At 41.4% G+C, this 123,766-nt stretch overlaps 8 protein-coding genes across 10 annotated transcripts; 3 read left to right on the forward strand and 5 right to left on the reverse strand.

The window, feature by feature from the left end:
* The first annotated feature begins 2,374 nt into the window (after positions 1 to 2,374).
* Positions 2,375 to 3,903, forward strand: LOC308315972 (uncharacterized protein). The gene is made up of 5 exons (XM_080764251.1): positions 2,375 to 2,460; positions 2,646 to 2,793; positions 2,906 to 3,018; positions 3,146 to 3,192; positions 3,342 to 3,903. The coding sequence occupies exons 2-5, from the start codon at positions 2,756 to 2,758 to the stop codon at positions 3,507 to 3,509; spliced, it is 366 nt and encodes a 121-aa protein (XP_080620377.1). The 5' UTR covers positions 2,375 to 2,460; positions 2,646 to 2,755; the 3' UTR covers positions 3,510 to 3,903.
* Positions 3,904 to 4,621: 718 nt separating this feature from the next.
* Positions 4,622 to 18,579, reverse strand: LOC308314938 (uncharacterized protein; the record flags this gene model as incomplete). Its single annotated transcript, XM_080762756.1, has 18 exons — positions 4,622 to 4,756; positions 4,941 to 5,039; positions 5,198 to 5,342; positions 5,472 to 5,588; positions 5,864 to 6,060; positions 6,179 to 6,297; positions 6,656 to 6,776; positions 7,111 to 7,252; positions 7,983 to 8,060; positions 13,889 to 14,025; positions 14,237 to 14,335; positions 14,531 to 14,675; positions 14,805 to 14,921; positions 15,130 to 15,326; positions 16,374 to 16,492; positions 17,250 to 17,367; positions 17,571 to 17,712; positions 18,524 to 18,579. The coding sequence occupies 18 exons, from the start codon at positions 18,577 to 18,579 to the stop codon at positions 4,622 to 4,624; spliced, it is 2,283 nt and encodes a 760-aa protein (XP_080618882.1).
* Positions 18,580 to 20,041: 1,462 nt separating this feature from the next.
* Positions 20,042 to 30,345, reverse strand: LOC308314939 (uncharacterized protein; the record flags this gene model as incomplete). The annotated part of the gene is made up of 19 exons (XM_080762757.1): positions 20,042 to 20,179; positions 20,452 to 20,550; positions 20,999 to 21,143; positions 21,262 to 21,378; positions 21,462 to 21,658; positions 21,765 to 21,883; positions 22,838 to 22,955; positions 23,175 to 23,316; positions 23,833 to 23,893; positions 25,996 to 26,009; positions 27,246 to 27,373; positions 27,468 to 27,566; positions 27,836 to 27,980; positions 28,094 to 28,210; positions 28,389 to 28,585; positions 28,705 to 28,823; positions 29,117 to 29,234; positions 29,669 to 29,810; positions 30,290 to 30,345. The coding sequence occupies 19 exons, from the start codon at positions 30,343 to 30,345 to the stop codon at positions 20,042 to 20,044; spliced, it is 2,271 nt and encodes a 756-aa protein (XP_080618883.1).
* A 5,366-nt stretch (positions 30,346 to 35,711) lies between these two features.
* LOC308314940 (embryonic pepsinogen-like) lies at positions 35,712 to 38,527 on the reverse strand (the record flags this gene model as incomplete). The annotated part of the gene is made up of 9 exons (XM_080762758.1): positions 35,712 to 35,846; positions 35,941 to 36,039; positions 36,319 to 36,463; positions 36,577 to 36,693; positions 36,869 to 37,065; positions 37,185 to 37,303; positions 37,699 to 37,816; positions 38,104 to 38,245; positions 38,472 to 38,527. 9 exons carry the CDS (start codon positions 38,525 to 38,527, stop codon positions 35,712 to 35,714), a joined length of 1,128 nt encoding a protein of 375 aa, XP_080618884.1.
* Positions 38,528 to 48,996: 10,469 nt separating this feature from the next.
* On the forward strand, positions 48,997 to 53,503 carry lamtor5 (late endosomal/lysosomal adaptor, MAPK and MTOR activator 5). Its single transcript, XM_080763382.1, has 4 exons — positions 48,997 to 49,122; positions 49,220 to 49,281; positions 50,086 to 50,206; positions 53,110 to 53,503. The coding sequence occupies exons 1-4, from the start codon at positions 49,088 to 49,090 to the stop codon at positions 53,165 to 53,167; spliced, it is 276 nt and encodes a 91-aa protein (XP_080619508.1). The 5' UTR covers positions 48,997 to 49,087; the 3' UTR covers positions 53,168 to 53,503.
* A 952-nt stretch (positions 53,504 to 54,455) lies between these two features.
* Positions 54,456 to 86,549, forward strand: slc16a4 (solute carrier family 16 member 4). Of its 3 annotated transcripts, XM_080763241.1 has the most exons (12): positions 54,456 to 54,821; positions 55,133 to 55,188; positions 57,884 to 58,017; positions 66,108 to 66,240; positions 66,463 to 66,595; positions 67,741 to 67,884; positions 68,360 to 68,521; positions 70,256 to 70,933; positions 78,189 to 78,400; positions 80,074 to 80,167; positions 80,373 to 80,384; positions 84,224 to 86,549. In XM_080763241.1, exons 3-12 carry the CDS (start codon positions 57,995 to 57,997, stop codon positions 84,406 to 84,408), a joined length of 1,776 nt encoding a protein of 591 aa, XP_080619367.1. In that variant the 5' UTR covers positions 54,456 to 54,821; positions 55,133 to 55,188; positions 57,884 to 57,994; the 3' UTR covers positions 84,409 to 86,549. The 3 variants fall into 3 exon arrangements, with proteins under 3 accessions (XP_080619367.1, XP_080619368.1, XP_080619369.1); XM_080763242.1 differs by lacking the exon at positions 80,373 to 80,384; XM_080763243.1 differs by lacking the exon at positions 57,884 to 58,017.
* Positions 86,550 to 91,098: 4,549 nt separating this feature from the next.
* Positions 91,099 to 95,640, reverse strand: rbm15 (RNA binding motif protein 15). Its single transcript, XM_080764499.1, has one exon. It carries the CDS (start codon positions 95,500 to 95,502, stop codon positions 92,920 to 92,922), a length of 2,583 nt encoding a protein of 860 aa, XP_080620625.1. The 5' UTR covers positions 95,503 to 95,640; the 3' UTR covers positions 91,099 to 92,919.
* A 4,272-nt stretch (positions 95,641 to 99,912) lies between these two features.
* On the reverse strand, positions 99,913 to 107,170 carry alx3 (ALX homeobox 3; the record flags this gene model as incomplete). The annotated part of the gene is made up of 4 exons (XM_080763588.1): positions 99,913 to 100,275; positions 101,015 to 101,140; positions 102,496 to 102,770; positions 106,825 to 107,170. The coding sequence occupies 4 exons, from the start codon at positions 107,168 to 107,170 to the stop codon at positions 99,913 to 99,915; spliced, it is 1,110 nt and encodes a 369-aa protein (XP_080619714.1).
* Positions 107,171 to 123,766: the final 16,596 nt, after the last annotated feature.

A 123,766-nucleotide genomic window follows, 5' to 3' on the forward strand; every position in this document is an offset into this window, starting at 1 on the left:
AATACCTTAACAATTTTCCAACTGCTGACTTTTGAGAATCTTTCAGCATAAGGTCACTTTATATACACATTAGAATACATGGACTTTGGTAGGTATTGCTAAAATTGTAAAAAGGCATGTTCTGATTATTTCAATTTCCAACTGTACTCTAGTACAGTGAGTTATTCTCCAGATTATCATGTATCAGGACTCAGGAGGGAGAAGTGATAAATATCTGCTAAATGAGGGGAAAAAAATGATGTGGGAGCCTACACATATTGGATACTGATCGCAAAGATGCAGGAGAAAGCATTGGCGAGCTAGTCAGATGACTGGAGGTTTCATCTGAGATCAGCCTAATGAAATGGAATGTATAGCTGGCATCATCACGTACTTTACACTTATTGCTTATGGTATTCACATGGTACTAATAGAACAAATGTCTCTATTATGTATAATTGTTGTCCCAATTTATATGGCTCGCCGTTAGTCAACTTCATCAGAATATTCGGCTTGTAGTTGCTTTGTTTTCTCATTACACATTGATTGACTTTGGCAAAATATTGTGCAAGCCAGATGGCTGATCCACATGCCCCAGTTTTGCATGGAGTTTCTACTGCACAAGCACACACACACACACACACACACACACACACACACACACACTGCTTCAAGATTAAGTCAGTTTGTCGATCTGGTCGATGGGATTGTAACTGTCTGGAGGAACTTTGTTTGTTATTCCTCTCCCACCCATTTTCAGTGAGATCAGATATTTTTTTTTACAAGTGAAGTTTATAACAGATGGTCTTTGTGGGGTTCTCTGATGGATGTAATTTGCACCCTGCACCTGAAAATCAATTTTCTGATAACTAAATAGCTGGAGAGACAGCAAGACCAGAATATAGAGCTTTAATATTTGAACTAACCTCTTAAACACAAAATCCCTTACAGCAGTTTCCAATAGTTTCCATTTGACCAAGTTGACATAATGACAATTAGACATAATTATACTCACACATGCAACATTGCTCAACGTACCTCCTCCAGTTAGATGAGATTTCGGCCCTATAGCTTACTCTGTCTACAAACTTTGGCCTTTGATCCTCAACACTGAGGCATAGATGGCACCTGAGGAACATAGAACCATTACAAATACACACTGGTCTAAGCAACATTGGTTTTACATCAAAACAATCCAGTGCCTATATATCTTTCTCAAATAAATCAGTGCATATCGGCCGGGAGCCAGCAAGAATGAATGAATGAGCACCAGGCTTTATAGGGGAGGGGGTAATCAGTGACCACTTACACCTGAGTAATTGGGGAACGGACACAGAACTCTGTATATGTTGACAGGTCTCCCTGTTAGTCTGGCAGCCAACACCAACAGGCTACTTTTATTTAAAGTGGGAAATTTGGTAGGCTTACTAGGATATATAGTTTTTTTATTGACCTAAAATAAAAATACCATTAACACACATGCCCAAATGTGCCCAAAATGTGCTGACCTCAGGGTATGGCCGTTTTTAGCCAAAGCAAAACTAATGCTTGGAATGGATTCAGAATTATGAAAACCCCCTAGTTTGACACATGCTACTTTAAAGCATAATGACATTTTGACTTATAGGCTATAGGTTCTTAATGGTATGGTCACAAATCACATCCCCTATAAAAGAATGTGCTCAATACCAACAGCCGGTCAGCCATGTATATAGACAATATTTTAGGCCTATAAAAAGCTACATACCATACATAATGTACATATACACATCATACAGATGAATCAGAATTACTTTTAAAGACAACATTACTTTAAACATTTTAACTAAGCCTTACACAAAGTAATTTCGGACGTGTACCACAAGAGAGTCTGCAGTTTGCTTTAAGTACTAAGTAGCATGCTATACTTAAAGGAAACTGCAGACTCTGTACACTAGCAGCAGTAACACATGGTCTCATTGTTGTTACTTCTGCCTTAGCTGGGAGGGGCTATTAAAGCTATAGAAGTGCAACTGTAATGGGAAAAGGTGCATGAGCCTTGTTGAATAACTGAAGATGAAATTTGCTGTTGTCTTCTTTCTTCTGTTAGGTATGGTATGACATTTTATAATAAAATAATATTTTTCCCCCTTGGGCCTGACATGATAATTGGAAATGTTTGCCTTCCAGACATCCCTCATTCAAAAGGACAGCAGAAACCGGAGGAGTTTGGACACATTGCGCTGAGGCTCTACTACCCATCGTTCTACAATGGTTATGAAAAGTACTGCTGCAAACTGTATCCAAGAGGATGCTACAAGTTGGTTGACAACAGGGGATTTGTCTGTGATGTTCTCAAGGGTAGAGTGACCAATGCTCAAAGCGATGGCTGGATTGAATTCAAAATATGGAATGCACAGTTAGTGGACACAGGGTACTACAGGTGCATTGTGGTTGGGACCCAAAATCACCTCTACAAGGACTATTATATCGAAATATCTGGTAAGAAATCTCTGCTATCAGGCAAAATATTAGCACACAGTACAAACGTGTGCTTTGCAATTCAAATGACTTTACCGGTACATACTTTCGCTTCAGTCAATTTGCATTTATTTGGACTGTAAAAGTAGGCATTATAATGTAATTCTACATGAAATTGCTTTTTGATTGCTTTTTGACACTTATAGAACCTTCAAGACGTCGCAGCCTTCCTCCAACTCCCTTGACAACAACTCCAACTCCTTTGACGACGACCATCAAACCATACAAGACTTCGAAAACTCTACCAGATGCCACCATGGCTAGTTTAGCCAAGGATATCAGTGAAAATTCCAAGTATGTACTCTTCTAATTCCCTCTTTTCCAGTTATCCACAGGCCAAATAGTGTTTTATTACAGAGGGGAATGCAACCGTCAATTAATACAGACTCTTCTGCCCCTCTACCAGGGTTCCATGGAGCTTTGGCCTGCCACTGACTGTAGTTGTGTCCATAGCAGTTCTAATGATCTTCAGTTCAGTGACTGCTGCGGTGTGTTACAGTTACAGAGTCAGGGCAAAAAGTAAGCTGTCTAACATTATGTATATGTATGTATGTACTTTATTGGAATGAGAAAACATACGTTTACATTGAGTGCAGTATACTATCCTTTTGAATGAATAAAAACAAACAATGCATTTTTTCCCTAGACGAATGTGAAGAAACTCTATGTGAGTCATCGCAACACAGAGCCTCCGTGAGTGCTAAATTCAGACATGCACCCTCTGTGACTCAGAGTCACTTGTTTTTCCTAAAGTGGACAGAAAGGGAGACTCGTGTTTTTGTTTCAAACGTCCTTGATACGTATGTGACCTGACCTGATACTCTGTTCTATGACTTCCACAGGAGGTGAGCAGTATAGTGTACACAACTGTGGACTTCACACCCCACCAGGTACCCACAGAGTTGTACGCAAACCTGTCGGTGCCCAGCCCCAGAGCAAGAGCCCCTGACCGGAATAAAGAAGACCATGCTGGGATGGTTGAATACACCACACTGGCAATCAGGCAGTGATTGTGCTTGAAAATAATTAAAGGAGGTTTGCAAGGGAACGAACGATGCAAGTTGGAAACGCATACCCCACCCAATAATGCTATACCCGTTGTACCCGTGTCAGTGTCCCCGTTGTTTATGTCTGTCTGTCTGTCTGTCTGTCTGTGTTTACGCCAATATATGGAGTAACGCGTCAATGTCAGGCATTCCCACATTATGGAGTCGATGGCAGGCCAGTCTATGACATAATTATGATGACATAATATTGATATTGCATCATATCAGGCAACAGGCATCAATATACATACAATTAAGTAGATGTATTATATATCAAGAACGAGCACACCATTCAAAGTATATGGCAACAGAAAGTAATATGGCAACTTCAATGTCCATTGAAGTTCTATGAAGTGCAGGCGTCATGTTCTATTTGGTTCCTCAAGCTTGATGGGGAAATTGTCTAGACTAAAACATAATACATGTTTCTAATTATATCGGTTTCTGTGTGGGTTGATATAAAAAGAAAAGAGAAACATTGTCATTGTAACTGTATATCATCCTGTGAAGTATAAATAAAGTCTTGACTTCTCTAAGGTTTCCTTTCCTAAGGTTTTCACTTCTATTCGGAGAGCTAGAGCAGAATGGTCTGGTCATCAGGTTATCATGTTTTATCCATGGTGCCTTACAACCTTCGAATATATCTGACACACTTGAGCTGAGCGCTATTCTGAGCGCTCAGCTCAATATTCTATTCTTGGTCTGGTCTTCCTTTACAGAGAAAGGGTAGTGGCCATCCTTTGGGTATTCTCATATCGGATTGTGTTTCACTGATGGGAGTGCAAGAATGGGCATTATGAGGGGTTCATTCTCATTCCTAGCTAAAGGACAAAACTAATCATGTTCCTGTGGTCTTTCTTTACCCCATGAATACAACATGCCCGTGGCGTGTACTGTTTTCAAAGCCAGACATACAAATAAATTCCTTTTTTGCTACAATATATTTTATTCAAAAGCAGTTACAATTAAAACAGTTTCCCATTTGTGCTTTATAAATACTTTACAACAATGCATGAATCATACAGCCCCCACAGGAAATCATAGTTATTGATTGTCCATTGGGATGCTTAGTTTGATTACTGAGAGTTGGCCAGACCAACGTACTTAGAGCCGACATCAAAGACGGTATAGTACTCCCTGATGAAGACATCTCCCAGGATCCAGAGGCTAGATCCACCGTCGCCAAAGCCAGTGCTGCAACTATTGTAGTCCTGGAGAGACAAACAGGGGACAAAGTGTATTTCACTCACAAATATGTTTCGCTTAGCCAGTGTTGCAAGTGGTGTGTGTGTGTGTGTGTGTGTGTGTGTGTGTGTGTGTGTGTGTGTGTGTGTGTGCGCGCGCGTGTGTGCGTGTGCGTGCTCGTGCGCGTGTGTGCATGTAGTTTACACTGACCTGAGAAACATAGGCAGAGGCAGGGACAGGGAATTGGTTTCCATTGATATTGAAGACCACATCAGGCATGTTCTGGATGTTCTGGCAGTTCACTGTCTCCTGTATAAAGAATAACATGTGTATTATGGTACTTGTTTTTGTTTAAAGTTGCTCAATAAAAATGAGCACCTTCACATAAAATCCAACATTCCTACCCAAGACATTAGGTGTCATAAGGTTTGAACACTGCTGTGTATTCTAAAAAATATATATCTCACCATTCCATACTGGTTAGAGGTGGCTCCAACCCAGGAATTCATGTTGTTGATGTCATTGGATGGGCCAACAATGAGGGAAGTGCCGGTGTCAATGATAGCCTGGCAGCCACCAGAACAGGCCACAGTCTGTCCATTGATGGTAACACTGTTATGGAGCAATTAGCGGAAGCAGAATTAATAGAAGTACACTTTGTATCTAGGAAAGGTTTATCTTCTGCCAAGTCAACTTTTAAAAGGTCAATTAATTGTGTCAATATAGTGATGTGTTTGGCACCTGTCCATACTGATCTGGTAGTAGGTGGAAGAGCTCAGAGGGATCCAGATGAGTTGTCCGGTGAAGTGGTTCTGATCATAACCTCCGAAGATGATCTCACTGCCCTGCTCTGAGTTGCTAACGGGAGCATAGACAAAGGTTTTATTGCTGCTACAATGTATGAGGAACCAGAACAAAATTCATATATACTCTTATGTGCTGGTACTAAGCTGAAACAAAGAAATACACCTAGAACAAATTTAAATATACATGTAAATATACATATATGTAGATACTGTACATACAGTATACATAGTATACAATATACAGATACAGTACATGTGCATGTACTATACCTATACCTGCCATTGTACACAACCAAATACGAACACTCTTCCATTAAATTTACGTACGGGCTGAGGTAGACGCCGAAGATTTGCTGAGACACCAAGTTCTGCTGCATCATGTTTTGGAAGACGGGCATCACATTGTCAGCGGCGAGGGACTGGAAGGCAAGTCCCAGGATACCATCAGCCTTCATGTTGGCCATGAAAGGAGCCTCAGTCTGGCTGAGCCCAAACACTTGGTTGGCCACAGAAATTCCACCAACCTGGAAGATAAAGTCACAGGTTAATGAACGTTCCTATAGTTGTTGAGTGGAGAGAGGTACAGTATGTGGATAATTGTCAGAATTGCCAAATGATGATTCTGGCTGCTTTTTGGTTTACCTCAACGGTGTCACTGCCCAGATATCCAGTCATGCTGCCGGTACCATACTGGATGGACAGGGACTGTCCCTTCGACTGGAAGGAGGAAGACTGCTGTGGGTTGAATTTCTTATGGTTCTCTGTAAAATATGTATTTTTTTAGCTGGGCATTTGAGAAGATAAATCAGACCAATTGTCATACCTATTCTTGTAGTAATGAAAACAGTGTCTCTACAACAAACTTAAATTGTTAGGTAACAATAACTAGTTATTGTTAAACCGTATTCAACAGGTTATCACTGTCAGAATCATATAATATTGCATGCTTAATTGCAAAGTGCAAATGGGTGGTGCAGTGGTTGCACCATAGAACCAGGGGTCACCCACATCAATTATTGCACCCAGGTGCCAATTATAGCAGACCTACGACTGTCTGTACTGTCCTCTGCCTGGATTTGCCTCTCAGAGAGCAAAAAACTGTACTGTAACAATACTCACGACAAGCCTGGCTGTTGCTGCAGTAGACAGAGGGCACCCACAGGTTGGAAGAGCCGGTGTCAAAGAGTACCTGGAAGGACTGGGGAGGAGTTCCAATGGAGATAACCCCATAGTAGGACAGCTGGAGGTGACACACAGCAAAAGACGAGGTGACGTAACAATAACATTATAGAACATTACATTATATGAACAATGAAGGACTGGTTATTATAGGGTGACTGACTAAAGTTTCTCCTGCTTTTTCAATATCTGGCTTACAATGTCCTTGGCAGTGATTATTAGACATTTTGAGGAAATAAAACCTAATATATTCCAAGTTATATATATTATATTCTGAGTTATAATAAGAACAACAGCTGAGGTGGAACACCTGTTATTCTTTTTAGCATGGTTGATGATGAAGTGTATTAGGTTTAAAAATGTGTCCTTGACTCCTTTTACAAGCCTAGACTTACATCATAATCATTGGTCATGGGCTCGTTGCCTGTCTGCTGGAACTTGGCCATGGGGTTGTATGGGTGCTTCTTGAGTGTTTCCTCCAACAGTCCCTTCTCCCGCAGGGCCTGGCGTGGAGATTTCCCCTTGATCAGGGGAACCCTATACAGTAAGAAAATGATCAGTAATAACTAATACCAGGCCTTTTTTGTTATCCTTTACAGAGGTTAGAGTCAGAATTAGTTTTATTCACTATGCACACAAAACAGTGTTAATTGTACTCTGACATTGACATGTGTACATGCATTGACTTAGCTTGATGCAGTCTGTTTTCCTAGCTGTGTATACCCTGACAACCAAGCTCTGTACAGGCATCATGTTTATAAACAACAACAACAAACTAACTAAAACAACAGCTTTTTATTGTGTACAAGAATGGGACAACCTTTTAATACGAAGAAAGACTTTAGATATAGGCAGTAAGGAAACAGCCCCCTACTTTATACTATGTGTGTGTTATTGCTATCTATATAATTCTAAATAGACTTGACAAAAGTAAAACAAAATATCGTATAATTTAGATTAATGAGAATTTAATCAAGATTAGAATAATTCAATATCTGAGTTTTTTCAGAGCCTTTAACAATAGTCAAAATGCCAGGTCAAATGTCTTCTGTAAACTTTTTTGTGCACATATATTTCACTTTGCAAATAAATAAAAGTTATTATTAGCACAGTCTGTGGAGCATGTCACTTCAATATTTCACTGCATATAATTGTTGAGTGAGTGACAAATAAAAGCTTTTGAATCTTGAATAATTCATATCACAAAATAATGCTAACCAACTAGGTGTAGGTGTAGAGTGGCTTCAGTCAGCCAGCTGGTACTTACCTGAGGAAACATTCAGAGAGAGCCACCAGGGCACAAAGGACAACGAGACACTTCATGGTTGTTGTCTTTGCTGTTGGACTTCGAGAGTGAAGAGATGTTGAAAGACGCCATCCTTTATATACAGTCCATCAAGGTTGTGTCCCTGAAATGCCTTTCCATGTCACAAAATAGCATGATAACCTGAGATAAGAAATGTGTGATACGATGATGAATTATATGGCCATATCTCTGAAAATGCTAGATAAATAAATTTATATTTTTCGGAAGTGCTTTTAAAATATTTGCATTCAGATCAGAAGATTTGATGTTCGTTCTTTTGTGTTACGTTTTTTGTTGATATCCACGTTTTCCACGTGGCAAGAAGTAGACTGGCCGTTATACTGTAGGCTACGGTATTGATAACATATTCTTGGAAAAAATACCTTTGTGTTATTAAAAGAAGATAATCAAGATAACCACAATTGAATAATGATTGAAATAAAACCATTTTTCCATTGTGTTCAGAAAGCTTAGCACCAACATACAACATTCCTCGCACAAGCACTACCTTTTTTAACCGTATTTGCTCTAATTCTAGGTTATTAATGTGTTACAATATTCCAGATCAAATAATATTAATATTACAAATTCTTATATACCGGTAGGTTATTGTTAACAAAAAAATAATTTTGCCTTTAAATTTCACTGTTCTTCTGTTACATATATTTTTAAATACACCTTAGGCACCAACCATTATACTCACAGTACTGTAAAATTATCACTGAAGTCACAATAAACCACTGTAGTCCTCGTATCACTTTCTAAATGTTGTTACAGGATGTCATGAAGTTTTGTTGCTTGAGATGGTTGAAAAACGTTACATGATTTGTTCCCATTTTTAGATTGTTACGCACCATTTGTCCAACCCTGTAGAAAATGTGCTCTTAATAGATCAGGCTTGTAACCAAATTCCTTACCCAAATAATTGTGTTAGAATATGTAAATAAATATGACGACCTCCGTTTGAAGAATAGACTTTCTCTAATCATGGTGTACATGGAGACAATAAGAACAACAAACACATGCTGCACCAAACATCTCCTGGATAAACTCCAGGGAAACCGCAAATCCTGGAGTATCTCCATTGTCAAAGGCCAGCTCACCAATTAGAGGTTCCACAAACCAATACCAACAATCCTAGAGAAGCCAATCAAAAGCCTTCGTCGCTGCATGGTATCAACCAACACATTCTGGTATAGCAGAGAGCTAAAAAAGTGGATACAATCAGTGCTCTTCAGGGACAGGGAAGCTGAAGCTACAGTATGGTTCTTTCAGTTTGGACTGCTGCCCCATCTCATGTGACCAATTTACATGCCCTCAGACACCAGGATAAAGTGCGGCAATCTGGTTTGGGTGGAACAACCCCCATGGCAAAAAGGCTACACCAAATATCAGCACCTGGTTGAGGAGGTGTGCCATCAGGAGGACGTAGCCAGGTGTGCCAGAGAAGGCACGAAAAGAAGAAAAATCATATGGAGTGAGCTATGGAAGATGGGGTCACATATTATGCCCTACCTACAGTAATCTGGTTTCATGATGATTCACCCTGTCTGTGTGCAGCCCCAGCAACCCTCAGCCCAACAGAAAGCAATCATATACAGTAACTTGGGTTTATTGTCACATTGTGCATATGTAGACATACAGTACATACGTCTGTAGAGTAGACCTTCAACTGAATGGCATCTCTCTCTCTCTGGCTCAACTACCGGAGTCAACTCTGACTCTCAATGAACTCTTCTGAATGAACTCTTAAGGCCTACTCCAGTTTTAGGTGATAAGGTGACCATCACCTGGTTAAAACAGAGAGATATGTGTTTGGGTGTGCGGTGAAGTGCTAACCACCACGGTGTGACATCATGTTGTAGTTTTCGGTGGTCACCTTATTACATAAAAGGAGTTATGGAGTATGAATAGGCCTTCAGACTCAGTCACTGGCTTTCAGCAAGTGCATCCAGTAGATGACATAGTTGCATAAGATTCTGAAGCTGAATTTCACTGCAAGGGCCCACAACCACAAGTGCAGTGTACTGTATTCAGTTGTGTCACCTTCCTTTCATCCGCATTCATTACATTGCATGGAAAGGTGGCTTATTTGCACGTGCAGATACAGTTTCTTTACTTGGAAAACAAACTCAGGTTCCCGTCACATGGGAATAATATAGGCTATACTCAACAATCTCTCCAACATCAACACAAGCTCAGAGAGCATACATAAACAAGTGACCTAACCAATATAACAAAGTTCATTACATACATACTGTACACATCAAGTCCCATTAACCAAAAGCTATTGCCCATGTCATGGAAACAGTCTCTCAATCAGGGCTGCATTGAAAGGGGATGGGGTGAGCAGAACACACTGGACAAAATCATAACTGGGCACACTAGACCTCTATGCACTGGACAGGAAATGGCATTTGTAATGGAAATCCTTCACCTTCCAAACTTTGTTGCACATTACTTCACAGGTGGTGGAAGTCATACACAGCAGTGCACACAGAAACATGACAGATGGATGTCCAGTCGTAGAGCTCAGTTTGACTGTATTTATTGACAGTTGTACAGATGAGATGAACATACCAGTGATAATATGTAGTGATATCCTGTTCTTTTGGCTGCTGGCTGGTAAGAACGTGTGCTCCCACCATTCCCTGTGTCTAACCTGAATCACTGCACCTGAGTGCTCCCTAAATACACACCCAGTGCTGTCAAATCTAAAGCCTGCCACCAAGTGTTCAAAAATAGTATGCCAACCTAACAAATAATAAGTCACCATCCTAATGGCTCCTACAGCATTAATGACCATCCAGTTGTAGTTTATATTACGTCCATGTCTGTCCAGACTCAATGTAATATCCAGGTATGTCTTTGTATTTGTCAATCCCAATGCAATGATGGATAAATCAAACCTCAGCTGCTGGACAAAAGCCATTTCCAAAGAAGTATAAGAAAGAAGTGGCTACCCTCTGACAAGACGATCACTATCACCAGTAGCCACTTCAGCTCTTCTTCTTCTTTCACTTCTTTGGAAATGGCTTTTGTCCAACATCTGAGGTCTAATTTATACATTGGGATTGACAAAGACATACCTGGATATCACATTAGTAAAGAAAATAGTCAAGGAGGTGCTGAATCACATTTCTGTTACTACATTGCATTGCCTATTTCTCACCTTTCATAAACATATTGCATGGTACTTTATAAAAGAAGATTGATATGTGGTCTGCTATGTATATTATTACATTCAACTGACTTGCACCACGTCTAGTGTCTAGCATGAAGGTAGCCTATAAAAGAACTGGAGACAGCATCGAAGCATATGGATAATATTAATTTCAGTGACAATATAGCATGAATCATAGGCTGTGTATAGTATTATATTACTAGTTAAAAAACTGCCAAATCTGCTGACCTACTGAAGTTTTTGTTTGATAGGCAAATTCATTTTGGACATTTTGGGTATATACTACAAAAAGTGTGCAAACATTTTCCATTTGAGCTGGACAGCTTGCATACATTGTGTTGCATTGCTGCCATCTTCTGGAGTTAGTAAACTCCCAGTGTTGAGCTTGTTTACTTTTTGCCAAGTTTTGTCCAAGCTGCAAGTTTTGTTCTACCTGTTGCATCATGTGAAATAAGAAATAAAACCAAATATTCAGTTTTATATTCACATTTGTTGCTATAGACAGGAGTTCAGTTCAGTGCCCTTTTCTGTACCAGCAATGTGCGTTGTAAAAACATCAGTTGTCCTATTTTGTGTATATGTTATAGCAGCTACATTTATTACATTTTGCCAAGGATTCCTTGGCGTGTTGAAAGCGCACACAAACAAATCTGATCCGGATCAGTCGGTATAGACACTTGAAACTTGTCTGTCAACAGACACACAAAATCATAGCTTAACTATTGTGTTAAAAGTGATAGCTATACTATTTAAGTACATTTAAGAAATATAGTACTAATTTAATATCCAATTAAATTAACACATTATAGAAACCAGTAAGACGCCTGAGGGCGAGAAGTGGTGAGGTCGTGTGCACGCATCCGCCTCATTGGCGGCAGACTGCTGGGCAAGCGCTGGTGCTTTGGCATGGGGGGTCAGATCGGCAGGTATAAGTCAAAAGGGAGACATTGAAGAGGAAGGATGGATGGAGAAGGATCAACATATGGAATGTCAGAACCGGTTCTGACATATCCATATATGGAGATCTAAGGAGTTTGAAGTTTGAGGTCAGAGTTGCTGGCCAATATTGATGACATCAGGGATCTCCATGGGCTTAACTGCGACAGCAGGTCGCATATACTATGACATCAGGATCTCCACATCTCCATCCGTGATGATGTCACGAGACCTGGGCACCATATTATGGTGCCCGACACAAATGCACGATTCCATAGTTAACTGTGACCTTCAGTCGCAACTATTACTTACTATCCCATTCCATCGATGTGACATGATCAACATGATATCATAAATCCCATTGTTAAAAACATGATTAAAGTTTGGCAGGATGTCAGACTTTATCTTTTGGATATCCAACCCAGTTTTCGATTCAGCCCAATTTGGGGAAATGAATATTTCACCCCAGGAAGGGCGGATGGGGGCTTCAAGATATGGGCCAAGCAAGGGATTAAAAAATGTAAGGATGTTTTTGACAAAAGGGGGAATCTACTCTCTTTTGATGAACTAGCTGCTAAATACAATTTACCCCGTACACACTTCTTTAAGTATTTACAACTCAGAAGCTTTATAGGGGTTAAACAGGTGAATTCTCTGACACTCCCTCCCCTGTCAATAATAGAAAAAGAACTTATCAGAAACCCCTTTAATAGGGGCATCATTTCTGATTTATACTCTATGTTAGTAGAATTCTCTCCTGAATCCTCTGAATCCAAATATAATGCATGGAAGGCTGATCTACAAGAGGAATTGACATTGGAAGAGTGGAGCTCAGCCTGTATGGATGCTCAATCCCAGACGGGTAACACTCGGTTAAAACTGTTGCAATATAATTGGCTGATGAGGGTCTATATCACTCCAGAAAAATTAAATAAATTTAGTGCAGATATTCCAGATACTTGTATCAGATGTGGTAAAGACAAAGGTACACTTTTCCATTGTCTGTGGGCATGTCCAAGAGTGAAAGTATTCTGGGAAGAAGTGAGGAGGGAGATTCAGAAGATATTGTCGATAGATATTGAGCTTGACCCGAAACTGTTTCTATTAGGTCTTTACAAAAAAAAAAAAAAAACATATCATAGATCCATATCTGAAGCCACGCTGTTAACTGGGATTTTGTCCCATCTCGTTTTCCCTGTCAATGGCTTAATTACCTCCCCAGAACACGGGTCCATTGTGTTTGTATAGATGCTTGACAAAGCCTCCACGGTGATGGGGAGTTATGTACTTTTCCACTGTGCCACCCTCTCTTGCTTGTTTTTGGTAAAAAACTATAGAGGGTATGCTATACATGCATCATACACGGATGTTATGTCACGCCTACTGAGTGACAAAAACTACTTTCTGGCCTTGACAGCTAAGCTAAGCGAACTCTGCAACGTTCGACACGGCAACTTGCTCAGTGGTGTCTCTCATGGCTCAAGTTCGCTTGAAAAGCCTTTTGTAATGATGAATGCTGCCGATTCAAACAATATTTGCTGTGGAATATTTCAAAATTTGAAATAAAAATACTACATTTAAGAATCCCTGTTCATGAATTTGTTAGAAGATTAAATTATAAATAAGTGATATTCTGAAGTCAAATGCCTTGACACAATAAGTGTAATAATATTGAATCATGCACATGCAGCCCCCTTGAAGTCATATAGAGTTCTTGATTATCCATCAGGATTCTTGGTTTTATTACACAGACTTGGCCAGTCCAACGTAGTTAGTCTGAGCATTAAAGATGGCATAGAACTCTCTGATGAAGACATCTCCCAGGATCCAGAGTGCGCCTCCTAATCCCCCATTGCCAAACCCAGTGCTGCAACCATTGGACCTCTAGAGAGACAAAGACAGGAGGAATGTGTTACACCATTTTACTTGTGTGAGTATAGCCAGTGCAAGTGGTAGTGTGTGCAAGTGTGCACATGTGTGTGTTTGTAAATATCTTCTCATCTTAAACAGTTTTTCTGTACCATGTGCAGTATGTGCATGTGTGCGTGCATGATGTGCGTGAATGTAGCATACATTACAGAGTGTGTAGACTGACCTGGGAAACATAAGCAGAGGCAGGGATGGTGAAGGCATGTCCATTGATAGTGAAGGTCACATCAGGCATGCTCTGGATGTTCTGGCAGTTCACTGAGGCCTGTATAAAGAAAGAATGGCATACCATGTGTTATTAGTAGCAACAGTGGTGGTCAGTCTTTTTATTTAAAGTTGCTTAATTGAAACGGGCCTCATAAAATCAACCATTACTACCCACAAGTCAATTTGATTACTGCTGTGTATTCTAAATTTGGCGAATGAAACAGTCAAACAAGAAAACTGTACTGTATCTCACCATTCCATACTGATTAGTGGCGGCTCCAACCCAGGCATTCATATTGTTGATGTCATTGGATGGGCCAACAATGAGGGAAGTGCCCGTGTCAATGACAGCCTGGCAGCCACCAGCACAGGCCACAGTCTGTCCATTGACAGTAACACTGTTAGCAGCAATAGCAGGAGCAGAATTAACATGACGGTCAAGTGTGTATTGGCATTAGGTTTTTGCTTCTGTCTTTTAAAAAGTTAATTGTTGTCAGTATACTGTAGTTACTGTAGTATGTTTTCACCTGTCCATTTTGATCTGCCAGTAGGATTCAGAGGTTAGGGGAATCCAGGTGATTTGTCCGGTGTAGTAGTTCTCATCAATACCACCAAAGACCACTTCACTGCCCTGCTCCGAGTTGCTAATATGAGCATGTAAGACAAATATCAGATACAAGGAACCGCACGCACGCGCACACACACACACACACACACACACACACACACACACACACACACACGCACACGCACACGCACACGCACACGCACACGCACACACACACACACACACACACACACACACACACACACACACACACACACACACACTTTTCCATACAGTTTCCGTACCTGCTCAGGTAGACAGAGAAGAGAGGCTGAGACACCAGGTTCTGCTTCATCATGTTGTCAAAGACGGGCACCACATGCTCAGCGGCAATGGACTGGAAGGCAAGTCCCAGAATACCATCAGCCTGCATGTGGGCCATGAAAGGAGCCTCTGTCTCGCTGAGCCCAAACACCTGCTGGGTCACAGAAAGTCCACCAACCTGTAAAGTGTGGAAACCAAAGTCAGTGGTTACTAAACGTTCTTCCTTCCAATTTATAATTGAGCAAATTAGCAGACGCTCTTATCCAGAGTGACAAATGTGAGATCTGAATAAGCATGCAGAGTATAAAGCATGAACAAAAGGTCAATATACCGGTAATTCTGAAAAAATAATTTACTAGAGCCTCAAATAAACTAGGATACCAGGTGAAAAACTAAACTAGCATTTATAGAGGAAAAAACAATTAACACCCTCCGCGCCATTGCCTTAGATTAATGTCAATTCATTAATAAAACGCTTGCCGCCATTGCCTAAGATCGCCGTCAATCGCGCTTTTATAGTGCATTTGATCGATCGAGCCATAATGCTACTTACGTTAGCCGGTTAGCTAGCTGTGTTGTTAGCACAGCACTGGGTCGTTCATCTTAGTTCGTCGTCGCCATAAGAATCCATTCTATCCGTTTCTTTCAATCGCCTGTATCTCCTATTCCTTGTCCCAGATGGCATTTTTGGTCAAAACAGCGTTTCTTTGACGGCACGAGCCGACGTTGTGGAGGGCAATAGTGTACCCGGCATGATGTGATTATGTAAACAAAGGTTGTCATGGCAACATAAAGCTGGCAGAGATGAGCTCACTTCCGGTTGAGGCAAAATGTGGCTTTTCAAAATAAGAGCTCAAATTAAAAAAATGCTGGCGTGAATTAGGACCTAATTTATCAATAAATGGCGGCAGTCTAAGTGTTAACATAAGAAAAGCTGACAAGAAGGTATAAAGAGAGGTTTAGATTAAGGGTAATACCCCGTGACATACTAGCGGCATATCCACGGGGTATACATCAAGCTGTTTTAGGAACAGAGACAGGAGATTAATCTTGACATATTGGCCACATGGCTTGGGAACGGTTTGTTCCCAAGGCTACTTACTATGCAGTTCTGACTGCAATGGGGAGTTTATTCCACTGGTGTATTTGTCGGGTGGTGATGTACAGTTTGCAGATAATTGTATGAATTTTCAATTAAGCGATAGCCCTGGCTCCTTTTGGTTACCTCAACGGTGTCACTGGCCAGATATCCGGTCATGCTGCCAGTACCATAGTGAATGGATAGAGCATGGCTGCCCCACTGGAAGGTGGAAGACTCCTGTGGGTTGAATTGCTTGTGGGTCTCTGTATAAATAAATGTTTTAGCGGTTATTACAAAGTTATTACAAATCAATAACTAATTATAACTTGTCCGACTATTTTTTATCAGAACCATATTAGGCCCAAGAAGCTGGTAGAATTCTAATTTTGTGCACTGCTACTAACACATTGTAATCTCAAGTACAACTTTCTTTATTCTCTCATTTTCAGTCTGACATATCTGTACAATATGTGAAGACATAGGGCTGGATAATAACTATTAATAAGCCTAGAACCTTGGCAGAGTACTTATGAACAGTCTGTGGAAGTGTGGAGGAAAGTGGAGTGCTGGTAACCCAGCCCTAGCAACCAGACACCACGTCGACCCTTATGCTGATTCTGGTAGTAGGATGTTGTTCTCTTTGTGTTGGAAAAGAGTGTCTCAACCCTCAGTGTTTTCTTTTATTATTATTTTTTTTTTTCCTGAGAATTATATTGGTTTGGGAGAAGGAAGTTTGGGAGAAGGAAGGGGGGGCTCCTCACTGGCAGGTGAGCCAAAAACAGTGACAACACATTGAAATGTGTGTGAGAATGAAATAATCAATTTGGAGAAAACAGGGTAAAGAAAGAAAGAAATTAAGAAAAAGAAAGAAAGTTAAAGGTGCAATGTCCTGCTATATGCATTGCAAAGTAATAAAGAGGTGTTGCCAGACCCCGTCCCCATAATACATAATTACTTGCCCTTTATGGAAGACCTACACCCCACACTGCCTGTACTGTCCCTCAAGTTAACAGTACTCACGACAGGCCTGGCTGCTGCAGTAGACAGAGGGCACCCACAGGTTGGAGGAGCCGGTGTCAAATATAACTTTGAAGGACTGGGGTGGAGTTCCGATTGAGATGACTCCAAGGTAAACCAGCTGGAGGCGACACATATCACATTACAGAACACAATAACATGTTTGAACACTAAAGGAAAATGACTGATGATTATAGGGTGGCTGAAATGAGATGAGCTAAAGACTAATTTGTACTTTTAGTGGCCAATTTGTTATTTTCAGAAAACAATATGGTCCTATATGAAGTGTAATTAAATGTGTCCTGCTGGCATGCACATCCTTACGTCAGCATCGTTGGTCATGGGCTCAGTGCCTGACTGGAGGAACTTGACCATGGGGTTGTATGGGAACTTGTTGCTGTACTCCTCCCACAGTCCCTGCTCCTCCAGAGACTCCCGGGCAGATTTGACCTTGATCAAGGGCATCCTACATGGCGAGAAAAAGATCAGTAGTCCTAATAATAATACCAGTCCCTTTTTTTTGTTCATTTCCAGTGTGCAGTACAGTAAATAAATGAAAAGATTAGAATCTGAATTAATTGTATTCACCATGTACATAAGTTACAACACAGCAAAACAGTGTAAAATGTATACCTACAATAGCTTAGGAACCTTAACCCATTAACTGTATAGGCACAAACAATGTACTAGTACTACTGTACAAGTACATGGCATGTGTCTAACCTGTCCTGAATACAAATCAAGCATTGCTAAGATATAATCTTTGCAACATCAATCATTGTTGAGTGTTATGTGCCCCAATGATTCACCTCATGTTTTGTATTTACCCAGGGTAGTAGCTGAGCACAAGTGCTCATTTTCAGCAACGCCCTGCACACCATAGACACACATTAAAACCTGGGAACTGCCCAGCACAACTTTGCCCCCTCAAAAATAACTTACAAAGTGTTGAGTGTGTACACATGGTATAGGTTACGTATATGTGACAGCATTATGACACATGCACACGTGACACACGCACGCGCGCACACACACACACACACACACACACACACACACACACACACACACACACACACACACACACACACACACACACACACACACACACACACATATATATAATTTAGCCTACTAAATACTTTAAATGTAGACAGACTGTACATGCTCAAAATAGGAAACAGCACCTACACTACCTATACCTTTAAACTTTTGTGCATAGCTTTGACAAGCTAAAATAAGGTCTAGGTGGCTTCAGTCAGCCAGCTGGTACTTACCTGTGTAGGCATGCAGAGAGAGCCACCAGGGCACAAAGGACAACGAGACACTTCATGGTTGCTGTTGGGCTTGGAGAGTGAAGAGACGGCGAACGATGCCATCCTTTATATACAGTCCATCAAGGGTATGTCAACAAATGCCATTTCCTGTCCCCAAATATCATGATTACCTGAGATAAGAAATATGTGATAGCAACAATGGCCTTATCTCTTGGTATTTGCATCATGCAGATAAATTATTAATATTTCTTCTGTGTTCCGTTTAATGTTGACTCTCTTGGCCCTTCACATCGACCATTACTTTATGTTATAGGACTGTGCAGCTAAATTTAGTACTCTCCACAGTTTCAGTCCTTTTGTCTGTTGTAAAGCAATGAACATTAAGCTTTAATGGCTTATTTTTAGCACCATAATGCAGTAGTGTAGTGTTTTCTGAACCTTGGCCTTTCCACTGCATACAGGACTGTATAATGTAAGTTGTAACATAGTGGATGGTTTGTGGGTTGCGGATTGGGAGGTTGGCCCGATCATGCTCTATTCCCCCGGAAATTCCGGAATCAATGAGACAAAAATCATCTGGGGATACAGACATTTTTAACTTGAGATGGAATACAATAGGCCCGCGTGGCTCAGGAGCATCCAATGATCCCTGGGTCGGCAGTGTCAAAGTGTCCTTGGGCAAGACACTGAACCCTGCATTGCCTCCAATGAGTTGGTCGGTGTGAGCTCGCCACCATTGGTGTGTGAATGTGGGAAGTGATGCGTCGACTGTCCACTTTGAGCACTTGGAATTCATTAGGCCCAAAAAAAATGGAACCTTGAGGTATTTTTTTATAACCTTTTTTTTCTGGCTGGCTTGATAGGATAATTAGGGGAATGTTGGAATCAATTGGAGTTTTTCTTAGTAGTGTTTGGACTGTCTTTGAACATTGCAGGTTGATTATTCTTAGATGCTTAGTTTAGATGTTTTTATTATATTGGATTTTATTGGTATCTTTTCTTTGTCTGGTTCTGATGAAGAAAACTTCTGTAATGCCTTACTTTCCACTTGTATTGGGGATGATTGAGTACCCACACCTCACCTGTTACCTACCTATCTAGCTAACTACCTACACAGTAGCTTCAGTAATTCACTTTGTGTGCCAAGGAAACATCATCAAATAAAGTTAATGGTGGTGACTGAATATTAAGAGACAAATGCCAATAATGATAATGGGTATTTACATTTCTGAGCCTAATATTCAATGATATGATGAAGCACAAACAACTCATAGTCAATGTTTTAAACTTATGGGCGTATATTTTGAAAAGAGGGAAAGAAGGGAATAAAAGTCGAAACAGTTCATGGTACACAAACTACATTGTCATATAGTGTTCAATATATTTATTTAAGCTTAAAATAACTGAGATTCAAAAACTTCTATAGCACATTTACTATTACATCTTACAGCTTCCCATTTGAAAAAGGCATGTAATAATATAGCCCCCATTGAATATCCAACATGATGTTTGGTTTGATTACGCAGACTTGGCCAGTCCAATGTACTGAGTCTGGGTATTAAAGATGGCATAGAACTCTCTGATGAAGACATCTCCCAGGATCCAGAGCTTGTCAGATCCACCATTGCCAAATCCAGTGCTGCAACCATAGGACCTCTATAGAAGGAAAGACAGGAGGGAATATATTTACCGGTAATTCAAAAATCAAATAAATAAATAAAATGCGTGTGCGCGCACGTGCATGCGCGTGCCACACACATGCGTGCGCGCACGTGCGTGCGCGTGCCACACACATGCGTGCGTGTATGCAGCTTGTCTTCTCATGGGCAACTGTCTGCACCATGCACTGTTATAGTCTGTTACTGTTATGTGCAGTGTGCTTGTGTGTGCATTTATGTCTCAGTGTACATTAGAGTGTGTAGACTGACCTGAAAAGCGTAGGCAGAGGCAGGGACAGTGAAGGCGTGTCCATTGATGGTGAAGGTCACATCAGGCATGCTCTGGATGTTCTGGCAGTTCACTGAGGCCTGCTCAAAGAATGCCAGATGTTATTAGTAGTAACAGTAGTGATACTTTTTAGTACCACCACTTAGGATACACAGGGAGAACATGCAAACTCCACACAGAAAGGCCCTTTCGCCAATCCCACCTCGGGTATGGGTACTGATGACGCGGAGGAGAGAACACACCCCCAGCGCCCACAGCATCCCTAGCCGGAATCGAACCCAGGACCTTCTAGCTGTGAGGTGACAGCACTACCGACTGTGCCACCATGCCCCCTATGGGAAATGGGCATCTTCACATAAATCAAATTTCCCTATTCCATACCCACAAGTCCACCAATATCCACCAAAACATAACATAACATGAACCTAGGAGGTGTGCTAACCGATGAGGTGTCAATTAGACCACTGCTGTGTATTCTAAATTGGGGAAATAAAACGGTCAATACCCGAAAAGATGTATGTATCTCACCATTCCATACTGGCTAGTGGTGGCTCCAACATGGGAATTCATGTTGTTGATGTCATTGGTTGGGCCAACAATGAGGGAAGTGCCGGTGTCAATGATAGCCTGGCAGCCACCATTACAGGCCACAGTCTGTCCATTGACGGTAACACTGTTGGGAACAATAGCAGAAGCAGAATTAATAGGAGTGTCCAGTGCGTAGCCTAGGTTTGGTTGCTGTCAAACTTTTAAAAACGTGCAATAGCCATAATATGACATTATGTTTGCACCTGTCCATTTTAATCTGCCAGTAGGTAGCAGAGGTCAGGGGGATCCAGGTGATTTGTCCGGTGAAGTGGTTCTCATCAACACCACCGAAGACCACCTCACTGCCCTGCTCAGAGTTTCTAATAGGAGAAGGTAGGACAAATACTTTAATATCATTGTACACATTTATGCATACAAACACTGCTCCATACCGTTTAAATACCTGCTAAGGTAGACAGAGAAGAGTTGCTGAGACACCAGGTTCTGCTTAATCATGTTGTCAAAGACGGGCACAACATCATCAGCGGCAATGGACTGGAAGGCAAGTCCCAGGATGCCATCAGCCTGCATGTGGACCATGAAAGGAGCCTCCACAAAGCTGATTCCAAGTCCCTGCTGGGCAATAGAAATTCCACCAACCTGGAAACCAAAGTCCAGCAATTACTGAAAGTTCTTATTTATCAGGTAGAGAGTTACAATGTGCAGATAATTAGCAATTAATGGTTCTATGGCTGCTTTTGGTTACCTGAACAGTGTCACTGCCCAGAAATCCTTTCATGCTGCCGGTACCATACTGGATGTTCAGAGCCTGTTGGCCCCACTTGAAGGTGGAAGACTTTTGTGGGTTGAACTTCTGATGGTTCTCTTTAAAACATAATTGCATATCATTTTTAGCTGTGCATTTGGAAGAAGTTAAAGTAAATCTGACCTATCCTCTTACCAAGCCTGGCTGCCTTCCATGCCACTGTGGAGTCCTAACCAATTTGTCTTTGTGTTTTTAGTGTTTGTCATGTATTGATCAACAAATGTTATTTATCAGGACCAAATGGTCCTTGTATGGTATCGGTATGTATCTGAAAACATTTTAGCGTCGTAACAAACATGCTTCACACTTTATCTCTCCTTTGGGCAGTGTGAGCAACAGGATACAATTTACAATTTAGGCATTAGCAGATTTACAGTAAGCAAGAACAACACATGGTAATACATCAAATACATAAAAAATAGTAATGTAATCATACTGTATGTAAGCTAAGAAACTAACATCCGTCTAACAGTGGAATATCTATATAATGAAACTATGCGTATATACTATAGAGTGCTATGTCTACATAAAATACTTTCTAAATTACTTAAGTTGAGCTTTTGCATGCACCTGTAAGGTCGTCGAGGCTAGTAAAGACTCTGGTTGTACTGGTCAGCTCCCAGGTTTTTTTGTTTTTTTATTTTTATTTAGCATTATTTAAATGCTGGAGTTGAAAAATAATAAATGGTGGCTGCTCCCAGGTTTTAATGTGTGTCTGTCTGTGTGTTTCTGTGTGCAGGGCGTTGCTGAAAATGAGCACTTGTGCTCAGCTACTACCCTGGGTTAAAGGGGGGAATAAAAAGAAAATACATTTACATTTACGGAATGATTGCAAAGAGTTACTGTATGCTTTGCAAAATGCAAATGGGAGGTGCAGAGCTAGTCAATAAAATCAGGGGTCACCCTCAATTCTTATGGTAATCCTACAACACATCTGACTATGTACTGTCCTTAGCCAGGAACTGCCTGTCAGGGACAATTAAACGTTGTTATTAAGTTAACAGTATACTCACGACAGGCCGGGCTGGTGCAGTCGACAGAAGGCACCCACAGGTTGGAAGAGCCAGTGTCAAAGATAACTTTGAAGGACTGGGGAGGAGTTCCGATTGAGATTACTCCAAGGTAAGCCAGCTGGAGGTGACACACAGCAATAGACAGGGTATTGAAACAGAAATGTGTAATAACATGAACAACACTTCATGACAGATGATTTAGGGTGAGTGCCTCCGGCTTTGAATATTAGTGAGTAATTTATTCTTTGTAATTATGGTCAATCTGTTATTTTCAGCAAACATCACATGTATGATGAATACATTATTTCAAGTTTGTCCTGCTATAGTCTGGACTTACATCATAATCATTGGTCATGGTCTCAGTGCCTGTTTGGATAAACTTGACCATTGGGTTGTAAGGGTGCTTCTTGAGGGTTTCTTCCAAAAGCCCGTTCTCCTGCAAGACATCCCGTGCAGATTTCCCCTTGATCAGGGGCATCCTACACGTGGCGAGAAAAGGATCAGCAATAATACCAGGGTCCTTTTTTGTTATCCTTTGCAGTGCATTAGATGAAGTGGCTAGAATCAGAATTAGTTTAATTCACCCTGTATACACAATGCAGCAAAACAGTGTAAAGATGTACCTACAAGAGCTGGACTTCATGGTGTTAACTTTTACGTACATAGGCCTACACTAATACTACTGTACACTGCTACTGTATAGACGGCACACACAGTGTACAGATGTACAATGTACAATCTGAATACAAACGAAGCACTGTACAGACATCATTCTTTTACAAAGTAAAAAAGTGAGGACATGTGTCGAGGTCTGTAGAAATGTACTAATTGTACTATGCTCATGATAAGGAGCAGCAAGCGAAATGCCTTTCATTTTCACTCTGTACACGATGGAGAGATTTTCATCTAACTTACAATCATTCAATCTCATTCATATTATACAATATTATGCTGACCACCGTCTATAGGTGTAGAGGTGGCTGCATGGTACTTACCTGACGAGACATTCAGAGAGAGCCACCAGGGCACAAAGGACAACGAGATACTTCATGGTTACTGACGTTGCAGAGAGTGAAGAGATGGTTCAAGATGCCATCATTTATATACAGTCTATCAAGGTTGTGTCAACAAATGCCTTTCCATGGCACCAGATATCATGATAACCCGAGATAAGAAATATGTGATACCACCTCAATGAATTATATGGCCTTTATCTCTGGGTATTTACAGTATGAAGATAAATTAATTAATATTTCTGAAGTGCTTTTAATATGTTGACATTCAGATCAGAAGATTTGATGTTCATTCTTCTGTGTTCTGTTCAATGTTGAAATCCACTTCTTCCACATGGCAAGATGTAGAGTTTGTATATAGACTCTATAAGACACTTTATTTACCAGTTTATAACATCATATTCTTGGAAAGAATATATTGAAAAGATAATAATTGGTTAATTTATTGATTATTAATAATAATACATTATATTTGTAACACACTTACACTATACCTTTTCACAAATCTCAACCTAAAGTTGCCATTAAGCATGAATTATAATGAAAATTATGAAATGCCAGATAATGTCAATAATAAATAATAATTTCTTCTACAGTATTTATGTATATATATTTATGTTATTCTTTAAATACTAATATTTATTTCTTCATATCTGTTCCTATTCTGGTGTAAAAATTCAGCCACAATCTGCAAGCTCACAACACTTCAGCACAGAGATTTTGGTGTAGAGGAAAATAGGCCAGAGGAGCCTCATGAGACTCTAGTCAATGAAGTATAGGGTTTAATTAACAGTAGTTAAATATAGTCTATATGGTTGATTAGCCCTCAGGCACCAACCATACACATGCAGCATGCAGTAGGAATAGTAATAATCAGATTATCCTGGAATTTAAAACACAATAAAGTCATAATGACATATTTATTGTGGTCTGCAAACTTGCAAATTCTTCAAATGAATATACAGTAAATGCAGCTATATATGTGATGTCTTGAAATTGTTTTGTCTGAGCTGGTTGGGAAAAATAAATGTGTTGGTCTTAATTATTTTCCCATTTGTATATTATTATATAATATATTATATAATTTCCCAACCCTGTACATTGTTTTCAACAGATTGGGATCAAATTATTTCACCAAGTTGTTCTTATAGTCAATACCTTTGTAAGATAAAGGGTGACGTGTATTTTTCTGACAGAGCTCCTTGACTCTGATATGACCTGCCTAAGAAGCTGAGGCGTGAATGTACTGTACACCTCACCTTCAACGCAATTAAATAAACAAAGGGACAAGGGTTGAAAAGACTGTAAAGCAACATTAATTTATACCAGTAAAACGCCCTGAGTGAGGGCGTGAAGTGACCTGTGAAGCGAAAGAACTGTTGTGCTAAAACAACAGTGCTGGGAATACCCATATATGGACTTTTCTTTTTTTGAGGGGCAGCTTTTTTCCCCACACGTCTCAAGATTTGCCATTGACAATGAAAGGGGAATTCAGGTCAAAATTCCGCTGAATATGACGTAAATTAAACATCAAAACATTAAACACCATTGACATTGAAGGGAAAATGTATACGTCATTAAATGAGCAAATCAACGAACCAATCACAGGCAACAGTCATTCCGATTGGCCAGTATGAGATGATGCATGATGATGTACGATGATAAGAGATACTTTTATTTAAACCTTTATTGAACTGTAGGACTTAACAAGTTCTGATTATGGTTTAGTATTGGCCTTAAGAGTCTCTTTCACAAACTACCACCAAACACTCTTTTTGATAGCTAAAATGGAAAACTTCTATTTTATTATAGATGGTACCTTACATAGATACCGGTATATATAAGAAAGCTATATGGCTCACCCACGCTCTGGCCAATGGAGAGTGACGTTGCTACTGTCACGATGTGGTTCTGGGGGTGTAGGACTCAGGTGCAGAACGAACCAGGCACAGGCAGAGGAGTGAATTAAAGGGTTTTAATTCTCAAAAGATGCACATCGTGAAACAACTTGGAACAACTAGACATAACTAGGACTTGGAAATAACTAGGACTTAACTAGGGAAACACAAGGTACTGACCACATCATTCACGACGACGAACTGACAAGGAGCTGAAAACACTGGGGCATATATAGACAAGACTAACTACACACAGGTGAACTGAAACACACAATCAACAATGGTTATCTAACAGACAACAGAACACAGGTGGTTAGGGTTACACTAATACAGGGGGGTGAGACAAGGGAGGAGACAGAAGACAAGGCAGACAGGAAATCACAGAACACTAATACAAAATAAGGTACAGAACAAGTAATAAGACCCAAAACACAGACAAAGTCCAAGGGCAGAGGAGCGTACTGTGACAGCTACGTGGATCTTACCTCGGGGCAGTATAACATTGCGTCTATGGGGCATGTACTTTTAAATAACCATAACTTGCTCAATTTTCAACCGACGTCCGCATACTTATATGCTTTTACACAACGTTCATATAAAAAAACAAAATTAAGCAGATAAGCATCCTGAATCATAGCCACGTTAACGTTTGTAATAAACCAACCCATCAAGATTTGAGCGAGTTATGACAGTTTTTGTTTGAGCTTTCCCTAGAAGGGGTCATGCATATATTCCCTCAGCCCTATATCTTCCCTCAGCCCTATGTTCCCTCAGCCCTATGTTACTGTAGCCCCGAAGCAAGATGGCCACCGGGTGAACTACGTCAGTGACTTCGCCTTGAGCCATTTATATATATCTATGGTACCTTATACCTCACTTCCTGGAACTATTGCTAACATGCTTTTTCCCCACAGCGCCTCCTATGATCAAACCATGGTTTAACTACACAAAACGAAATATATTTTCCGTACAATATACATTTTGAGGTTAAATATTAAACCATATTTTAACTAATATATTCCGTTCTTATCACCCAGTATTTTACGTTTCATTTTCTTTCAATATTCATACCAGGACTGGAAATTCTTCACACATTTATGTGGCACTAGTGTCATACTATAATGCTAAGAAATAGGGTTAAGCCACTGGATTATTGTTGGGACACTGAATAACTGGAATCCTTAACCGACTCTATGGCCCTCGATGGGTGTTGTTGATGCCATGTGATTTCTACCCAGAAACTAAGAGCCTATTACATATAGTGAACCATAGTGTTGAGTGTGTTAGAATCTTAGCTGAGATTCTGAGAGTAAGGTACAGTTACTTGACACAGTGACTGTAATAATATTTATTCAAAAGCAGCAATAGCATACTATCATGTATACATACATACAGTATACATTTTCTTTTAAACTTTTGCACAAGCCATGCATGATACAGCTCTCATACAGGACGTATAGAGTTATATATTATCCATCAGGTGGCTTGGTTGATTACATAGACTTGGCCAGTCCAATCATATTAGCCTCAACGTCAAAGATGGAATAGAACTCTCTGATGAAGACATCTCCCAGGATCCAGAGCTGGTCAGATCCACCATTGCCAAAGCCAGTGCTGCAAGTGCTCTATAGAAGGAAAGGCAGGAGGAAATGTATTTCACTCACAAATAATGACACAATACATGTCTTCTCATCTGAAACCGTTTGTGTGTAGACTGACCTGGTCAACATAGGCAGAAGCAGGGACGGTGAAGGCGTGTCCATTGATAGTGAAGACCACCTCAGGCATGCTCTGGATGTTCTGGCAGTTCACTGTGGCCTGTATGAAGAATGACATGTGTTTTAGGGTTAGAAGAAGGGGCTTTCAGGGGTAAGATGATGGGTCATTGAAGATGTGCGTGGGAACTGCTTGGTATGTCAAATGGGTGAAGGGGGAACAGAGGCTGGGTAGGCTTACAGGTAGGACCTGCTTGGATGATGGGGGTATGAGTGGTGGAAGGATGTGGTCATTTAGCGAAGTAGGGGAATACTTTAGTGTATACTAAAATAGGAAAATAAACAAATCAAGACAAGAAATAATTGTCTCACCATTCCATACTGGCTAGTGGTGGCTCCAACATGGGAATTCATGTTGTTGATGTCATTGGTTGGGCCAACAATGAGGGAAGTGCCGGTGTCAACGATAGCCTGGCAGCCACCATTACAGGCCACAGTCTGTCCATTGACGGTAACACTGTTAGGAGCAATAACAGAAGCAGAATGAATAAGAGTGTCCTGTGTGTATGCATTAGGCAAGGGTTTGCTGCTGTCAACGTTTAAAAATGTGAATAATCATTGTGTTTGCACCTGTCCATTTTTATCTGCCAGTAGGTTTCAGAGGTCAGACGAATCCATGTGATTTGTCCGGTGAAGTGGTTATTATCAACACCACCAAAGACCACTTCACTGCCCTGCTCTGAGTTGCTAACGAGGGCATATAAGACAAACGTGTTAGTATCATTGTACATAAATGCATACAAACACTGTTCCATACTGTTTCAGTACCTGCGCAGATAGACACAGTATACAGTACATATACAATATATATGTGTGTGCATGTACAATAACACAACTAAATACAACCACTATTCCATTTACGTACGGGCTCAGGTAGACAGAGAAGAGTTTCTGAGACACCAGGTTCTGCTTCATCATGTTGTCAAAGACGGGCACCACCATGTCAGAGGCAATGGATTGGAAGGCAAGTCCCAGAATACCATCAGCCTTCATATTGGCCATGAAAGGAGCCTCTGACTTGCTGATTCCAAACACCTGCTGGGCCACAGTAAATCCACCAACCTGGAAACAAAAATCAGTGGTTACTCAAATGTGTCAGGTGTAGGTAGTTAGATACAGTAGTACAGTATGCAGATAACTGTCAAAATTGCCAAGGGATGGCCCTGGCTGTCTGTGGTTACCTCAACATTGTCACTGACGAGATATCCCTGCATGCTGCCAGTACCATAGTAAATAGACAGAGCCTGTCCGATCCACTTGTAGGTGGAAGACTGCTGTGGGTTAAATTTCTGGTGGTTCTCTGTAAAATATATGTGAGAGAAGGTCAAGTAAATTTGATAAATTCTTCATACAAATAGAAACTGGAATTATACGCTGTATAACTGTCTTCAGAACCATCATGTTCCATCACTACTGACTTCCTTCCTGCCACTCTGGACTTGGGTTAGTACTTGTATTTTTAGTTTATAGTTTTGTTTGTCACATGGTTGGTTTTCCTTATTGGGTGCAGATATACGTTTCTCGTATTTTACCTTTTGATATTATTTTTTTTCTTTTAAGGGTACATTGGGTCCACAAATGAACAGTACTTACGACAGGCCTGGGTGTTACAGTAGACAGAGGGAATCCACAGGTTGGAGGAGCCTGTGTCAAAGACGACTTTGAAGGACTGGGGTGGAGTTCCGATTGAGATGACTCCATAGTAAGCCAGCTGGAGGTGACACAGAAATATGGTGTCAAAACAGAAACGATAACATTATAGGACATTCTAAACGTGGGCGGCTGTGGCCCAGGAGGTAGAGCAGGTAGTCCAATGATCCTGGGTCAGCCGTTCGAATCCCGGCTCCTCCTGCATGGTGTGTGAATGTGGGAAGTGAGGACACTGGCGTCGACTGTTCGCCGCTTCACCTCCCAATGTATGAATAAATGAACCATTGTAAAGCGCTTTGAGCACTTGGAAAAGCACTGTAAAAATGCAATTCATTATTAAACACTACAGGATTGGTAATTAGGGTGAGAAAAAGGTGAACTAAACCTATTTTATTCTTAGTCCTGGCCAATCTGTTATTTTTGGCATGGTTGTACGATAAAGGGTCATTTAGGTTAACATATTATTATGTCCTTCTTCTCCTAACCTGGACTTACGTCATAATCATTGGTCATGGGCTCAGTGCCTGTCTGCTGGAACTTGACCATGGGGTTGTATGGGTACTTCTGTAGGTATTCCTCCAACTGACCCTTCTCCTGCAGGATGTCCCGGGCAGATTTACCCTTGATCAGGGGCATCCTTCACACAGTGAGAAAAGGATCAATAATAAATGCTAGGCCCCTTTTTGTTATCCTTTGCAGATGGAGATGAAGAGGTTAGAATCATACAGAATTAGTTTAATTCACCTGAAGTGAACTCAATACAGCAAAACCATGACCTACAAGTGCTTGACTTGGTCTTAACCTTTACATACTACTGAGTGCACATATATTCATATATTAAAGTATAGGGTTATAGATGTGTCGTGACCGGCACATTTTAAAATTAAGAAATACTCACTAATCAGAATGCTCATTATAGGAAACATCCCCATACTTGTAGACTTATGCGAGTCTGAATAATCTTGACAAGATAAAACAAAATGGTTTATACTTTTTCCTCTACACAATGGAGATAATTTCATCAAACCGCAAAAGTTAATTTAATTCATTTTAGACAATATTGTGCTAACGAACCCCTAGTGTAGAGGTGGCTTCAGTCAGCCAGCTGGTACTTACCTGACGAGACATTCAGAGAGAGCCACCAGGGCACAAAGGACAACGAGACACTTCATGGTTACTAACTTTGCGGTTGGACTTCGAGAGTGAAGAAATGTTGAAAAATACCATTCTTTATATACAGTCCAAAATGTTTGAGTCAGCAAATGCCGTTCTATATCACCAAATATCATGATAACATTAGATAAGAAATATGTGAATTATTCTTGTGTATTTACTGTGGTATTTACAGTATGCAGATAAATTATAATTTTTTCGAAAGCTGTTAATAATTTATATTGACATTCAGATCAGAAGATTTGATGTTCTTCTGTGTTGTGTTTAATGTTTTCCACGTGGCAGGATGTAGACTTTGGCTACATTATATTCTTGGATGAAAAGGATTTAAAAGCTTTGTGTTCATTTAAATTATTGAAATTCTAAAATACAATGTTTTGCATGTCAATTGTTGAACCGCAAGTAGCTTTTAAATTCTTAAAATTAATATAAATGCAGCTTTTTATACGATGTTTAAATAGCTATTTATACATTATTTTGTCTGAGATAGTTGAAAAATATAATAGTCATATGATATTACATCCATTTTTATATCATTAAACAACGAATCAATTATTTTCCAGTCTAAATTGGGACAATAATCATAATATCCCTCTTGGTCAAGAGTGGACCTCTAGATGTTAATTTATTTTAATTAAATTGACAACATGAAAACATCTTGGGCATTAAAATGAAAACTGCAATGTGGCATAATATTCTGAATCTGGATGTCAGGGAATAATTGTCCCTACCCTACAAGTGAAACATACACTGTACTTTTCAGGATGTTTGAGACGCATTGTGAACTTGTAGAGACACTCATTTCAGATTGCATTGTAAGGTGTATATAGAAATTAAGCCCATGGGCCCAAATTGGGCCCCATCTTGTGAGTCGCCTTACCCCGCTCTTATCCCTAAACTTCCTTGCCATTTTTTACGCTTTTGAAAAACATAACTTAAAATAGTTCAAATAGCCAATCCATAAGCTCACAACGTGTAAAATGTGTTTTAAAACGGTAAAATATGGCTAATGGGATTCAGGGTTAAGATATGGCCCATGTGCCACCTCCCTTCCAATCCACCACATCCATTCCATTGCATGGAAAGGTCATACTGTACATTTGCATGTGCAAATAAAAGCAGGAAGTACGTCTCATCACATCACGACCTTCAAGATCAAGATTGCAACCACTTCATCCCAGAACACACAGCGTTATATTTAATTTCATTGAGACACTTCAGATTGGCCATAAACCATTTAATGCATGTATTTTAGTATAGCGATGTGGCTCTGCTCATGTGATATCAGATAAACAAGACACAGGTCTGATATCACATTTGATATCTCCGATTATCTGTGCACGGAGACACAGCTCTGATATCAACAACCCCCCAGAGCAGAGCCAAAGATACAATAATTCCATGAGCAACAATACACAGTAATAACATCAACACATGATTCAACACAATGAATCAACACAATCGCAAACAATCCAATAATATCCCATAACCCCTGGACTAAGAACTACAGGGAGGAGGCCGGGGAGGTAGGGGGGGGGGCTGCTTTGACAGCTCAGCATTAAGAATGAGTAGTGAGCTCAGTTGAGGCTGCTTAATAAGGCCGCCTGAATTGCACTGTTGGACTGAGAGCGAGGATGAGATAACTCGTAGCGAATGAGTGAGAAGGGAGATGACCTGGAGAAGCAGCTGATTTAAAGAAGCAGAATGAATTACAAAGGGGAACGAATGAGGGGAACTATAACCTTCTGCCTTCCTCAATGAACTATCGCTTATGTTGGATTTATTGACACAGGATAAACAGAAGATGGAAAGGAAAAAGATTAACAGAAATTATGCAACAGCAATGGTGTATTGTAGGTTTTTTTGCAACTTGTTTGCTTTGGTGAGAAATTTCATCAGCCTAACGATCAATGTTATGATGTTATGATGTTTGTGTAACGATGTTACGTAAATAAACAATTCATATTCACAGTATGTGCAATTCATAGTCATATGTGCAGGCAGGGCATATATAAAGAAAGAAAGAAAGAAAGAATAAAAGTCCAAATAGCAAGCACGTAGTTTTTCTTTTCTTTTTAATTAGATGCAATTGTGAACAATAGCCAAGTAATACATAGTAAATACATATCCATTGGCCAATCAAATGGTTCACTGCAGCTCAACAGTCAGTGTGAGGGGTGGTCAGGAGATGTCTGTGAGCTCTGCGTTTAAAGGCTTGAAGGCCGTTCTCTGTGATGGAGTCCACTACATGTTCTGGTAGGCTGTTCCACACCTGAACAGCAGTGTGGAGAAAAGTTCTGTCCAATGTCCGTGTTTTGGAGCCTGGGGGGTCGAGAGCATGTTCTGGTGTGGCTGTGCATCGGCGGGTGTTTCGCCGCCTGGTGTAAGGTGGAGGGAGCATGTCCTGGAGGTCCCTAGGGCAGTGAGGGGTGTGCATTTTGTACAGGACTGTAGCGGCGGCAACGTGTCTTCTGTGGCTAAGGCTGTCGATGAAAAGTGTCGTACTGGCAGTGTCTTGGTCAACTCCAATTATTTTGAGGGCCTTCCTCTGAATATTGTCCAGCAGACCAAGATGTGTCGGTGGGGCACTCATCCAAGTGAGTGAGGCGTGCTCCATTACACTGCGGACCTGTAGCTTGTAGACCGTTGCACGGCTCTCGGTGGTGAGTTTACTGGCCACTCTCCTCAGTGCTGCCAACTTCTGACCGGCCCGGATGGAGATTTTGGTCAGGTGTTTTGACCAGGACAGCTTGGGGTCTATTTTGACACCCAGGACGTCAAGCTCATTCGTGGAGGAGAGCCGGTGCCCATTGAATTGTAGGTCCAGCTGTGATGGGATCTTCTTTCTTGAGATGGTCATGGACTTGCACTTCGATGGTTCGAAGGTGGTCTTCCATCAATCTCCCCAAGTTGATATTTAGTTAGTGTTCATAACATTTTTAAAGTTTAAAAAAAGTCAGAAACATCTGAATAGAGTGGTGCTGTGTGTGTCACAGTGTGTCACAGTGTGTGTGCATGCGTGCGATGAGTAATGTTACTTGACACAGTACCAAATGTGTCAATATTACCCAAACGTAATGTCTTAAATTCTTTACTCACAAAAGGTAAAACTGTAGGCCCATTATGTAATGTGTTATTAATGTATACTATAATCCCAAACTTTGATTCCTTCCTGGAACCTCATTACACACAAGCTATATAGGCCTATAGAGCACCGAAGTCTGACATCAATATCAGTAGAGGGCGTAAAGTTGTCCGAGTGGCCAAGGCTCCAAAACGTGACAGAATACAGCAATACCATTTAGAATTTTATTTTGCCCCACTGCAGCAGTATTCACAGTGGAAGGCCTAACAAACAAAAAAACACTGAAGACTAAACTCACAAAAAGACAGATGAAACTTAGCTTGAAAGCAAATTAGGAAACAAAAACCCAGAATTTAAGAAACTGTTTTAGGCTACCAGTAAGACGCGCAAACGCGGGAAGCGAACGCAGCTCATACATCTTTGGGTTTTTTTAAGATTTATTTTTAAGTTAAGTTATTTTTAAGTTATTTTTAAGTTAAGTTTTTAACTTAGCCATAACCATATAAGGAGTCCCCAAAGCAGCTATACGTCCAAATATGGAGTATGTTGCATCAATCACAAACAAATCACTCCATATATGGGCACAAAGGGGGGGGGGACGGACACACGGACACACAGACGGACATGATCTGCTAGGTCTCATAGTAAGTGCTCACTGCATTCGCAATAAACCCTTCCAAAAAGGAACCCCTAGCACTAGCAGCTCTCCCTGGGTGTTACCTGCTTGTTGCCCAAGCCACTGAAGTTACCTCGGCTTATTCTTCTTCTTCTTCTGTTGGGATTTCCGCGTATTACTGCCCTCCACCGTTCATGATGATACTCCGCTCTGTGCTCTATATCCTCTTATAGAGGTCTGTATTGTGGAGGAAGGCTAAGACGCTCCTCTCCACAGCATGTTGCTCCTTTCCCCGGCTGAACAGGGTCTTGTACTCCACAGTGGGTACCCCGATATTGGCTAGTTCCTCACATAGCTGGGCTCTTTTTGCCCTGTATCTCTCACACTCAAATAGGGCGTGGACAACAGTCTCTGCTCTTCCACATTCACAAAGGCCGTCCGGGTAGTTACCTCGGCATCCTGCAGCCTCCATTTTATACTGGGTGAGACCATACCAAGACACAGAACTAATTGGTAACCACTTGACTCAAATAAGGAAAACTATGGCCCATGAGTTGATTTACACAATTATATACGGTTTTACTAAACCTATTCCAAATACATGCAAACATTTCAGGCGCCAGATCATTAACATAAGAGAATGTATAACACAAGACAACGCTTGAAACATAAGACAGACACCCCTCCTGCTCTATAGCACTTGGTACCTTCCCCCACTCAATCAAGAGGATCACCAGGCAGTACTGCAGGAGAGCCAGGTGCCACACAATTCCCAATCAGCAGAAATGCTGTTAAAACCCATGCACCATCTTTGTGTCCTGGCCGGCTTGCTGTTAAATGGAAGCAGCTGTGTAGTAGTATATATGCCTGTTTGTTCCTGTCACGGGCTGCTCCGTGACAGGCGTAAATCCACGGGTTCATGTACTTATTATTTGCATTGTAATACCCATAGGGGGATTTTAGATTGCCTCGTATAATAACAGTTTGAAAAATAAACAAATCATCCAGGCCGTTTCACTCATATGGATATGAAGAATCAACTGACTACTATTGTTACTGCTACTGAATTAGTTACATTTTCGCTAGAAACAGACTGTATCATATATGAAAAAAAAACGTTGAGACAGCTTGTTTCTTTTTGGACGAGCCTTTTAAGATGAGCCCATGTTATTCTCCATAGAGAAAAGACTTTCGTCACCATGAACCAGGCAGAGGGGATGAGCGAGTGACGTCAGGACTTCGGCGCTCTATATCTATACCCTCCATCATCAAGTCATCAGCAAGTGGAGCTGCAACTCTGTCATCTTCTTTAAGGATTAGTGCAGAGATGGACATTGTGTTAACAGGCCTAATCACAATTAGGAATCCTTATCCGACTCTATGGCCCTCGATTGTTGATGCCATGTGATTGATTTCTACTCAGAAACTAAGACCCTATTACATATAGCGAACCATAGTGTTGAGTGTGTTAGAAGCTTAGCTGAGATTCTGAGAGTAAGGTACAGTTATTTGACACAGTGACTGTAATAATATTTTATTCAAATGCAGCAATAGCATACTAGCATACTATACATTTTTTTTAAACTTTTGCACAAGCCATGCATGATACAGCTCTCATACAGGACGTCTAGAGTTATTCATTATCCATCAGGTGACTTGGTTGATTACATAGACTTGGCCAGTCCAATGTAATTATCCTCAACGTCAAAGATGGCATAGAACTCTCTGATGAAGACATCTCCCAGGATCCAGAGGTCAGATCCACCATTTTGAAAGCCAGTGCTGCAACCGTAGGACCTCTATAGAAGGAAAGACAGGAGGACATGTATTTCACTCACAAATAATGACACAATACATGTCTTCTCATCTGAAACCGTTTGTGTGTAGACTGACCTGGGAAACATAGGCAGAGGCAGGGACGGTGAAGGCGTGTCCATTGATAGTGAAGACCACCTCAGGCATGCTCTGGATGTTCTGGCAGTTCACTGTGGCCTGTATAAAGAATGACATGTGTTTTAGGGTTAGAAGAAGGGGCTTTCAGGGGTAAGATGATGGGTCATTGAAGATGTGCGTGGGAACTGCTTGGTATGTCAAATGGGTGAAGGGGGAACAGAGGCTGGGTATAGGCTTACAGGTAGGACCTGCTTGGATGATGGGGGTATGAGTGGTGGGAGGATGTGGTCATTCAGCGAAGTAGTGGAATACTTTAGTGTATTCGTGTATACTAAAATAGGAAAATAAACAAATCAAGACAAGAAATAATTGTCTCACCATTCCATACTGGTTAGTGGTGGCTCCAACATAGGAATTCATGTTCTTGATGTCATTGGTTGGGCCAGCAATGAGGGAAGTGCCGGTGTCAACGATAGCCTGGCAGCCACCATTACAGGCCACAGTCTGTCCATTGACGGTAACACTGTTAGGAGCAATAACAGAAGCAGAATGAATAAGAGTGTCCTGTGTGTATGCATTAGGCAAGGGTTTGCTGCTGTCAACGTTTAAAAACGTGAATAATCATTGTGTTTGCACCTGTCCATTTTTATCTGCCAGTAGGTTTCAGAGGTCAGAGGAATCCATGTGATTTGTCCGGTGAAGTGGTTCTCATCAACACCACCAAAGACCACTTCACTGCCCTGCTCTGAGTTGCTAACGAGGGCATATAAGACAAATGTGTTAGTATCATTGTACATAAATGCATGCAAACACTGTTCCATACTGTTTCAGTACCTGCGCAAATAGACACAGTATACAGTACATATACAATATATATGTGTGTGCATGTACAATAACACAACTAAATACAACCACTCCATTTACGTACGGGCTCAGGTAGACAGAGAAGAGTTTCTGAGACACCAGGTTCTGCTTCATCATGTTGTCAAAGACGGGCACCACATTGTCAGAGGCAAGGGACTGGAAGGCAAGTCCCAGGATACCATCAGCCTTCATATTGGCCATGAAAGGAGCCTCTGACTTGCTGATTCCAAATACCTGCTGGCCCACAGTAAATCCACCAACCTGGAAACAAAAATCAGTGGTTACTCAAATTTGTCAGGTGTAGGTAGTTAGGTACAGTAGTACAGTATGCAGATAACTGTCAGAATTGCCAAGGGATGGCCCTGGCTGTCTGTGGTTACCTCAACATTGTCACTGACGAGATATCCCTGCATGCTGCCAGTACCATAGTAAATAGACAGAGCCTGTCCGATCCACTTGTAGGTGGAAGACTGCTGTGGGTTAAATTTCTGGTGGTTCTCTGTAAAATATATGTGAGAGAAGGTCAAGTAAATTTGATAAATTCTTCATACAAATAGAAACTGGAATTATACGCTGTATAACTGTCTTCAGAACCATCATGTTAGGTAGTGGTTATTAATAAACAAAACAAAAAAATAAAAAGTTATTATATTGTATATGGCTCAGTTACATTGGCTTTTTTGCTTTATTTCCTCAGATAAATTTGCTAACCACTCTGACTGACTTCCTTCCTGCCACTCCGGACTTGGGTTAGTATTTTTAGTTTATAGTTTTGTTTTTTACATGGTTGGTTTTCCTTATTGAGTGCAGATATACTTTTCTCGTATTTTACCTTTTCATCATTATTTCTTTTTTTTTAAGGGTACATTGGGTTCACAAATGAACAGTACTTACGACAGGCCTGGCTGTTACAGTAGACAGAGGGAATCCACAGGTTGGAGGAGCCTGTGTCAAAGACGACTTTGAAGGACTGGGGTGGAGTTCCGATTGAGATGACTCCATAGTAAGCCAGCTGGAGGTGACACACAGAAATAGACAAGGTGTTACAGAAACAGAAACGATAACATTATAGGACATTATAAACACTACAGGATTGGTAATTAGGGTGACTAAAGTGTCTCCTGCTTTTATTAATATGTGACTTACAATGCCCTTGATGGTGATTATTAGACAATAAGATGAACTAAACCTATTTTATTCTTAGTCCTGGCCAATCTGTTATTTTTGGCATGGTTGTACAATAAAGGGTCATTTAGGTTAACATATTATTATGTCCTTCTTCTCCTAACCTGGACTTACGTCATAATCATTGGTCATGGGCTCAGTGCCTGTCTGCTGGAACTTGACCATGGGGTTGTATGGGTACTTCTGGAGGTATTCCTCCAACTGACCCTTCTCCTGCAGGATGTCCCGGGCAGATTTACCCTTGATCAGGGGCATCCTTCACACAGTGAGAAAAGGATCAATAATACATTTTTTAAAAGGATTTAGAGAATTTGTTTAATTCGCCTGAGGTGAACAAGATAAAACAAAATGGTTCATACTTTTTTCTCTACACAATGGAGATAATTTCATCAAACTGCAACAGTTAATTTAATTCATTTTAGACAATTGTGCTAACGAACCCCTAGTGTAGAGGTGGCTTCAGTCAGCCAGCTGGTACTTACCTGACGAGACATTCAGAGAGAGCCACCAGGGCACAAAGGACAACGAGACACTTCATGGTTACTAACTTTGCTGTTGGACTTTGAGAGTGAAGAAATGTTGAAAAATACCATTCTTTATATACAGTCCAAAATGTTCTATGTCACCAAATATCATGATAATAATGAGATAAGAAATATGTAAATCTTTCCTGTGTATTTACTGTGGTATTTACAGTATGCAGATTTCGGAAGTGCTGTTAATAATTTATATTGACATTCAGATAAGAAGATTTGATGTTCATTCTTCTGTGTTCTGTTTAATGTTTTCCACGTGGCAGGATGTAGACTTTGGCTCTCGCACTGAGTTGATAACACTATATTATTGGTTGAAAATTATATTTAAAAGCTTTGTGTTAATTGAAATGATTGAAATTCCAAAATACAATGTTTTGCATGTCAATCGTTGAACCGCAAGTAGCTTTTAAATTCTTAAAATTAATATAAATGCAGCTATTTATATGATGTCATAACATTCTTTTGTCTGAGATAGTTGAAAAATAGAATGGTCATATGATATTACATCCATTTTTATATTATTAAACAGCTAATCATTATCTTCCAGTCTAAATCATAATCTCCCTCTGGGTCAAGAGCGGACCTCTAGATGTTAAAATGTTTTTAAACTGACATGAATACATCTTGGGCATTAAAATGAAAACTGTGGCATAATATTCTGAATCTGGATGTCAGGGAATAATTGTCCCTACAAGTGAAACGTACTGTACTGTATTCAGGATGTTTGAGACGCATTGTGAACTTGTAGATCCACTCATTTCAGATTGCATTATAAGATGTATAAAGAAATTAAGCCCATGGACACAAATTGGGCCCTATCTTGGGCTTACCCCCACCCTTATCCCTAAACTTCCATGCCATTTTTTACTCTTTTGAACATGTAAAATGTTTTTTTAAATGGCAAAATATGGTTAATAAGTTTAGGGCGGTGCGCAAGATATGGCCCATGTCACCTGTCACCTCCCTTCTCATCCACCACATCCATTCCATTGCATGGAAAGGTCATACTGTACAATTTGCATGTGCAAATAAAGGCACGAAGTACGCCTTATTTTATGACCTTCAAGATCAAGATTGTAACCATTTCATCCCAGAACACACACACGCGTGTTATATTTTATTTATTGACACAGGATAAACAGAAAATTGAAATGGAAAGGAAAAACATTAACAGAAATTATGCAACAGCAATGGTGTATTCTAGTTTTATTTGCAAATAGTTTATTATTTCCTTGGTAAATGAACAGAAAAATGCAAGTAAGAGCTGATCATGATTCAGAAATAGCTTGCCAGGAAACTTAGCGTTTCATTTTGGATTGTACGGTACCGGTAGGTGCAGTGATAGTTTCAGTGCATATAGTGCACAGTGTACACAAATTATGATTACAGTCAGTGCGATACATGTTTGTAGTTGTACTCCCTCGTGGGTTATTGTTCAAGACTGTCCTCATGTGCTCATATTCATTTGGATTTTGGGAGTCCATCAAAAGTCCATATTTTTGAAGTCGTCAGAACATCTATATCTGTTATCAGCATATATGTTACACGCCAAGTGAGGAAGACAAGGACAAGTATGATGCTGCCTTTTTCCTGGATAGGGAATCTGGAATACAGAATGTGTGTAATGTGAGGTAGAGCAATTCATATTCATATGTGCAATTCATAGGCATATGTGCAGGCAGGGCATAAGGAAAGAAAGAATAAAAGTCTAAATAATGTGTGTGTGTGTGTGTGTGTGTGTGTGTGTGTGTGTGTGTGTGTGTGTGTGTGTGTGTGTGTGTGTGTGTGTGTGTGTGTGTGTGTGTGATGAGTAATGTGTTACTTGACACAGTCCTTGACAAATTTGGTAATACTATTAATATTTAATAATATATTACCCAATTTGTAAACGTAATGTCTTAAATTCTTTACTCACAAAGGTAATAGGCCCACTATTATGCATGTTATTAATGCATACTATAATCCCAAACTCTGATTCCTTCCTGGAACCTCATTACACACAAGTTTGTAGGCCTATACCCTCCATCATCAAGTCATCAGCAAGTGGAGCTGCAAGGCTGTCATCTTCTTTAAGGATTAGTGCGGAGATGGACATTGTGTTAACAGGCCTAATCACAGACATCTGAAGACGATCAGAGTGATATACGGTTTGGATTCGGTGAGTCGATCAATATCCTCTGCAGTTATCAGCAGGTTTTCTGACGAGCCTGCCAAGCTGCAAGCACTTGATAATCAGTTAATTTCTCATTTTTGAAAGCTAGCCGGTGTGTGTGTGCATGTGTGTGACTGTGTGTGACTGTGTGTGTGTGTGTGTGTGTGTGTGTGTGTGTGTGTGTGTGTGTGTGTGTGTGTGTGTGTGTGTGTGTGTGTGCGTGTGCGTGTGCGTGGCTGCGTGCGTGTGCGTGTGTGACAGAGAGAAAGACAGAGAGAGAAGGGGGGAGGGAGAGAGGCACACATGCAGGCAGACACAAGGACAGACAGACAGAGCGTGTCTATGACAGGCCTTAAGGGAGTGATACCCAGGAGTGACATATTAATATGTTTCTGATCACCTTGTAGCTGAAGGGGTGACATTCATCTCCCTCTGCACCTCTTGGAGTACACATCCTCAAACCCCTCAACCATAGACTCACAGCACAGCACATCCCAAAGCTACACTGAGCATCTCTGTCACAGGCCTGGATGTGTGAGAGAGAGAGAGAGAGAGAGAGAGAGAGAGAGAGAGAGAGAGAGAGAGAGAGAGAGAGAGAGAGAGAGAGAGAGAGAGAGAGAGAGAGAGAGCACAGACAGACCGACAGACAGACAGACAGACAGACAGACAGACAGACAGACAGACAGACAGACAGACAGACAGACAGACAGACAGACAGAGAGACAGAGAGAGAGCAAGAGGGAAATAAACATATCAGAACAAATGAGAGAGACAGTGTGGAAGGGGCTGGGAGTGAGACATATACTAAGGACACATGGGGAGAGGGCAGTCAATAAAGAACACTCATTTGAAGCTGAATTAAATCTGTTCCCTTCCTATTCATATCTGTATACAGCAATTGCCTTTTTATGTATTGCCTGTCATCTCCCTAATCCCTTTAGAAATGAACTTCAGTCAACGGGCTGAAATAATGTCTTCCAATTTTCCAGTGTATTCAAGTAAATGGTTTACAATCAGTGACTCACTTGTAATTAAGTCTGAAAAACAACAACAATGAAGCCACAACTATTTACATATATATTGTTTTGACATAAATGGCACAATAAAAAAAGAGCTGAAAACAGAGGGGATAATAATTTGAATTAATATATTTAACTATAAACAGAGAGGCTCCTATTGCATTGATGAAGTATACATAATCAAATCACAAAATGTTAATCCAATATGCTTATATTATAATCAAGATACTGTACAAACACAACTTGAACAATGTGATTAATGAATCACATTGTTGTGATTCATTAATCACAACAAATTTTATATAACAGGAAAAAACAAACAAACAAGTGAAACCTCCCACTTACCCCTGTGATGATGGCTCCTCTGGACCAGCTCAGACACACCAGGACGATGGACAGCAGTAGCATCCTGGAGCCCATGGCAGCAACAGGAGTATATATGACACTCTCCTCAGCACCGCTTGACTGCGTGTTACTACAGTACAGTTACGCTCTCTCCTCACACCCCGCACAGGATCCACGTCTAGCTCTCCGGTCATGTGAGTTCCCAGGGCTCTTCAGATAGGGGAGCTAAACACTCTTTCGCTCTTTATCCTCTGTCAACCCCCCCCCCCCCCCCCCCCAACCCGCACCCAACCTTACCCTCTGCCCAACACACCCCATCCTTAAATCCCCTCCATGCCCTCTTTCTTGTCTTTTTTAGGATCATCGTCATCTGAATCAGGCCAGGTCATGTTGGTGTAGAGCTGTACCATTTATACAGTATTATGATGATCACGGCTTACACAGGAGAAATGTTTGGTGTTGGATTTGGTGATTAAAGAATTATGGTGCTATAGTAAGTGTGATATATTTATCCCTTGTTTGTATGTTGCTTCTGCCACTACCTGCATCTGTAAAATGTGTGGGCTTTCCAACTTCTTAGAAGCTGACAACCTTAACATGGCCCAAATTGTTAAAAGGATATTTTAATACATTATAATTGTAATAAATATATATGTATATATATATATATATATATATATATATATATATAAAAACACTGTTAATGTTGTATTTATTTTAGAAATACTTTTGCTCAAGGCTGTTGCAAGTTGATGATGTAATTTGTCCATGTGTGTATGTTTTTATTACATGCATCCAATACTTTACAGGGCTGGGCCACACATGGACAAATAACATCATTGACTTTGCGACAGGCATTGTCCCTCTTGAGAAAAGATGAACTATTTCTAAAATAAATAAAATATTTAAGGTGTTTTTAATGTAACATTTTTGTTATAGAGGGCAACTATAATGTATTAATAAGCCATATGGTCTTATTAGCCTGGGATCCTTGTAAAGCTAAACAAAGTAGGGCACTGCTGGAAAAAAAGCATTCGTAATAAAGGTTAAAAAAAAATAAGTGATGTACTACAGTATAATAGACCTATATTCTAAATCATATGAAACATTGTACATATGACAGCACCTTGTGAGTAAGAGATACTAGCATGACATAAACAAAACTGAGACTCTGGTGCCGAAGGATAATTGAAATCTAGTGCTATTTGTCTGTCTTGTCAGACAGGACCAGGCAAATCACCATTAAAACAATATTAGTGAATTACTGGAACTGCAGTCCAATTGATGGATTGGGATTTACATAAACCACTTATGGATTGAAAGGCAATTATTTTCATCTGATTGTAGCAGGTTATTTTTTTTCCTGGATCCCATGCTTCATAAGCTCTGTCTGATACACATACACATTACACTTGCATGTAGAGCACAGCTGCTATGACAATGAGTAAATAAATATTATTTATTCTTTTATTTTACATTAGACCTACTCTGGAATGATGGGAAGACTATAGGGAACCACCTTAGTCTCCTAGTCTAAAACTGGTGCAGATGCAAAACGTCACTGCTATTTTTATCGTGCAACTCAATCATACAGTGAAGTATAAATCGACCCATGTAGGCCATATTGTGAGGTCCCTTTTCGTTCAGTTCCGTTCCCGCGTCATGGGCACTACACATTCAATGCATTCTTTCATAGATAATACCCTTCTGGACTTTGGGTTAAAAGTTCTACTCATAATATCCTGCAGTATTTTGTCACAAGCCAGAAATGTATATAACCAAAAAACGAAAATCTTGTGCTGCTGTTTTTGCTTGTAAAATGTGTTATATTGATTTTGGCAACACAAAATCTTTCTCAAATGTCATAAATACATATACCTAACATCTGAAACAAGTACTGGTGCCTTAGTTTACTCATACGTTAATCTAGATCAGGGGTTTTCAACTGATTGTGAACCTGGACCATCACCTGACTAAGAATCAAGCTAGGGACCACTGTTGTGTTGGGGGGGTATAGGCTAAGCTTAGCACTTTCATAACACTTGCTAATGCTATGCAATAGATCCATACCACTGTTTCTTAACAGATGGTCCACGGACTACTAGTGGTCCATGGCATAATAGGCCTGCAGGTGGTCCATGGGAAAATGTTTTAAAATATAAATAAAATGTCTTTGTTAGATGTATTAAAATATGTTTAAATAATACAGTATTTCAAAAGTCCATCAAATGTAAGAAGATATTTTAATCAAAAATAATCTCAGAGTGCTGAGGAAAATGGACCTAATGGAGAGTGTGCTCCTGTCCTTCTACCGATGTGCCATTGAGTCAGTACTGATCTACGGCATCTCCCTGTGGTTTTGCAGCTGCACGGCGGCAGAAAGAAAGTCCCTTCAGGGGGTCATAAACACTGCCCAGAGGATCATGGCATGTCCCCTTCCATCTCTGGAGGACCTCTACAAAAGACATTGTAGCAGGAGAGCCAACAACAGTATCCTCAAGGACCCATCCCACCCAGGTCACCACCTGCTGCAGCTCATGCCCTCAGGGAGGCGCTATAGGGTCATCAAGACAAGGACTAACAGACTGAAGGACAGTTTCTACCCCAGAGCAGTCATAGCTCTGAACACTGACACTTGAACTCTGACACTCGACACTTTATGAACTAAAAGGACTTACTGTGCAATATGCGTTAAATGTTTGTATTTTGTGTTTTATATAGAGTATTATGTATTTTGTTTTAAATGCACTGAGCTGGTTTGCAATTCAATTTCGTTGTCTCGTACAATGACAATAAAGATATTCTGATTCTGATTCTGATTCTGAAGTCTGCCATGTAGAGGTCCAATTAAATCAGGGTGCAATACATTGGAAGATATACTGTATGTAATGCCTTTGGTTGTACAGTGATTTAAATGATGTCACCTAATATTTATGGCCTGCAGAGACAGATGGAGAAAGAGAAATAGAGGGAGAAAAGAAGAGACAGACATAGATTCAGACATAGTGGAAAGTATCAATTACAAGTAAAAGTATGAATTCAAAATGTACTTGAGTAACAGTATTGGTGTCAAAATGCACCACAAGTAGAAGGTACTCATTATGCAGAATGTCCAATTTTACAAGTTTTCAAGTGTATACCATGTCTAAAAATAGCAGATCTACAGGCTCACTTTGAGCCTTGCATTTTCAAAGCATATTATGAGCAATCAATCGCATTCCAGATCAATGGAACACATGTAATATAAGCTACTTTACGTTCCAATTTAGCAGTATCACAATGGGATTTTTTTTCATTTTTATTACATATTGTTTTTTATCAATATTCATGTTATATTATCATCATTAAAATCTTAGTATTTATTTATAGTGTTATGATTTGTGGGCCCACATGCAATATCCTCATGGCCCACCAGTGGGCCCTGGGCCACAAGTTGAGAACCACTGGCCTGCCTACAGTATGTGTAGTGAGAGTGATGAGCAGCAAGGTGTCAGTGGAAACACCCACGCTCTGATTTAAAGGGTGGAGAAAGAGAGAGAGAGAGAGAGAGAGATGAAGTTGCTCAAGTTGGTGATGGATTCCCCAGCCCCAATACCCGTTGCCGTGGCCATTGGCCACATAATTACATTCTCCCATTTCTGCCCAGTCAGCAAAAGCACTGAACTGCCTGCCTATATATGGGAGCCGGCAGACATCAGAAATCATGCAGGGGAATGAGCACCAGAGGTGGCCTTTAACCATCAGACAGAAGAGACGTATACATCATAATGCAGGATGAAACAGCATGGCTATTATGCACACATTACAGTATTCATATTTGTCAGCATATGGTAATATCATTTTGTGTCCCCTTTAGTTGTTGGAGTATTTGACAGGTATATATAGCCTACAGTTTGCATATATACTGTAGGGCAGTGGTTCTCAACCTCTTAAATTTTGTTTGACTTGGTTCCACAGATAAATATCGTGAAAATAGCCGATCTACATGCTCACAACACCTCGTGTCGTGGGAAGGGCCGGGGGGGGGGGGGGGGGGGGCAGTTTAGAGACCAGGATTACTCCATGCGTATTGTGAGGACCTTATAGGGGACACAGGGAGAACATGCAAACTCCACACAGAAAGGTCCTGTAAGAGCCAAGTATTTCAGTTATTATATTGTGTGCACTATATTGAAGGACATTTCCTTTGTTTTTATTTATTTATTATTCTTTACACCAAATAATGAATAAATGAACACAAATCAAACAAAATAAAAAACAAAAACTACAGAAAAACAGTAGGCTACAGCATTTTTCAAGTTGAGTGTAAGACTAGGCAGGAAAAGAGCAGACATGACTCACAATACACTTCAGATATATGACCTTATTAGTCACAGGCCCGGCCTGCATCCAGCCCTCGCTCGCACCCCGTGGAGACAGAGGCCCCGGAGACCCCCAGCCCGCCACCACGTGACCGGCCGGATGCCCTCGGACCCCCCTCCCCCCAGCTCACGACCGGCTACAAACCGGGCACCTACGACTTCTTTAAAGCATTTTTACAGACACGAAGGACATTTCTTGGAGTTTAATTGAGTTATAGTAAAGCAAATAAGAGTGCAGCCTATTGGATTAGAAGCCAGCTAATTCAGTATAGTGTCAAGCAGGTTTTAGTTAATTCAGAGCTGGAAGCCTGAGAGCAGCTACAGTTTTCTGACCCACTTTAGACCACCTTAGACCTTTAGAATCCACGTGCACCATAAACCTTTAGAAACCACCTTAGACCTTTAGAAACTACCGTAGACCCTATACAAATTTTTTGTTCAAGTAAAGAAATAGCTTACTGCTGTGAAGCTTACTGCTTCACAGGCTTTGAAACTTTTTGCCAACCCCACATAGGGTATGGGCATAATTTGGCCAATGCTTGACCAGCTTTTATAGTAGCCTATAGTTTGTTTGATCTCCACCAGGCTGAGAGTATGTTTTGCACTCCGTCCCTGTGTGTGTCTGTCCGTCCGTGTGTGTGTGTGTGTGTGTGTGTGTCTGTCTGTCTGTCTGTCCGTCCGTCTGTGTACAGCTAATCTCCGGCACCGTTAACCTGGTCGATGCCAAGTTTTGCACACACACTCCCTGGTTGCCCCAAAACATTTACTAACATATTACTCCTCCAAATTCTGTCCAAAAATCACAGTATCTCTATAGTCATGTGATCAAGACGGATCTGTCCGATATTTCATATTCCATCCTAATTGGCTAACATTGGCTTTCAAAGTTTGCAGGATTGGCCCGTTTTGAACAAAAAGCCTCAAATCATGAACGTGTGCAATTTACGTGAAATCTTTCACAGACTTTCATACTAGGCTGAGGAATATATCCCACCCTTTTCACATTGGCCTGTTATAGCGCCACCAACAGGTGCATGGATTTTTGCTAAACACATTTTTGGAACAAAATGCCTCAAAACACCCAATTGCCATCCAAGGCTTAAGAAGAAATGGCACCCTTTTCACATTGGCCTATTATAGCGCCACCAGGAGGCCACAACCTGACCTGCCCTGGTGGAGACCTGTGCCCTGAGGGGCACTTTATCTAGTTTTTTAATGCAATAATGGTCTTTTTTCTTTTAGGTATTACATTTTTTAATTGTCACTGTCGTCTGGGGACCCCCCAAAAATCCCACCAGCAGGTTGAGAAGCACTGCAGTAGGGCAGGCTATACTGTACACACAGTACCTTGAATTCGTCTTCTGCTTTTCCCCATCCAAACTATTGAGTAGTGGGTGCTATAAAATGTTTTATTTTCCCCAAAGGCCAAATGAGTGTTTCACCTAAAGCCTTGCCGATCCTTAACAAATGAATGAGAATCCAATTTCCGAATAGACTATTTATGATGAAAAAAGATGACTGACTAATATTTCAGTTTGTGTAATTTCATTTTAGTTATATATGCAGTCATGAATATTACATTACCCAGCTTTCATCCTAGCTCTGGGAAAGAGATAGAGTGGAACCTGAGAGGTGGAGTTTCATAATATAACTGACCTAGTTTATCAAATGACTATAGGCCTACAGTAGCCTATATGTGATGAATATAGTGAATGAATGACCAGACCACAAGGATCATACATCAAATGCTGATAGGAAAATGTAGTATACCCCAATGGGCTAGTTACTCTCATATGATTCACATATTAGGCTATATTATCTTTCTTAGTTTCTTCAAGCCTTTAAAGTGATGGGCTTCACTGTATAATGATGGGTGAATGGTGTACATAAAGCTATGCTGATTACACACACACAACAACACACACACACACGCACGCATGCAGATATTGCATAAGAAAAGGGAGACACCTGCCGATCTGGCCTGTTTTGTGAAAACAGCATTAAGTGTGGCGCGTTCATTCAACTGACTTATTTTCACAGTTATCTTACAAGTTACCACACTTGTTATGTGAATTAGCCATATCTTCAAGTTGTCACCTTTCAACTCGGCCCCTTGTTTACACATCAAGTGAAACAGGTTACTTTGTTTACTTTGACTATTTGTTGTAGCCTATTGTCATGCAGTATTGTTACATAATTCTGGGTAGTAGCTAGTGGTTTACATTAAACAGGTATGGTAGACAATTAGCTCTGGTATATAGCCCTAATGCTTAATTATGCAAGGCAAAATTAAGCATTAGGGCTATGGAACAGAACTAGTAAACTATAGACAATCAAAATAACAGTTTCAGATTTCAGATTGGCCTAAATGGTTTGACAAGAAATATGTAATACAATAAATGGTATTATGATTGCTTAAAAAAAAATCCCGTTCACATTTCATCCAATGGTTCTGAATTCTGATACGAAAGTTGAAATTGGATTGAACACCTCGGTGTTACCGTGTTATGACCATAGACATATAAATTATGACTTTGTGCGTTTCGTACATTTTGGGCCTCAAGCGTATCCATAGATAGAACACGTGACAATCAGCTGACCACTTTTTGAGGAAGCAGATAATCATAACAAAATCCGATCCGCATTCTGAAAGTTGTATTCCCCAACTGTTTATGAGTGTTAGTCATGGAATCGACTCTCGAACAACATCTCGATGACACGTAAGTCATTACCTTATAGGCCTATAAGTACGTAACTATAATGTATTTAACGTATTTACATATTAACAATATTTTTTTTCTTTTTGCATTCGGGCAGCATGAAGAATCCAGCAATTATGGGTGTTCTCTGCACAGATCAACAAGGACACAACTTGGGCTGTAAGATGGCACAGCATTATATTCTTGTTGTAAAGGCAGTAGCTAGTATTTGTACATTTGTCTGGCATATATCCTTTAGTACTTGGTTAAATTATATATCAGCAACTTCTATAGTCACACTGTAACATTAAATCTAGCCTAATATGGAAAGTTGGAAACCAGTATGGGCTGGCAGGACTACATCAAATGGTAGCCGCAATTTGCAACTCTAGATTTTTTTTACAATGGGTTGAATATAGAGTTGCAACAACCTCCATCCACTTCCTATTCATCTTTTTTGGTTTGTGATCTGCTTGTCTTAAATGACATTAAACTCACCAACATTGCAGCTGCAGTCCAAGCTTGAATTATCCTCTTTCAATCTGCCGAGCTTGTCCCCCGTAGACATGTTATGAGCTACTTTCTGTCTAAAATAGTCCAAGAGTCACATTCCGAGCTGCCATTTTGTATTTTTTCAACGTGCCGTAAAACAAGACGTGAGGGGGAGCGCTTGTTTAATAGAATCTTACCTGTGCAGGTAAGACACCCAAAGAAGAGGCTGATGCAGTGCGACGCCCCATCACGCACAGCCTTCTATTAAACAAGCGCTCCCCCTCACGTCTTGTTTTACGGCACGTTGAAAAAATACAAAATGGCAGCTCGGAATCTAGAGTTGCAAATTGCGGCTAGACCTAGCCCTGGTCCAGTGCTTACAGCGAGTCTCTTGGGGGTTAGTAATAGTGAGAGGTGATTTGCTATGTATCATTTTTCCAGTGCTGTATAGTAATGGTTCTACTTGTATTCTCTGTGCTCTGCAACTTCCAGACCGTGGTACTTTGTCAGATGAGCATGGAGGCATAATGTCAGTAATGGCCAAACAAGCAGCGGCTCTCACCAGAGACCCCACAGATGCTCCTACTGTTTGCCTAGAATCCGACTTGTCCGGGTAAGGAATTATCAGTGATGGACTAATTATTGCACAGCAGCAGCCATGTTGAAAATAAATTGGTTCTCTTCTTTGCGTCCTTCACTCACAGGTCTTATCAATTAAATGATACAAATTAAGGCACTGTTCCATTTAGCGTGCCGCAGCACAGTGGTTGGATTGGATACTTTCCTTGTCTTCTCTTCTCCCTTGTCGTGTGCTTCAAAGAATCTGCCTTGTTCTGGACAGGGCCCAAATTAGCCAATTGATCACACCTGATCACCCCTAGATCTTCATATATGGAGCTGGCCTATTCTGACATCTCAATGATGTTCTGACATCTGCATAGACTCCATATTTGGAGCACTTGCGTGCTCTGCTTGCGCAAGTATTAACTGGGTGGGGAATTAATTTCCAACTTGCATTTCCCAGTAGGCCATTGCCCAACGGGCACCGCTCTAGTAAATTATAACTCAGACTAGTGTACCAAAGGATCCACTTCGTTCCATTTGTACACTCACGCCCCTTTTCCACCGGGGTTGAACATGTTGGCTTGTGTTTTCCTGCCAAGACCCGCCTGATATTGAACCAGTTCAGACAGTGTTTCCACTGAAAATGAATTGGTTCAGAATCCTAAAAGTTGGTTCGGAACTGGAACCAAAAAATAGCCGCCGGTTCCGTGGAAGCACCACGGTCCCAAGAATCTAGAAGAACAGAAATGGTTCTAGAACCAAAGTTATTTTGGTGGAAAGGGGACCTCAGAGTTACACACCCGTAACGGTCCATTTGGAACTCCCTCAAAGAACCATGAGGGTTCCTGGACCCATATTTGAGATCCACTGGTGTAGCAGAATCTTTCCAGTGAGCCAACATACACAATATCAGCATTCTGTTTGACCAGAATGGAACAGAGCCTTCATAGTATTATTTGTAAGGAAGGAGCCCAATTTCATTCCAATATGGCTGCTGTGCCTATATATTGGGTATACAGTATATAATATAGTATGTTGCTGTGACAATCCACCATGAACAATGTCCACAGGAGCCCTAGGGCTGTATTTTGCGTGTCTTAAGTACCAGGTCTTATTACCCAACTTGAGTATTGATTTAAGCACAAACTCTACTAACAGAGACTGTTAACTGTGAGTGGACGACCCAATTAAGCATTACACTTGTTTACAACAGGGTCCACATTGTTCAATTCATCAAAACATTTAGAGACATACAAATAGACACTTCTATGTAGATTAGAAGAACAGAACAGGAATTCATCATGTAGGAAGCAAAAAGGGAAAGGATACATATACAGTGAGGGGAAAAGGGGGGGGGGGGTGGGATTCAGATTTTACAGAGGCCAGTTTCGAATTGCAGCCATCCGTAGGTGCCCTTTGAGAGCGGTTTTGAAGGAGTCAAGGGATTCACATGTCTTAATGACTGTTGGACCTAAAGACCTGGAGGCGTGATCAATGCCATTTGGCTATTCTGAGTGGCCAAAGAGCATTGATCACGCCTCCAGGTCTTTAGTTTACTCAAGTTAGGTAATAAGACCTGGTACTTAAGACACGCAAAATACAGCCCCTAGTGTGAAAGCATTCTCTTAATTTTTCTTACCTTGTCTTAACTTGATACTTTTAGTTTAGCCAAGCTGGGTCCCATGATATTGTTTGTTGTTTATGCTGTTTTTATTTAAGAAAAATTGCCATGCTTTTAACCCTATAGCACTGTAAAGTGCTTTATAAATACATTTTATTATTATTAGGGTACAACCATAATAACTTGACTCCAAGCCCTGGAGAAGAGACAATAGGGCGGCAGTGGCACCAGATAATTTCACAAGATAACTGCTGTATTGAGAAGTACTGTAGCTATCTGTATACATAATAAAGAGCCGAACCTGGGGTGAGGTCTTGTTGTTGGACCTGTGTCCATTCACCAAAACTTCCTGAAATCTATCCATCAGGAAGTCTAAAAGCCCCAACTGATCAGCTAGTTTAACCACTTGAGTCTATACAAGACCGTAAGCAATGGAGTCTCTACTGGAGCGTAAACAGACCGGAAGTGAGGTACACAATGACGCTGGTAGCGGGGGAGTGGCCTCCACCCAGTAATCGGCCAGGAATTCCCTTTATTCACCTTTTCCCTGGGCTGTGTGTGCTCCAGTTCCTGTCGATTTGATCCAATGAAACTGGTCAGATGACCAATGAAATCAACAGGAACTGTAGCACACACAGCCCAGGAAAAAGGTGAATATATGATAATAATAGAAATGGCCGATCTAGAAACTCACAACACATCAATGCGATACATTGTGAGCTTGTAGATGAACTATTTTTGCAATCCTTTTGGGGGGGGGTTGACGTGTGTGTGTATATATGTGTGTATGACTGTATGTGTGTATATATATATATATATATATATATATATATAAAATGTATTAGTAAAGAATGATGCACACTCAGGTGGTGGAGTGTCATTTACCTCACGAATTGGATTACAATTTGTATGAGAAAAAGTTAGATTGATAGGAAAACATTTAAAATGTCATCCAAGTTCCAATTGAGTAGATGTGTCATACTGTCATCAGTGTGGCAATGCTGCCCCCATGTGGATATGGCAAAGCATGACTTCACACTAAATTTGACCACTGCACAGTAGTCCAGATAATAATTACATGTCATTTAAATTTCACTCAGACATTATACAAATTGGATAATTACTTATTATATGTTTCATTTCATAATCACTAGCTGATATATTATTACATGTGGTATTGCCTTTACAGCATTAAGAAAGAAAATAAACTTTACTGGTGCAGCATTTCTCATAAACACAGTTGGGAAAACTAGGAGAAATGTTTGGCTGATTCACGCTGGGATGTTTGACATTATTTACACTCACTTTACTATTTTTGCTGTTTTTCACAGAAATGTCCTTGTGAGGACTCATGGAACGATCACAGTGGCTGTTCACAAGATTGCATGAAGGCAATTTGGCAACACTGTCATGAGGGTGTTCATGTACAGTACAGTAATTTATATATAAATATGTATCTCACACACACACACACACACACACACACACACACACACACACACACACGGACTGATCCTTGATATGGATGGTGATTGTCTAGGTCAAACTTTTCCTTGTAATCTCATAATAAAATGCAGCATAAAAGACTCAGTGATATTAGTCATCAATGCAGATATGCTTTTCATAAAATGTTTTTATCATGTTTTTTTAAATGATTTATTTGAATTTATCTTACACTGCAGTAATCATGCCACCCTTAATAAAATTGTACTTGTGTTTGCTGTCCTTATCCGTGCAGTATTCATTATTTTCTCCTTTGCTCAACATGGCTGGTTAAACTGTAATTTGTTTTGGCAGGACATTTACTTGGTAGCTTCTATGTTAATGAACATGTTAATTAAGCTTTATTGTAATCTGCCATTAGGCATTTTAGTAACAGTTGTTACTTTTATAGCCTTGCTGTCTTTATTGCCTTTTATGCCATGTGTTTGAACATGTTTATTACATTTTTATCAGTTTATCAGTATAACGGCAGTTAGATAATAGAGCAGTTTTATTTGAATGAATCGGCTCGCCCCTTTACCAACTCGCCCCAGGCGTACAGCAGCCGGCGGAATTGCGGCTTGGTTTCCTAAAGTTTGTCAAAGATAATCAACTTCAAGATATAAAAAACGGTCAAAATGACCTCTCAATCATGCTAGTGTTAACCGGTGAAAGCTATAACCTTATTCCTAACCTTAACCTCAGTAAAACTAAAAAACAATCGAGGGGCGAGATGGTTTAGGGTCGACGGTACCATGGTCGCGTATCAGGCTGATGCTTCTTATTTCGGTTTTAATTAGGCCTACACGTTACGTTAATCAACCGAAATGTACTGTCTGTACAACCTTAGTTTGCCGATGGTCTACAGTCTACACAGTCTAGGCTAAGTGTGTGTGCACGTGCACGCGCGTGTTGAGGCTATAGGCCGTATACTGACTAGATTGTGGGTCCGTCTATCTGTTATGTTATGTACATCACAGATGACATGGTGATCGGTGATGGAACACTTGCGTCGTCCAATGGGCGCAGCTTTGCAGTGGCGACCTGTGCCCACAGCAATCCCAGACCAAGCGTTAATTGCACTGTCTTTGACTGGACTCCTCCGCAACAACAGTCTAAACGTCCACTGATCTACGTCACGTCAGAGGGCGATTCTCTTGATGTTTTGACAGCAGTTTTTTTCAAGAGTTTTTTTTTTAGCTAGTTGTCACGTGGTTTATCCCCGACGTACAAGGCTTTGGTTTGCGCGACCATTCTCTCACAGGCAGCAATGTTGTGACTGAGACGCAAGTCAGAGGAACAACCCACTCCAAACGGCAATAAGTTAAGTTATGGCAGGAGCATCCTCCAGGACAAGGGTCCCGCAACAACTTTCTTTTACCAACAAACCACAGGCATTCGTATAGCAGACACGCACAGCTTTCTAGTAGGACTCACACATGACAGGCGCACGGTATCCTAAATATATATATATGCCTATATCTGTAGGCTAATTGAGATTTATTGAATTACGTGGAGAAGTGATCGAGCCAAGGACTGGATGTGATCATTGTGATGACAGGTATGTGTAGCCTATTTATTCGCTTTATGCAATACACGCGTCTTAATTAGATTTAAATGATGAGGGTGTATGGCATTAACGTCGATTTTCGATTAATAGTTGTAGACATGGAATTAAAAATGTGATGTAGTCGTTTGTCCAAAACAACTTTTAACACAAAAGTGTTTGTGTCTGTCCATTAAATGTCAATGGGCAGTGGGCCATTTGTTGATATATATATATATATATATATATATATATATATATATATATATATATATATATATATATATATATATTTATTTAATTATGCAAATTTATTTTTGAACCAGCAATGTGGGAACACAACAGGCTCGCGAACCGAAGATAACAACTGGCTCACAACACGGTAAGACCTTCGTGTTTTCAGTTCACACTGCTGTGGATGCATGCTTGATCCATTCGCTTAATTTGCAGGGATAATAGACTATAAGCCAAGCTTTCAACCAAACACAAAGTTCTTTACAACAACATCTCACAATTCCTTATTGTTTTTCTTTGTTAAGGAGCTTCATCAATAGTATGGGCTCTAAAAGAGATGGGCTCTAAAATTCATAAACACCAAATATCTGCAACTGGATCACCTCCTAGACAGACCATTAAATGGTCTCGGTCTAGGAGGTGATCCAGTTGCAGATATTTGGTGTTTCAGGGCGACCTTATTAGAGGTCAAGTCACTTTGAGCCAGGCACCATAACACCATGGAGAAAGCAACTCGTTCCAAGGGATTCACAAGGGATTGAGCTTGGTCATTTAGTAATTAAATATTTGTATTACTACACAGGAACTACACATTTTACAGCAATAGGCAGGCATTGGACTAGCCATACAGTATGCCTAGTCCAGTAGTATCAGTATGGCCCATACTGATTATTTTAGATTATTATTATTATTGGATGATGATTGAGTACTACCAACTACCAAGACATCTAGAGACACATATCTGGACTTCACTGATAGATAGTAAATAACACTGATAGACTACGTACAAGATGTACAAAATACAAGATATGCTAAAGTTAAATGGGTAAATGCAGAGGACAAATCACATGAGCAAATGTACAGTGACTAAAACCTAAACTTCGCAATCAATCCAACTATAATTGAGCAATATATTTACACAAAACTAAGTAATTTCCCTGAAAAATAACCAGTCCTGGACATCAGTATAGATAGCCTACTCAAGTAAATAATTGCAGTGCCTTCCAATTGAGTTTTTCACCTGAAGAACTTGAATGGCATCTTTCCTTTTTTGTCTGACCTACTTTGTGCATGGTTTGGGAATTTTCTAAGTCCTCATTGGTCAGTTACGGTAGTCACACAATGAATGGTGTTACTGAATTTGAATTATATTCTTTTGGCATCCAAAGACTTTGATTTGTGGGAGATTAGCCTACCTGGATTAAGGTTGAGTGAAAAAAGATCACACCCGTGTGAAGTGAGGGGCGCTCTTATCATCGTACAATCATCTCATTCTGGCCAATCACAATTTGACAATTTGTTAACCATGGCTTTGAGTGTTCAATTAAACTGTTCGACCAGTCCATCTGTCTCATTGTGGTACACACTGAACAAAATTGATTTTATGCCCAGCAGCTCATATAGTTCCTGAAGGGACATAAATGAGGTTCCTTAATCAGTCAGTATCTCTTTCATCTCTGTAGGTTAGTTAAAACTAGCCTGGCACAAACAACCTTCATCTGCCTATGCAATGCATATTGCCCCCCACGCAGTGCTCAGATGTTGCTGGCACTGCTTCCAGATATCAGGTTAGAAACAGGTGGTCCGTGGACCACTGGTGGTCCATGAAGGTATTGCATGTGGTCCTGACCATGCATTATATTAATGTAGCTAACTGAAGATTTTGTATTTTCTTCCATTGCACTAAACCTCTGTGCTCTAGCTGGTCCGTGGAAATGCGTCAATGTTGTCAGTTACTGGGAAGTCTGGTTAAGAAAATAATCTCAAGAAGAGTAGGTGTACCAGCTTGCCTGATTGAGTCATTGTTAGGAAATGTGTCCAATCTGCCCATATAATCATGTCATCATGTGTACCTGCACTCTATCATAGTAATAGATCAGTCGTTCTCAAAGAAGAAAAACAAATCACGCCCATGTGAAATGAGGGGCGCTCTTATCATCATACATTCTGGCCAATCACAATTTGCGTCCTCACTTTTCTGTCTTCACTTTTATCTAAAATTTTTGTGTTTACAAACCCGGAAAGCTGGGCATAGGCCCTCAAAGATCTTTTGGCTTCTGAAGTTAAGCATATTAACATATTAACAGAAACAAAGGAACATTAACCTTTAGGCAACAAACATATATACTTCTTAACATGCATTAAACTTCGACACAAAAGAGCCAAGAGATTGACTTATTTTCAAGTCAACTCTGGCTACCACATTGCCCATAGCCTCACTGTAATATGGGCCTGATTGTGACTGGCTTTATAAAGAAACAGGTGAGCCACATTCCCTACAGTACATTTCACCCACTAGCCTGCTGCACCGGATGCCATCATGCCACCTGTTTGGCTCTCCCCACGTAGTTGACCCCGCCCAAACTTACAAAGAGGACACTGCATAGTACTACAGACAGGTTGAACATCTGCATCAGCCTGAACTTGCTGTGTCCCTTCCTGTAGAGTGGCTCAGTTTCATCAGTCCAGTTCAGCTTACTGTTCATGTGTACTAGGAACTTGTATGTGGCCACCACCTCCACATCCTCCACCAGAGGATGCAGAGTTATGAGCACGGGTCATCACCATGGCAGCTCGTGATGGACATTTTCATCAATATTACATTTTTGCCACAGACAAATTAATGAAGGGCATGCCAGGGCGTGCTGCGACATACCGTACTAGCGTCATGTCCAGGGGGTGTACTTGTACATCAAGCTGCCTCACGCTACAGAAACAGGAGATAGGCTACTGCCCTATGGGCCTTATGGCTCGGCAAGGCTACTTATGCCAGGGCGTGGGTGTGCGCATGCGCGTGCGTGTGGAGTCACTGAATCACATTGTCCATGTCTTTTATGTTGCAGGTGTTTGGTTAACTTTGAGGCAAACTGTAGATTCAAGACCTAATCATTGAGTCAGAGGATGACACTAGGATTTTGAAACGTCTCTTCTTATCAGCTCCAGAACCTTCAACCATGCTACCAAAAGAACACAACAGGTAAATCTCGCCTCAGACTTTGCAGTCAATATTGTCACCATTTGTCAAAATGTGCCATAATGAATGAGAAATAGGTCATCTGCGTGATATGTGTGGTGCAGGGTGGGAGAGCCAACTCACAACACCAAATGAAAGAGGGGTGTGTGTTTGGATGTGCTTGAATCAACTGTCAATCTGTCAACAAAGACAAGCTTTTGAATAGATGCACCCAGGGCTACAGCCAACCAGTGGCCAGGGCATGAATCGAGTCAATCAACAGGAGCAGGGAACAATTCCCCACGGGCAGAGGCTGGATCTGTCAATCTGCAACTCATCCATCGCTTTTAAGAAGTGCCAAAAAGTCCCTAAGCACCAGTCTCTATACATTTTTTTATTTAATTTTCATTTTCATTTTTTTGTTCCAATTTTTGTTGTTGTTTTTTTTTGGTCCAATGTTATACCCGTCTGAAAAAGACGATAAAGACGTCGTTGGCGCTGTGGGAGTTGCTAAAAAAGCAGTCAATTAAGTCGTTGGCAGACATTGAGTTAACTGCCTGCATTAAATCTGCCATACACACACCAACATTCACCACCTCACCCAACTCTCCACCAGCACACAAATTCTGCTCTATAGGAACACGAAAAAACGTAATATAATACAAGATACAAATATTACAAAAATATACCAACTAATAATAACAATTAAATATTACAAAATAATATAAATACAAAACGATTCAGAAATAAAAGGCCATAAGTATTTTGTATTGTTCCATATGCCTCATATTGAGGCATAATTTTCACTTCAGAGTAGCTGACAGTGTTCTGAGAAAAGTTAGTCGAGGTTACATTGAATTGCTGTCTTACTTATTAACTACTTATATAATTAATTTCTCTTTTGTTTATTATGATGGCTGCAAATCCCAAGAATATAGCTATAAAGTGTGTAATAATTAAACCATATAAAGCCCCTGGTCCATCCACCCACCCCCAGGTCCCCGGTGCCCAGCTGGCTACTATTTTATCCAGCTAGAGTGACATTCTCGTGTGTACAATGTACAGTATATACAACTCCTATAAGCTTACTGGCCCACTTAATAATTTGGTGGTATAGACATTTTTTGTTCACATGTATAGGTTACCAATCCATGACACAAGGGAAAAGACCAGATTGATTCCGCAAAAGGGTAATTATGTCACGATTTGTAAAAACTGGCAGACCCAAAAGCAGAACACAACAAAGTCAAAGTCCAAGGGTGTTTATTGAAAAAACACAGGAGGAAAAAAGGAGCTTGCAGACCTTCTATATTATTCGGTGTGGTCGAGCAGGCTGAGGCTGGTGGCAGGCAGGCAAGGCAAAGAGGCTGGTCAGAATATCACTGAGAAAAAAGGAGAAGAGCAAGGATCAAAAATCACAAGAAGCAAAAAATCAAGGTTCCAAAAATACTAACACTAAGGATTCACAAGGAAAAATACTAGAGAGGTTGACTAGAAGCGTTACCACGCACTGAGGATGTGAAACGATCTGGCATCGGCACGGGGAGAAGACCAAACATTTATAGACTGGAGGATGATTAACTGATGCCAGGCAGGTGAGGGAGATTAGGGAACTGGAACCAGGTGTGCCAAGCTGGGAGCTGGAGCCAAGCCTATACCACAAAACACACGCCCACTCACAAAGACACACATAGACAGACACTGACAGAGACTGTGACACGATGGTTTTGTCAATGTGAGACAGATTTCTAAGACTGAACAAGCGCTAATGTCCTTTTCTACACACTGCCTCACAGTGACAGTTCTGCGTTAGTTTGGAGTCCATGACTGATCCAAGATACTTATATCTATATCTACAAATTCCACAGCCTGATTTTTAATGATCATAGTCTTACAAGTTTAAGTTGGGTCATGCTTTTCAAAATCTATAATCATATCCTTTGTTTTGGATGTATTTAGCTGCTCCAGAAAGGATTTGTCACACCAGGTGACAAACTCCGTCCGGACTCATTATTGACTGTGTCATCTGCAAATTTAACTATGTTTTCATTATTTTTACGTTGGCGCATATTTGTGTACAGAATGTAAAGTAACTAAGGGTGAGAGAACACAGCCTTGAGGTGAGCCTGTAGAACAGTAGAAGAGCATATAGTAGATGTAGATCTGATGAAGTGCCATTTAAGTTGTTACTCAGGCCTTGTGACTATAATGTAGGGTTGGATGGTGTTAAAGGCTGAAGAAAAGTCATAGAATAACTGTTTTATACCCCTCTACATGTTTAAACAGCATGTTGAATAAGATGAGTGACAGTGTAGCATCCTCAATTCCTCTATTTGCCCTAGGCTAATTGCATAGTAGTCGAGTTGGTGTTCGGTTTCTCTTCCCGCTCTGTTGCCACGAGCTTCTCAAAAGGAAACCAGTACAATCATGCTTAGTTCAGATCAAGACAGACTGATCCTAAAACCCTGTGTCGAGGTGAGGTTTCCCCACCCATGAGTATGCCATAATGTAAATAACTGAATAATATGGTCATTTACTGTATTTTAACATACATTTTACTGGTCCACATGAAGGTGAAGGTCGGGTTTAGGTCGGGCATGTAGGCTACAGACAATATTAAAGGTTAAGGTTAGCGGTTAGAGAATGAATGGAAGGTCGTCGGAGGCATAGCAAGTCAACGTGTGGTGGTGGTGGATGGTCGGGGTGAACAGAGACATTTTCTGAAAAGACGCTAAATGTGCCTAATGCCTACTGCTTTCATATATTGTAATTTAGTCTTTCGTAGCCAATAGCCATACGATCAGAGATCTCCACCTACGTCTGGGGATATCTAAATTCAATATGGGCTAGAACAGAGCCGAGAACAGCCATTAACAAACGCCCAATGCTTTTAGAACCAGTCATGTGAAGTGATGAAATTAGATACAAAAGAAAAGCATTTGGTGATGTATTGCAATATGACAGTAGACCCTGTACAACAGTGTCTGCTAGCAGTGCAACCAGAGAACCTAGTCAACATTTTTCATACTCCACCATACAGACAAATAAAATACTGATTTATTAATTTATATAAATCCTGGATTGGAGATTTAAGTATATGCAAATAGATGCACATAATCATATCATTTGAGACTTCATTTTACTGTGTGGGTTTCAATAGGCTACCCTGTATTCTCTGCTAAAATCTTTAAAACAAATGTTCTCAAGATCAGAAGATTTTATAGTTTGAGAGGTACATCAAATACCAGTGAATAATGTAGTGGTTTTCCAGTCATTCTTTGAGAGTTGTTAATTATAGTTGTGCCATATGACACTACCACTGTAGTCACTGTTCTTTGCTTAATTTATAGAAAAGTATTTCAGTCGAGTGTCTGTATCGCCTTGTGGAGTTCACCTGGTTGCCTTTTTTGAGTGGTGCAACCACTCCCTTACAGAGCTATGTGTGGGTGGCTGGGTGGTCTGAGCACGAAAACAGCATGGTTGTTTTTCACCACCTGTGCGCAACCTAATACACACACAAACACACACGCACATATTAACTGTATATATGATGATTTCAGGTGTGCCAGTACAGTACAGTACAGTAACAGTACAGTAGTAGAGGGTACAGTAGAGGGACCTCCACACGGTAACTCTGTCATTTCTCAACCGTTTCGGACATGGGGCGGTTTGCCGGAATCGGCCCGGCCCCCTGGGTGCGTTCCTGGGGGTCTGGATGTTCCGGGACACCCCCCCGGGGACTCCCCGGAGACCCCCACATGGTAACTCCCTCATTTCTCTACCGTTTCGGACGTGGGGCGGCTCGCCGGAACCGGGCCGGCACCCTGGCCGTGGTCCTGTGGGTCTGGAACTTCCGGGGACCCCCCAGGGACCCCCACACGGAGTTGCACCACTCACTTCACACGGGTGTGATTTTAATGATTATTTGAAGGCATCCTAAGGACAGTGTCAGGAGACAGGAAAGGGGTATGACACAAGATGATCCCAAAGCCAGACAGCCCAGACCCCCAAGACAGGATTCAGCAAGTATGTGGAATGTCCATGCTCACTGGGCCATTAGGGCCACTGGAGTTCAACAACTTGAAACCCTGATGACAGTCTACCCAGTATATCTTGTGACATTAAAAGTAAAATATAATCTTTTGCAGTTCATACATTTCTTTGTAGTTTACTTTTCGAATATGCATTCAAAGTACATTATCAGTCACCAGAACCAGGGATGTGTGTTTTCAATTACCTCAGGTAATGGTTGACTTTTTATTTTTTTATTATAAAATATTATTATTATTATGCCAGAACAGGAAGAGAAAGGCTGAATTTTCCATTAGATTGGAATCCCCCATTGATCCTGTCATTGTAGGCAAGATACTTTTTCCTGCTATTCTAGTTACTATTCTTGGTACAGTATCAATTTAAATTGCGAAGGTACTTGCAGGAAGATATTTCTTCCTGCAATTCCGCTTTGGCAGCTGATAGAATTTACTAAAAATATTTTCTTAATAATTATGTTCCATATGTGACACAGATGGAGGCATGTGTTGTTTCTTGGAGAGCAAACCAGGGTCATTATCCCAACTCAGCCTTTAAGAGAGATTGTAACATGAAAGAAAAGAGAGAGAGGGAGACAGAGTGAGAAAGTCTAGGTGGATGTTTGCAATAATATGGTGCTAATACCGCACTACAAGGCACTGATCTTAAATCCCCCATCGACCAAACATTCAGACCCACCGCATATTCACAAGCATGCCATGCACTCTCAAACACACTCTGGGGACAACTTGTGAACAGCACATGGAAGGAAATGCTTTGCCTGCCCTGCAGTACACTGGCCCGATTCATTCCCGACTTAATCCTCTCTGTGCTCGCTGTCTAAAGCCTGATTTACTTCTTCGTACGATGGTGTCCCATGCTGAAAACAGCTGATCTACAAGCTCACAACTCATCACGATATGTTGTGAGCTTATAGATTGGATATTTGGGGCGCAGGCTATACCGCCAAACGACAAAATATAATGCTTATGGATGTCTTCAACAATAATTGATTTTCAAAGTGAAAACCACTACACACTGGTGGATATCAACGTAGGTGCTGTGGTAAACTTGCTCCTTACCAGAAATCTGGCAATCGAGCTGGGTCTTTGGTTTGTGATTGACATGTTTTTAGTTTCTGTGAGGAGATTGCTTTTTAAGGTATGTGGCATTGTGGCATGTTAAGATGCCTCTTAAAAGGACTGTGGTCGTTTTGTACAACCAGGATGATGGTATGAGAACATCTCCGTGCATTTTCACAGAAGTCTTAAGGGGGACAGACTACCCCAGGGGAAAAACTGATGCAAGTGAAATTAATTTACAGGGGCACACTTTGCCTCTTTGTGGGGTGCCAAGTCACACTACTCCAGAGCTGGATTACAACATAAGCATAACCCATGTCAATCTCATAAATCACTCCACAACAAGCCTTATGACCTTAGACATGACCCCGCATACACGTATGGCGTACGCTATGCACAGAATGCTCGCTCGCACGCACGCACACACGCACGCCGCACACACACACACACACACACACACACACACACACTCACACGCGCACGCACACACACACACACACACACAAACACACACACACTGACACTCACACACACAAACACACACACACACACACACACACACACACACACACACACACACACACACACACACACACACACACACACACAGAAGAGTAACATCACAATGAGACATCCTCAAATAACTTATTTAACCAGTAACAGGTGACAACAACAGTGTGGTGTCACATTATGTACTTCACGGCCTGCAGGGACTACGAATAGAAATGATCAGCAATACATTCATTGTACACTGTACCTGTCAAATAAACACATAAAATGTTTTAAAATCTGCAAGAAATCTGCAAGATCGTACTGTATCTTGTGGAAGTGATGAAACAAAAGTTGCTGACACAAGTAGAGTTAACTGACTCATGTGATTAAATATTTACATGTGCTGCGACAGTGATTTACAGTGAGGACACTTGATGCAAACACTCTCAGATATCTAGTTCAGTGCAGTAACTGTAATACTGAGAAAAAGAGGTGGTAGAAGATAGATGTAACTGGTTTTGGCTACTATGTAACTATCCTATTTCACATTCCATTGACTGCTGTAAAATATTGCAGCATATAGCTAGCTATCTACTGTTATATACCATCTAAGACAATATGAAGATTTATTTTTCATTCAGTAGAACAAAAAATCCTATTCTTTGAACATGCATGTCCAATTGTTTCACATTAACATATGTATGTAAGTGTGAAACAACAGATTTATTTGCTGAAAATAAATGATAATTTAATTATTTCAACTTGCAAGAGGAGCCATAGATGAATGGGTAGAGACTCACCCTGGGCAAGACCTACGCTTAAAAGACTATCAGCGGAAGTGCAGGATTTTAGCGGAAGTATCGCCGAAGGAAATGACGTTGATGCTTTACAAATCAGTTTACATTCTCCGCGAATGAAACAAGTGTTGTGATTGGTCGGGAAAATATCGTATCCGGGGGAAATACATCTGACGGATATTCCGGAGGATACAAGCCTTAGGTTGTGACCAGGCTTTTCTTTTCGCAGATAAGTAAGCCTGGGACCGAGGCTAGTAGAGACTAGAGAGAGGTTGTCTAGTAATCAGAAGGTCTCTGGTCAGAGTAATACATTGCATTCATAGTAATTGTTTATTTATTTGCTGAAGAGTCAATAAGGATGATGGGAACTTTGTATAAGGGGAGACATTATTGAGTTTTCTCATACCTATATACCAATCTGCATTTAAAAGAGAATCGATGGGGGTGCCTGGTGCCTCAGCCAAGTTAGCAGACAGACCATATATGCTCAAAGTCAGCACAAGGACCCGAGTTTGAATCTGACCCTCTTATCTGGCATGTCTCTCCTCTCTCACTGCCGGCGGTTTCTTTTGTCTCTACACAAGAATAAAAGGAATAAAAAAACGGTAATCAATTGTTGCCCGTTTCAAATACCTGTAGACCTGTCACCTACGACATTCTGAGATATTGATATTCTTTTTTTTCTGTCAGGTTATGAGGATGAATGTTTTAAAAACATATGCCTCTCAAAGACATCTCAGTCTGAGGAAGTAGTTTGGTAGTAGTAACAGACAAGCTACTTAGTTACATGTATAATAAAGAGGCTACCTGTAATTGAGACGTGGCTGAAAGTGAGAGCCCAACAGGTGAATTACTTGTCGGGGCAGCAATGGCTCAAGAGGTGGAGCAGCTAGCTACCTGGAAGTCGTAAGGGTTCACGGTTTGATCCCTGGCAGGCTGGTTAAGGCTCATACATACTCCAGTTTTTGGTGATTATCACTGCGGTGTAGTTTTTAAAGGGTTGGAAAACTACACCATTACGTCAGTCGCGGTGATGATCAGCTATCACCGCGACACAGACCCATCTCTCTGTTTTCACTATCAGACAAGTCTTTTCACTCTGGAGTTATCACCCCGTTCACTGATTGGTCTAGAAGTTGTGTAAACCACAGGGAGGCGGGGTCAATCCTTAAGGACATCACCGCGAGTATGATGGCCTCAACTCTTATCACCGTTTTAGGTGATAAGCTATCACCTAAAACGGTGATAACCTATCACCAAAAACTGGAGTATGTATGAGCCTTTAGTATCAAAGTGTCTATGAGCAAGACCTATTAAGACTTGAGGCTGATTCTACAAATGTCTTCTAAATCCTTATATCTATATATAGCTATATCAGTGGTTCTCAAACCTTTTCATGTCAAGGACCCACAAAATTGTATGTATTTGGCCTAACCATCTGTGTGTGAATGGATGAATGTACTGCATATCGTGAACTTGAAGTGCTTTGGATAAAGGTGCTATAAATGCACCATTTACCTTGCTTACAGTGTACAGCCCATTCAAGTTCTGTAACAATGTTATATTTAAGACAAATGAATCAATAAACACATACATAATATTTGAAAATGTATTGTGATCAATGACTGTAAGAAGAAAAAGAAAGGTAAAGTGTTCCTTCTATGGGACATAGAAGGGAGATCGTGAATCGAATGTTTTTTTGTTATTTTCTCAGTGAAGTCAAGGCGGCCAAGATGGGCCTGTTCAGGAGAGCTGCCCTTACCAATAAGAAGGAGGAGATGGAGAAAGACCTTGTAGACCCTCCAGATGGGGGCTGGGGCTGGATGGTCGTCATACACTGCTTTATGGTATGCCTTTATTAACCGCTTCACACAGCAAAAATAATCTTTAACCAGTCTTGGTCGTGGTGAATCTTAGATCAGAGTAATAGCCCTTGAGTTGTAACTGTGTGTGTAGATGTACGACCCAACTATGGATAAGCGGTTGAAGATGGATGGATAGATGGATATGCAAGTGTGAATGAGAATTCTCCTCTTTGTCTGTTCAACTCTATATGCGTATGATTCCAGGTTAATGTCCTGGTGATGGGAACGCTGAAGACCTTTGGAATCTTCTTCGTAGCATTCCAAGATGATTTTGGAGGCTCGGCTGAGAGCATCAGCTGGATCGGCTCGATCATGTCTGCACTGCGTCTATCTGCAGGTCAGAGTCAACACCACACCCATTCTGTGTGTTGTCCACACCGCCTGAACATAATTATGAGCTCTGGATTCAATATCAAAAGTCACAGGCCATGCATACCCGTAGCTGACCTGACCCTGGCTGGCAACGTCCATGGCTCAATTTCAGAAGGACACGTGTTTTGTCTCTCCTGCTCGCTCTGCCTTTGGTTTCCTGTTTCTCCACACTGTCTAAATAAGCAAAACATGCCTACAAAGTGTATTGTGATGTCAGTCATCGAATATCATCAACAATATTGATTATTTGTGTGCGTGCGTGCGTGCAGGGGCCAGGGGGGGATGGGAGAGTATTTATTTTCTTCATTTTTATACTTTATTCCAGACAGAAGAGCGTAGAGAGACAGGAAACCAAGGGCAGATAGAGAAGAGAAACAAGACGGGAGTAGGAATCCAAACCTGGGTCCTCAAACATTATACGTTTATAGCTTATCGGTAGTCTTGCATAATTCTATGTATGGACTAAAATTGGGTGGAAGCACATCAGCGATTAAAAATAACTGCATCAGAGAACCAATGCAAAGACTTTAGGGCGGTGCTTCATAATGGGACTGTATCAGGGTTGGTTTTCAAAGCAGCATACATAGCGGGTTTTTTTGGTAGGTTTCGCCTTTATTTTTTAATAGAGGAGAGACAGACAGTAGGCTGACAGGAAATGGGGAGAGAGGTGGGGGGATGACATGTACTAAAGGCCGTCGGGATCGGGAGTTGAACCCGCAGCACACTGCCAGACTGGATTACCAGCCAAGGTGCCTGGACCGCTGAGCCACGTCCAGCCCAGGCCCCAGCAGACATAGCTTTGTCTCTGCCGTCCAAGCCAATTCAGTGAATTTTGATTATCCCAGATGTGTCAGTAAGCAGAGATCTCTCATACGAGAGACTGTGTGCTACTGCTAACCAGCTGAGCTAGCAGCCACCCCCAAAAACAGAAAAATATTATGGCTCGAATGCTCGATCCCCTTAAAGTTACCAAGTTTTGATTATATGCTCGTTTATCACGCCTCTCATGTTTTATTTCTTAATTAACACATACCATTGGATATTCAATTCTACCGTAGAAAGAATACAGTGGCATTTTACCATTATTCCTTTGTTTTAATCTGCATATAGCGCCCCTGGCTTCTGTGGCTTGTGCCAAGTTTGGGACCAGGGCGACATCTATCGCAGGGGCTTTGCTGGTCAGTTTGGGTTTCCTCCTGAGCGTCTTTGCCACCAGCGTTACGTACCTGTACCTCAGCATGGGATTGATAGTTGGTGAGTAGCAATGTTTGGTATGCAGATTAGAACTCTACACAGTCAAATGGAGTGTATGCTGCAAACTACACATATATGGACAGAAAAAGACTGACATAATTTATGTGTTATTCTTACTTTATACTTCTTCTTCTTCTTCTTCGACTACATTTTGAATAATGGCCGCCTTGTGAATATAATCAGTAGGCTTGTACTATTAGATGGTTTCACACAGCATTGTTAGTGTGGTTGCCTAACAGGGCAACCAGACTATAATAATTGCCCACCTTTATTTATAGAGAAACCCCAAAAAGTTTCTCTTTACATATGACGTCTTTAGGGTCAATACATCATCGTACATCATCATCATGCTGTACTTTATAGCAACCACACTTGCAATTTCCCAGAATTGCAAATGTTCTAGTTGTTGTCTGTCCTCGTCCAAATGACTCGGAAGTTATCCGACAATGACCATAACCTTCTTTCTCTTATTTAGGGATTGGTTTTGCACTTCTATACCAGGGCTTCTCAGTCGTCACAGCATTGTATTTCCGAAAGAGGTTGGCTACGGCATATGCAATTGGGCGCTCCGGGATGGGTTTGACCTTTGCCCTGGCTCCTTTCACTCAGCTGCTGCTGGATCAATATGCTTGGCAAGGTAAGTGACACCTTCTAACTGGGAGAGGGTGGCAATCACTAATGTGTTTCTTTCACTGTTGTTAAAAGCTTTACAGGCATGTTTCCAATTTATATGGGTTGGTATAAGAGTATTTATTTATTTTATTTATTTATTTAACAGGTACAATGCACATTAATCAACACGTCATTTTGCAAATCTATGTAAATGAGCCAGAGTTAGCCATAGGCTAATTTTCATCTGTAGTCGCTGAGCAGGCTCTTAAAAGTGGTAAAAAGGCTATCCATACAAAAACAAGTAAACATAGTACAGGGGGCGGAATGACACCAGTGACAAGGGGAGCTAGCAATAAGTTAATAATAGTTACTCGTGGTGACATATTTGGTTTGCTTTAAGCCACCTTTTAAGATTACATTTGAAGGTCAAATAGTTGGAGGTCCCTCTTACTTCTGTAGGGAGACTGTTCCAAATTGGGAGGCTCTAACAGAGAAGACTGTTTTACCAAACACACTGTGCAGTACATAAGAAATGTTTACACCAAAACTATGCATCAATTTCCTTTCTGAATGTAATACTCACATTGCATTGCATCAAACTAAAAATTATTATTATCAAATGATCAAGCGCCCCTCAAAACCTATTTTTGAGGGGCGCTAGCCCCTCCTATATACGTACAGGTTTGTGTTTAGGACGGTCAATGTTTGTTTTAAAAATGCCATTGACAATGAAGAGAAGTTTGAAAAGTCAGTTTGTTTAGTCACTAACACAAACATTAAATCCCATTAACAATAAAGGGAATGTAATATTTGTTTTACATCATCATTATATCACCAAGCTATACCAATTAAGACAATTGTCTTAAGACAATTTTAAGACTTTAAAGGTATCTTCAGTGATTTCAAATATCACTTGTTCTTTTTGAGGGGCACTAGCCCCTCCTATAAACAGGTTTAATGTTTGTCTTTAGTTCAATGTTTGTTTTGTAAACGCCATTGACAATAAAGGCAGAATTTACGTCATAATGTGCCTCATTACGTCATTTTGTCTCTTTATTGTTAATGGCGTTTAATGTTTGTGTTGGCACCGTTTGTTTTACATCACCATTACATCACGTAATCAACACGAGTTAGACTTTAATAGCCTATATTAGCACCCCTCACTTCACACTGGTGTGATTTTTGAGTGGTGCAACCACTCCAAGGAACAGCAATGTCCGGGTTCGCCAATGTGACCACCTATGTGACTATGAGCACCAGTGGTATGACTATGAGTACCAGTAGGGGCGCTGTTGTGCCAAAAACAGAGAGAGAGAGATAGTGCTGCACTGTTGCCTGCTAATGAGAGAGAGAGAGAGAGAGAGAGAGAGAGAGAGAGAGAGAGAGATCGGGGGGGGGGAGGAGAGAGGGGAGTTGCACCACTCAGTTCACACGGGTGTGATTTTTTATTTGTGATAAACCTCCCTACTATAGAGTCTGCTGACCATATAAGGAGTTCCTCCCTGTCCCCAGTTCTTAAAAAGAAAAGCTTAGGTTTTGGCTAGAGGGCCCATCCTTTATCCAATCAGGATAGAGAGGGGCGTATCTACGTATCATCTATCATGTACCATGAGTCGTAGTCAGTGGGTTAAACATGCCACACCACTGACATTGTATGTATGGTCCTTATATTTTGGACTGAAAGTCTTCCTGATGCGTATAGTGAGAAGTTTGGGACTGTGTGAGGCTGAATGCCTGGATTTCTATATATCTTCCACAGGAGCCCTACTGATCCTGGGGGGTCTTATGCTGAACCTTGTGGCTACCGGGATGCTTCTGAGACCAATTAAAGTAAAGCCTGCCACTGCAGCCATCGCCACCTCCACCATCTCCCCGATGCAAAGCCCCGCTGCATCCCTCAAAAGCTCCTCAGAGAAGGAACGCCCTAAGAGTTGCCTGAATGGGAATAGTGCCCCTCACCTGACCAATGGCATATCCAAAACAGACTCATTCCCTTCCCCTCCTCCTCAACCATCTCACTGGGAAACAGAGACTCTAGTGGGACAAAGTGCCCAGATCTCCAAGGACCACTCTACAAACCATGAACTGACCAAACTGGTCTTGAATGGCATGAATGGTCACCATGAACCCCACCATGACCTGAGACAGGGTAAGCCGGGGAGCCCAGACAGCTCCACGGAGCTCAATGGCAGTGTGAATGGGTCTGCCATTGTGGGGAATCCGTCCCATGTCAGCACACCACCGTCTTGTGAGGTGGCCGTCCAAAAATCCAAAGTGTTGGACTTCTCCTTGCTGAAGGACCCATTCTTCTGCATCTACACCTGGTCTCTGGTCTTCAGTCAGCTGGCCTACTTTATCCCCTATTTCCACCTGTCTGCCCGTGCCAGGACCCTGGGAATCAGTGCCATGGATGCTTCCTTCATCATCTCAGTAGCAGGTAAGCTCCACAGTGGTCATATTTACTTTACTTACTTATCCTCTTCGTCCCGGTTGGGGCATAAGGCCGCAATCATACACTGCCACTAAATCCTGTCTCGTGCTTTGGCCTGTGCTTCATCCCAGGTAAGACCCATCTCCTTCAGCTCCGTCATCACTGTCCCACAGTGGACATGCATGCCCATTATCTTATTAAAACACGGAGCCCGCCAGAACCGTAGTAAGCATAGAATTACTTTTGTCTGGCAGCCCGGTAGAACCGTAGCCTACTTTTTCTAGGATTTATATTCTTTAATCCATGTTTTGATCAGATCGAATGGTTAGCTGCCACTCGTTAGCATAACAGTGTGGGACAGTGGCCCACATTTTGAAGATATGCGCGCATCCACTTGCACTCTATGTGCTGCTTTCAATGGCCTGTATCTCCAAATCGGCACAATGAATGTCGTTTCTGGTGAAAACAAGGTTTTTCAACGGCTGACAGCAGGCGCTGTGAAACTCAGGTTTTTTCTGCACCGAGCAACAGAACAACAACCGGTCAAGACACCACACACACCTTGGCTGGCAATCCAGTCTGGCCGCGGGTTCGACTCCCGATCCCGGCGGCCTTTACTGCATGTCATCCCCCCCATCTCTCTCCCCATTTCCTGTCAGCCTACTGTCTGTCCCTCCAAAAAAATGAAAATAAAGGCGAAAGCCAAAAAAATAAACATAAAAAAAAAGACACCACACACAGCATTATGTCACCGTAACACCCGGTTACGGATATTTGGCTCTATAGACGGTTAAGATAAATTCTTACAAAGCAAATCATGCATGATACTTGAGTAGCTTCTCATGTCACTAAAACAGAGGACTCCTACTACTGTATATGTCTGTTAGTGCAGAGCTGCTAATGGAGAGGCTCACTGTGTTTGTGAAGAGAGAGCTCTGGGTTTCATTTTAGACTGAGTTTAAGAAGCGATGCAAAAATAAAATGTCCTCAGTCAACTTTTAGGCATTAATTATTTGTGAGCTGCTCAGACTGCAGTCTTATGTAATGAATGTGCTTACATAAAGGCTGAACTTTGGCCTACTGGCCAAAGCTGGTGGGTTCAGCAGTATCCCATTGATGAGGCCACTGCATATGAAAAAAAAAAACAGCATTTCCTTCACCAGCCATGCACGTGCATGTAAATCTTTAAGGGTGCCTGGTGGCGCGTTGTGAATTATTGAAATGCTGCTCCACCCTACTGTATAATGCCAACACTCACTACTTTGATGTGTTCACAAATTGAGGGCAAGCATCTTTTCTGTAAATGTATCCCAAGATAATTAATTATCATTTCTTGGGAGATGGACACTGATGGACCTTCTAAAGATGCTCGTAGATGAGGGTATTCAAATTCTCAAATCATTTTAACATTTTATTTTGTAAAGTTATACTTTTAAACTTGTCAATAGAAATGAAGGCAATACTGCAGTGTTAATGTGTTCCTTCCCCACTTCAAATGGAAACAGTTTAACCTACTATTCATAATTAGCCTGATTTTAACCACAACTAACAGTACTGCAGTGCATACACAAGTGTAAATAAAACAAAACATCACCGACCATTGGCATCTTTGGAGGTAGAGCTCTTGAGTAGTCTTTGCGGTTTGCATTAGTTTGTTTTTTGAGAATGACTGAACCTCCATTCCTTTTAAGGTGCTCCTAATCAAGTAACGAGCAGCCATCTTGCTTCTGCATTATGGGAGATGTAGTTTCTGAGGTCTGAGTTGTCATGCTGACCAGATTTGTGGTCCATTTCTGAGTTTTGACTCAACAATACTGGCTACACATTGTAGTATTTCAAGTACAGCATGTACAGTCTTCTGGAAGTCAAGTCCATGACAAGAAACTTATAGTGCAATATGAAAATGCTTGTCTGTATCTCTGTCTGTCTGTCTCTCTGTACATCTATCTCTGTTACGTAGGTGCATACATCAAATCACATGGCTAAGCTCTATAGCATGTGATCAACAAACTTATTGAAAACCAAAATCATTGGTGCTTAGTTCACAAATGGCAAATCTAGTAACTATGTGGCTATCAATAGCCACAGATTTAATTTAAATGTTTAACTTAATGTGAATTGTAGTTGCCCCATACCAGTTTGAATCACGTGGGCTTGTGTTAGGCTACTTTAGTCAAGTTTTGGTGCCACTAGTGCAATTCCCATTCAGGGCATGAGCAGGGCCAAATTAGCCATTGGGGCCGGTGCCCAGGGGCCCTTGGCTCTCAGGGACACTTCGCGGAAACTGGACCGCACGGTACTGGGTTTGAGGCCCTGACAAGGGCCTAAAGAAACCGTGTGTGCACACTGCACACCCCCCTCCCCCTCCCTGCACTATGGGACGCCCTAACAAATGATGGTCTCAGGGGCCCTTGCGGGTGTTAATACGTCCCTGGGCATGAGACCCGCTCATCCCATCTACTTCACACTTTCTTTTGCTCCTCAGCAATACACCCAATGCCCATCAAGTGGGAAGTTGATTGGAAGAGTGGTTCACGAGATACGCATGAAGTGCTGGACCAATCGACTTCACAATCAATGCGCTGCACTCCCTTGGGTCCTTAGCAGTACACCCGTTAAGTGTGAAGTTGATTGGATGAATGGGTCTCAAGATATTTGAAAGACAGAAAGAGATATCTATAAATTGAGATTACCTATGGGGTCATTTAAAATAGATAATGCTGGTGGTTAGCATGAAAAATGTTTTATAAATGAGTTTCCTGAGTATTCCTTCAGCACACCACCAATTCAGATAATTTCCACCTGAAACAGATGTTGAATGTAGGGCTAGAATTGAATCCCATCAAAGCCTTGTTCCCTCTGCCTCCCTATGTTGTCTCCTCAGCCTCCAAACTGTCTGTCTCAATAAAGACAACATACTTGGGAGAAGGAACTCACCCATCTCCACTTTGTACAGTCAAATAAGACAATTATTGAGCTCTACTATCCCTTATTGTAGGCAGATATAAATGCACCATTTACCATTTACCAGATGCAGTGCTCTGTGTTCAAACAAAAAACAAGAAAAGAATAGATGCTCAATATCCTCTGGTGGTCCACGGGTCTACTTAATGAGCAGCGTGCCAACCAATTAGAATCAGTGTGCCGGAAAGAGAGAAACAGATTCCTTGGACACGTTTGCTCTTGTCATATTCTCATTAGCAGTGTTGAGCTGAGAGAGCGGAGAGTCGGAGACTGTCTACTACGCACACCACAAAGCCACCGTCTCAGTGTCCTGCTGTCCCCCTCCGTCCCTGTGTCCTGCTGTCCCCCTCCGTCCCTGTCACAGAGGCCCATTGAGTTGTCCTGGGGAGGGAGCCCACTATCGTCCGGGTCGGTTCCCGTGTCAGCCCACCGCCACCAACACTGTCACTAGTGGGAGTTGCTAAGCAACAGCCAACTGAGTAAAGTAGCTGCCGTGGTGACAAGAGGGGGCTCCCCATTTTTTGGGTCCAATTCTGAAGTGGCTGATGTTTTGCGGAGGAGCACTGAGGCGGCAATGTGTACAAAAGAGTGGGTAGTACGAGCCAACAGCATCCACTCAGTAATGAGGAAGGCTATGAGAATGAGAGTGAATTTTATACCCAGACTTTACAGACGCATCACACAATCATCCAATTTGAAGCAAAAAGCGTCTCTGCAAAAGTGCAAAATGATGCGGTAACACCTCTCTAATCAGCGGTGGGGCGAGAGCTTCACATTAGTGCATGGACACTTGTCCCAGAGAGGCATTTGGTCCGAAGCGCTACTTAATGTAGAGAGGGCTTTATTGAAGCTGCATTGTGCTGAGTCTGAACGGGAACAGCTGCGGACCTGGGCTAACATGCTGCGACTAAAACACACAAACAAGCTTGCAACTTGTCTGCTCACGCCCCAGGAAACTCTCTCTGGTCACTAGAGGAGGACACATAAACACAGCACAGCTGCCTCATGTCATATTCCTAACCGTGGTGGAGAGATATGTACTAGGTTCTATTATGTAACAAAAGCAGAGGTGTTCAGTGACAGGGCATTTCATTATTCATCCCTCTTTTGTCTTTATTTATAGCCTGCTGAGGCTAGTGCAGCACTCAGTCAGGCAGCAAGGAAACTATCAAAATGGTAATACATGTTCAAGAGATTGTATGGATTAATTTTATTACAAATATGATTATTGCAGCAAGACATCTCTGCAATTTGGTCTGCAGCATTGAAAGCCTCTAGGTGGAGAGTGTGTTGTTTTAGTTGTGGTGCAGTGGGTGAGCAAGGGATGGGCAACTCTGATCTGCAGCATGGAACCAGTTTGGTTCGATCGATGGCTTGGTGCTGCCTGCCTGCAGCTATTCCTGCAACGGTCAATAGACCACTGCAGTTGCCGCACCGCCTATCGCATTCCAGTTGTCCTCAGCAGAGAGCAGCATACTATATCTGCCCAGTCATCATACCCACTGGAGGCAATGTAACAGAAAATAAATCTATTGGACAAGGGTACGACACATAATGGGGTTCTGCCTGGATGTTATCTTACTGTAGAACAGGATCATCATGTGCAAGGCTGCTTGATGTTTGACGCCCATGTGGTGCATCAAACGTCACATTGTGCTGCTGCAGTGCACCCTCCCCTACTTTTCCTCCCTTATTGTCTCCTCCCTGGCGCAGGTGTGCAACACACGCTGATTGATTGACTGTATCGTTTCTTTAATGCGACATGCATGTGACAGGTTGGCAGGTCACTCAATATAACTTGGCCACATGCCTGCACAGCTTCCTCTGCACTTTAACCACACGCTACAGTGCAACATGGCCCGACACTGAGCTTTGCTGACTTTGACGGTTAACTCTTTATGACTAAGCATCTGTTGAAATGACCCTCAGGAATGTCAGCCGCGGCATACCAGTGTGGAACACGCTTTCACCCTTATGTCCAGATATCGCAACATGTATGTTTATGTTAACCGCTTAAGCCCTATTTACATTTTTTATATTTACAAATGTTTGTAGAATAAGAACAGTTCAAGGAAAGCACAGTTCAATACAAGGTCTGCTAGCCTAAGAGGATTGAGATACCCAGAAAAGCACTAAGACTTGTTTACATTGGGGCCCTCCATTTTCATGTGATCACCTTAGCTTTTTCTTAAGGAATAGCTATTGAATGTTCTTGTTTCATACAGATAATTGTTAGTTTCTGTAGATAGAAAGTGACAGCCTGGATATTTAATTTCATATCCTGTCTATATAATATCCTTTCCTCATACAGTATTAGTTTGACCAACATTCTGTGACAGTCTGCATCTATGATCTAGCCCAGTGATACTCAACCTCAGGCCCGCGGGCCACATCAGGCCCGCGGGACCATTATGACTGGCCCACCAATGAAAATCTAAAAAAAAGAAGAAAAAAAAATCTGGAAAATGAAATAAAAATAAATAAATCTGAATGAAGTTATCTTTAATTACATTATTATAAGTAATACTATTAGAGTTGTACTATTACTCGAACGAGGGGGGGGGGGAGATGCAATGCAAATGAAAGACATTTCATTCCCTATTCCCTGACATAATTTTATAGCTAAACGGACAGAATTCTATTTTATTTGAATGATGAAACCCAGCTGCCATTAATAGTTGGAAATGGAAATGGAAATTGCGGAAATTGCGGAAATGGAAATTGCGGAAATGGTGGAAATGGAAATTGCGGAAATTGCGGAAATGGAAATTGCGGAAATGGTAATTCCGGAAATTGTGGAAATGGAAATTGCGGAAATTGCGGAAATGGAAATTGAGGAAATTGCCGAAATGGAAATTGCGGAAATGGTAATTGCGGAAATTGCTCTTCACTTATAGCTATCTATTTTCAGGTAGATTGTTTTATTTTACTCAGTCAGCCATATCACTACTCATTTTTTTTCATGAAAAAGGTCATAGCTGGGTAATCTATTTTCAGGCAAATTGTGTTTATTGTATTTTATTTTACTCAGCCATAACAATTTATTTTCTGTTAACCAACTTGCTGGCTGGCAGGCAGGCAGACAGCTACTCATAGACAGGCAGACAGACAGACAGCTACTCATGGAGAATTGGACAGGCAGGCAGTCAGACAGCTACTCATAGACAGGCAGACAGACAGCTACTCATGGAGAATTGGACAGGCAGGCAGACAGCTACTCATGGACAATTGGACAGGCAGGAAGGCAGACAGCTACTCATAGACAGACAGACAGCTACTCATGGACAATTGGACAGGCAGGAAGGCAGACAGCTACTCATAGACAGACAGACAGCTACTCATAGACAATTGGGCAGGCAGGCAGACAGCTACTCATAGACAGACAGACAGCTACTCATGGACAATTGGACAGGCAGGAAGGCAGACAGCTACTCATAGACAGGCAGACAGACAGCTACTCATGGACAATTGGACAGGCAGGAAGGCAGACAGCTACTCATAGACAGACAGACAGCTACTCATAGACAATTGGGCAGGCAGGCAGACAGCTACTCATAGACAGACAGACAGCTACTCATGGACAATTGGACAGGCAGGAAGGCAGACAGCTACTCATAGACAGGCAGACAGACAGCTACTCATGGACAATTAGGCAGGCAGGCAGACAGCTACTCATAGACAGGCAGACAGACAGCTACTCATGGACAATTAGGCAGGCAGGCAGACAGCTACTCAGACAGGCAGACAGACAGCTACTCATGGACAATTGGACAGGCAGGCAGGCAGACAGACAGCTACTCATAGACAGGCAGGCAGACAGCTACTCATAGACAGGCAGACAGTAAGACAGCTACTCATTGACAGACAGACAAATAACTACTCATGGACAGACAGACAGACAGGCAGGCAGGCAAAGAGCTACTCATGTTATGTCATTATGTTATTATAACAGCTACTCATGTTATGTGCAATAATTTGTGCAGTTATGGAAACAGCTCTTTGTGTTTATGCAAGAAAATGTAACACATTTATTTATTTACATATTGTGTGCATGCACATTGTACTTTGATACATTTTGCGAAAATAAAGCAATTGAAAGAGAGAAGTTATCAAGTATCATTAATGTCGTAATTTTATCTACTGGCCCCTGGCCCCTTGCCATTTTTGTAATGTGGCCCACAGGTAAATCTATTTGAGTATCCCTGATCTAGCCCTCTACACTGGACCATCCCCTGCACTGTCCTCCTCCTTCACCCGTCATGTCTTCTCTCTCTCCCTGTGTGTTCCTCCCATGCAGGTATCACTGAGACCGTTGCCCAGTTGGCCTCAGGGTGGGTGACGGACAGGAACCTCTTCCACAAGTACCACTACCACAAGGCCTACCTGATCCTCTGCGGTGTGGTGAACCTGCTCTCCCCGTTGGCCACTACCTACCTCTTGCTCATGGTTTACGCAGTCTTCTTCGCCATCTTCTGTGGTGGATACATGGCGTTGCTGCTACCTGTCCTGGTGAGGGCCAATATCTGCATTATCTCTGCCAAGTCATCTCCGTCGGAAATCTAACTCTATTGTCACACCACAGTCTATCAAGTATCCCTCTCCAGTGTGTGTGTACTGTGTGTGTGTGTGTGTCCTAAAAGCTAATAATGATCAATCAACTTGACAGTGATTAGGGAATGTGATGGTATCTACTTTGTTCAGAAGTTCAGTTCATGTTTACAATAAAGTGAATAGCACCCTACAATGGATGAGATTCCATTACTGTAGATAGATAGATAACAAACACACAACTTCAACATTCTTTGAAAAGCCTTCTTAAGGTGAGAGGGTGTCAGACAAAATGTATCTTGTAGAGCAGTGTTTCTCAACCTTTTCAGGCCGCGATCCTCCAAAATAATCATATTTGAACTGGGGACCCCCAACAATAATCATATTTGAACTGGGGACCCCCAACAATAATCATATTTGAACTGGGGACCCCTCGCCCTGACAAGCAGCTTGGGATTGTAGGAGTTGAGATATTACATTTAGTTTGACTTGGTTTCACAGATAAATATTGTGAAAATAGCAGATAGCATATTTGTGCACATGTATGTGCACACGTAAGGAGAGAAGGGTATCCTTGAAAGACGAGTGACAATTGACTCTTCTTGATATCTAACGTCACTGCGTTACCAACTGTCAGTTTAGGGTGGTGCAATTAAGTCACTTGGTATCCAGTATCGTGAGGTCATCTTCTCCCAACTGAAATGTCACCACATCATGCAATGACCTATTTGTGTTTCATGTGAGAGTTCTCACATGGTATATGGTGACATTTCAGTTGGGAGATGGTGTCTTCAGATATAGGCTGGGCGGTGCTGCAATGCTTCTGGGCAAACGGGATGACCACCGGTGTCGTCACATTGTAAGGCATTGTACAGAGCATGCATGCACACAGAACCAGTCGGAGCGGTTTTTGTTCTGCTGAATGGAGTCTTCTCCTATCCGTTTGATGGAAGGTTAAAGGTGTCTGATTCATTCAGGCTAAACAGCTTGTTCCGGTGGAAGGGGCTCCTGTTTACACCCCATACAACTGCACTGACCACTGAGTGGAACTGAGTGGAATGAGTGTGTGTGTGTGTGTGTGTGTGTAGTTCTGACTGCAAGGGAGAGTTTGCCGGTAATAAAACTGTAATTACAGCCTGGGCTCAGCGGTCCAGGCACCTTGGCTGGTAATCCTGGCAGTGTGCCGTGGGTTCGTCTCCCGATCCCGATGGCCTTTACTGCATGTCAACCCCCCATCTCTCTGCCCATTTCCTGTCAGCCTACTGTCTGTCCCTCCATAACAAATATAAAATAAAGGCGAAAGCCACAAAAAAACATTAAAAACCCCCAAAAACTGTAATTACAACATTAACAATGTTGAGCCAATTAAAAGGGTCTCCTCTACTCTGAAACCCGACACTTAATATCCAAAATGCATTCAAATAACATTTGCCAAAAATCTGATCCCGAAGAACTAACAACAATGTTGTTTGATCATTTATATCCAAAATATAGTGTAGTAGTTGACCATGGATCATCATTATCAACTACTGAGAAGATTATCAAGTGACACAGTCAAGTTTTGAATTAGACACTATTTAAATTCCTAAATGAATTATGCTTGACGTTTCCTGTTCTGCTCTTTCCATCTGCAGGTAGACATGGTGGGATCAGAAAAACTGAACAATTCCATGGGATTCTCGATGTTCTTTGTTGGCTTGGGTTGTCTCACAGGACCACCTCTGGCAGGTGAGTGAATCATCGTCATTCAAAACCATGTGAATGGCATATGATTATGAGCACACATACACAGGATATGGCCTACTGCTGGACTAGGTATTTATGGACAATAATATGGTGAAATAAGTGAAATAATGGATTGAAAATGAGGGATGAAGTCAATTCTGTGTTGTATTTACAATGTGAATGTCTGATTCTCAACAAAATCCAACAGATAAACTAAATGGTGAGTAGACTACCATATCAAATCAAACTAAACAACTCACTAACTAAGCAACAAAACGTAAAACTAACAAAAACGAAACCTGCAACTACCAAAACAAAATACAGGGGGGTGGCACTCACACCTAACCTAATGTGTTTCACTTAACCCTTTAACGTAACCCATTGAGACCTGAGGGCTGCAGAGGGGCAGGGCGATTCTACAAATGTACCCCATTAGGTACCCCGCATCTTACTTATGTTTCCCTGATAGAAACAGAAAATGCTTGAAGGCTGACACACACACACACACACACACACACACACACACACACACACACAATCTCACTCGGTCTGATAGGCGGTTGTCCAGAAGCGTCGATCCGACTGATGGCAGCCATTCTACAAAGACTCTGGCCATTGCTCAAATGAGCCCGTTGATTGCCATGGCAACGGCAACCCCAGCCTAAGCTTGAATTGCCCACACGTGTTGAATTCCCAACACCTGCCATTTGATTAGTTAGTCAGTCCACTTTTCACAGTCAGTTCTCACTATACATTCTCCACAGACGTTTACCACTGCAAGGACTTTTCCATATGGGCACAAAAGGGACACAGACAGATGGATGCAGTGGGTATAAGGCGTATTGCATAACACGATGGGGCATGCATTCCCTATTTGCATCATTCCCAACATGCGTCGTTCAGTTGGCCGGTACCCAACTGGTCTAGTTCTAGTATATAATGATGCGTAACGTCCCGGTGCCGCACGGGCTACATTCCTGTCCAACACTGTAGATACTGGGGTTTGAAGTTTCCATAGTAGGCCTACGTGGGTGGCCGAATGCTCCAACAAACACTGGGTTGGGTGATCTCTGTTGCTGCACTAGCAGCAGGTTGGTTGGGGTGCCTGTTCAGCAGGGATTGGAATTGAGCTCCTATAAGCACACGTTATGCTGCCCTCCCGCTGAAACAACTCACTTGTCAAGTCAAAAGAACCAGCTGGCGACTCCAAGTCTATCAAAGAGACATGGTTGTCTACACCCTCCACAGACCAATAGTATCGGTTGGCAGTGACAGGGACTATACACATGAGGGTTAACTGTGAATTGGCATGAGTAAATTGAGAGAAAGAAAGATGCATAGCTTGCAAGCTAGTTACAGTATATTTGATTGGGTCATATGTGCACGTACCATTGTGACGTGTAAGCAGCTGACCAGCTTGGCGTCTCATTTAAGCTCGTCTCGTTCAACTATCGCTCCTCTTCCTGTCAAATATGTTGGTATGTGCTTTTTTGCACCCACTGCCACAGCCTGAATGCCAAAATATAATAGGTGAGTGGGGGATGATTAGATTATACAAGGGGCTCCCGGGGAAATGGATGAGGACTTGAGGAGTCTTTGTCACTTGTATGCATTTTGTGGGGCCTTGTGGGATATCTTTGTGTGTGTGTGTGCGCATGCGCGCATGTGCGTGCGTGTCATCATGCAGGGTGAAAACTGAACCTGACATGAGAAAAACAACCTATAGTTAGTCCAGCCTTCATACTAGACAGGACTTTTTGGGGTTGCTTTGACAGAAATGCATAGAGGGGTGACGAGTGTCACATTTCACCATGCCTGAAGGCAAGTGAAATCCTTAGAAAAACAGCGTTGCTTCTATGGGTTGGGTCAGAGTCAGACAGTTTTAAGTGATGGCAGATTGACTCTGTTTGTCTTTTGGAGACCTGATTTTAATCCAGGGAACAGGTTTTGTGTGTCTGGTGTGTTGTGAAGGTCTTGCCAGTGCAAGACCTTCAAGAAAGTGATGTTTAATAAATGTGTATAGATAGATGTATAGATACACATATTCTCTGTATAGACAGACCATTTCCAATCATCACTTTTATGCAGGTTTAGTCCAGAATCCTTCATCAAGCTGACCATATTTGTTTGTGAGCATTTTGATGCATGTCCTGTCAAAATGGCTCTACAAGCTCTTGCCAGCCTCCGTTGGGGTGAGGGGGTTCCCTGTAAACTCGTTGACACGGTCCATTCCCACTTTGTTAGGCAATTCCTGAGAGGGGCTTATGGATTTTGGGGTCAAAACCTGACTACCTGACTTTGCAGTGGTACGGATATAGCTTGTGGCTCTGTTTACCGTCTCGGCAGCTCCTGTAAGGAAGAACTGTCATCTTTGAGGTTTGTGTTAACTTTCCTATTGAGTCGACCAAACCTCCCTGCAGGCTACGGCTAAGTGCCTGTTAGTATCGTAAATATACACAATGTTTGAGAAAAGAGTGCTTGGAAAGATGATGCAAAGTTTGGAGCCTAAAGTCAAGATATGTCCTTTAACACAAGTTGGGGTATGATGGGGTACATGGACAGGGCTATCAGGGCTAGCACTGTGTGACAGGGATGCCATGGTACTGGTCCTTGTGTCAATAAGGTACTGGTCTTTGTCTTTGTGTCTCCATATCTTAGTCATGGTCAGCATCATGTTTAGTCACGGTCAGTATCAAGGTTAGTCATGGTCAGTATCATGGTTAGTCATGGTCAGCATCAAGTCTGTATCATGGTCAGGTAGCATGTCATTATCAGTCATTATCATGCCAACAATGCTAATAATTACATAATAATCACATACTAACAGTACAGTTTAATGTAAAATCTGATGTTTAAAAATCGATTAGATGTTTTCTAAGTAACATAAGCAACACAATGCACAATAAGAAATATTGCTTACATTTTAATTCGGTATGGAGATCTGGATATTGGATAGGGGCACTGGACAAAAAAGGTTGAGAAACACTGCAGGTCTAGACGTTAGAATCAAGCATTTCTTTTGTGTGAACTTCCCCTTAAGCTCTTCAGACAATTTGTTCCAAAGCCTATGGGTCCCAGATGGCAGAATTCCAGTCACACTCAATTCTAAGCCTACACTAGAGGGCCACTGCTGTCGATGTGGAGTGTGGACTGGCTCCTTGTGACTGCTGTACAACCACACTTGTAAAAGCGATAACAAAAATCTTTAAATCAATTTTAACAGTAGATATTCTGCTACTGGAGTGCTTGTTGTTGACCCCAGTTAAATTCACTGCTTCTGCTGTGAAGTTGGTTACTCAGAGACTTCAGGCATGAATCGCGTGATTGATGTCAGGATAAAGAGTAGTTTAAACTTAGTTTAAATGTGATAAGATTTTTCAAGAAATCTCTAAGAAGAGAATACCAGCACTCATGGAAATGTCCTTTTAGTTTAAGGAACTTTATTCTTTTATAATTTGCATAGTATGCTGCAGAGCAGACAGCACAACATATGCGTTTCAGCATATAGCCTTCGTCAGCATCAGCATGTAATGCTGACACTTTCCGTTAGTGCTGGTATTCTCTTCTTTGAGATTTCTTGAAAAGTTAACTTTCCTCGACCGTGCATCCGGTAAGAATGTTCAGAGAGATTAAGACGGATTGGAGTCGTGCGTGCTTCCTTGCTTTATAAATGTGATAAGCTAAAAACATGATCAAGGTAATTCATTTAAGTGTTAAGTGAATTGAATGCAATTACATTTACACATACATTGGAATTTGTCAACTACATTTATCCAATTCTAGCCATTAAGAGCAGTGAGCAGCCATTCTCCGGCCCTCAGGAACCCACTGTAACTCTAAAGGTCATGAGTAGTAACAGCAGCATGCACATCTAGGCCTATATGCATGCCTTTTCTCTTTGGTATACTCAAGGGTTCTCGGGATAAGAGGTGCTTTAAATGGGAGGTTTATAAGGCTTATTGCCCAATACAATGTCAACATTGTCCATGATTCACATGTAATTCAGTTCATTCCTAAGTGATCACTGATGCCAGTTTCTATGTTGTTGGGTCCTTCCAGGTTTCCTGTACGACTACACCCATACGTATGACTGTTCCTTTTACCTGGCCGGAGTGTGCTACCTGCTCTCATCACTCTCCCTCTTCATGGAGCCCCTGGCCCAGCGCTGGCAGTCCAGGAAGAAGCTGGCCCAGGCCCAGAGAGCTGAGAGCGCCTGGAAGACCAATGGCTGCTTCACCCCATGACCTCCTGCACAATGTGTACTGTAGAGGGACTCGAAAGCACGGAACACCTTCAACTCTGAACCAGCGTGTTCATATCTTCCATGGGCTTGCATTCCACGGACATAAGCGCAACCGTGAACTTAGTGTCAAGACCTAAATGACCTTTGAACTTTGTTGAAGGAGTGTTATACTGACTGGGGAGAAAATTATTGTGAGTCGTGACCACACTAAAAACGAACAGATAATCGTATTTTGTATCTTTTGAATATAAGCCAAAATTACTCTTCCTGTTATGCCATATTATATTTCATCGCCACTCTCTCAGTATGCAGTGGAGGAGCATGCAACACTGACATACACAGAAATGGACCCTTGTCACTGCTGGGAATGCTCTCTTGCCTGCTTTGTAACCTTTACCACTTATTGAATGGAAAAACCATTCAATGTGCTCTGCAGTGTGACCACAACAAAAGAAATTATGTCTCCGCCTTTTCACAAACAGGGAAATGATATTGAATGATTCAACGGTTCGAAAAATACAATGGCACGCAAGTCTCTAGTGATGACGTGATGTGTCCAAATGTGCTTAGAACTCTATATGTGAGGTATTGGCTTTCATTGCTTATAGCGCTACCGGATATAGAAACTAAACTACAGTACTGAGCTGGAAACCTAGTGTCTACCTGCTGTTTGTCTAACAATAGCCTTCCCATACATATAGTTTTTCTATGATGAAATTCTTTATTCATGAAACACCATATCCATGAATGAGACAGATGTTCTTGTATACCTCTATATTTATACCTGTACTCACAAACATGCACTTTGGCCCACGTTAAGATCATGTTGCATGTGGTTATGTCCCATTTTCTGCCGGATAGTTCAGATACCAAGCAATCATTTGATGTAATGTAGCCTGCTTCTGAACCACACAATGTGTAATACTGATGCTGGCCCATTAGTAATGGCAATGCTGAAGGAATTCTGTTCTATGCAAAATACTGCACAGCTGGTACACAAAAGTGACACGCACACTGAAAGCAACAGTTCCTCTAATTCAGGGGTTCTCAACGTTTTTGTCTGGGGACCCCCGGAAATGCTTTGGCCATGTCTCACGACCCCCGCCCCACCCCACTCCCCACCCCCAATACAAATTGACCGCTACAATAACCTTAATAGAGAAAATACATCATAAATAAATACTGAAAACAGATATAATCATTAAGGATGCATGCACTATGTGTACTATATAAACCCTTTCCAATTCCCAGCCATTCAGTTGAAAATAATTATATATATTTTTTAAATCTGGGGACCCCCCAAAATTATTTGGCGACCCCCAGGTTGAGAACCCCTGCTCTAATTAACAGCGCACTTAATAACACCCTCATTTTTACTGTAATAATGATATCCTTACAATTTACATATCCTCTCTCTACATACTGTGTAGGCCATTTCAAGCATTTAGCTGACCTGGAAGTTAGACACTGTTATTGACAATGAAATTACATATTTGGGGAGTGTGGCGGGGTAAACCAGTTAAGCCTATTTTATGCTCCATCATACGATGGTGAAAATAGTAGACCTACAAACTTGTGAGCTTGTAGGCCTGCTAATTAAGGCGCACGATGCCACCACGCGACAAAGTGTGAATCAGGCTTTACATTGCTCATGCTGCATTTGGAGGATTGTGTTTTACTGTGAAATCCTCTGGGCAAGTGTTTTTTCAAAGATACTTTGTACACCTTGCTGCCAACATATAAAAATCAATGCCTTGATCTTGACCTTGACCTGATAAGGCAAGCCAATACACATTACCCCGACTGGGTTGGTAAGACTATGCCGTTGCGTCTACGACTAGAGTGCCTGCAGGCAGCCAATGAAAGGCAAAGTAACCTCTGATTGTGTTGTATAATAATATATGTCTTGTTATGGTTGTTGAAGTTATCTTTCTTTTTTATGGAATAGATTTTTATTGTGTATTATTCAATGGATTCCTTGTTCATCACCACTGTTTGCCTTATTATACTGTATCTTTACTAACTTTCCTGGAATGTGAGCCAAAGACACATTACTAGTAAACCTACCTACAACTTGAACCTTGATGAAACATGGTGTACTTAAACATTTTCATTTTCAACCACCCATTTTCACAGCCTTTTCCCTTAGATGTCTTTTAAGAAATCCTGTGATCATAGCTAGATCCAGTTTGTTTTGTTACTCTGCCCTCTTGTGGCACTGGAGAGCTTCTACACAAAGAATGCTACTTCAATTAGTACCAAATTATTCCCCCTCAGCTCACTTTCACAATGCTCAGCAAAGCTCTTTGTATTGTTTCAATAACTACAGTCATGCACAAGAGCTCTCTTGGCTCGTGAGCTGCAATCACCACCGATCTCTGTGACTGGGAGCCACTGAATGTTTTGTAATATAAATCATATATGAAATGTATGTTTATGCTTTAAAAGTAGATTTGAAATTTGGGTTACTTTACCCTTTGGAGTCAAATGCCTGTTTGGGGGTATTTTAACCATTTGAACCCTAGTGTCCCTAATCTGGGGGCAAACATTTGGTGAAAATAACAGATCTGCCACATGTTGTAAGCTTGCAGATCTGCTATTTTGGGCAAAAATACTTAAGTGTAGTAAAGTGAAAACAGGAGGAGCCCTAGGGGGACTCTGGTCAGTATAGGGCTTAAGTGGTTAAGGAAAAGCATATTTAAGCAACAAATTGAAGCATTTGTATGTCTTTTGGAGCAATAAGTGTAGCTATATGATGACGTTTGGGTATTATGCTGAAATTTGGAGAAAAGGCATTTTATGTTGAACCACTACCTTCTTTTTTCACTGATGTGTCCACCCGTATTTGACTTTTGTTTCCTGATTTGAGGTTAGACAATATTGGTAACCAATCACACAGTAGATATACTGGTCGCAGCTCATGTAGTTGTTTTGTAAACAGACTGTACAATCAGCTGCAATAAAGTGATGTGTGACTTGAATGTACATGTGTGGTCCTTTGTAGTCTCTCACACAGAAATGTCATCACATGACAGAACACATTCACAGAATTTGGCAGTTAACTCGTTTTTATTCACACAATTGTCACCCAGGCTACAGTTGTTTTCATTTATGTCAGATGTTTTAACATGAACAAATACAAAATGGTTTTCATTAATCTACGCATTTTCTATTTTTCAAATAGCACAGTGCTTTGTATTCAGATTTCATAATACATTTATTTTATTATTATAGCAGCCAAATTGCATATAAACAGGGTACTTACAGCACATGGCACTTGATGGTGTGTATGAAGATTGTGATTCACTTCATCATGTCCAATGAACCCCTGTAAAGGAAAAACACATATTAATCTGAATATATTGTTTCTGTCAAGAGTGCACACTTTGTTAGTTGTGTATGGACACAAACAGAAACAACAAACTACAACCTATTTACTCAAGAACAAACAAATTACAGCCATCTCTGTCACAGTAGCTCTGCTCTGGAGCCTAAAACAATCAAAATGGGGTTCAGATCTTTAAATATGTTTGCCAGGAAACACACCTGCAACCTATGCTTGATTTGGACCAAACCAATTCCTTGTGGACAAGGATTTCACTGTGTCAGAGAAGGACATGGACACTCAATGCAAAGTTGTATAACTGAAAAGCAAATCATCCATGACTTTAAAATGTATTTTTGTGCCGGTTTATTTGAGCAGAAGTGACATTGTATATCACCCCGTTATTTTGTCTGTCTTTAGTGGGAGGGGCCATGGGGGTATATAACCATGTTGTCAGTCTGCTGCCTGCCTACATAGGTAATCAGGAGCGGTCACTGACTCCAAGGACGTGAAGTTTTATTTTGGAATGATAAAGTTACAACCATGGTTAAAATACATTTGTTATTATAGTATTTTGTTTGACGGCCTGATCATTTGCATTTATTTTATCATAATGCTTGATTTAACTTACATTTAATCAGTTGAAGGATGACATTTGATTTGGAATATTCTGTTCTTTTTTCATGTGATATCTGGTCTCCTTTGTTTTGCTAGTAATAAACTATGTTAAACTCTGCCATCATTTGAGTGGGGTTTGCTAAGAGGTTGCACACTACCCTCACCCAAGGAAGGGGTGTGACAATCTGAATGTGCTGCCACAAGATCTGTGCCATCTGGTACATACATACAGTAACTTGCAATTACCAAATATCAATTGAGTCTGTTTAAAGAAATGCATGCATTATAAGTCAATGTGATAGACAAAATAAAATATTTACCTCGACAGTAAAACATCTCAGTATTAAACTCAGTGTAAGAAATCTAAAATAAAAGGTTAAATTGACCCTGAGGGTTTTTGTTTGTCTGAGATAAGTTACTTTTCACTGCATACTGGTTGTAGCTGTAAGTTAAATTGAATGAATAGGTGATTTATTACACCTTTAATCCATATAAAATATTATACTGGAAACAGTTACAGTACACGCTTATTATAGAATCCAGGCGGTCTTCTTACCCAGAAACTGGAGGAGTGTTTATCTGCCTCAGTTAGGGCTGCTCTAATCTTACATTATGATTCCTAAAGGTACTAAATTACTCTTAGTATCATCTTTCAACATCCGGATTGATTTTAGCTCCGTCTTCTGAAGGAAATCGTATCCATCAATAATTCTATAAAACTATAATTGTGATGTATGATGCCAATTACTTACTTGTTACCTTATTTGCACAGTATAGCTTAATATGAGAATGGTCTAGAGATGTTTTACAGCTTGCTATATCCTGGATTAGCACAACTGAAATATATCACATTTGTTAATGTTCAGATATATATTGTGCAGTCCACAATCTCCAATTATTGCCAATAATTCACTGACAAGTATGGCATAGGTGTCAGTTTTGCCTCTCCGACAGCCTTACTCATTTTACTTGAAAATGAGAACCTGTTTTAATACTGTACATCTGCCATAGCCAGTGGAAGTCTAACTAAAATGTTCAATTCGAAATGTCTTAAAGTGCCAGTTGCTTACACATCTCCATGGCTAAGAAGCATTTCATTCTGACTACATGGCAGTTGTACAGAAATTATATTTTAGGTGGCAAGTTATCGTTTACAATTCCAGTTCTGTCTATCGTCGTTTAATTTACATCCAATCATTTTTGGTTGAATTGTTAAGCCTTACTGAGCAAGTATTGACCAAAGTAACGTAATGAGTGAAAGGGGTGAATGGCATGTTACTGTGAATTGAAGTTTTGGCTTGTGTTGAGATCCATCATTTTAAATAGTCTTGGGAATGATACCTGCTCAAGACAGAGAAATTGCATTTATTCACTAGTGATTTTTACCCTATAGTGTACTTACCACAGCTGCTTAGGCCACCGATACAGACCTGGCAAGCAGCACTTCTCATCCTTACTCACCAACATGCTCTGCTTACAGCACTAATGCACTCATCAGGTCTGGTCTGGATTTTGGTTGGTGCATGATTTTGTGATGTCAGGTGGTTGACTGTGAGAGGAAAACACATGCCCCCTGGTCCTCAAGAGGGCAATGTTGTTCCAGGGATGTGAGGCGTCCTTCTCAGCAAAGACCATGGAATTTCATCATGCACTAACATGGCTAAGAGGGACACGATTGGGGAACTGATTAAACTGCTTTAAATAATAGGGGGCGTAAATAAAAATAAAAATATCTCGGTTGAACTGTCACGACTTGTAATGTGCATAATGTCATCTTGTCTACTAATTTAAACTATTTCTAAATAGGTGAGCAGAAATCAGCAGTGTGGATCCCTTCAAACATTGAAGGTTCAGATTTTTGCCTTTTCAGACTTCTTTTCCATGTTAGAGTGGACTGCCATGAGTGTGCTTCTGAAGGTTTTCTTGCAAGTTTGGCTGAGAAAAAAAGACACGTCTTCCCTCATCCACGTGGAAAAGGCTTCAGCAGGCAACACAAAAGCCAAACAAAGACTGGCCCAACAATATTCCTAGCTGCGATTCAGGAGATCCTTTTTTTGAGTCAAACATCAGGTCAAATCAAATCATAAGCGGGTGGGCAAAGTACTATACAAAGCATCAATTTCCTCTGAATTGGTAAAAGCCCGAATGTTCGAATTAGCCACTGCAGTGCAACAGCTTAAGCTGTTGATGCTATAGAAACTTCAGTGTGATATCACCGCCATGCTCCCAAAGTGGAGTGTGTGAAAGCTGGTGACAGGATTCTCTCAGCTCCTATTGAACAATGCACATCAAACCTTTAAAGATGGGGCAGCCTGTGATGTGGCAGGGGATGCTTGTCTCAGCCTCTGGCTCCAAAACTGCATCGATGTTTGCCCCTGCCATTATATCACATGGCAACCTGGGCACTGGCTGTAAACAAGAGGCAATGGAGGCTCCTTTGATCCTACCCCTGTGTTCACATGGTGCCGATAGGAACAGATGTGTGGCAGGGGAACTGGTGTGGGGGGTTGTACAGGGAGTAAATTTGTAATGTGCAACTCAGATGATCTTAAAAAGGCCTGCAAGCAAATAGTGATCCTCACACAGGCCAAGGGGTTCCCTCCTCACTGGTTCTAACAAATGACAAAACAGATGTCTCCCTTTGTGTGCAGAAACAATGCAACAATGCAAGTGACAACTCCTTCGAAACACAACAAATCACGGCAGCTTGTTTCTTCAATTCACTTCCACCGAAGAAACAGGTTTCCCTTAAATGAAACAATTTATTGATATTCGGTCACATAAGTGCACGAATGCACTTGCGGGTATGTGAACAGCTTCACATGAGCTGTGCAGTTATGTGGGTTTTCCTTTCCCATGAACTCAGGTGTACATTGCTCAATTTTCCACTTAAAACAGAAGTCATCACAGGTGCAGATAGGCTACACAAGTTAAAAGCTGCCTCATCAGTGAAGGCTCACAAACACTAGGCTTCCTTTCCTGCAGAGGTCTCAGCCCGCCCAGACTTTCCTTTGTTGTCCAAAGTTGAGGTGGGTATGATGCTCTTCAAACATACAGCCATTTTTTCTACATTTTTTTCTTTCAATACACATTAGAACAAACTCATGAAGTAATAATTCAGTGTGGTTTAACATGTCATGACAAAACATACTATCAAACATAATAGCATCAGCAACATTTTGGAAGTAGGACTTTTCTAAATATCTTGACTACTTGGAAGGCATGCTCCAGTTGTGACCTAAAAGATTTACGCTACTTTTAAACATGTTTTTATGTCTGTTTTACTCTAAACAGACCTACTCTCTGATCAAATAAAGTATCCATAGCTACTTTAACATGTTTTTAAAATGTCAAATTGACTCTTTGAAAAACAGACCTACTCACTGAACAAATAAAAGTATCCATTAGTTTGGCATTGTCACTAATACGTGGCTACTAAAGGGTTCTAATTAAAAACTAGAAATAAGACAGACCGTCAAATATCAACACAAAAAGTATGTGTCTACAGTAAACCTTTTATCAATTACTTTTGCATTTGTTATAGATCACAATACACAGCCATTGCAAGGGTAGGGATGCACAAAATAACAAAATAAAATACACAGCAAAAAAATAAATGGGGAGAAAAAAAAACATTAGTATTACTTTTAATATAGCATTATTGCGTTATGGGCCATTCTATAGGCAACTTTATATCTATCAGTACTCAACACCAAGTAAACATTACTTTTTTTATCACAATGGAGACAGGCTGGGTTATTTGAGTATTTGAGAGTTCCAATATTCTGCAGCCTACATAATGTTCCACCCAAATCAAAATATTGGTTAAACAGAATACACAACAGTGGGACTTCAATTATAGCTGAAATATCACTAGTTTTCTTTTTAATGCTGTGGCCTCCTAATTATAATTATGTCTCTCACCAAGGCCCACTGCCCTCCACGACATTTGTTCACTCCTTCGAACTGAAATCCCCAAATAATTAAAAACGTCACATAACTAGAACATTAATCTGAACAGAAAAATAAATGTTGTTTTACACAGGTAAGTTTGTTTCCCCTGAAATTATATTTCTAAACAACCACTGATTGGGTAGAGCATAGTTTTCTGTTCATAACAAGACCAAACTGTCTAAAATGTGTAGGATTTTAGAGTAAAGTTGCAGTGACAAAGAATGCTTTTTTTAAGTGAATGAGAAAGAATTATGGGTGCCTTCTAAATCATGTTACGTCTGACAATTATTTCTAAAATATGACCTTGTAGTTCACTGCTTTAAAATACTGAATTTAGTTTGTTGTGAACGTTTATGAATGACACGTGGGCAAATATACACCCTTTTTTAAAATACTTGACATGTTCTGTAAGTGAGGCGTTTTTCATTTTAGTGGCATACATGGCAGCCGCAGCACACTCATACAACCAAAGAAAGAAACCACACTAGAGTACTCCATGATGCAGAACACACAGCATGCAATAGTTATTGACAATGAGCATTTTTTTCTTTTCTTTTTTTTTTTAACAGTTTGACATTTAGTGTGTTCTGACTTTTCTTTTTTTCTCTTTTTTTTTTAAGATGCTCCACGGACTACAATCATGACAAGATAGTCTTCCTCAGTTTTAGCCAGGGCTTTGGCAGAGAAATCGATGAACTGATGGGAGAAATCACAGGGGGGGAAAGCATGAAGAACCCCTGTGTTGTCTTTATCTCTGCTCCCGCCCACAGGCAGGCTGATGACTCCAGCCGCTTGCTTTTGCTTTAGGTACGACACCAGGTTGCGTAGTGGTCGCTGGGTCGAGGCCGCCGGGTCAGACGACGACACGTCCTCCGTTTTTCCCCCCGGAACCGCCAGCAGGATGGCGTAGCCGCCAGGGCCCGCCACTTTGATGCGCCGGGAGACCTCGTCGAGCTTGGGCTGGTCTAGACGGAGGCGCTGGGTGATCTTCAACTCGCTTACTTGCCTCCCCGTCGCGCCGTCGATGAGCAGGTCGCTGGCCACGCTGTGGTCGCCGTCCAGCAGGTGCATGTTGGCCGGGAAGTTGCTGTTCTTCAGCAGCAGCATGCCATGCCAGGCCAGGCTCAGCTTGCCGCTGTCCTGCTTGGACGGAGGGCCGCTTTTGGAGCCGATCTCAGAGCGTTCCCTCTTGACCGGGACTTTGACGCTGTCCCCCGCCTTGCGTTTGCGCTCTCCTGCCATCGAGATGCCGCCGCTCGATGGACCCCTTTCGGAGAGGCTCTGTGTTTTCAGCCTCCTTTCAGCCATGCCGCTTCGCTCCAGGCTACCATGGCGTTCTCGTGCAGGAGAGGGTCGGTCACCCCGCAGGGTGCGCTCTGAGTCACTGAAGCGCCCCCCTTCCCTGCTGCTCCCCCCGGGGCTACCTTCCGGGGAGGCACGCCGACGCCTCAGTGTCCTCTCAGTGCTGTCAGGGGAACAGTCTAGATGTCGGCCATCATCCAATGTGCGACGTTTCCGTGCGGGTTCTCGTCCCTGCAGCTCTCGCTCCAGAGACCAGGGCTCCCGTGGCCGTCGCTCTCGCTCCAGGTGCTCCAGTGGTTCAAAGGGTGAGGCGCGTATCCGGTCCCGAATAGCAGGGTTGGGCCATTCTGCTCCAGGAAAGAGCTCTCTCTCTCTGAAGTGAAGGGGAGGGGGAGTCCTTTCCCTGACCCTCAGAGGCTCAGGTGCTGCACGGTGGACAAACGACTCAGCCACCATGTCAAACGGTGGTAGTGGGAGAGGCTGCAGGAACTGCTGCTGGTAACGGTGCTGCTCACTGTCTGCGAAATCCACTCGAAGCCTCCTCTCTGGACCCCCCAGTGGGAAGCCGCGCATGTGCGTGCATGCAGCCGAAGCCGCATCCAGGCTCTCGTACTGGATATAGGCCCAGGTGTCCCCTTTTCTGTAGTCTATGGTCCTTATTGTCCCAAAGCGGTCAAACTCTCTTGCCAGTGCAGCTAAAGGTACCCATGGTCCAAGTCCCCCCACCCATAGGCGAGTGGAGGGCGTTGCTTTACCATATCCTATTTTTATGGGGTTGCGACCCACCATTTTGCCAGACATGCTAAGCTTGGCACGGTGGGCCATGTCAAGGTTCTCAAATTTAAGAAACCCATATGTGCTGGTTTGTCCCCGTCCGGGCCTCTTGATGTCCACTTCGGTTATAACGCCAAACCTGTCAAATGCCCTCCTCAGGTCCGTATCTGTAACAGTTATGTCCAGGTTGCCCAAAAACAACGTCCTATTGGCTCTTTGGTCATCTTCCGGAGTTATAAAATCCTCCTCGCGGAATGCAGCCCTCTCTGCAATAAAAGCTGGACGTGCCCTGGCCTCAAAGAGGGCAAATTCCCTCTCACGCTCAAGTTCTCTTGGCAAGGGAGGTGGTGGAGGGGGAGGCAGTCGTCCCAGTGCCAGCTGCTGCAGTCTATAGTCTCTGTATCCCAGGCCGGTTGGGGAGAGTGGTCTTTGCATGTGCAAATGTCTGTGGCCCTGAGCAGCGCCATATGGGTCTCTCTCGACGGGAGAACGACTTCTCCTCCTGTTGATGTACACGGCCTCGATTTTCAACGGCCGGTCATACAGTACTAGCCTCCCCCTGGCATGTTTGGCCGCTCGGGCATCCTCCGGCTTCCTGAAGTTAACGAATGCTATCCGCTCGTCGCCGCTCCGGCTTATTTTGACACTAACGTCTCCGAATTTTTTGAACTCGTGAAAAAGTCCGTCCTCTATGTCCTCGTCGCTCAACTGCGTGCCGAGCTCGCTGATTTTTAGAGTTTTGTACTCACTCTCGGACGTGTTGGGCGGCGGGGCCCGCTGGTCTCCTCCCCCGCGTGAATTGGTCCTTGTGGCTAAATCCAGAGTCAGATTTAGGTTGTGGTTCTTTCCGATCGAGCTGGCTGCAGCGGCGGCACTAGCCTGGTAGCTGTGGTTATTCCCAGTGCGACTGTTGTGTCCATCGAAGTCCCTGTCTCTTTTGTCGCCGAGTAAACTCCTCCTCGTCGAACCGTCGTTTTTCGTTGAGCTATTCCCATTATTACTGCCGCTGGAAATCGAGATAGCCCCCATTTTCTTGCTGCTCGGGTGGCATCCTCCCCTGTCTCGGATATCGTCCAAGGCCCGGGACCGCTTTTTGATCGGCGATCGCTCTTTACCTTTCATTTCAATCCACACGGAACCGACACTTTATTGGATCGCCGATTTGGTTTTCTCGGTGTTGATTCTGAGATTTCTAGCAGGAAACAGTATAAAGGCGACGAACGATTTATTCACTGACCCTGCGGCAAAACAACAACATTCGCCATTTTGTAAAGAATATCATGAACGCCCGCCCCTTCCGTCCGATTGGACAACAAAGTGGGTGGTAGACGCATATAGATCATATATTTGGGTAGACGTACGGTGCCTGAAAAATAAATCTCCAAAAATTTAAAAAGAAAAAACTTGAAAGAATTTACACAACTTGACAGATATAATTAGACCTCTATAGTAGTAACTGAAAGTATTCGCACGCACGTCGCACGGCCAACAGTTTTGATCCTGCCGATTATTTGTTTTAATCCGACGTGATATAACGAAAACATCGGCATCGTTTCGGAACAGGTTGAGCGAACGGAATTCTAAAAACGTCAGTAATTATCAGGTTTGATAAGAAACAGCGAACACAACATTATTCAAGAAGGACAAGGAACAGATGGTGAAAGTATCCCAGATTTCCCAACCACCACAAGATGGCAGTGTTTGACTAGTAGGTCAAACGTGCATCCACTGCCATTTGCAAATGACCTCGCAAAGCTAACATGTGACCTTGCCCGGACGTTAACAACACAGTACACAACCAGTTGTTCCTGCAGGACCACACACCATGTCCTCCTACACATTGAACCTATGCCGATTAACAGTTGACAAAATGTGGTTAATTAACCCTATGCCTAGCAGCCTAAACATGTAATTAATTTAAACCTGCCTAAACGAACACATGGGATGGGACTGCCTCTCTAGGATGGCCTCATGAGGACCACCTTTGATGGCAAGGCAAAATCTTGTTTGCATAACCATCAATATTCATCCTTCACATATAAGAGGCAGTTTCTTTTTGATTAAATATCCTTTTGGAGTCGTTTTACTTTCACTTGAATATGAATTTGTTGAATCCGTTTTAATCACAATTTTCATTTTGTTTAGACAGTAAAACATGTCCTAACATAAACATTAAATAAATGCCATTGACAATGAATGGAGAATGATGATAAACGATGATAAGAGCGCCCCTCACTGATTTTGGATTTTATGGACTCATAATTATCGAAGGAGACAATTTTGCATGTTCGTGATTAGTTTTTTGAGGGGCGAATATGTCCAGCTTTTAGTGTGTGTGAAAACACAAACTTTGTCCAAACACAAACATTAAATGCCATTGACAATGAATGGACAATTTTGAGTGTTTGTGTAACTGTAAACACAAATTGCGTAACACACACACATTGAAGACGAAGGTGAGGACACAAATTCTGATTGGCCGGAATGAGATGATGTATATGTTGTATAATGATGATGTACGATGATAAAAGCGCCCATCGCTTCACACAGGTGTGAATTTTCAATAACAAACAATATTTATCTGACTTTTTAACTCTTTCCACCTCTACATCTACTACTTTCAAAGATCACTTTCCTCATTATGCAATCAATTATCTGCAAAATTAGATTATAACGCTTTGCTTCGAGCTTAACCTTGCCATTACACTTTAGTTGACTGCGTTACTGTGTTGGCCACAGTATACGTATATATGCTGCATTGCTGCCCATTATATACACTGGAACTCAACTACTGAGTATGTGGGGTCAGAATCGCTGCACTGAAAGGTCAAGATAAATCTTGCCTGGATCAAAGTACTGTGTACTTGAAATTGTGGTCAGCAGACAGCTTTATGGTTTTTAATGACCGTTAAATCATATTTTGTGAACATAATGAGTTTAATTAGGCTATACAGTGATTTATAGACTTGCATGACAGTCTTTACCCAGTGACCTTGACAGTGACCTTGGCAGAGTGAACTGATGTTAGATTAATGATTGCAACCAACTCCACCTGTTTCAAGATGTTTTGTTTTTCACGATTATTCCTGCCAAATCATCCAAACCAGATTTGTTGAGTTTATGCAGATAAAAGCTTGTGCCACAAATATTGGTGCTTCGACAACTGGGTCTGCATTGATCGGTCCCACTGCTTGCTTCCAATTATTTTCATTATTTTGTTTTGAAGCAGGATAAACCGTGTTCTGGAATTTCCTTCAGGGTCTATAAAGGATCTACAATTCAAATGTTATTTTATCGTAGCTGTCTTGCAGTGTTAGAGTTAGCATATTGGTTTTTATTGAAGCTGATGCTTCCTCGTGTCTTTTTATGGGCAGATAAAAATGCATAACTTGGCCCTATCTGAAAATAAATGTTCTAACTGAGCCTGATCTGCCATCTATCGTTTCCTCTGCTTTCCTGGAGATGGCCATTCTCCTTCATTCCTTATCCCTTCTGACGGGTCCTCTTATCTCTTCCACTTAATCTGGGATTTAATCAGAGGGCCTGTGTAGCTGCAGTGAGGGCTGCCGTCTCCCAGGGCCTGGCTGGAATTTGAAGCTGTGGGTGTGGAAAGTGTTTCTGATGGGTTTGTGTGCTCTTCTATTGGAACCACATGTTAGCAGCTCACACAAAACCCCGGCACAGACTAAGGGGACTGGCAACTAATCTGTTCCAGCATGGCTGTCACACTGAACCAACCAAGAGGACAGGAGAGCCAAATATTCATAAGCCATGCATACTCATGGGGAATAAATGGGGCTTTGGGGGGTTTAGTCCACCAGTGGAAATCCCTTTGTCCCCCAAGTGAAGTTTTATTATCAGTCTCATGTAGACTAATGTTTTTGTATATTTGACATCGGTAGAGGGCACAAAGTCATTTACACCACATGGGTTTTGTTGTAATGCAGTTCAGTATTTTTTGGCAGTAAACTGCTTTGGGAGCAACACAGCATGGAGATTCCCAGAATAAAGATTGTTATAGTGCTGCATCTTAATGCATGTGTCTTTGCAAATAACACGAAAGGGACCCTATATATTAAACACAAAATTTTTCTCACAAAACAAAACGCATATACACTGTAGCAGGCCAGATACTTTTGTAGTTAACTGATGGAATGTATTCTATATCATGGTCAATCACAAATCAACAATTGGAGAATCATAAACAAAGTGATTGAAATGAAAAACAACCCCAATTTCATCTAGTAAAATCCTCAGTTTTCATTTATCCATTTGTAACTCTGGGAGTATATTGGTTAGTTTTGTACACTCAAGAGTTGAATTAAGACTGAGGAGTTTACTGTGTATTAGACTGTAACTCATCATTCATTTGGTCAGGGGTTTACCACCACTGCCAGATGTGAATGGGGGAAGCCATGCCTCAATGTTGAACAGGACTTTCGCGGGAGGCCCTCTACTTTATCATCAATAGTGAAGTGTGGTCCCAGAGTTAGTTTTTCATTAATGGTCCTGCCACTTGCTCCTGATGCATGAGGTGCCAGCCAAAGGGCCCTTTGGAGTGACGCCAGCAAGACAGCCCCTACATATACCCCCCCAATACACCACAAAGCTGGCTGCCCTCATGGTGGAGGGTTTTGTCTGTTTATAGCAACCACAGCCCATGAAGCAGTTTGTGCCTCACAACTACATTCCCAACTAAACACAAATATGCGACACAGACTTCTGGTTAGCTCTGCTGTTTATCATAGTCTTAAGTAGTCATGTGAAGACTGGATTCATTCAGCTGACTGCGATTGTTTCTTTGCATATTGTGAACCTCATTTACCCCCAAAAAACATTTTCCTACTGAATAAGAAAATCGACATACATGGAGGAGGCCTTTATTATTGGTCACACTAAGTACAACAAATGATGATTATTATGAAAATTACATTTTTTACATGCTTAAATAATACCCTTTTGCTCATCTTTTGGTCTCGGCAAGTTCAAGGTAATGTTACAGTAAGTCTGGAAAAAACAGAATTCCTATTAATATGTTTGGTTTTCGTGCAAAGAGCCCAGAGTTATCGAAACCCTCCCAAAAGCTAAAGAGCTTTGGAAGTCATGGCAGTTAAAGCCTGGGTGGGTTTACATAAATGTTACATTGGAGAGGAGAATATCTGAGTCATATTCGGTTGCGGGTGTGTATACACATTGAAATCCACAGTGTTGAGTGTTCATGTAACTCTGACACCGTAAAAACAGCGATTATGGGACCATTTGGGTCTGTTAAACTGACAGACTTAAATGACTGTGAGGATTTTATGTGTGTGTGTGTGTGTGTGTGTGTGTGTGTGTGTGTGTGTGTGTGTGTGTGTGTGTGTGTGCGCGTGCATGTGCGTGTGTGTGCGTGTGCGTGCGTGCGTGCGTGTGTGTGTGTCTGTGTGTGTGTGCATGCGTGTACGTGTATACATGTACGTATGTGTATGGGTGGGGAACACAATACGCTTCGGCTCAGTCAGTGCAGAATACAGGACGCCGGCACTGTGGTGGTCATGTGGGCCAAGAGAGGAGGCTGCCGGGCTCCTTGGCTTTCATCCGCAGTGCTACTAGGCCCGTTGGCTTGTATTCCGTCTCGGGCCCTGGCTCAAAGGAGTGGGACCCAAGGCCCCCTGGGAAACTGTGGAGTGAGTAGAGGCCATTGATGCCTGGATGGTGAGAGGGGTGGTGGTGGTGGTGGTGGTGATGGGGGTGACTGGGAGATGGAGGCATGCCCATGAAGCCAGGCAGGTTACTGTGTGGGTGGGAGTAAGGGCTCATGCAGGATGAAGGCATGGAGTCAGCCCCTAGGACACAGCCGCTTGTGGACCCCCCACCGCCACCCGAAGGGGCCCCCGGCCATAGGTTGCTCTGCATCTAGACAGGGAGAAGATCACAATAGGACGCCATGAGAAAAAGACCATTGGGTTTCCGTAGAACTCATTTGCAAATGATTCACAATTAAATAAGGCCACGTATACAGTTAGATGTACAGTAGTGTGTGTGTGTGTGTGTGTGTGTGTGTGTGTGTGTGTGTGTGTGTGTTCTCTTTATTGTATTATATTTGGTACTGTACTATATAGGCTATGACCCATATGGGTCAATTGTTACACTTGGAATTAAAAGTCAAAATGTTAATGTTTTATGTTAATGCTACTAATACTACTACTACTAATACTACACTACTACTACTACTACTCTTTACTACTACTACTACACTACTACTACTACTACTACTACTACTACTACTAATAATAATAATAATAATAATAATAATAATAATAATAATAATAATAATAATAATAATAATAATAATAACAATAATAAAAGTTAATCTGCAGTGTCCTACTGCACTGGTTCTCAACATTGGGACTGGGGACCATCAGAGGTCCTTGAAGGGGTTCAAGGGGTTCCGAGGCTAAATAATTTATAGTTAGGAACGGAATGAACCCTTACAGGTCTGTAAAGTGATTTTGTGATTTTACAGTGTTGACGGTCCCAGAGATAACAATTGTATCAAATATGGTTCCTTGGCCTAATGCATAATAAAACTGTGGGCTGTTGAGTTTAAAGAGGGTTAAAGAATCAGTATCCTACTGTATGTGTGAGTTTCTACCTGGTACGTGTCATGACGAGGGAGCAGAGAGATATCATATGTAGCAGCAAAGTGGTTGCGAACCTCCTGGATCTTCCCGTAGCGTTCACGTTTCCTCCATTTGGCTCGCCGGTTCTGGAACCACACCTGGGAAGAGAAGAACACAAACATTAACCATAATTTATGAACCCCAGCGTCCCTATTCTGGGAGCAACCGTTCAGCGAAAATAGCAGATCTACATTTATGTGTCCCAACATGTTGCGTTGTGAGCTTGTAGATTGGCTATTTAGAGATTTGGTGTTTCAGAATAAAAAGGAGCAGGCCAAGTATAGACCCCTGTGAGTTTAAGTGGTTAAAGGCAGTTGTGGAAGAACTGTGATTTCACAATGTAGAATTACTCTGTTACTGTTTTGATATTTGTGTGCAAAAAAGGGTAAAATACATATATACAGTACTGTGTTTTTGACTATATTTTTGACTACTGTCATGTCATTTGCTCAAATAAAAAACATTTGAAATATGAAGTGTTGCTGGGAATCATTAATTTCAGTAAATCAGTTAATCCTTGGTAATAGCCTAATAATCTGAATCTGCAACACTAAAATAATTGCAGTAAAAAGTACAGTAATTGCCTGTGAGATTTAAGTGAAAATATACAATGGAAAAATGGAGATACTCAAGTAAAGTAAGTAAGTACAGAACTTGAGTAAATGTACTTAGCTACTTTCCACCAATGATTACAAGATGTGTTCACTATGGCCTGGCTTAATTTAATGTGGCCTTCAGTATATTCATTGATTAAGTTCTCTAATGCTTAGCGTTTGCACTGTGGAAAGTCTTTCCTCGACTGGATTTCCCAAATTCACCTGACACTTGTGCAATTCTGAAAGAATACACATTTATAAATAGAACAAGTGCCTTGAATGATGACCAGTTAACTGCTAAAGTGGACGGAAGTGTAGATTAATTTACCAGGCTCATTCAAAACTGACAAGCATTTAATTGGCTGGTGGGCAGTGGTAGCTAGTGTTCATTTACCACCCTGAAATTGTCTAAATAAGAGTTAATTGTCTAATAATGGTTCTCTAATATATTTGACAGATTACAATTACAAGATAACAGGACAGCAGTCAACAAACTTGACTGATTCTGGTGATGTATTATAGTCTATATATCAGGGCACACAGCCAGCCCTGCCACGGCAGATTATAGGCACCCATTGCAGCCTACCCGTTAAGACCTGAAGACGATTCTAATGGCCTTCTAAATCAGCAGTTCTCAAACTTTCAAGATTTTACAACAAAAAAAATAACAGAATAGCAGATGTAAAAGCTCGCAGTAACGTGCTGTGCTAGCTTGTATAATGGTATCTGCTGTTTTTCAATAGCCAACGCTACAATCCACAATCTACAAGATGCTTTACTGGTTTTAATGGGCTGAGAGATGTATCATTTGCGAAATATGAAAATGATAAGTGCAGAAGTATAGGCCTAATGTGTACCTGTACCCGAGCCTCAGTGAGCTCAGTCCTCAGGGCCAGCTGCTCTCGGGCGTACACATCAGGGTAGTGTGTCTTCTGAAAGACCTTCTCCAGCTCCTCCAGCTGAAAGGTGCTGAAGGTGGTGCGGTTGCGTCGCTTCTTGTTCTTGCCCGATAAGTCGATTGAGTCAGCAATAGAATCTCCCTGCAGGCCATTAGTTGGCTCTTTCAGTTTGCCACAGCAGTCCGAGCCAATCACAGGGTAGCCCATGGTTTTTGGAACTGCTTTCTCTCTGACTAAGGCAGTGGACACAGAGAGGAGACGTAAAAAATATGAACAATGTATCTACCAGCCGTAAAATGCAGACAAAGAAATACCCAAACCTTCATATTATAAACCTAATCTCCCACACAATATTTCCTTCTGCCAAATTCCACTTTGCAGATCATTTTTCCAACATCAGTATTTTATTCAAATGATCTATTAAAATAAATGTCTACTGTTATTCAGGCAGCAGGGTGGTTACAAAGTCCGGGAACTGAGGGGGTCCCAAACTCGATTCTGTGTCCCTCCTCATGTATCCTATATCAACGTATCCTTGATACATATTGATCATCTATATTTCTCATAGTCGAAATCACACTGTAATACACCTGCGTGTTCATTTAAAGCTGGGTGTATAAATATTGACCACTTCCAGAGTTAAATACACAATCAGACTTTTACTGTGTAGCCACATTATTGTTCGGAATGCAAAACTAATACAGTCTAAGGACTTCTGTGAAAAGTGTAATACTGTAAATAAACAGGATATAGCCTCAAATATTTGACTTTACCGATGAGATATGAGATATGACAGAGGAAATTGGAAAGACCCTTCCCATCTCATTTTTGTTTCTTTGTTTATTTATTCTTATTTATTTATTTTTGTTAATTTTTACACTTATTTGAAATTCAATTCTAGATTTTACAGTGGAAATGAGAGCACAGAGACATTGTTGCACTTCGGAGTGCTGGCTATTTCTTTCTTGCGTTTTGAGAAGACAGCAACATACATTCCAAACTTCTTGATTTTCCTTAATGAACATGACCCTTTGCTTTGATTAAGTTATAGCTCACACGCACAATACTTTCTGAATGGAGCGCCATTGTTGGCTTCCCAGCTCCTAACAAGTGACTTGAATTAAACACGCAAATCAACAAGATGAACACAAGCTTGCATGTGTTTTGGTTTTTAGGTACACAAAGATGAGATGTTTGGGGTCAACCTTAGGGCGGACATATCCGTTTCTTTTATGTATAGCTGATTATATGTTTTAAATGCTTGCCGTCTATCAAAACACCAAAATACAACTTGGACTGAGCACCGAAAGATAATTTACCAAATATATATTTTGACAGTACGTGATTGTTTGAATTAATTATGCACATTCTGTGCTTTAATTCATGTAGGATGTGCAGCAGTCAACAGGAAGTCTAAAGTGTGTTATTTTCCTGATTTCTAACAGAGCATGAAAAGGGCTGTTCCCCTCCTGCAGTGTTTGGATGTTGTTGTCCATGTTCATTATGTCTAACCGAGGGTCCTGAAAAGAAAAATCACTCTCTATCTATCCGCAGGCTCACACAAGGGACTGCTGAGACTGCATGTACTTTGCCATTCTCCTAATTCAACAGAGGTCCCAGTAGAGAGCACTTTTCACTGCAACATTAATTTCCTCATGTCCATTAGATCCAACCTCACACCATTGTTCATGCTGAAAATATTCTTTCTCGAGATCGCAAACTAAGGGGCCATAGGACACCGTATAGCTTTTCCCCCTGTCAAAAAACCCACATCCGCTCCCCCCTCCAGCTCAAGGTAATTGGAGATCTATGTGAAATGCAGTGCAACGCATGTAGAAGATAAAGTGAAAATGTACTAAACCGGGGAGGAATATCGCAAAAGAATGGAGCAACTCTAGCACAGTGACGTCATTGTGGTGAAAGTCTGGGCTCCTCTTTTCCTGGCCTCTTGTTCTGTACATGAAGTTCTACTGGAAAATAGCTGGGATCTTCAAGGGCAAAATGGCCATTTGTATCGACGGCCCCATAAGCCAAACGGTTCTACCTGGATTGTGTATTGTTCATTGTGTGATGCTGAATCACTATTGAATTGTTACATCTCCTGTAACACTGGTTCTCAAAGAGGGGTTTGGGGACCCCCATGCAGGGGTCCTAAATGACGTTCCAATGGGTCTGCAGCAAAATGAGGAAGAGTTCAAGCACCATTTTTTCTCGGTTTTCCAAAAACAGACGATCTACGATCTTCAATATTTCCAATTTAAAACACAATAATGGCAAAGTGGTCTAAAATTAGTTTGGGATGGAAATTGGTCAATGACTCATTGTTGTTAAGTCTCCAATATAGTTGGTGCAGGGAATGTTGGGAGTGTTTCTTTTTATATAAACAATAACAAGAAATTGTAATTGTTTGTTAATGTAATATTTAAAATATTTATTATGACAAAGAAATTAACGTGAAGCAAGTCCCACATAGAATGGACCATTACTTCAACCACTGTATTGTAATTGGTATAAGGCGCATTGATTATTATTATTTTTAGCAGTAGTCTGAAACTTTTTCATACCCCCAAATTGTGGTCATGGACCCCCAACCAAATTTTTATTTTTTAAATAGCAGATCTACAAGCTAAAGTGGTTAACTGATTTTGATGCTATAATTTAGCTGGGGACCCCCAAAGCCCCTCAAGGACCCCGGGGGTCTCCAGACCTCACTTTGAGAGCCACTGCTTCAAAAATATCAGAAATTCTATTGTGACGATGTTATGAACTCTATAAATGTGTACATTTTGTGACTGTTAACAACACTGTTAACACTGTTAACAACAGAACATAAAATCTTATAGAATGTATATGAAAAGAGTGTGTGCTGTGTGGGATATTTTAAAGCCCTCATAGCATTGACCTTTTGCCCTCTCTCTGTCGCTATCTCTTAACCTCCCTCTCACCAGACAAAACAGGAAGACATTATCACCCTTTGAAGGTGAATGTTTCAAACATCCAAAAGGGTTCACTTTTTCTTTTCTTTTAATACTTCAACTAATATTTGATTAAAGGTACAGAATAGACAAATACATGTGTATGTTTGTGTATGAGAGAGATATAGAGAGAGAGACAGAGCATGTCTTTTTTTTTGTCTCACAGCCACAAAGCCGTTATCTCAAAAATATATTGAAAATATCTGGACTGGGCTGCTTTCTTTGGCAATGACATGAATCAAGAATATGTATATTATTCCAGATAGAGAAAGATATCACAAAGTCCTTATCAGCCCTCATATGATATCCCTATTGCTCTGTTACTTTGAAGGATAGATTATCAACATCAATAAATACAATTGCAGACCACATCATTTCCTCAGGCTTAATATGTCCAACACAGTGCTGCTGCTGTAATACCTATAAGCTTTGCACTATAATTTCCATCAAGTCCGACAGCCGAAAGCGGAAGTGAGCTATATTTAAAACTAAAAACAAACAGTGCATCAGCATCTGTTTTATTGTCTAAATATTTTGTAATGCAAGGTATAAAATATACGTGCAATTTCCACTTTTTGATTTTTTGAATAATTGTAACCTATACTCATGCCATTAGCATGTTAGGCCCATGTATGAAGCCTGTATAACTGTATACCCTAATCACACACACACACACACACACACCCTGCCATGCTGCCCGCGGTTGACCTTTACCCCCACCACTTTACATCAAACCTAATTGACATTGGGGGTGTCAAGTACAGATAAAACTTGTTGACATTTTTATCACAAGCTATACTTTCACACCTATTCAGTCAGGGCAATTCAGTTGCTATGCCATTTCTTAAATTTATAAAATGAGAAAAGTCTCCTTAAAATAACAAAAAATGTAATTCTCACTTCACTATCATTAGACTATAGTCACTATTTGAGAATATTGATGCTTAGAATTTATACATATTTTATATATATATATATATATATATATATATATATATAGGTGCAGCAGCATTTCTAAAATTTCGCATAAAAACAAAATAACCTATTTGGCATATATATATATAGGCTTAAAGGCTTGAGATAGACTAAGACTACAGGTCCTTGTGAAGTTCTTATCAGGTCTTCTCGGGTCTTTTTTAGGCGATATTCAACGGAAAACAACCAAAACATTGACCTTTTAGGGGTCATTTTAATTTCACAAATATTTTACCCACAGCCAGGCTAATCACTGTATTGGAAACTTGTGATTTTCTTGGCCGTTCGCTTGTAGTTAATTGACTTGATTTAATTTGTTGTTACAAAATTAACTTACCTTCAGAATTGCTTTCATAAAATGTTGGTTTTCCGCTTATTGTCAGCACCTTCTGATCCTGATTTATATTGTCCATGAATTTGTGCTTGGAAGGCGAAGAGCGGGGATCCGCGGAGGGAAATTCCGCGGAGGGAGCGTCGCTAAACCTCCCCATGGATGAGTTGTAGAAGTCGCCGCGCAGGCCATGCAGGCGATGCGGCGGCAGAGGAGGAAGGTGCGAAGTTTTCTGAAGTTCATCGCAAGGAAGATAGGATCCTCCAGAGCCGTGCTGCTCCAGTCCCGGGGAGTCTTCTGGAGTTCTGCTGCTTGCCTGCGAGGAATAAGACAAACAACTTTCGGTCTCCATCTTACGCCCCGGCATGTAGTTTAACGACTAGGCTCCAATACTGTAGGCGTCTTAGTGAGAGCGAGAAAGACTGATCCCCCCCCCTCCCCTCTGCTCTTGTCAAGTGGGTGGGATTTAGTAGATCACAAACACAGACCCGTGAAACGAAGAGGGGAGGGGTAGAGGGTAGGGATATTTGACAGCAGTCTGATATAATCCGCCAAGAATTCAATCACGCGTGGTTTTCTGTCCCTCCAATTAACCATTTAATTCCTATTTCATATACTATTATAGTCACCAAAACAAATGGGACAAGGGAAGCACATGCACGGATGGTTTTACGCACGGCAGACGGAACAGTTTACGCACGACAGATTAAGCAAGTGCGAAATAGATAGACTCCTCCTATTCTCGAGGTGGAAACAATTAAGGCTACTTTGACTATAAATCGTCTATTAACGAATATATTGACTGTAATATGTTGTTAATTTCGATCATACCACCACACGCGGTTTAAACGAAAGAGATGAGACGTATTCACATCCTTTCCTTATATATTTTTCCATGCGCAATTATAAGAGTGTCAGATACAATAGATTTGCATTGCTTGGCTGCAATCAAAATGTTTCCATTACATATTGAAAATATGCACACAAGGTTAGGAATTCATAAACAAATTCTTCTGGGAGAAAAATAAAATCTAATTACAATTCGTGGATTGTCTTTACTTACTGTAATTTGTTAACATGGGCACACATAATAACTATAGTAATATGGACTAATATAATTCTACTGGACCATGAATAATGGTCCAGTAGAATGATCAAAACATGTGTAATTTTTAAGCATCAAATGTTATGTCCGTTAATGTGTGTGTTTATATTTTGGCAATAGCTCAAGTATTTTGCCGGAGAAGATATTTAAAAATTGTGAGTTTGCTTTGAAAGCGATAAGCATAAGATCCCGACGCAACAGTGTTCAAATGCAATATGGATATAATAAATTATTATTATTAATAATAATAATAATAATAATAATAAACAGCAACAGACAAATATGTCTAGATGATAATATTTGACGAATGCATTTGTTTAGCCTAGCATTCACATTTGTTGTAACTTGTGTGACATATTTAATTAAATTAGGCTAACCAATGCATCTTAATGAAATAGAGAATTGTTGTATTTGTTGTCTTAAAATATCAATTTATTATAGGAAATTGTTTTAAATTCTAGTGGAGACGCGTTCACTCTTTTAAAGAAATTATTCTTTCGCACTATTTTCCAAATCACACTGCAAAAACAAATGCGACAGCCGCCCGCCGTAGACGTATAGAAATATATAGCCTCCTAATATCATGTAACTCTATTCAATATCATATTTTCGTTACCTTGCGCATAAGAAAGAAAGGCAGTTCTTATAGTTAAGTTAATCAAAACGTTTCCACTTTTCTTTCAATATGTCCTGGGTTTTTTTCCTCTGTATTTTATAGTCCGTTGTTTGTTTAACGGACATCTTCAATTTACTTTTCAGATAAAATAAATTAAAATGTCGAAAGTAAAAATACATTTTACTTTAGTGTCGAATTAATTTATAAAATGCAATGACACAGCTGACACTGCAAGAGAGAACGCTGCATGTCATTTACACACATAACCGAGCAGAGTAGGCTAAAGATTAAAGCCTGCCTCTGGACCTGTGGATATTGACATGTGAGCTCCAATCTGATCAAGCCGTGTCTAAACACAGTGCACTTACCAAGTTCAGGAATGGCAACATTGGTTTTGAGGACATCTCACGATCTTTCTGGAATATACCTGAGGCTGCGTGCTAGCCCGGCCCCAATTGATGGACAAGTGTGTAAACACGAGGTCCATTTGCCTCGGGAAGGGACATATAAGCGCCATTTGATTCCATTTCAAGTTCTGAAAGCTAAACCTGTGTCAGAAGCAGCGTGCATGCACAATCACTTACATATATAGGTCCAAATTGCAAAGGAGGCTATACTGCGTGATGTGCAGCAAAGAATGTTGGCCTTGCTAACATTGCATTTGAATGAATGATGGTTCCACGAACTGCTTCGTTCCGCTATAAGAGATTCCTGATATCGTAGTAAAAAAATAATAAATACATAAAAGAAACTACATCAACAATAGCAAATATAAAAAAAAATCTTTCTGTTACTGATTATAAGAAGTTGGACACATTTCTGTGCATGGGCAAAGAATTTACATTAACTGAAACAGGAAAACAGTTTCTGAGTCTCATTAAAGGCAATCTGGTCCACATATACTATATGTACTCAAAATGCTTTCAAAATATTTTTTTCATTTTCAACAACTGACTAAAAAAAATTATGAAGCATGCATGTTGTGAATAAAAAGGGGGGAGGGGGTATGGAGCTATATGAATTACAAAGACACGACCGCTTTTACACGGAGAAGACAGGCTTCGTTAACCTTTCAAATGATTTGTGTCCCTAAACATAAGGGCTAATGACGTTAATGTGCAACATGACTTGAATTAGCATGTTCGGGTCAAAGCTAAGGCCTGGAGAGGTAAACTGGCAACTGCACTGCTGTCAACCTAACAACATTTAAATATCCTAAACTATTCTATATATCGTAGGCCTACGTATAGGCTATACTCTCCCTCAAACGGAATGTAGCATTGTATGTATGTAGCATGTAGCATGTAGCGGATTATACCAAAACAACGATATGAGAAACGTTCTCTGTTATAAAAATGCGTGAATAGCCTACACTTTAGGATGGCCAAAGAGACGGGTCGACAGGCATGTGTTCCTCAAAGCTCATGACAAGCATGCATGTCTCTTCTGTTCTGTGGCCTGCAGCAGTAGAGCACTCTTTCTTTAATGCTAGAAGAACCCAGCTGAGTAAATGCATTCCAGAATTGTGGGTAAGAGGAAGAACGTCTGAGGAGCTGTGATCTCCAAGCCGCCCCCAGGTATAACAGTGTTAATATGAAGCTTGCGTCAAAAGAGCAAGAGATTGGTAGATATACGAAGGGAAGTATATAGCCAATATTAATATATAAGTAACTTGCATGAGAAAAAATATATAAATCTAACTTACCGAACTGAAGACCCAACTCCAAGTAAAATGGTAAAAAATAAATAAAATGAAATATAAATCATATTTTGACTAGATTCTATACCTCAACCTGAGATATGGCTATAGGCCTGATAACATATAACACACCACGGAACTGCATAGAGAACAATACCAAACTGTCTCCACAAGGTATAACCAGCTCAGGACGGTGGTTTTCATTCAACCATGTGGTCCTTGAGGGGGTTCCAGGTGGTCCCCAGCTAAAGGATGGAGAGTTGGACCCTTATAGATCTTTATAACTCTTGAGAGTGTAAAATGAAATGAAATGAAACCAACAGGTCAATTTGGTTTCACTTTACGCTCTCAAGCGCTACATTATTGTTAAAACATCTGCATTACTTAATTTTCAAGAAGTCTATGCAATTAGAGAATGTAGAAGAATTATTATTTTGATCAATGTTTGCCTGTGCTCTCCTGTCGTATACCAACATCAACAAAGCATGGAATTGTGGACAAAATGGTATTCAACGACAACAAACTATTTTTTAGTTTTGAGTCTGAGAGGCTAAAATGTCATCAAATGGTGGTCCGAAATGCTGAATAAATAATGAGCCTTGATACACAAAGGGTTGAAAACCACTGCTTTAAGAAGACCGAACACCCTGGGTCCTAAACCCGGCATGCATGCACGCGTGCATGGTCGTCCTGGTAAACCTGTCCTTGGCATGACCCTGCACAGGAAATCAGTTCAGCCTGCTGAGAGTCCCAGGTCTCCCCCACTGCCTCCTGGCTCTGGGCACAGACAGCCAGGATAAGGTTGACCCCTCTGAGCCCCATACACTCTCACTCCATACCCTGTGGCCTTGGGGGCCACCAGCACCCCTCCTTCCGCTACATCCTGCATCCCCTGTTGGTCTGGTCACTGGGCAGGGCTTCGTCACACCTTGTTACACCTTACATCCTTACACACTATACGGACTGATGCACGCACGCACGCACGCACACACGCACGCACGCACGCACATTCATGCCCACGAGACATCCGCACACACACACACACACACACACGCAAGCACGAACGCACGCACACACGCACGCACAAACATACACTGTAAGTGTGCACGTGTGTGCTTGTAAAGAGTATAGACACACACGTTTTGTAATTAAATTATTCGAGTAATGACACATTGACCTGCTTTATTATGCAAAGATAGGCTGTGGATGGAAGAATCGTCAAACATTAGCGAAAGAGCATCAGGGCAAGCCTGTAGAACACATTATGTAGATAAGCATAATGACATGACTGTCATGAGAACAGAGAAACAAAGCTCTGACCTCAACTCACAATTTCGTGATTCTCCAACAGCAAGAGGGAGAGAATAGAGAGATTATTAGCACACCAGACAAAGAAAGACGTAGACAGCCAACGCCAGTATGAAGTACAACTCTGTTTAGAAGTGAACATATATATTGTCAGCATAAGCGTCCATCTTTGTGTGGCTATCGCCGCCTGAGGCCTTTCCTCTCACGTAGAGGCTGGTGATTCAACCTGAGGTTTGTATTAGAATAGGAGAAGGGATAGCTAATTTAATTACTCGCCATGAATGCACAGAGATGATCCCATATGCAGAGGCCGTGTCGCTCTCAGAGGCCTCCCTCACATCCTCCCATCCATGTCCAGAAGCCGCCAAGCCAGCTGAGGCTGTGACTGACAGCTGCCGACCCTAGGGTCAACACACTGGAGAGGTGCATTCTGGGAAGCCTAAGCTGGTCTGTAAAAGACGGGGGGGGGGGGTGGCGAGTGGGGTCGCTGTCCTCTGTGTGACCTCAAACAAGGCGTCATCCGGCACACTGGAGGAGTGCAAGTTAACAATTGTGACGACAATAATATCCAAGAGAGATGAGTTGGTGAAGATTCTGTCAGCGCCACATTGACACTGACTCGCCCACGCCCAGCCAAAAGTTAGGCTACTCGAAATGACATGGTCCAGAAGGGTTTGGGGGTATAGGAGTTATCTGGTAAAAGTTTAGTTTAGTTTAGATTTTGTTTTGTTTGTTTGTCTAATAAACGTTTTGCACACAATGTCTGAGGGCAAACATGATGAAAAACATAGAACCCTTGACCATTCTTTTGACAGACTAAATTAAAATTAATTACAGATTTAAAATAATGCGGATCTGTAAGACTGTAACTGTGTTTTTGCAGAGACTTAAGATGAACAATCTTCGCAACCTTTCTCATCAACATGGAGTTACAGGAAACAAACCCACACCACCACCACTTTCAATGTTGTTGAGTTAAGAAGCCAGTTTGTTTAAATCTGTCACTGATCAAGCATAGACTGAAATGATCACATGCGCATCTGCGTTGTTATAGGTAACGGTTTCTGTTTGTGTCTGACATCAGTGCAAGTTGTCCGCTCAACGCCCACCCATTAGCCAATTTTAATATGAGATAATTTAATTGTCACAAGAAAGTCCTGGGATCTGAATGTGTGCATGTTCCATAGATCCATTGTGCATGGGTTCCATAGATCCATTGTGCATGGGTTCCATAGATCCATTGTGCATGGGTTCCATAGATCCATTGTGCATGGGTTCCATAGATCCATTGTGCATGGGTTCCATAGATCCATTGTGCATGGGTTCCATAGATCCATTGTGCATGGGTTCCATAGATCCATTGTGCATGGGTTCCATAGATCATGGGTTCCATAGATCCATTGTGCATGGGTTCCATAGATCCATTGTGCATGGGTTCCATAGATCATGGGTTCCATAGATCCATTGTGCATGGGTTCCATAGATCCATTGTGCATGGGTTCCATAGATCCATTGTGCATGGGTTCCATAGATCATGGGTTCCATAGATCCATTGTGCATGGGTTCCATAGATCATGGGTTCCATAGATCCATTGTGCATGGGTTCCATAGATCCATTGTGCATGGGTTCCATAGATCATGGGTTCCATAGATCCATTGTGCATGGGTTCCATAGATCATGGGTTCCATAGATCCATTGTGCATGGGTTCCATAGATCATGGGTTCCATAGATCCATTGTGCATGGGTTCCATAGATCCATTGTGCATGGGTTCCATAGATCATGGGTTCCATAGATCCATTGTGCATGGGTTCCATAGATCCATTTCTTGATAGGTTTATATTTTATGGAATTGCTGGTTCTTGAATATCAATAATTTCACCCTTTAAATATGTGACCATGACTAATGTCATGTGACCATGATATCACTGTAGAAACACCACAGGCCACACAGTCACGATATTACTGTAGAAACACCACAGGCCACACAGTCACGATATTACTGTAGAAACACCAGAGGCCACACAGTCAATTTGTTGTGAATTTGCTCTTTGTCATGCCTATTTATTGACAAATTGTGGTCAGTTTATGTATGTACATGGTCCAAACTTCCAAATATCAGTATGGATAATCTACATCTGTACCCAAGATTTGTTATGATTCTAAGTAATGGTTGGTACTTTAATGTTTATCTTGAAAGGCCTAGCCTGGTCAAATGCCTTTTTCCATACAAATCAAAGACACAGCCCACCTCCAGAACCAGGACCTCATTGTGACTGGTGTCAACAAAAACTACATCGGGTGTATTTGGGATTCTAGCAAAGACATCACATGGATAACTAAAACAATCTGGTAACACTGTTGAATGTTTATACATTGCTGCACTGGATGGCATACATGTTTTAACTGCATCAGACACTAAGTCAACAATACGGTCGTGGCGAGCAATGTACACATTTTTGTATGGACTGTATCCATTTGTTATGTGTCCAATGGATTCTAGATGTTGTTCAGAATCATGATGGTTTATACAGAGTGGAGTATGGATGTCAGGATACCAGTTTGACAGATTGTACTTGGTTGCTAATACACTTGCAGTCTTGCTTTGATGGTGAATTTTAAAACATCCTCCAGCATTTTTGTACATCGAACGTGAAACAGAAAGATCAGCGGAATCAACACAGGCCAACTCTCCCTGCAGTCGAAGTCCATGCCAATGTTGTTTGGCCTCAGTCTGTTTTGTACTAAGCAGAACCCTTCTACACACACGCACATATGCACGCACATATGCACGCACATATGCACGCACGCACGCACGCACGCACGCACGCACACACACACACACACACACACACACACACACACACACACACACACACACACACACACACACACACACACACACACACACACACACACACACACACACACACACACACACACACACACACACACACACACACAGAGAACAACACACATAAACAGGTGGCCAGAGCCAGGCCTGACCCCCCTTGGGCCCTAAGCACAATTCTGCTAAGCGGTCTTCGCTTCTGACCTGTGAGCCATGTGTGGTCATTTGCCATTGCCAGATGCACCTGACACCCAGTGCTACCACTATATCGTCCCTCCTAAAACAGTTTGATCCGTTTGAACCTATAGGCTACAGAACATAAGTAGGTATGAATAAGCAATTCAATATTCATTAAATAGTTTGTATTGAATGTTAAGATGTGTGAATATAACATTAACATAAATTAGAAATTGTAGAAAATATAAAATGCTGGAAATAATACGATATAACACAGAGGTTTAGCTCTGCTGTCTTAGTCCAGTTCAGTCAATGTAGCAAAACATAGCCTACATGATATGTAGCTACAGTCTCAATAAACACTAAACAATAAAAAATAAAAAAGAAGAGAGAGAGAGAGAGAGAGAGAGAGAGAGAGAGAGAGAGGGGGGGGGGGGGGGTAAGGAGAGGGGGGAGGGGGTAAGGAGATCAAGGCAGGAAAGTTTGAGCGCTTTTACCACAAAAACTTAAAGGGTTTCATTTAGAATGTGCCACGAACAGCACACTTGTAGGGTCTCTCTTAGCTAATTTACAGGCTGTACAACCAAGGGGTCTCTTTTTCCACGATTGTTTTTTTTACACATAATACCTTATATACAAGGTCTAGTAGCCTTGCTCATCAGGCCGCTGAGCAAGACTTATGCCTTGCTCAGCGTCCTGATAGCAGACTCATGCCATGCTTCAGCAATCTGACGGCTGTTGGGTGGAAACGGCATGCTTAGCTTGGTGATGCTGCTCTTCATACTGCGGTACGCCCCCTTGCCCTTCCGCGGGCATTGTGAGAGGTTGAACAGTTTGTGACTTGGGTGGTGCTTGTCCTGGATGATGCGCTGGGCTTTGGCTATACGCATTACGCACTGCTTGTTGTACAGTCCCTGGAGCTCAGGGAGCTCGCCTCCCTTATGCGCTCCGCTGAATGCAGTACAGTTCCCATACCAGGCTGTGACACAGACTGATAGGATTACCTATACCTTCAACCGACCTGTTGTAGTACAAGAAAATAAATTGTGTAATGTCAGTCTCAGAGAGAGAGACAGAGAGAGAGAGAGAAAGGGAGAGTTTGTGCGTGAGTGTGTGTGTTTTGTTTTATTCTATGACTATTGGCTTGGGAACCATCCCTGGATGGCAGAGCATTTTTCAATGCTATATCCAGCTGCTGCATTGAGACAGATTCAAGACCAAGAAGGGTATTACTTACTTATATAAGTAAGTACAAGCAGGAAAATACAACAACAATCAGGCTATAGAAATCTAGGATCATCTCCTTGGTCTTTCCGACATTCAGGAAGAGGCTATTTTCCCGGTACCAGTGCGTCTGGCCACATCCTCCGATAGGCCCTCTGCCCCCTCTAATCATCATTTGTTATAGGGCACGCCAACACTTTGTTGTAGGTAAACTTAAATGGTGCTTTAGCTGTTCTTGGCCACAGTTGTGGGTGTACAGAGAGTACAGCAGATGACTCAGCACACATTCCAGTGTTTGGGTGAGGGTTGCCCACCTACCCTGACCACTAGTCTGGCATGGCCAGAATAATATCACTGCGTAGATATTAGTCTGGAATCTCTGTGTGGAAATTACATTTCCAAGAGGCGGATTAAAATAAAATGCCTCTGTTAGCCTGACGCAGTGCAGGTTCGACCCCGGTCCCGATGGCTTTTGCCACGTGTCTTCCCCCCCCCATCTCTCTCCCCCTTTCCTGTCAGTAAAGGCAGAAAAAGGCCCAAAAATATATCTGAAAAAAAGAAAAGAAAATGCCTTTGTTGATGAGCCCGCCCCATATTTCCATACTGGGCCACTTATTGGTGCCCCACAATTTGAGGGGCAGCTAAAGCCAATCACAACCGAGCAGGGCCAGATTTTTTGCACTGTTAGATTTGTCTCGTTTCCAGGTTATGGCAGTTAAGTTAACTTCATTTTTATGTTATTGTTCAAAACACTCTTTGTGTGTCAGCTGAAAATAACGTTTCAAAAATGTGAAATGTATCTTTTGAGGATTATCATAAACCTGCCCTCTATAGTCTTCAAATGGAATCTTGAAGAGTGGGCAGATTCAAGCCTGTTCTGAAAATTCACAAAGCTAGGAAGTGCGTCATAATATCTGGCTTTCTCTGCCCACTGAGCATGTGTCTCTCCATCTTTAATTTTGCTGAGATGATTTTCCATAATAGGATCACATTTTGCCGGTTTAAATTATCTGGTTAAAGCCTGTCTGAACCCCTGAATGCTGGAATTCTTTCTTCCAGAGACATAATACCGTATTAAACGGTGTAAGGACATCCTGCCATCTCTAACCGTCTGTGTCCCAGGTGGGATCTCTACCCATTCAGCTATGGCTGCCTGGCCTAAATAATACACAGTATTGTTTTAATTGAGTATAAAAGCTGAAGCTAGTCTAGTTAGTATTTGCTGACTGATGATGATCATTGATCCAGTATATCAAACCATAATGTAAATTGGGCATTGGGCCCATTCAAACGGTCTCTCATTTCCTTTTATACATTTTCAAATTGTAGTTATTGTTATAATCTGATCGCCCATGGCTGTGTACTTGTATGTGAGATCACAGTGTACTTGATATGTATTGTGTACTGCCTGAACTGTAGCATAGTTTATAGTTAGGCTACGAGAGACATCTCAGACAGCAAGGTCAGCTTTGCTGCAGTTAGCGGTTATTATGTCTGATATCTTGTGGTCACGTCAGTTGGGATCCAGCTCTATATATGTTCCTGTTGTGTGTAATAAACGTTGTGAACCTTGATACTGTCTCGTGTCGCGTTATTGTTCTCCCGGGCCCGAAGCAGCTGTGGCCGTACCAAAGGTATACTTCAACCGGATTGTCACACACCACCCAGTCGGCACACACTACCTGTCTGTCAAACCAACGAGGGTCCAGTACTTAGAGTTTACAACAGTTATATGTGCATTTAGTTATGCATACATTTATATGTGCAAAGGCTGCTGTATGCAGGAATGTGTGAGTTTCATTTTATACGCGCATATGGACATATGCTGGGGTGGTGCTGGTGGGAGCAAACGGTGCATAACAACAACCCGGAACCATATGCAGAAGGAAGGCAGGAAGAATGCATGCAGTCTAGGTGAGCTTAAATACGCCGCCCATCAGTGTATGACGTGGGGGTCTTGCAAACACAGTGTATACACCCACATAGTAATGCAGCATATTAACCCCTCGAATACATTTATGTCCCTTAAGCATAGCTACGTATCATTTGCTGATATTAACCAGTTTTATTCTGCTATGTTTAGGCTATTATAGGTAGGCTATAGTAGGATGTCAAAGGTCATAGAAGGACAATTTAACAATGTTATTTATTTGTACAGACTAGCATTTGAAGATTGTTGTGGAACAGTTATCTGGCTTGAGAGACCCTACGCAACTCTGTAGTTGACCAAGCTATACTATCCAAGGCAGTGTAACTTTTAATGTGTGGCATGTGGGGCAAAAGAGCGTCCATCCATCTGCGGCTAATAGTGCCAATTTAAAGTTTTGAATTATTTCACCAGTAGGCATGCGCCAGTATTAGTTGTACTGACCATTACAATACAATACTGACCATCCAATACAATTTGTTGGTCACTCGTCTCAGGAGAGCGTCTGCTAAATGCCTAAATTGTACATTTCACTTTTACGACAAAATGTCCCTGAAATGGAAACAATTGACATGGTTTCTAGAAATAATCAAAAACTATTGTCTAAAAGTAGGCAAGTTTATAAACATATAAACATTGTGTATAGACAAATTCTTATTTGTATTCTTATTATTTACTTTATTATTAAGTCTTTAACTTAGCTTTCACTAACATGTGAAAGAGCATTTGTTAAAAATTACTGGACCTTTTGAGATTGGCTGTAGGTATAGGCCTATTGAGATTCAACTGAATAGCCTATGATGCTCAACTTTTATAGGCTACAGTATTTCTTCAAAGTTGAAACAGAGCGTAGTGGATTAGTCTATAGTGTACAAAGTTGATGAGGGAGAAGCTTTTTTGCAGAAGATTGAACAGTAGCTCAGTGAGAGAGTGCTCTGTGTACGAGGAACCCCGGGTTATGAAAGCTCCGTCTATCGTGATGAATGCTTCTCTGCTCTGACTGCCTCCTAATGAAGGACAGGCCGGTGAAACCTCGCTCCTTACTCACAAGCTCCAGGAATCCATAAACATGCACCTTAGCAAAACCATCTGGATATCAGCTAGGCCCCGATGCACTGGACGCACGCCAGCGCTAAAAATAAATAATCCCTAAATGTGTTTAGAGTGGATGGGGGACCATTGGTGAAGCGTCCCCGTGACCTGAGGCCGTGATCGAATTAGAGGTGGTCGAACAATGACCATGAAGCACGGATGCACGACCATGGGATTTTCATTAGCCAGAGCCAGAGGACAGGAACCTCCTCTCTTTCTCGCAGTTCCTCCCATCCTCTAGTCTAGATAGTCAGTTGGGTGGGTGTCACGCTTAACCCCTTCCCTGGTTCCAAGGTTCCAGCAATTAACAGCCTGGGAGTCCCAGGCTGGGACATTACGCATGGGACCAAATCAGCAAAATAGCACTCTGTTGGTCTGAGAGGCAAAACACATTTTAAATTAAAGGACCATTTGATTCATCTTCAACCTATCTTCACCATATAACATTTTGTCTACTTGGTCTGTGTCTCAGAGGAGGACTGGACAGTTCAGAAACCCGCCGATTACATCATCGATGGAAGCTAGCTCTGGTCCATACTGTAGCTATAATGCGTTTCATTGCATTAGAGCTATGGACCAGGTTTCTGACAGAATGAGAAACCCACTGCTGTTGCTTTTTTGGTGATTTCTTAGCCTGCATGGTTATGGTAAACCCTTGAGGGATGGTTTACCACACTAGCGATTCCTGCCCTATAGCACGTGCCAGAGGTTTTTGGTCATATATGCAGGGGGGCAATATAAAACATACCACAAAATATCTGTACCATTTATCATTTAAGATTGGGTATGACATGGGGAGCAATTTTAGAGAAATGTAGACCCACCTGAACACTGTTTCTATAACCAACAGGCTGCTCACTGCTGATGGAAATTGGGTTACATGCATGGTCAAAGAAGGAGAAGATATAGGTGGATAGATAAGCTGATATATATGAAGATAGATAAACTGATGTGATGATGATAGCATAGGATATAGTTTTCTATATGCATTTATGGGATTTACCCTGCAGTGGGCCATGCAGGCAACCGGCCCTGTATGCTTTTGTTGTATTGTGCAGTGGTCCCATAAGGTTCCAGATAACACAACAATCAGCAATGGTCTAGACAAATTAATTTAACAGAAACTTGTGAACAAAAACATTATTAGGCAATATCATAGCCTATGGGGATTTTATTTTATCTTGAGGCTATCATTTATATATCTTATATAATCACAACAGACAATTTTTTGATTCAAACACATTTTACATTTGTAAGTTGGCCTTCTGTAAAAATCTCCATTTCTCCAGGGCTATAATATAGGCCTATATTCTCTTTCATGTTTTTGTCCATTTTGTTCTTCTTTTTTTACTGTCATGACCAAACAAGACGGCTGAAAAATGGATGAAAAAGAGACAAAGTTGTTTCTATATTAATGGACTACATACAGACAGCCTTTTGATAGCTTGTCTCATCTGTCATTTACATCCTAAACTAAAATAATCACAAAAACAATCGTGCGTTATTTTGCTGGGGATAAATTTAGTCATTTTTTGCAATGGTGATTGAAGGAAACGCAGATCGTCTCTTCTGATTTCCAGCAGAACGGATGAGCGAATCATTCAAACTCAAAGACTCTGCGTCTCATCTCCTGCCAGTTTTTGTCAGCCACATGCAATAACTTGTTGGATTAGTGTAGGCCCTACCATGAATTAAACGAAAAAGAAATCACAAGTTCAACTAAGGACAATATTAAAAACATGTTTGGCACATGTGAAATTGACTATAGGCCAGCCCATCATCAGCCAGGCTCTTGAAGTAAAATCTTGTGTCACAGACAGTCTCAGACTCAGTCAGAGTTAATTAACTTATCTGGAATTTCATGAAAATAGGCCGACATTCGTTCCAGACCAGCCTACAATGATACATATTTCAAATGAAAGTTGTAACAATAGGCCTTTGAATTATTTGAATAATTAAGAATAGATCCAAGCTGTCTGCTATATATATAGCTATATTTTTGCAATATCGGTTATGGAATATATAGCCTGGCCTACCATTACCAAAAATAAAACCTTCCCTCGTCTGTTTAGGCCCATATACGACACCTACCTATATATAAATACGACTGTCGACTGCAGACACAGTCTGTAATAAACTCAGCCGTCTGTCTGTCAGACAGTATTAAAATAAAAAGCACTTTAGACGTCGGCGCACGGCGAACGGTCTTGCCTGCTTACGGTCTGGCAACGAAAACCCCCGTCTTCATTTAAGAACTCTCCAATCGCAAGAGTTCTCTCGTAGCCTATAGCAAGTTTCTCTGATTTATTTTTTGGGAGAAACTTGTCAGACAAATACTGGATAAACGTTTATGAAAGACCGTGCATGAAAAAAAGAGAGCCTCCTACGCGCGCGCGCGTGTGTGTGTGTGTGTGTGTGTGTGTGCGTGTGCGTATACGAATTAATTAATTATTTTATTTAAGTGTCATGCCAGTGCCCATCCCTATACACTATACACACACACACACACACACACACACACACACACACACACACACACACACACACACACACACACACACACACACACACACACACACACACAGTCCTGGCCCGTTCGAATATGCACACCAAATGATGTACAGCTGGGTAATGTATTTTGAGGTGTATCAGTCTGGTCTCAGAGGTAGGCAAGTAGTACAGGAAAGGTGAAATTCTGGGTACATTTCAATTAAAGTGCTTGCCTTGCCTTGCCTTTCCTTGCCTTGCATATTGGTCACACATGCAGATATATATAGCCCCCTCCCACTGATTTAATTTGCTAGCCAATTACAATGTCAAGTCACCCCTGTGATCATGTGTAAGTAATTTGTATAGGGGATTTATCCCCCAAAAAGCATGTTTTTGCAACAAACGCTTACATTTTTCGAATTTGTGGCGTCCATATGAAAAAAATTAATTGCTTTAGGCACTGATTAAACCACCCTTGTGTGATTAAAATTTGGGGTGGATTTGATATTCCGTTCATGATTTATTTGGCATTTTTTGTAAAATAGTCCCCACTCCCCTCCCACTAATATAAATTCTGCCTGTGGTGTTTTAATCGGATAGGTCCAGAGATCAAATACCGATTTTTGTGAGATTTGGAAAAAATCTGCAAAAAGTGTGTTTTGAAGAAAATGCAAAATGGTGGAAAATCCCCATATAGGCGTGGCCTATATGGGGAGCTGCATCATCATCATGACCTTAAGTATATATACAGTATAATAGAGACGTCACCGAGAGGAAACACTGAAGCGAAAAAGACATGGTGGCCGAAAGTGGTATTGCACTATGGGCCAGACACTATGCATTGTGCGCGTTCACGTGCTGGTGCCATGCTCCATACGTGAACGCTATATGTTCCATACGTGAACGCACGCAATGATATCAACGGCCCAGCGCGTTCATGTATGGCCCATAATCAATCCTAGAATGCACTGGTTCCAACCCGGAAGAATGCGCTGGGTGAGAAACTCAATGCAAGTGGATGAGAGGAGAAATCCGGTGATGTCTCTATTAACTACTATTATCATGACCCAAGGAATCCAGAGAAAAAGCATTTTGGGAATTGTAGTCCAGGAAGTAAGTGAGTCCAGTGTCCATGACATCAGAGACACTGGGCTCACTGCTAAAATCTAAAATATCTAAAACCACATATTCTTTGGGAATGTGTTCTAAATCTTCTAAACGTCATTAACATATATCTTTTTGCAAAAGGGGCGAAGTGTTCCTTTAAGACCTCCATAATGCACTGCCTAAGTTGCACCTTTCTGACAAATTTGTTGGTGAACTTGTAAAAGTGAGTTTGCATTGCTCAGGAGAGATGCAAGCTGGGTTACCAGAACACAACTCATTATTGCTTCATTCAAAACTAAACATATAACCAGTAAGACGCCCTGAGGGCCTCGCCCCTAAAGGGCGAGGTCATGTGCGTGCACGCATCCGCCTGGATGACGGCAGACTACTGGGCGAGCGCTGGAGCTTTGGCATGGGTCAGATCAACATATGGAATGAATTATATATTGGCCATATATGGAGTGTGTCTTGTGTACAGGGTTTGATTAGGTCAGATCAACATGAGGTCAGAACAGGTCAGCTCCATATGTGGAGATCTAAGGTTTTGATAAGGGCCCAGGTAGGGCCGGGCCTTATACATTTTCGGGCCTGTTGAGAAATCTAGTTTTCGCCGGCTGCCGGGCGTGGCTGCAATAATAACTTTGGGGCGGGCCCGTCTATAGTTTGAATGTCAATCATCAGTCAAAAGGGAGACATCGAAGAGGAAGGACGGGTGGGGGAGAATCAACATAGACCAGGTCAGCTCCATATATGGACATCTAAGGGTTTGAGTTCAGATGTAGAGTTGCTGGCTGCAGACTCCATACAGTAGATCTAGGTGATGATCCAGTCTCCATGTATGGCTACCCAGAGTTTGATGAGGTCAGTGTCGTGATTTTTATATATGAAGACGGCCATATATGGAGCGTGAGGGACTGAGGGCCATATATGGTGGCGTGACGTGTCATGAAGCGTGAGGGACTGACGGCCATATATGGTGGCGTGAGTGACAGAACGACGTACAGGTTTTGCAGGTTTTCATAGTAATCTGCAACCTACTGTCTCTCATCCAAACTGTCACTCACAAATCCTGATCGTCAGTTCAGAACAGGTCAACTTGTTGAAGACCAAAGACAGATAACAATATAAAAAAATGGGAAAGGCAATTTCAAAAGTCTGAAAAAATGTGATTTAGCAAATCCATTTCTTTCTCTCTGCTATACAAACCCCCTGGTGCACTGCAGGCCTTTGTTCTCATCCAATCAGATACAGCTGTGAAAGCCGTGCTCTGCAGGGATAGCTGGGGTCATCCCAGCGGATGTTTCATCCCATCCTGCTACTGGTGCCCTGAGGGCCTGGGCACGGAGCACGAC

This window comes from Protomyctophum bolini (assembly GCF_963924005.1).
Source record: "Protomyctophum bolini genome assembly, chromosome: 5".
Taxonomy (NCBI): Eukaryota; Metazoa; Chordata; class Actinopteri; order Myctophiformes; family Myctophidae; genus Protomyctophum; species Protomyctophum bolini.

Excerpts from the sequence above, each read along its gene's own strand:
- LOC308315972 (XM_080764251.1), top strand. The coding sequence starts at position 2,756 with ATGGCTAGTTTAGCCAAGGATATCAGTGAAAATTCCAA. Across the intron at positions 2,794-2,905 it reads GATATCAGTGAAAATTCCAA|GGTTCCATGGAGCTTTGGCC; the intron begins GTATGTACTCTT and ends CCCCTCTACCAG. Across the intron at positions 3,193-3,341 it reads CATCGCAACACAGAGCCTCC|GAGGTGAGCAGTATAGTGTA; the intron begins GTGAGTGCTAAA and ends TGACTTCCACAG.
- lamtor5 (XM_080763382.1), top strand. The coding sequence starts at position 49,088 with ATGGAATCGACTCTCGAACAACATCTCGATGACAC. Across the intron at positions 49,123-49,219 it reads GAACAACATCTCGATGACAC|CATGAAGAATCCAGCAATTA; the intron begins GTAAGTCATTAC and ends GCATTCGGGCAG. Across the intron at positions 49,282-50,085 it reads ACAAGGACACAACTTGGGCT|ACCGTGGTACTTTGTCAGAT; the intron begins GTAAGATGGCAC and ends TGCAACTTCCAG.
- slc16a4 (XM_080763241.1), top strand. The coding sequence starts at position 57,995 with ATGCTACCAAAAGAACACAACAG. Across the intron at positions 58,018-66,107 it reads CTACCAAAAGAACACAACAG|TGAAGTCAAGGCGGCCAAGA; the intron begins GTAAATCTCGCC and ends TTATTTTCTCAG. Across the intron at positions 66,596-67,740 it reads TGCACTGCGTCTATCTGCAG|CGCCCCTGGCTTCTGTGGCT; the intron begins GTCAGAGTCAAC and ends ATCTGCATATAG.
- rbm15 (XM_080764499.1), bottom strand. The coding sequence starts at position 95,502 with ATGAAAGGTAAAGAGCGATCGCCGATCAAAAAGCGGTCCCGGGCCTTG.